The sequence below is a fragment of the Sabethes cyaneus genome, chromosome 1, assembly GCF_943734655.1.
Source record: "Sabethes cyaneus chromosome 1, idSabCyanKW18_F2, whole genome shotgun sequence".
Classification (NCBI taxonomy): domain Eukaryota; kingdom Metazoa; phylum Arthropoda; class Insecta; order Diptera; family Culicidae; genus Sabethes; species Sabethes cyaneus.
The window spans coordinates 34,617,440-34,761,618 of NC_071353.1; the positions used below are offsets into that span (position 1 = coordinate 34,617,440).

Below are 144,179 nucleotides of genomic sequence, written 5' to 3' on the forward strand. Positions count from 1 at the left end.
TTTTACCCACAGTTCCCCTACTCACTCATATATTTGGTAACTATTTTTTGCTACTGTTACCACTACATAAATATTAAGTCTGTTATCATACCTGTCCTTTTCAACATACTTTAGTCTTGTAGTGAGATATTGTATCGTTCGGCAGCTGAATATTATTTGTACGATATTATATTATTATCACTGGCGTGGCAAGGCTGGGGCACGTGCTCCGCCATTTTTTTTTAATTTAATATAAAAAATATAATTTCTGTAATCCAGGAGTCCGCAGTTTTTAATTTAATCTCCTCTAATTTTGCCATGAAATTTTTGTAAAAATGTCTACAATTACGTAAAAATAGTTCCGGTTTCAGTACAGTTATAAATTAAATTTCAAGTTTAGGTTCTGGCCTCATTTAGGCTAAATTTCAAATCCATATTCTAATTTCATGCCCAATCTGCACTGCATTACACTGTGCACTAATATCAAGTCCAATTTTAAGTCTAGTTTCAATTCCAATTCCAACGACAATTTCAAATGCAAGTTGAATCCAAGCTAGAACCAGTACCGAAAAATACACTAGAAACTGGAGAAACTGGACAAACGGAATAGTAAAAGAGGAAAAACGCGTGAGAGTAAAGTAAGAAAAATTGATATGAAAAGAAAAATTGTAACAGAATAGGAGGGAAAACGCGGGACGTAAACAGTGAAGAAAAAGTTGAAAAGAAGAAAACGGAGAAAAAAGAAATGAGGTAAAAAAGAGGAGACTAGACAGAAAATGGAAAACGGAAGAGAAAAGAAGAAAAAAGAAAATAAGGGAAAACAATAGAGAAAACGATGAACATGAAAAGAAAATAAGCGCATACTGGACGGAAAAGGAGAAAAAACGGAACAAATAAAAAAGAAGAAAATTAGAGGGACAGAAAAGAAGGAAATTCGCGAGCAGGACATTTGAGCAACAAGAACAGTAAACGAGAAAAATGGAGAAAAAAGAATACGGAAAACAAATGAAATAGAACAAAAAACAGAACGGGACAGAAAAGGAGCATACCCAAGCAACAATGTGAGTTTTATTGTACTCTTCTGGCGGTCTTCATGACCAATGGTCTTAATTTCCATCATAAGAGTGTAATAAAACCCAAATTGTTACTTGGGTATGATAAGAGGAAGAAAAGAACCGATGAAAACAATAAATTATTAACGGGACAGAAAACAAAAGCTGATACTAAACGAGAAAAGAAAAAAAAACGAGAAAAGAGGAAAAACGGACCTGAAAATAAGAAAGAAACGAAGGAAAAAGACGAAAAACAGAAAAGAAGTAAACAAGAAGAGCAGAAAAAAGGGAAATAGCGAAAAGCAATGAAAATAACACAAGGAAAGCATAACCGAAAATAAAAGATCGTGCCAGAAAGGGTGGGAAAATGGGAAACGAAGAAAATGGCATATAGAAAGACTTGTTTTATAAGGCACAAAGTAAAAAGGCGAAAAAAGGGAAAAATAGTAGATAAAAATCGAAAACCGGAGAGCAAAGCGAGAAACGAGAAACAAAATATCGAGAGAGAGAGAGAGAGAGAGAGAGAGAGAGAGAGAGAGAGAGAGAGAGAGAGAGAGAGAGAGAGAGAGAGAGAGAGCAAAAATGAGGAGGCGGACAGAAAAAGATGGAGAACGGAAGAGACAAGAAGAAAAACGAGAGAAAAGCAAGAAAAACCATAAAGATAACGAAGAAAAGTAGGACAAACAGAATATAAAAGGAGAAAAACGGGATGACAAAGGAAAAATACGGCAGTAGGAAAATGGAGAAATGAGAAAACAGAAAGAATTTGTCATATACTGAAAGCAATTGTTAATAAAAATCTTGGTAGGTAAGTATTTAATGAGCCGTGTGCACAAGCTATCCAACTTCTAAGAAAAATGTAAATAGTGTAAAGCACACTTCAAAACTGCAAGTAATGAAGGGGCCATTCAGATACCACGTGGACACAAAAATGCCAATTTTCAACACCCCCCTCCCCCTCCGTGGACAAGCGTGGACATTGACTCAACCCCCATCAAACGACCTAAACGATAAATGGGAGACGTGAATAGTGAATGTTTCTTGGTTTGATTTTCCGTGAAAATATTCATACTGTACGACACCTCTTAGAGTGAGGTTAAATGTTACGGTATACTTTCGTTAGCTTTGTCATTTACAAAAGGATGCAAAGAGTTGTAATATAGTAATAAATTGCATTACTACAACATTTAGGCTGGACAATCAACATCTTTGATTACTAACGAAGGCTTAGTCCTTAGTACTAACGAAGGCTTAGGAATATGCAAAATTTGCGTTCGTTCTCGGTGCATATGTCTTTGTCTAAACGCTGAACAATGGTTTATACTGACATGTTTAATTAAATCTACAGCAACAAATGAAAGTTCTATTTATTTCAAAAAATCAGAGGGGTTGTGTACAAGACGCGACCGCATATATAGGTGACGCAGGACTACGTAAGTCTCTTTGTATAGTGATAGTAGCATGTATTCATGCTTGTAATCATTCGATTCTTCATGTATACATGCTATATGTAACATATATACATGCTACATGCGTTGTATGTAACATTTATCAAAGTAGTAACATTGCATACGTTCAATTCTCAAAAGATTGTGCATTTGAAAACAATTTAACAAAATCAAGAACACAAACTATTGCTTTCCTGCTACCTTACTGAAATTAAAGATTGTTTTTATTATCCATGGTTTCCCACGTTGAAGGGATTTTACAAATTCAATCCTATTTTATCAACAGCACATCTTTTCACTACACTTCTAATGAAACGGTAAGCATGCGTATTCATACAGAGTCATATTGTAACAAAATACTACAGCTGCAGCACATTTTTCCAACACAGATTTCAAAATCGCCTAGGTTTAATCGTCTCGCAGTTAAGAATTTGCGATCTATTGCGACAACGAACTTGTGTCATTTTTTCTGGCACACTTCCCTAACACAGACATCAAATTGGACTAGGTTCAATCGCGTTTGTAAGAAATCTGTTGGCACGAGGGGGCTTTGTCGCTCTCTCTGGCGTACTTCCCAAGCAAGGACATCAAAATGGTCTAGGCTGAACCGCGGTGTTAAGAAATCTTGTTGAAATAAGGAAGCTTTGTCACTTGTTTTGGCTTACTTCCCAAGCACAGATATCAAATTGGTATAGGTTTAGATCATCGTATAGAATCTTCCAACCAATCACGAAGCGAGAATTCTGGTAAAACATAGGTTCATTATTTTCAATTTTTCAATAGTTCAACATCAAGAATCCATACTTTTCTTAATTTGAGTCTTTTCTTAGAAGATTTTCCGATCGATTGGAGTAAGAATATTGAAAATCGATCGGAAAACCGCTGAGCTATTAGCGCTCAAAACCTTTCATTTTTCGTGACGCTCGCATTTTTCGATTTTTTGGAATGACACCCTATCTCAAAACTTGCCGTAAGACGTAGTCCTACGTCAAAAATGTTGCTTGTCCACGTGGACATTTCATATACCCCCTCCCCCTTCCGTGGACAAGCGTGGACATTCACGTGTCCCCCATCCCCCTCTAAGCTGTCCACGTGGTATATGGATGGCCCCACACAAAAATAACACAATCGTAGTCAAAATTACTAGACATGATCATGAAAGGTGGTAAAATTATCTGAGAACATATTACTTATACAAGAATCATGGTAAATTTGAATAGCTTTTTCATGGTACTTACAAAAAGCATGCTTTTTCTGCAAAATTGTGCGAGATACCATGGTTTTTGTTACAGAATAGTGATCTGCAGATTCTTTTCGTCATATGCAAAAGAGGTGTGAATATCAAGACGATTTTGTTTCTTATTGGTAGATAAGAATTAGTGAAACTTTATGCTTTTTTTGTTGTGAAAAGACCGAAATATCGAAATAAGTAATGGTTTCATCTAATTTTTTGTTGTAATTTACTGTCACGTTTTACGCGACCACTTTCCTCTTCTTCTATTGTAAATTGCATTATTTATTAAAATGCTCAATAAAATCTCAAAGCTCAATAAACAGGACAATAAGATAGACTCCTCTTCAAATTACCAGTTCGAAGCCCCAGGGTGTCGATTTCCTGGAAAAACCTGGAAAATCAGGGAATATCAGGGAATTCATTTTTGGATCAGGGAAATCAGGGAATATCAGGGAATTTCGAAATTCAATCAGGGAAATTTTGTTTACCCGGTAATGTTGTTGATCAACTTTGGAATCAAATCAATTTTCGTGTAAAATATACGCAGATTGATCGGTTGAATTAAAACTTGTTACATGTCTACTGGCGATACGATTATCTTTCAGTTTGCCGTAAATTTTTTATTTGTTTTGCGCCGTACAATTGTCAGACTTCACTCGCTGTAGTGCTCGAAATCGGCAATGGCAGGCCTCACGCACTTCACGGTGCAGACAACAAGAGCACAAAGCGGGATACATACTGTTATTTACACGCGATCTACAGCGTTTTCACCAATTGCAGAATTTTACACTCAGAAGCCCCAAGCATTGATCATCTTCCTTCAGTGTCCATGATTCAGGTCCGTTAAGGGTTACCGGGAGCCTTAACGTTCTGTAGAATTTGCGTTTATGCGAGTTGGCAACCTTCGGGACTGGTTCAGCTGGTTACGTAATACGCAGAAAGCTTACATGTTTCTCTGTTCTGACGTGATCCGCAGTGAGCATGCGACTCTTGGCCTGGTTCTTCTCATCTGTCATTTTCTGGTATTCGACATCAAACAAGCTGTTACACTCACCTTTATTCTGCGAGGCGCGTGACGTAACTAATTTGGAGTCATCGCGAATGAGGTGACAATTGTCGCCTAGGTGACACGGTTTGTCACTTAGGTGACACGGGGTTGTTACCTAGGTGACAGCACTCAATTCGCCATGGCGAGTAACGGCGAGTGACAATTGTCGTATTGAGTCACGTGACTCGCAGAATAAGGGTGATTGTCTTCCCCACGTCGTGCCTATCACTTCCCTCGTAGTTGTTGGCGCCATGGCGGATCCTCCATAGCCTACTTACGTTTTATTCCCTTTCGTCCTGCTGTTCTGCGATTCGTTGATCAAGCTTTCTGGTATACTCCACTGCAACGTCATATGCCGTAAACCGCTAGATGTTGAAATGCAACATCCTCTCAGTGCGAGCCTTCGCCGATTTCGATAACCTTGCGTGGATCTTACGACGAGATTGCGGTCAAAGCCGCTAAGAAAAGACTGTATATTGTGACTTCCAAAAAGTATTGACCGTTAAACACGATCGATCTGGGAGCTAGAGTCTTGAATTTTCAAGTCGTGCGCACCCCATAAATCCTTTCGAACCTGTCATAGAATTCGTCCCTAGCAAAGCAAAGCAAAGTCTTGAGCATTAACCGTCACTAGACATTATCCTTCTTTATCGACAGACTTCGCAGCCGGCTGTTAGAGTACAGGAAAATTACGGGGTCAGTGCAACGATCCTACTGATTCTGTCTAACAAAAACCGGCTAGCCGAGATTCGAACACAACTGGCTTGTTAGATCAGCATCGTACCTCGAAGCTAACTGGGCGGTTCAATTCGTCCCTAGTACCATCGAATTTGTGATTTGTTGGTGACTATACGTTGATTAAGCTGTAGTTGAAGAATTTGCCTTAGTTCTCAACACCCATATACGGTCATCGGACGGCCGGCCACCGGACTACCTTCGAGTCAATGTTGCTCTCAAGCCTCGATAGTTGCAATCCGAAATCATGACACACAGCTTTAGTCTTAACTTCGCATACTGTCCACCATTGAGGTTTGAAATATTTGCCATTTGGACATTTTCTAACAATACATCTAGCTAAAGTTTTGCCGTACCTTGAAGCCAGTAAAACGCACATTTTTGTACCAAAAATCTTTGGGGAATCATCTCCTTAACCCCATACTTTTTGCAGCAAAGATAACAAGCTGAAACTTCCAGGAAAGTTTTGTTTTAGTTTAACTGAAAACCCGCAGACATGTATCCACCTTCCAGCGGCAAAGTTACTAGTTTGAGCTGACTGAAAATGAGCAAGATTTGTTATGTTTACACGGCTGTAATTTTGTTGTATGTAACATCTAAGCTTTGTGCAAAAACAGGTCGATTAGATTATTTCTCAATCTTTGTTTCTTTGGATTCAAGTTGATACCTCAAACATAACTGTCCCTAGACTCGATAGAAGAGGGCGTTTTCGAAACGCTGGTAATGAATATGTTAAGACTCTTTGATATGTGTTCTTAAAACATGAAGAAATCTAGCTTTAGTTTTCAGCAGCTCGCATAAGCCATGCTAAAGCGTTAAAAACACCCAAATAAGCTTGATATTCGAGTTTTGAGGGTCAGGGAAAAATATTTGAAGCATCAGGGAAAATCAGGGAAAGTCAGGGAATTTTATTTTTGGATTTGAGTCGACACCCAGCCCACATATTTTGTAAAACTGTTCCAAATACCTTTGGCTCATTGGAAAACCTTCTCAAATGCAATTCCAAAGTACCATTGCTTTTATAAATTAATCCGGATAGCTTCCACCTGCTGTTATGTATTTTTGATTAGCTGAGTCATCAATCGCAAATTACGTAATACATACAAAGGTTAATTGGAATAAGGTACCGCCTCTAAACCAACAATCGTTCACACTACTAGTACTAGTCATGCTTCCTTATTGTTAATAAATCATTATTTCCAAATGATCCACACTGCACCGAAAAAATGCTTGTTGGACTCACGTAGTCAATCAGCCAAACTGAGGACACGCGTGACCAACGCGTGGCAAAAAAGGTCATTAACATCGACTACAAATTGCCAACGCAAGACGCAGAACAGATAGATAGATGCACGATGGCTTGCGTTATATGGAGATCACATAAAAATTGCTCTAATATGATTTTAAATTCAATTTCGTTTTTATTTAATAATTCTGATAGGTAAGTAATCAGTAATTCTGATTTTTGAATTTGGTGGTTGGTCTGCAGATGTACACAAACTACGTAAGGAATATTCTCTGCCAGAGTGACATAGGTAAATAAACCCTCACTCGCTTTGTTTACGTTCGCAGATAGACCTATTCTAAAATCTGCCTAGAATTCTGTAGGCATGTTAGTTACATCACTTAGCTGGATAAAATTTTTCTCGACAACTTTCAACCGGGAAAACCTTTACCTATCATCTACAATTCCGAAATGGCAAATTCAAGGCCACACACATATCTTAAAGCTAATTGTCAGTCCATGTGCTACAACTATGACGACTGAAAAAAAATAGCAATTCGGAACGAATCAGAATTTAATTTAGAATCAAAACAAAAACAAAACCCAACAAGCCATACGAATCAATCAAGTGGAGTTCTGGAGCAAAAAAAAAGACGGTTATCGAAATTAAAGTGTTCGCCGGCTTAGGATTTAATGAATCTCATCAGTTACAGTCCATCTCAATTCAGGCACAATCGCTAGCAGATTGCACCTGAATATGTTTCTACCCGTTTTTGTGCTCGTCATGGTCTGAGAACTACTTGGTATGTTCAGTCGTGTGCTTTGGTTCTACACATGTAGTCCAAGAACATTTTAGAGTGAATCCTCAAGTAGCCCGCCTCAGCACAGAAGTGTCACGCTCCACGGTAAGCTTCCGACTGTTACGCCACTGTCAGCAATGCATATATTTTTGCTTAATTTCAGAGAATGACTCAAGCAAAATCTTTCCTGCAAACAACATATGCAGCAGTAGTTTGATTTACGTTAATTTTGAAACCATATTGTCGGTCTTATCGCAAAAAGTCTTTATTGGATTTAAACTCCTATCTATCAGAAAAACTTCAACATCTGCACTTGAAATCGAAATGTAAGGCCCTACTTGCGTGGTCCTGTGGCCGGTCCAATGGCGGCATTTATTTAAATAAATTCATTTTCATTGTATTTGTCAGTGAGATATTGAATCTTAAATTTTACTAGTGCACTGATGCCTTCGGTGGAACTTCCTGTGTGCACCCATTCTCTAGATTTCGTTCTGTATTGCCAATCGAATTAAGGCTTATACAAATTTGGAAAAAAGTTTATGTCCTGGTCTTAAAATATTGCTCAAGGGGGGGGGCAAGAAAAAAATAATAACATCAAACCTTCAATAACTAAACAAAGGAGAAGAAACCAGTGTATATTTTTCCAGATTAATAAAAGTTCAATACAAAAAAGTTGTACAGTATTTAAATTTTAGTTCAAACCGAAACAACTTTCAAAATTTTTTGATCCAAGCACATAAAATAAGTATTCTGGCAGAGATGAATCAACTTGAAAATAGTGGAGTGCTACAGGATCACCTTAGAGAGCCAAAACGTATAACTTGACCTTCATTCGAATTTTGTTTTTTACTTGCATGTCACTCGGTTAGTTACCTTGTATTTTAGAATAATTCAAATCTCTGTCACTTATTAGTTCAGAACTCGATAACCACAAAATAGTATCGGAATCTAATCTTCTCGTCAAAATGGTAATTTGGGTCCCTAAAACCTGTTTTACTTGGAACGCATGTGCAATGCTACTAACATTTTTTAAGAAAAAAATTTCTGACACCATTCACGTGTGAAACCGCTTGTTTTTGGTCAACCTTTCAGTCATATGAATATCAGCCCATTTCTCAGGATCTCAACAATAACGTGTTTATCTTTGATATATTAAGGATGCAAACGGAACTATCAGAAGCGATTGTCATTGTTTGATTAGTAGCATTTGTCCAGTGCGGTGCTGCACTTCGGATGAAGTGCTGTTTTCCAAATATCAGGGCTTCTAACAGCCCTCTGTCGAAGAACCTTGATCTTTAATTGAAAAATGCCGGACATCGGCATAACAGGTGTTCCGAGTCTTTTTTTCTTTGCCACAGAATCGACATATATCACCTGGCATAAGCTACAGATGATAGCGGTTTGGACAATGTCCTGTTATAAGATCAGTATAAATGTTTAGATCTTTCTTCGAAAGCTCTAGGATTTTGCGAACTATTGAAATGTTTGGAGAGATAAACTGTTTCGACTGCCTAGCAATGAAAGTGTTATTCCAATTTAATTCCACCTTCGTAATTTCCATACTAAAGCTCAATAAAAAAGCAATATAACTTAACATGACTTGATTTGATGTAATGGTCGGGGCCACCGTTGATCCCAATGATAATCACAACATGACAATATCCAGAAAAGTTTCGAACAGTTCAGTGACATCCTTTCTGCATGCGTCCAATGCATGGAAAAAAATTTATCTTTAAGTTTTTCGTCCCATACATTAAAAATTAGGGTAGGTACATGGACACTACGGAATAAAACGATCAATTTGGAGCCCCGAAAGCACCGAAAGCTGATGTTCCGAAGTGTGTAATATGTTGTATTTCTATTTTAATCTTATCTACTACCTATGACAGTAAAATATAATCCCACAGCAATTCGGAATATCTTCGTCAAAAGTGGTGGCAAATTTCACTAATACATTGTTTAGTTGATTGATGCCTCAATCTAATTCGGTTCTTTTGAAGCAATTTGAATTAAAATGGAACAAAATTTAAAGTAAATGGGCCAAAAGTCTAATTCCAAGCACCCCAATTTTTGGCGTCGGAACTTAAAGGTTAAGCACAATAGTTGCCTGTGACCTGTAGCAGGAATCAGAAAGCACAGATGGTGTAGGATAGTTGATCGAGACTAACGGGTAAATTACTTCAACTTTGCACGAATTGTGTAATTTAGAGATGTAAACTTGTTGAATTGTAAAAATCTGCTCACCATTAAAGAATGTAACATTATTGCACTTTATTTTTTTGCCCCTTCAAATTTCGAAAATTTTTGAAGGGGGGGGGTGACATAAACTTTTTTTCAAATTTGTATAAGCCTAATTTAACAGCAATAAATTCCGGCATGCTGTTTAATCATGCATAAGTTTCCAGCGTACGCAATTGGTCGTAAAGACAACATATGCAGTAGTCATTTGGTGAGTTTCGACGGAAAAAAGCATTCCTACTGGTTCTGATGAATAAAAACATATTCTCAGGTTCCACTCTTCTTGTACTTTTTTTGGTGATACGGCGACGGTACAATGGGTAGTGGGTAAAAAACCATTTTCTGACGTAATATCCATTGATCGTGACGTAAGAAAATCCGTGAAGCTTTCATGTTTATTCTTTATCTGCAGACTAAATCGCTTACTACCGATAAGTGGTGATGGTGAAACAGAAAACTTCACAGTAAAAGTTTTACTACTTTAAATAAATCAAATCAGGTCATGGCCTTTGTTTCGGAGAAACATGTTGATCATATTTCTAAATCAATTTAATTTAAGCATGCAACTAGCATTTAGCATTTTTCACTTCAACAGTAGATGGAACCATCACCCATTTCATGCGTTGATAGCATGATTTTCCTCACTTTCAGGCTTTCCCTCTCTAACTGTAGTATATGTAGGTAGTATACTTATATTTTCCGTGTTGGGGACGAATGAGAAATGCGAAATGCGAAATATTTTTATTTCAATTTTTTCGTATGTTTTGATAGTTTCCAAAATGTTTTTTGCAGTTGCGATCGAACTTTAAAATCTTTTACTACTGTCAAACGAACATAGTTGTTCGCAGTTATAAAAAAAAAACGACTACAAAAGATGGAAGTTACAAAAAACCGAAGAAAAGGTCCCAAAACAGTCGCAAAAAAGTCGACAAAAACGGTATAAAACAAGAACAAAATACGACAGAGAGTTGACAAAAAGACGACGAATACGAAAAAGAGACAACAAAAAGATGGATATCGCTGTTGAAAATGTGATCCGTCGAGCGGGCAACGAGACGAGAAGAACGATCTTGAGCAAGAATAGCCAACTCCTAGCCTTCGCAGACGACCTCGACATCATTACTATTACCAAAGGTAATTTATGCCAGACTAAAAACGGAGGCTAGCAGAGGCTCCAGAGAAAACAATGTTTGCCTCCCCCGGACAGTGACTATTGACGGCGATGAACTGGAAGTGGTTGATGAGTTCGTATATTTGGGATCTCTGGTCACCGCCGAGCATACGCCGCCGCACAAAGCTGACGTAGGAATCACGAGCTACAGGCACTGCTTGTAGAGATTCAATCGTATACTTGGCGAAAGTTGGACCGGCCACGTCGCCAAGTTGCCGGACGACTGTGTGGTAAAATCCGTTCTCTTCAAGAACCCCTACCGGCACCAGGAATAGAGTGGCCCAACGTACCAGATGCCTTGAACAGGTTAAAGCCGACTTGCGTGTGTCGAGACGCGCAACGAATTGGGGACGAGTAGCCCAGAACCGATTACAAGTAATTACAAGGAGAGTAATTCTTGATACCCCCGATTATATCTACACCTGATTATAACTACTCCCGATTATTTCAGGTTTTTCCCGATTACGTTTGTTTTTTAAGTTAGGATTTATTTCTAACTAGCTGACCCGGCAAACTTCGTATTGCCACAAATTAAACTGTGTTGTAAATAAATCGTGAATGTCGGATGACCTTTCTCACAATCTTGAGTTTTGCAAGTTTCTGGGGAGTTCATGGGTGTTTTAATATACAAATTTTCCGCACAGTAAAGTAGAAAACAACTCCTCCCATTGCTTAGCCTGATAAAATAAAGCGGATAGCATTTAAATATTTGCCATCATTACAAACCATTTCGCCGAATAGCATTTTGCGGAACACCAATTCTCGGTTGACCATAACGCGGAATATAGAATTTCGCGAAAAACTTTTCGCGGGATGTACCATTTCACGGAAAATCTTTTTGTAGAAAGTACTATTTCGCAGAGGTGACCCAACTGAAGGAAAGTAATAGAGGTCAGTAGATCCAGGAAAATACATAAACCTAGATAGAGGTGATCTCTACGGGGGCTGTCTCCCCGCAGTGGCCGGCGAATCCGACGGCAAGTCGCCGGCAACACGCGTGACCTGTGGCCGTCTCGCGCTGAATTAACTAATATTACTATTGATAGTTATTGGTGGTCTTGTTATTGATAAATGCTTTATAAAAAAGTCTAAAATTTCTCGAGTTCGATTAGTTTTTGAGTTACGCAAAAATTTCTGTTTTATTTGTATGACAGTTCACAGGAGTGAGGAGTCTCAAACCATCATTAAAAAAATCCTGCCTCCAAAACCCCCCACATGCCAAATTTGGTTCCATTTGCTTGATTACTTTTCGAGTTAAGAGGAAATTTGTATTTCACTTGTATGGGAGCCCCCCCTCCTAAAAAAGGAGAGAGAACCGATGACAAAAGACCCCTCCCCCCACTAAGAGGGGGGGCTCCTATACAAATGAAACACGAATTTCTGCATAACTCGAGAATTAATCAAGCAAATGGAACAAAATTTTACATGTGGGTGTTTTATCAGGCAATTTTTTTTTCTATGGTGAATTGAAACCCCTCCCCTCTTTAGGAGGGGAATAATGACCTCTCCCTTTTAAGAGGGGGGGGGGGCTTCCATACACATGAAATACAAATTTCCTCATAACTCGAGAACTAATCAAGCAAATGGAACAAAATTTGACAAGTGGGTGTTTTTGAAGACAAGAATTTTTTCTATGGTGAATTGAAACCTCTCCCCACTTTAGGAGGGGGGGGGCTCCTATAGAAATGAAATACAAATTTCCTCATAACTCGAGAACTAATTAATCAAATGGAACCATATTTGGCATGTGGGTATTTTTGGAGGCATGAATTTTTTCTATGATGAACTAAGACCCCTCACCTTTTTAGGAGGGGGGGGGGCTCCCATACAAATGAAATACAAATTTCTTCATAACTCGAGAACTAATCAAGCAAATGCAACCAAATATGACATGTGGGTGTTTTTGGAGACAAGAATGTTTTCTATGGTGAATTGAAACCTCTACCCGCTTCAGGAGGGGGGGCTCCTATACAAATGAAATTGTATTGTATCGCGTTATAATTGTATCGCGTTATGGTCAACCGAGAATTGGTGTTCCGCAAAATGGTATTCGGCGAAATGGTTTGTAATGATGGCGAATAATTACATCCTATCCGCTTTATTTTATCAGGCTAAGCAGTGGGCGGAGTTGTTTTCTACTTTACTGTGAGGAAAATTTGTATATTAAAACATCCATCAACTTCCCAGACACTTGCAAAACTCAAGATTGTGACAAAGGTCATCCAAGATTCACGATTTATGCACAACACAGTTTAATTTGTGGCAATACGAAGTTTGTCGGGTCAGCTAGTTAGCTATAAAGCGTTATTTATGGAAAACAGTTTTTTGTCTCTAAATTATGCTGGTCAATTTTTACGTGTTCACAGTGTTTCAGAAAGTTATTTATCTAACTAAAATTCACTTTTTAATGGAACAACGCGCGATTTTCTAATTTTTCCGAGATATTGTGCTTTTTCGGTGAAAAATAGTACTTCTTTGAGCTCAAATAAGTTTCAAGGTGGCAAATAATGGTAGAACAACTCACACATAAAAGTACAACAAAAAACCTGTAAAAGCAAGTATCAGTTGTCTGTATCTGACTGTATCCTTCAAAGTTATTGATTATTGATATTGACAAAAATAGATTTTTAAGTATTTAAGTATATTTCGACAACCATTAGAGATAGATAGTTACTATATTCGACAAAGTTACTTATTTTAGTATGTTCTACAACTTTTATAAAGACATCGTATTGTTGGTACGCATATTAAACTTTTTTTAATCACAGTAATTGTTTATTTGAGCATCTTTTTAAAAGTTGAAAGACGAAAACACATGGATGAAAACCGACAAATTGGAGTCAATACAATTCTAGCCCTTCCCGATCAGGAGGAGCTAACAAAATTATAACAATTTATGTTAGCACTGGACTAGTTTGTTACCAACTTTTCTAACAACGGTTGTTATAAATTAGATAACTGTTAACATCCGCTGTTATAAATGAGCGACGTTTAGTGGTTAGAAAACAAAAATTCTAACTAAATTTATTCTAGTCAATATCTGTTTCTGAACAGGCCTTGATATAGTTTTATTTAAATTGTAACACATTTTGTTAAGAATTATTTTCCAAAATTTCCTGATATTTCAGAAATATGACAGCAAATAAAACTGTTTTAACAAATACAATAAATGTTATGCGATTTACGAGATGAACCAGCCCACGGCTGAAAATCTCGATAATAAAGAGAAAAAAAAAATATGCGACGAAATTCATTCACTATGGAATCATATTAATTAGACTATTTTTTTGTAAATAACGTATTTTTGTAAATAACGTATTTTGTTATAAGGGTGATATTTAGCATGTTTAGTGGCGAAACGGCGATGCTCTTACAATCAAGCACAACAAATGTGATAAAGAGTGATCACAGATTTAGGCGAAAAGAAGCTGAGTTCATCCGCATTAAAAGAAACTCTACTCAACGGAACTTATTAGATGAATTTTCCAGAAGTGGTGCGAAAACAAGCACAGGGTCGAAAATCTAGATCTTTTACCCTAGTATATTAGAAAACAGGTAGTACACATCAAAAATTTATTACATTATTTTTCCGCCAAATGAACAAACATACTAGCAAACCGGCAAATGAAACACACATGTCGGTTATATTTTTATTTAAACTAAAATTTGATTCAAAATTTAATTAAATTTCGCTTGTTTCTTGATTTTGAAACGAAAGTGTAACCCTGATAAAATCACGGATTTTTCCGGGACAGAGCCTGTCAACGCTGCCCCCCACGGACGGTAACCGTTGACGGCGACGAACTAGAAGTGTTCGTGAAGAAGATTGTTAGTTCATGTATTTCGAATCGCTGGTGATTGCGGTACATTCAAGCAGAAAATCGCATTTTCAACCATATCCCAAGTTATCAGAACATTCAAGAAGCCTCAAACTAGGAAGCGAAAGAATGGTAGAGGAAACGCGGTGGCGGTACCACAGACCCGAACAAAGCCACGATGGTATGCAACAAATTCAAGTGTCAACCCAACAATACGATTCAGAATTAGGTTGCAACAAAAAATTGTAGGAGAACTGGGGGTAAAATGAACACCCTTAGCAATTTCACCATTTGCTCCCAAATGCTGAACGTACTACATGAATTGAAAGTTGGATTCATATTCCACGTAGCAAAATATAAAAATGTTTGAAAAAGGACGATTTGTCATGAAAAATTGCTTATTTTCGAAAGCGTCACATTCGAGCCTGATTTTTTTCGTGTGGGTAAAATGAACATGTCATGGAAAACTAAAGTTAACATGCAGTTTGGATAAATTAAACATTATTTTACCTTATCAATGTTCTACATAAGCTGTAGATATTCAACAAGGCTGTTCGCATCTTCGCCACGTTCATACAATGCTTGACTTTCAACTCCCTGCATCGGTCATTTTCTGTCATTTTTCGAGCGACTCGATCATTTTTACTGATTGAATTGTAATTAGATCGTGGCTGCTGATAAAGGGAAAATAAAACATCTTTATACACACTGTTCATTTTGCCCCCATAGTGAAGTGTTCATTTTGCCTCCAAAACACCAATTGTTTTCAAGTGTTTATTATAAACAAACAGTTGATAAAAATATTTGGAATTTTCGACAGATCCGCAGGACAGTGATAAGCAAACAACACTAAATGATATCAATTTTAACTGCTGGTTGCGAAGTCTCGTATGAAAACAGAAGGTCAAATTTCGATAACGGAATTAGTACCCAGGCTTTGCTTTTTGCAGCAAAAAAGGCGAAAGCTTTCGTGCGTTTTATGTAAAAAAACAAAAATAATTAAGTTTGGAGTACACCGAACCAGAATAGCAATCGGAATATGATGGCCAGCACTCGCGCATTGAAGCTGTACAGGAAGTGGCTCCCAAACCTACATCAAGTCCGACACCAAACAAGTGTCGCTGACATGCCGGCAATCGCTGGTTCGTCAGACATTAGTGGCTGGTCTGCAACGTTTATGTGAGGATCTGCAAACAGTTGGCACAGCAACGTTCGCTTATCAGACGTAATGGAAATCATTTTCGGCATGCAGCATTTTGTTATCGAGGAGAGAAGTTGACACATCCATTTTTATTGCTTTCGTTTCGTTGAGCATGAAAATCTGCGAAAATTACTTTCGGCATTTGAAAATTTTAAACTGAAAACTGATTCAATTAAACCCTTTAAGTGCACAATACGGTAAGGACTCCAAGGATGGAAAAAGAATGATTTGATTATATACATATCTCTAGACCCACTAGCTCTGCCAATATTATTAAACCATGTTTCATTTTGCGTTTTATATCGTATGTTTAAGTGACGGTACTTAACCTTTTTGTCTCCGTTTCAGAGCGACCCTGGCCGCAGAGAGCACTAAAAAATTAATCAATCTGAAACACGATCACCATATCCGACACAAACATGCAAAGGAGGGCAAATAGCAAAGCCCAAATAGTTCGCAGCTGCATGCGACAATCAAAACAAGTCATCAAACCAAATCGCAACACAATGCATTTCCAAGTTTATTCGCTATGATGAATCCGTACTTCTGAGCCTGAGGTTGGTTCAACCAGTTCCGCAAGAATCGCTTATCTGCTGCCATGATTGAGTACGACATTTTTTATGACAAACCTGATAGAGCTGCAAGTTCTACATACAATCACCGAGCCGCCGCCGCCGCCGCCTCCGTTGGACAAGTGAACCAGAATAGTTGCTTCATCCGTTGCGGTAGATAGTCGCATATGGAGTTACTAGACTATATATAATAATAGCTATATGTGAGCTAAAGTATCTGCAACAAGACAGCTTTTACGAAAGATTATACGAACGGATGCATGGGGTGAGTGATTGGTTTTTTTTACGGCGCAAACTTAAACTCAAGCCTTTTTTTTCTTGAATTACCTAACCATTTTTTATGAGGCTTGATTTTCGTTATTTTTATTTCATTATTCTTAGGTACGAAATTAGTTCTAATATTATGATATAGGTACATAAATAGATATTATTGGAAGCGACAATAACAAGAATCAACGATATGTTGAACCTTGAAATATATTCTAAAACTATAGTAACTAATCATCGTAATGATGAAGAAAGTTAAAAAAATATTGACATTTCGTGGGCCATTTTAGGAGCAAGAACCTTATAAGAATGACATTATCCAAACAAACAAAAAATAGAGACTCTGCTGTGAGCTGCTAAGCCTGCACTGCGTCGACCTCCGGAAAATTAGCTCCTGTTGTGCCAGTCATCGCTCACCGGTAGCACCATATGAATAGCACGCGACTCTGGACAGGATAATAACCGCCCATTCCGGTATCTAGCCGATCACATTTCAATCGCAGTGGCTATCGTTTCGTCAGTGTAAATGTGTTGGTGGTTTCGAAACTATAACGCCCGTCACTCTCTTCGAACGGACAGCCGAGGGCGCGCAGCTCTCTCTCTCTCGTCCGGTTCGCGCGGTCGCATAAAAGCTCACCCGTTCTGCCAAAGTGGGGTACGGAACGGAACATGCTCTCTTGGGGGTGGTTGTGACCCGAGTTCTGGAATGCGATGTAAACAAATAATGTACACAAAATTACTGTCGTACGTTGGCCGAAGGAAAAGCTTGTTTGCCTATTCACGGTTCGATCGTTTTTTGTCCTATCGAGTCGGCAAAAAAAACAAGCTAGCGACCGATCGCAGTCGCCATCAAACATCATGAACAGGCCATTCTGTGCATTGTTCTTGACTTTGTGTGCGCGTTGGTTACTCACCGAAGTTCGCTCGCTCTCCTCAGTGCTGCTGCTACCATCCGATCTCTGCAGTGTCCGCACAGACATACCTATAGCCAAAGGAAAAACACAGCTCCTCGTACGCCACAGACCGCACGCCCCATCATGGAACCGCGATCACCACCCCAGTAATTGGTCAGCTAGAGAGGGTCTCATATAAAAGCAATGTAACGTCGTTCCAGCTCAATTAGTTTGTTTTTCAAATTCCGTTCAGAAGCACGCGTTTCTCGACATCTTCCTCCTCCACCGTTTTATCATCAGCATCCAATAGACGACGACGTCAACGATTGCTAGCGGGACGTTCAACGTGATTGGAGTGTTGTTGTGTATCCTGGCCATCACCTCGCTGTCGATTGTGTACTTCTAAAGTGTCGCTGCAAGTGTGCCAGTCGAAGAGCTACAGTGTGTAGTGTTGAAAAGTGTCGCAATATCCATACTTCTCTTTGTAACTGATCGAGAAAGGACGCGTTTTGTGAATAGAGTGGAAAATCATTAACTAAAGTGTTGACTGCACAAAGTCCAGTAGAACACGAGAAAAATTCTGTGGAAGAATCATACAATTGACTGGTGTACAGTGATCTGAACAGTAAAGGATTAACGCTAGCAACTTCCAAAGAAGTGAAGAAAAGTAAGTTAATTTGGTAAACTATACATGTGGCATGTGGGTAACAATACAAGCGGCGTGTTGAAAATCAATAGCTTTTATTGTGGCTTCCACTCCGTCGGCAGCAGTTGGCTAGCGGTTTTCATTGGTACCTCTTCAAGAAGACCTTGGAAACGAGAAGTGGTATCGAAGAGGGGCCTGTTGAAAATAAAAAAAATACGAATGAAACGACAGTCAAACAGAAACTTGACCGATTCTGTTCAGTATGGTTTCATAACTGAAATGCACGTTTATCTTGAAGAAAAAAATTAACAAAAATCAAGTTTAAACATTTAGCATAACCTGATATGTGATTCCTTCTAGCAAAATTTACCAGTGAAAAATTACACAACAGAAAAACTGTCACGTTCTTTTCAAGTAGCGGGTGCATCACGTACTTTTCGTGTCTATTCAATCATTAAGTACCAGTGCGGTACCCTTTCAGCATCAATAATTACCACACAATAAACCGTCAACTTAGAAGGGGCTTTCGCAGCGAGATCACGAATCGAGAACCTTCAGCGTGCAACTACCGTTCCTATACCCTATGCCCATCCAGTGTAGCAAAGGAACACAATCAGTGATCAATCAAAGATTAATTGCCATATTCACATCGTGATGAATTCGATCGCTTGCCGATGATCGGCAACTGCTGAAAGGGTGCCGTAATTATTGCACTTATATATTTGTCGTCGCTTCCGAAGCCTGGATGCAAATTGAATCGTTTTTTTTTATGAAGGCAATTTCCGGATTTGGTAAAACAATCACTATTACGGCACAGCTTTTACTCACGCCGAATGGGACAAACGACAGATCGACAGGAAGCTGCATTTACAGTCTCTGAAAGTACAACTTTTGGGATCCAAATTGAGGGAGAGAATTGAAAACCCTAAAAAATGGATGGTTCTGAATTTAGAAGAGATTAGATTGAAGAGACTAGATGATTTCTAGATAAATGTGAAAGAAATTAGAAAACTAAGAGCTTTTTTGCATAAGGGATCATTCAATAATGACGTCCATTGCTTATGGGGGGAGAGGGGGGTGTCAATTTTGTGACAGGTTGTGACAAAGCGGGGGAGGAGGGGGTCTAGGCAAATGTGGCATCCGTCGAAAAAAATTGCATTTTCAACAAAAGGCAGTAAAAATATTTTTTTTTGAAACGATAATTCTAAAATTAATGAAGGGACGGTAAGGGAAAGTAATGAAGAAGTATTTTTTGGGAATGGAGGGGAAAGAGTGGAAAGGAACGGGGGTGGGTAATAGGTAGCTACGCTTAACAAGTTGTCTTTGTGACTCCTACCTTTTGTCCAATGCTGGAAGGTGCATGGGTCGTACCAAACTATAATCTGAGATTATAACCGGATTTGAACCCACAACCAGGGTTGCCACATGCACAGATTATTCTGTGTTTAACAGATATTTGAAAGAAATCGCCTGTACAGAATCTGTATGCATAGAATACAGATTTTCGCCAAATTACACAGATTAAACAGATTTTTGAGCTTTTACATGAGAGTAAAAGAGACGGAAATAGTCAGCAAAATGACTCTCTATCTCTTTCACTCTCATTGTTTTGCATTGGACAGATTTTTGCACAGATATTTTTCCTCGCCGTACAGATTGTCAGATTTTTCCAACAAAAAATACAGAATTATATGTGACATCCCTGCCCACAACACCCGCCAGGGCATGTGGCTCGTTGATACCCGTGTACCTATGAACCACAGAGGCGTTGGACAAAAGGAGTCTGCACAAACCCCCTTATTAACCGTAGCGACATGGGTTGGGCTATTTTTAGACACAAATTGTGCCTCTTCCTCCACCTACTGTAGAGACCACCGATCGATAAGTTTTTATCTAACTCGTTTTTACTTTCAGGACGACGACACTATGCAGGTCCTTACGACTTGCAAGGTACTGCGTGTGACGTTATTCGTCCGTAAGCGTGTTAGTCCGCGTTTCTCAGCGCGGGTCTTCGGAAAAACTAAAAACACGAGTTTGGTCAATTTCATAGGAACGGAGCCTTTCTCCGAAGACCCGCGCTGAGAAACGCGGACTAACACGCTTACGGACGAACAACGTCACACGCAGTACCTTGCAAGTCGTAGTCACAGCCGTAGTTGACAGTCGTAGTCCACAGCCTCTTATCCAGCAACTCCTATACCTACCTTCTCGTGGTACCAGTAGGGCTAGGGATACGAGTAACCTTTGTGGGGATCGAGTAACCAACTCCGGTGGAAACTAAGGTTGTAAACCGCCACTTGTGCGAATGCTGATTGTAGCAACGAGAAATAGCCTTGTAAATCTTAAGCGGTACAAATTCCCATATTAGAGGCGGCTCTCGGTGGCTTGACGATCCCTCAACCATTCTACTACAGATTAGGAGCGGCTCTCGACAGCGTTTGATCCGGAGCAGGCGACTGAATTAAGAAACGTGTTGTCTCAGCACTACTTATTAGATGGCATCCCCATCATGAGACTCGGTAGCTTGGCCCTAGTAAAGCAACCTATCTGACTACGTAAAATCTAGAAAATTCGACTAGGAACATTCGGCATGGATAAATGAAATAAGAACAAGGAATGCATGCTTATTACTTGCAACTGCAGATCGCTGAATTTCGTGAAAGGCTGCTGAACAGGAATGAAAAATCAGTGATTTTGATCAAATCTGTGAGCTATCGCCACATGCACAGATACCTGTACAGTTCATGACAAACAGTGAATCTTTAGCTTTAATCACAAGATTTTGTTCTTTTACCAATGCTCAGTCCGTCACAGTGTTTGATTTTACCATGCTACTAGAAAACAGGTTACGCATGTTGTTTATATTGAGATTGACGCACTGCACACAACCGATCATCTGATTCAGTAAAAGTTTTTATCATAATCATGCAATGAACATGATCTGATATAAGATTCGTCATCTGTACAGATCGCGACAAAGTATTTGTCGCCTACAAGAAATAATGTCAACGAATCTGGATTTTACGGTGTACTGAGACCTCTTCCCCTTCCAAGAGGGGGTTCCCATACAAATGAAATACAAATCGCCTCAAAACTCTAGTACTAATTAAGCAAATGGAACCAAATTTAAAATGTAGGGGTTTCAGAAGGCGAGGCGAATTTTTTCTGTGGTAAATTGAGACCCTTCCCCTCATTAGGAGGGGGGCTCCCATACAAATAATACACAAATTTCTTCATAACTCTAGAACAAATCAAGCAAAAGGAACCAAATTCGGCATGTAAGGGTTTTAGTAGGCAGGAATTTTTTCTATGCTATATTGAGACCCATCCGTCTTTTAACAGGGGGAGGGAAATTTTTTCTATGGATAACCTTTGCTTTCTTTAAGAAAGGGAGATCCCATACAAATGAAATACGAATTTCTTCATAACTCGAGAACTAATCAAGCAAATGGAACCAAGTTTGGCATGTAGGGGTTTTTGGAGGCATGAATTTATTTTATGATGGTTTGAGACCCCCCACCCCTATGGTAGGAGAACAAGGACAGTCATACAAATATAACAGAAATTGGTCATTCATTACCATGTCAACCTTTATGATGCACATAAGTGATTTTTAAAAGAAATCTCTATGTCTCAAAGGTTGCAGGCATTGTACTTATGAACCCCCGTCCACGTATTTTCAAAGCCACCATTGCATTAAACGAAGAATTGAATCTGAATATTTCGCTGTTCTCTTTTAAACATTCACTTAAACAATGGCACTCACAGATTTTTATAAACATGCATATGCCAGAAATGCGGTTTACATTAGTTTTTGATCTGATGATCCGATATAGTCCTACGTCACCTTTTCGTGCAATCTTTAGGGCTGTATACCTTGTAGTTTTTAGTCTTGACCATGAAATGTGGTCAACCATATATTAATATTATTTGAAACGGTGGTTCTACAATTGATGAAGGGACTTACTTTTCTCTACCGTCCTTTCATCAATTGTAGAACCACCGTTTCAAAAACCTAAAATCCCGAAAGTTCGGCATCGTGGCACTGCAGAAGATGTGGCGAAAAGGCGAGAAGGAATAAATGATCTGGTACCCTACTAGCACGGTTGTTACAAAGTAGTTGTGGTAACCGAATTATGACTAATTTCAGTCGTAATCCGGTTGCTTCCACTAAACGGATCTAAAGTGTGCTACTTGGGTATGAGCGGCTATAAACGTGCACTGTCTACGCGAAGATAGACCCGATGGCCAGCGATGCATCAACTTCGGAGCTTCTGGTGACTTGGTGATCCGAAGTGCTTTCTTTTACCATAAAGATATCCGCAGAGCTACCTGGAGATCAACTGATCAACCAACATTGAGCCAAATTGACCGTATTCTCATCGATGGCGATTTTTCTCGAAAATCACCAGCATACGCTCCCTACAGGATGCGAATATTGTTTCGGTTCATTACCTAGTACGCAACCTAGAACATGTACGCAAAAACTATCGAGGATGTAAACCTCGTGACAAAGCCGCCCCTTTGTTAAATACTCAAGCAGCTATGTTAGTTTTATTGTACTCTTATGGTGGTCTTCAAGACCAATTTTGGTCTTAAATGCCATCATAAGAGTGTAATAAAACCCAAATTGTTACTTGGGTATCCAGCAATTAGAGAACCCACGGGTGCCGAGAACCGCATGCACCTACTAGATGAAGCTTTACGTAGAAATTCGGCGAGAAATCGGTCAGCTGAAGAATCATAGAGCCACTGGAAAGCACCAACTCCCGGTAGAACTCTATAAAAATGGCAAAGAACCACTAGCAAGGGAACTTCGATGGATTATTTTAAGTATTTGGGAGGGGAGAAACTGCCGGAGAAGTGGAAGGAAGATATGGTTTATTCGATCTATAATAAGGGCCTTTTGGTCGATTGCTGTAATTATCGCAACATTAAGCTGCTCAACACGCCCTACAAAGTGCTTTCCCAGGCTTTGTTACGTCGTCTATCTCCAATAGCAAAAGGTTTCGTAGGGTAGGGGTAGCATCAGGTATTCTCCGACAAACCCTCCAGAAATGTCTGGATTACATCGTGCCCACGCATATTTTTTTTGTGGATATCAGGGCAAGATACGATACAGTCGAGCGGGAACAGCTGTGGCAGATAATGCACGATGACGGTTTTCCGGAGAAACTGACGCGGCTGATCCAAACTAGCCTGGAGCGAATAACGTGCAATGTGAGCGTTCCAGGTGCTCTTTTGAGCCCTAGGGAATCGCGCAGAGGGTTGCGGCAAGGGGATGGACTGTTGTTGTTGTTGTCCTGTGGTATGTTATTTAACATCGCTATTGAAGGTGCGATCTGGCAAGCGGACATCGAAACGAGAGTAACGATCTTCGACAAAACTAGCCAAATCCTAGCCTTCGAACACGACCTCGACATCGCTGCTAGAAACCTTGGAACGGAGGAGGCAATCTACGCCAGACCACAAAAGGAGGTAAGGAGATCCCAAATTCGAATTTGGGTTAAAAAACGATGCGTCTAAAATCAAATATATGGCGGGAAGAGGCTCCAGAGAAGACAACGTCCACCTCTAATGGACAGTGACTATTGACGGCGATGAACTGGAAGTGATTGATGAGTTCATATATTTGGAATCTCTGGTCACCACCGCCCAGAATAACACAAGTAAGGAGATTCGACGATGCACTCAATCTGGAATTCGAGCCTACTTTTCCCTCCGCAAGAAGCTTCAATCAAGGAGTATACGCCGCCACATAAAGCTGATGATGTGCAAAACGCAAAACAGGGCGGTAGCTCTCCACGTACCTAATACTGTAACATTGCTTACGGAAGACATACGAAAGTTGCAGGCAGAGAATTTCCTATCGTGCATCTGGTGAAAGTTGGGATACTACAATAGACTGGCACGTCGCTAGAATGCCGGACGACTGTGCAGTGAAATCCGTTCTATTCAAGAACCCCACCGACACCAGGAATAGAGGGGCCTAATGTGCTAGATGGCTCGACCAGGTTAGAGCCGACTTACGTGTGTCGAGACGCACAAGGAATTGGGGACGAGTAGCCCAGAACCGAGAAATTCTTAATACGGCAAAAGCCGGCCTGGATCTCGGCTAGTAAAGTAAGTAAGTTTACGACATGAGCGCGCCTGTATTTGTGTGAGACGGCAGGACAAATGTCAAAAAATTTTACTTGTCATGCAAGGTTCTCACCTGCAGAATTACGGTAATGTGTTGCGTGAGTTACCTTTATTTTATGAATGACAAGGATTGTCGACATTTTTCCTTCGTCGCTCAAAAAAAAGTAGGAAAATTGGCTGCTAGGAATTCTTTAATGAGAAATTAGCATTTAAATAGGTATCATCTCAGTTTTATTGGCCGCGCATGGTAGCCAACGAACTAAAATATTAGAGAATAACTAATTTTACGTTGTGTGTCATAAAAAGCGTGGATATATGTAATAATTTGTATTAGATAGAACGGGTAGAGGCATTTACGACAAAGCAGCACCAGATCCTATGTTTTTTTGTTTTTTAAGCAAAAGCGAAACTACGATTTAAGGATCAGTTTGTAAACTAAAAGTTAGTAGTTTGTAAAGTTTGTAAAATCTTTCCAATTTCCGTCATGTGCTCAAAGCCATTACAAATTGAACGAACGCTAAAATGTTGTTCTTAGGTTACATGGAAAATTTCATTCTATAGAGGGCAATTAATTGCTCACTTGCTTAGTTACTTAGTTGCAGCAAGCACAGAGCCGACGATCGTTTCAACTTTCAAGTGACCGCAATTTGCAATTAGATACGATTTGTCGATGATGATTCGATTAATCAGAACAAGCGTTAGCTCTTATTTAGGTGCTATTATCCAATTTTAGTTTCGTTCCCACACAAGGTTGTGGAGTTCTGATATCCATCCAATATTTGAACAAGAGATTTGAAAAACAGATTCAAAGATAAAAGTAACCGTTATGATGAACGGAAACCTGCATCACTAGTGCTGATGGGAACTTGTTCCGAGGTGAATCGATGCACGTCAGCTGATTTTCGTTCGACGTTTCGTACATGGCCGGCGACATGCTACGTTCGAACGCTATGTCTTGCTCCGTTGAATATTCTTACTTGTGTGTGTGTGTTGTTGTTAGTGGTCAGGCGTAACTGAGTTTCTATCTTATTTTGTGAATGACATAATAGTAGAATTTAAAGCAAAAATTTCTCGTCTACTCATACTTGAGATTGGCCTAAGGCACCTAAAGATAACTTTTCTAATTATATGGAGAGTTGACAAAAAATACATTTGACTTACACCGGATCACCGAATCGAATGACTACAGCATGTTCTACTGTAAGAAAATAATAAGAAAATCGACATAATTTGTCACACCATGTCTTTTCTACAACGAAGATAGCATCTCTTCTCATTTTATGCTGTTTATCCATCATGCCTCTCAAAAGCAACAAAGTGAGCCAATATTTTTCAATGTACAAAAACAAATTTTCTAATTTGTTTTTGTACCATCCAAACATAACAACATTCTACGTAAAATGGGATTCACCGTGCATTTCCTTTTTGTAATTGTTATTGAACCGCATCGCTGACGTATAATCCGCGTCGTTACCTTCTTTTATATGGTGTCACATCGCGAGCGTGGTTTTCCGCTAAGACTCGAAAGCTCAATGAATCACAATCCCATGCAAAAAAAAATCCCCGTGCCTGCCGGCGACATTCTCTCGGAGACAGTCAGGCAGGAAATATTTATCAATGCGAATACACCACCCGTGGCCCCCGCACAGAACTGGTCGGAACGGCCCAACAACTAAATAGCAGGCAGGCATCAGATTATATCGTTAATTTAGGGGCCAGCATACTGATGCAAACGTAAATATTCGAATTAACCAATTACAGCCATTGCGCTATACAATATAATCAATTGACATTGTGCAATGAGCGTGGCAGTGAACAGATCACCGACCGGGTATTGGACTTTCCTCACATAGGAGTTAATTTCACATTCTCTAGCCTCAGTGTTTTAACGTAGATTCAAACGAAGGTTGAAATGCAATTGAATCAGAATGCCACAATCAAGTTAGTCTTCAATTCAACCAAACCAAACTAGCCTCTCGATTAACCGTAAGGAGAAATGCTGATCCGGCAAACCAGTTCTTGTAGCTTCGAATCTTGGTTGTTGGAAACTTGCCTGGGAAGTACTGCTTAAGTCAACAGTATCATTGCACTAGCCCGGCGTTGTCCTGTATCACTAACTGCCCGCTACAATGTACGCTAATAAAGAAGGGTCAAGTGGGTGAATTCTGTTTCGCTCAACCTGGTCCGCATGATCGTCTGCGTGTGAATGACACGAAACAAGCTGTCAGTGGAACATAGCAAATGGTAAGTGCACTTTCGTGTGTCTGGTACAGTATTGCTATTATTCTAGTTAGTAATATCATTTTAAAGGCGGTTGAATCGTTACTGTGAGTAAAGTACTAGTAAAGTTTTTGCTTGCTATCGAATTTTTTGCACTAATCATTTTTTCAATTTTGTTCACTTTTTTCTTAGAAAGTAATGATTAAGCTCTTACGTACTTCTTCTAATTATAAGAAACAGCAGAACACTTAATTGATCGATTACGCATCCGATCGGTTTTCGCCGAGATCAAAACTTTTTGCTTTGCAGTAAACGACGGAATAATTACGGTTCGGCTAGCATGATAAATTTTTTGTTCGGTGATACATACTTAGCACCAGTGAGACATTGTAACATTGTAACGATGCACCTCTGTGATGCACAATAGCATAAAAATTGCACCATCCAATTTCCGCACTCAACGCGATACGATCACACACCTTCGGCGTTCTCGACGTTTTGCCCGAACGAAACGGGGGCCGCCTGGCCTGGCCTGGAATGAAGTCATTCAAAAACGTTTCAGCACTCAACTTTCGCACTATCACACCGATCGAGTGATCATCTTTGTAAATCATTGCCTGTCTGCCTGCCTGTGCGCTTGGGGAAATTCTACGCTCCAGCGCCTAACTGCGGGGTTCATTGAAGTGACGGCCGCGAATGTACACAGACGTGATAGTTCTCCGTCCTCGCGAGGAGGCAGTTCGGCAAAAATCGAATTAGTTACCGAGTTTCCGACAAAACAAACAAGTTTGCGACGATTGTGTCAAGTGTGGAGTGTTTAGTGCTTGTGAAATCTCGTTGTCCGTGGTAGTGCTTGGGCTTCTATTTGTTTGTTTTGTGTGTTTTTTATTTATTGAAGTCCTCATAGCAAGGAAAATAACGACCTGTTCGAGAGCGTGCCGTGGGTTATTAAATCAAGCAACCATCGTTGCCCAATCTGATCAATTGGTAAGAATTGAAATTGTTTTCAAAGCCCCTATTAGCTACTAAAAAACCGCGGAATTGGTCAAAAGGCAATCAAAATTCACTAAAAATGACAAAATACTCCGAAAAAAGAGTGTTTCCCATTGGGGGCACTGTAAGTGTCCTGAGTTCAAACAAATCGTACTGCACAATTGCGCAACACGCTGATTATTCTAAACTGGATAATAATTCTACACGCATAATGGATATATTCAGCATAGCGTGAACTGTTCATCAATAATTCATTGGTTCGTATCACAGACTAACAGACCAACCAATCATTGTCGGCTTTACCGTCCCGCATAACAAAGTTCATAATCCTTAAACAAGAGGTGGTGATGGTGTGGCATTGTATTCAAGGTGAAAAGATACTGCGCAACTAGATGCGAATTTGCAATTATTCTACTTTAATATCAATGCAACTATCATGCTGATCATCATCTAGTGCTGCTACTCCAAGAAGCAATTCTAGAACCGCTTGGTTCTATTTAAATTTTATAAAGGTTTTATTGCGGTAGGAATCACTATCTCTGGTTTTATCATACTGTTTCGTAATATCAAGACGATGCAAGACAAAAACTACTTATAGTTAGCCAAATTTCCATAATAAAACTGTTAATAAAGCAAATGTATTATGGTTGCTTATAACGGGTGACAACTAAAATTATGGAATTTTCTCGAGGCCCGTATACTCAACAACGAAACAAGCTCAGGGAGAAATGAGAGTGTGTATGTGTTAGCTCTTTCTATCCTCGTTCTGTCAGTATTTTTTATTTTGTTTATACTTGCCAAGTTTTGCTTAAAACGGTGTCAAAACAAGAAACATTCCGCGAGCGCGTTGCACACTTCTGCGAATTTCCACAGAAATCTCGGGAAAAAGTTTACGGTACAACATTTAAAATGCGAATATGTAGCGGCTTCGGCTGTTTACCATATCCTAAGATGCCCAACAACTATTCGCAAACAATGTAGTGGAAGACCAGCCAAAATTATGGACGTAGAAAGACATCGTTCTCTTTCTCGTTTCTTCAACAACAAGCCTTCTGGTTTGGCTATCAACGCACCAGACGAATGTTTGAAGAAAATTTTGATCCCGTTTGTACGAAAACATCATGCAGATGCACAATACGTGTTTTGGCCGGCTAGAGCATCATCGCATTACGCCCAAAAAACACAATCGTTCCTGGATACTCATTCGATCCCATTTTTACCCAAAAACCACGACCCGTAAAATCTGTCTCAGTGCGCCCATTCGAAGATTTCTTCGGGATTTTGAGTTCCTTGGTGTACAAAATTAACTGGAAAGCCACGAATTGCAAACAGTTGATTGGTAAAATCAAGAGATGCATTCGCAAAGTTGACATGACGGCCGTACAACGCTCCTGTTTCGACGTCAAACGAAAGCTTCGCCGAACAGCCGATTACGGACCGTTTTCAAATGTGCACTAATTTTTTTTCAACAATGGATAATATATCTTTAATTTCGGTAAATCAGATCTTCCTCGTGTATCTTTGTCTTTTATTGACAGCTTGAGAAAAAAAATTCCAAAATTTTAGTTGTCACCCGTTATTACCACGATGAAACTAGTTGGTTGTCGCAGCCCAGGGTCTCCTATAACTTTTTATAAGTGGGGTGCAAGTGAAACCGCAATAGAACTGTTAGTTTAATAGTGCTATTAACCCATTATGACCCGGGAATACCTAAATTTGGACCAAATGAAGTGAAACTGTGTAATCCATTATATTATGGCTCGAATGTGTCGGGAAACTCAAAATCGTCATTTGGAATGGTTTCAAGGCCAAAATATCGCAGGTTTTATATTTCATAGGCTCAGTTTCAAACAAACAAATTACAAAGTTGTTTACATATTTCTTATCGAATTTTGTGATACACTTTATAAATAAATACCATTTTACATTTCTGGTACTGTTTGGTCACAAAATGTAGACTTTTTCATGTGTTTTGGAGACAAAGTTTTTTTCGCCATTTTTCCAACTTTTTTTCCGCAATTTATCACAACTTTGCACTGTTGAAAATACAGATGCAATGACAAAAACTGACAGGTCATCTCACACACACATCAGATTAATGTCTTATCTCTGTTGTAGTGATATATTAACTATGCTAACTATTGAAATTCAGCAGTAAACAGGTCTCGAAGATGGGGTATGATATATCATACGCTAGGACATAATGGGTTAATATGGCAACACCCTGACCAATCAGATTTATTGCTGCTATCAGGGATGGAAAATCAGTGATTTAGATCAAATCTGTGAGCTATTGCCACACGCATAAATCACGATCCGTACAAATCATAACAAATAGTGAATTTTTGAACATTGAACAGAAACATTTTTGTTCTACAGCAGCTTATCAAGCGTTTGTTCCATTGGTTTTAGTTATACAATAGTTGAACAAGCTACTCTTAAACAAAAGCGTTTGTTGGGTTTAGCTTTAATCACAAAATTATGTTCTCATAACAGCTCGTAGCAGTCGACCGCAGTGTTAAATATAAATTTCACCTAGCCGCAAAAAAAGGTTACTTATGTTGTTTGTATTGAGATTCACGCACTGCACACAACCGATCGTCTGTATCTGTATATTGTAAGCATCGGTAGGCTCCGCTCTGAAGGTTTTATGGATTTGTTAGTGTATTTTTTCGTTTGCTTGTTTGTTGTTTTTTTAACATTTGTTAGTCATTTTGCGTTATTTTTAATATCTGGCTTTTTGGCATCTTTAAATACATCCTTCTTTGTTTCTTTTAAGCGATTTGTTGGCATTCGTCGTTTGTGGCGTTCTTAGTTTTATCGTCGTTTGTGGTCTTTTTTGGCATTTCTTATCACTGTTTTGTCGACTTTTTTGTCCTTTTACTGCCTTCTCTGCATCTTTGAAATGTTTTTGTCGTTTTGTATTGATTTTTGGGAATTTTAGTCGCTTTTTTTGGTTTTTTTTTTCGACTACTTTTCACCATATGTATTTTAGTCGTACTTCATCTTTTCCTCGTCGTCTTTTTGCCTACTTGTCTTCACTTGTTCGTCACATTTTCGTAATCGTTACGTTGGCTTTTCATTGCCTTTTTGTTGTTTATTTGCTGTCTCTTCGCCATTCTTCCATCGATTTTTCGCCGTCTTATCGTTGTCTATCCATCATATTATCCTTTTTTTGTCAACTCTTCGTTGCCATTTCTCCGTATTCGTCACCTCTTTATTATCTCTGTGTCGTATTTTTGTTGTCTTTTCATGGCTTTTTCGCCTTCTTTCCATCGTATTTTCGTCGTTTTGGTAATTTTTGTTGCTTGTTTTCGGGGGCTTCTTACCGTTTTTGTTGCTTTTTCGCGTCTTTTCGTCATCATTTTGCTGACCATTTCTTTGTTTTTTTGTCATTTTTTAGTCATATTTCGTCCGATTTGTTGTCAAGACAATACAAATGTTGTCTTTTTCTTGTATTATCATCGTCCTTTCGTTATCTTTCTGACGTATATTCGGCATCTTTACATCTACATCTTTTACATCGGCATCTTGTGTGTTTTACCGTCTGTTTGGCGCTTTTTAAATGTCTCTTTACCGTTTTTTTTTTGTTAGAGTTTTGGCGTCTTTTCGTCATCTTTGCATAGTATTTTCACGTTATTTCCAACGTATTTTTGTCGCCTTCTGATCAACTTTTCATGGGATTTTCGCAAAAGTGTTTATAGAACGTTAATACATATAGAACAAGATCCACCTGGTTGATTACAATGTACAACCTTTTTCGTTTGATTTTAAAGTTTTATTGCGGTACAGAAATTATATTAGGAACTGTCAAAATGTGGGAAGAAATAGAAACGAAAATATTTCACCTTTTACAGTGATGCCAGATTTACGGATTTACGAGTTTTCCGCGGTCCTACGGATCAAATGCTCATATCTACGGATTTTCATAAACTCTATGGAGGGGTCAATCTCGACGTAGTGCTTAGCATTCACGCCTCTCACGCCGAGGACCCAGGTTCAATTCCCAACCCCGCAGAAGTCACGAAGGGCCTAAGCTGTTTAAGTGACTATAATCAAACAAACAACAGCAACAACAAACTCTACGGAAAATGTTGAAAGTTTAGTTTAGTTACAAAAGAATGGAGGACGGTTAAAAGGCAGTTATGCCAGGTTTTGCTGAAGAGAAATCCGTAGCTTTATCATCTGACTTTTTACCACAGAGGAAAAGATTATAAACTATAAAACTTAATCAAATTTTAAATCAAACTTTTGATTTAAATGGAAGTTTGACCAACATTTGTTCTTCATTCAAAGGTTTGTTCGTATAAAGTGTTTGTTAGTTTTGCTAAAAAGGGAAAAAAGTTAAATTTTTATCGTATAGGTATTGTTCTTGATTGTATTTGAAGGAAATTAATACTTTTTTGAATCAAACCAGTTCATGATACATTTCAATTTTTTTCTATAGTATTGAAGACCGCATACTGTTGACTTTCATCATTCGTTTTCTGTCTATGTTTTTCCGTATTTCATCGTTAGGTTATTTCAAATTTTGTCTTGAATTTTTCGTTTTTTTTGTTTTGCTAAGTGTTGTCTTTTACTATCATCTTCTTGCCGTTTTTTTTTTGTTTTAATTTGATTATGGTCACATTAACAGCTTGGATCATTCTTGATTTCTGCGGAACTAGAGCTTGAACCCGAGTCTTCGGCGTGAGAGGCTCAAATACTAACCACTATACCATGTAAACCCCTTGTTTTGTTGTTCTCTTTTTAACGTTTTTTGGTCGTTTTTCGTTATGTTTAGCATCTAGTACTCAGTCATCGTTTTTTGTCTCTTTTCAGCGATTTTTTGTCACTTTTGATTGCTTTTTGTGGTGTCATTAGTGTTTTTTTCGGCATAGCTTGTCACTGTTTTGTTGACTTTTAATTGTCATTCCAAAACCTTCAGCCAAAGGCTACATCTACTTATAGCCTTTTTGTCGTTTGTATTGCTGTTTTTAGGCATTTTTGTCGCTGTTTTTAACGTTTTTTGGCGTCTTTCAACCGTATTTTTGTCGTCTCTTCACCTACTTGTCTTCACTTCTACGTCATATCTTTTCGCTGGCATTTCACTGCCTATTTGTCGTTTATTTGCTATCGTTTTATCTTTCTTCAATCGTCTTTTTGTTACGTTATCGTTGTCTGTTCGTCATATTATCGTTGCTTTTTCGGAATCGTCTTTTTGTCATCTCTTTGCTGCCTTTTCTACATATCCGTCACCTCATTGTCATTTCTCTGTTGTATATTTATTGTGTTTTGATGATCATTTTGCCATCTTTCCATCGTATTTTTGCTTTTTTTTTCATTTTGCTACCTTTTCTTCATTTTTTATTGTCCTCTTTTCATCATCTTTCGTCATGTTTGTTGCCAAGACAACAAAAAATGTTATCTTTTTCTTGTCTTTTCGTTGTTCTTTCGTCGTATTTTTGACAACGTTTATTCGCCATCTTTTCGTAGTCTTTTTTGCATGATTTATCGCCTGATTGACACTTTTTAATTTTCTCTTTCTTCTTTTTTTGTCCTGTTTTTATCGCAGTTTTGGTAGTCTTTTCGTCGTCTTTTTATCGTATTTTTGTTATCCTTTTATCACTGTTCATTGACTTTGAATCACATTTTCGTCAACATTCCGATGTCTTTCGCCTTCTCTTTGTTGTCTTTTCATCTTTTCATCGCTTTCTGAAGGTTTAAATGTCCAAGAGTTTTCATTTATAGCGTAAAAATGTCCAAGAGTTTTCATTTATAGCGTATATTGAACATTAATACATATAGAACATGGATTTCTTCTACCTGCTTGTTTATAACCAAGTACCTTATTCGCTTGATTTTGATGTTCTGTCGCAGTACAGAAATCATACTAAGGAATTCCCAAAGAGTGGAAAACAATAGAAATGAAAATATTTTTCTATTTTGCTCCAACCACGAAAATATTAATATTACTATAAATGCAAATATCACTACGATCAGAAAGCGAAACCAGAGAAGTGAACACTGACCGTTGACCTACACACTTAAAAAGCTCGGCAAAATTTGTTAAGATTTGGACAGCAGAGCGTTCGGTGAAAATTTCGAACTAACTAACTTTTGGCATCATAAAAAAATTTTACCAGACGCTCAGCTATCCAAATCTCGGCAAAATTTTGCCGACTTCGGTACTTTATTTTAAGTGTGTGTATATAATGATGAAAATTTCTATCTGCCGTCAAAGTGAAAACGCTAGTTCTTATTGACAGCATGACAGCATTAAAGCAAATCTTCCATGTTTAATTCATTAAAGAAAATTATTCTGTTCGCTTCTTTCTCTCAGAAAGAATAAAGTTACGCATTTCACTGCATGTAACGCACTCGTGCTTTGTGTCACTAAATGAAAATTTCAATCTTTTCCGCGAAATTTATGAAAATCCGTAGTTTTGAGCAGTTGATCCGTAGATTCCACCTCCACGACATCGCTATCTTGGTCTACATAGTTTGACAGTACCCCCATTAAGTTGGACCCCTCAGTATTGTACCCCAAACAACAATGGCCGTCGCATTGATTTTCTATGAAGTGATTTCCCGCCCAGTATTTTTGACGTTTCAGATTCAGTCACAGAAAAATGGCGACGTGCCGGGGGGTCGGTAGATTCGTAGAAAATTCTTAAATCCGTAGAACTACAGATAAACCTGTAGTTCTGGCATCACTGGTCGCAAACTGAACAATTTGTTTTACAGTACCACGGTTAATCTAGACTAATTTAATGTCCGTGTTAGGGAAGTGCCCCAGAAAAAGTGATAAGATCATCTCGACCCTACAAGTTTTCTCAGGACCGCGATAAATAAAAGGTGAATTTGATGTTTGTGGTAGGGAAACGCGCCAGAAAAAGTTATAAAATCTTCTCGTACCAATAAGATTTCTTACGACCGCGATATCGATTTGATATCTGTGTTAGGGAACCGAATCAATTCGTTCTGCGTGTTATCAAGAAAAAAAATATCGGTAAAAATATAGTATCGTAAGTCTCCTTAATAGAAAGTGGTAAAAGATAAAACTCAAACCAAGCAATTCACGGTGGACGTGAAATCATGCATTGATCCCGAACAGTTTTTTCAGAATGTTTAAAATAGACAGATGGACAGACAGTTTTTAACAGAAAATGTACAATATTACATTACAATACAGACTTAGGATACAAGGATCATTCAATAGCCTGTTTCTGACAAATTTCTGAAATCGAAGCAATGATTTCGGGGGACTTCCCTCGCACCCGTATCACCGTCTGTTAGTCTGTGGTTCATACGTATGAGTGGGCAATAAGTGGTAATTGTTTGACTGTGCAATGGCATCTGACCTGCGTAGATTCGCTGATTCCATCTGTCAGAATGATGCTCTGGCTTGTTGCGGTGTGAGATGCGATGAATACTTACTACACAGACAGCACGCGGGAGACGGCATCTCGTACGTACATATGATAGACTGCATTGATCTGGAATGATAGCGTTTATTCACAGACCCGTGAGTAACGGGTGTGAAGTGAACTGCTCTACAACCTTTTAAAGCTTATCCCCCGCGAAACGTGTTGTGTTGTGATTCGTTTTTTTTTTGCGTTCGTTACGTTGAACGTCGCGGCGGCATTCCTTCCGTCTTTGACGTCTTATGTAAATTGACGTATAGCTCAATCAGCGATAGTTTACATGCAAAAATGGAAATCAAGGATAGTTCAAAACAAAAACTACAAGCTATACGGCCTTCAATTATTATTAATTTTGGTTTCAGTTTCTTCTCCATTACACCGTCTTCTTGGGGTCTCCATATAAAGCTTCATTCCATCATGATTGGCTCGGAATGAATGTGCAATGTTTGCCAGCAATGCTGTGCCGTGCCGGTGATATTGTTTAAACATAGTTCTAAAACCTAACAACAAACAGTGCTCATGTATGTAGTAGATAAATAGCATATTGTAGTGTTTGATTTCAATGCCAAAACATCTGCAGCTATAATTGATGAGTTTGGTGTGCTGAAGAATTCTTTGTCAGAACGATTTATTTATTACCATGATCCTTGAAAACAACAACAGCATACAGCAATAGCAAAACCGTTTTTTTTTTCTTTTTGATATTTTGGTCGACTATCGCCCTTTTATTTCCACTCGGCTGACGCCAACTACCGTGCTCCCGACCTAATAAAACAACACAGCTTCGTTTCGTACTTATTTAATTAGTGGAGCTGGTAAATATACATAACAGGAAAGAAGAGTACACCATTTTTGATTGGACTCGCCCTAACGAGAGGTCCATCAGTATGGAACGTGGTACCTCCAGGGCTCATTGAAGACAATACTTTCAAAAACATAGTCAGACATATGTTGCTTGCACACCAATACCCTCTGTTATGCATGTTACGAAGGTGCTCAAAGCGGCAATGCACCTAAATTTACAAACAATTCCGGTGTACCGCAGAGTAGCACGCTAGGCCCTCTCCTTTTCATCATTGACGCAGCAAATAACATAGTAAATAGCTACCGACTAGTTTACGCCGATGACATGAAGATTTTTCAGATGATTCATTGCATCGAGGATTGTTATTGTCTCCAGATTTTACCAGATAAATTCGTGACGTGTTGTAAACTAATCTCATATTCATTCTATGCAGTACTCCTGAATTGATGTAATATACTGCTCGTTCTTTACTGTCTCTAGTACAGATTAAATGAACTTCGTGTTGTTCTCTACTTTCATTCATTCTCGACAATAGTGAATAAAACCAAACGTGAATCATTCATTTATTTTTAACTCCCAACAACGGGAAACTAAACTACAATAATCGTAAACATTGCTCCGAAGCTCTAATTAATTTCCTTCAGTCTGGTTCTGGTTGATGGTCAAAAAGAGGGCAGTTAAAAAAATTAAATTTTGAGATATAAAATATCAGTCAAGAGCAAGAAATTTGACTGACAAGTTAGTCGAGCAATCATTCAGCCCTGCAATTCATGAATGAATTGTTTTGAAAGGTAGAACACTGAAAAAAACAAAAACTGTCAGCAGTTCAGTTGTCATGTCCATGGGCTGACTGATAAAAGCATACTACCAGGGGTAAAACTGTATGCGCTGAATACCTTCATGCAGGGCAGTCAATTTTTGCGAGCACTGCTGCCAAGTGCCAAGTGTAATCATTGCACCGCATTCAACCTCCGATTATTTTTGAGTATAGTATTGATGGACAAGCGCTAAACAGGGTCGACTATGTTAACGACCTTGGCGTTAGTTTGGAGCGTAGGCTGACTTCAAGGACGGGACGGACGGGACTTCAAGGATCCTCATTGTTTGAAAACGTTGTAATGCTCCCTTGTACGTCCCCTATAAGAAAATAATTGCATGGTTTGGAGTTCACATCAGCTCACATGGAATTTGCGAGTTGAGTATGTGCAAAGAAGGTTTCTACGTTTGGCATTACGGGTCTTGCAAGATCCTAACAATCTTCTTTCCTATCCAGAGTGCTGTCATTTGCATGGATTGGACACGCTTAAACGGCGCACTATGGGGCAGAACCCGAAAAAGCTCGGACAAAACCTCAAAATTTTTATTTGAGATATTCTATCAAACTTAATATTCTACGTATAGTAGACACATAATCTATGAGAAATATACATAAATTGTTTTAATAAGTAGTTTTTCAATAGGCATTAAAGAAGGTGAAACACAGTGCAAAAAAATTTTGGAAAATGAAAAAATAAATATCATTTAATCTTTTAGCATCTGGCTACTATGCTGCTTGAAATTCTATACTTTTAAAGGACAATTCACATTAATGGGATTATAAACTAATAGTTTAGGTGATATTAAGACAGATTTTTTACTGGTAGGCTTTGTTCTGACGAAGTGTTTTAAAACAAAAAAATTGTTATTTTTGTCAATTTTCAATAGTGTGTAGAAAAAGATTTCCACAGGTTTCCGTTCTGACACTACCATAAAATCAACATTCAGGGTGTTAACTAGTAATAAGCCAAAAATTAGCTGCTACTAGTTGCGATGTTCGGAGATATTCAAGTTTTCCGAATGCATGTTTTCCGGCATTTTAGGCTACAAATTAGTAAATGCGCGCGCCAGTGCGAAGTTCATTCCTGCTATACGTTAAATAGTCATGCTTGTGTATGTAAGACACAGCATTATTATCGTTATGAGATACATTGGAGTCAATAAGGGGAATTCAGGACATTGTAAAGGCGACCACTTAACAGCTTTTTTCCCAATTAGGTCTGTTTCAAGTCAAAATATGTTCGGTTGGACTTTCAGCTCGATTGAACTAGCCTCCATTTTGTTTATTTAGAGTCGAACATGTTGATACATATTTGCAGGATAAACAGATTGCTATACTCTGTCAGTTACTCGTTATTTTTTGTGCCTTCTGCCAGGATTTGGCTGAGGCCGATGACGGCCTATCTCGCCACTCGTATGCTTTTGCTGCGTATGGCCAAACTAATAAATTAAAAAATTTGCATGAATGCACTAAAGCAGATAGTAGGGTAAGTTAACCTATATAGTAAACCCTCGACCTGTAATGAACCCTCGGATAAAATTTCGGTATTTATTAGCTTATACTTCTTATTTCTGAGGATATATGACATGAAACAGAACGTACTAAACATAACACACATTTGGGTTAATAAAATTTTAGCTGCATTTCATTATTAATGCTTTAAAATTGACGTTTTCAACAAGTGAGGGTCCATTACATACAATGCAAAAAATGTCGTCATTACCGGACTCTCTCCATGCAAAATACACTAAAATTCCTTTAATGGACCCGGTCGTTATTCTATTGTAAACCACAAGGGTCCATAAAAGGAAAATGGAGATTCCAATCTGTTTTAAAAAATATGTAAAATATAGAGATTTGAAGCAGAAATTGATATATTTAGGTTTATTCGAAAGTTACTAATATTGTAAGTGTTGGTTGGGTGTTTAGCGTTACGAGTTCAAAATAATTCACAGAAAGGTCCACAAATGGTTGATTTACCCTATACCAGAATAATAATACTAAGTTACTCTTGATATATAGATTGTGATAATTTGTATAGGAGGTCGTCAGACTATCAATTTCGACTACATACTTAAAAAAATGTGTTTGAGTATTTAAAATATTTATAACTTGATTCCCGTAAGTCCTACAATTTTGGTATGTTCAGTAACTTTACGTAACTTTACAGAACAAACAACTTTTCTGACGACACAACATTTCTAATGTCATTATTTAAAAAGTTAGATCTCAACGCCATCTATAGGAATAAAAATACAACTACTTAAAATTTACGAAAAGATGCGAAATTTTATAACAAACAATGTTGCTGAAGACAATAAAGCTCTACGAAGCTTATGAAAGAAGTTATGAGGTTTTGTCCGAGCGCCGGGTTAATCTGCCCCACTGTGCGGCGTCGCAAGCGACAATAGGTATACCTCGTGGTCAAATGCGGAATAGCGAAATTGATTCGGCGAAGCTCCTAGTCATGACGAAATTCCGGGGTTCGCAACGCGTACTGAAATCGTCATCCTTGCTAGTAAATGAATTTCACCATACCAACTTTGGTTATTTCGAACACGTGGCTGTCAACATAAGGTTAATCCTAAAACATTCCATCAAGAAGACTGACATCTCTTCCTCGCGCCCATATAAATGACAAGTAACACAAGCAACAGCGCACCGCTCTCGACCAAAGTTGAAGCTGTGTGTACATGGATTGGTGGGAAACGATGTGTCCGAGTGTGTCAATAGTCCTGCAGTCCTCGTGGTAAACATCACACATTTGAAAATTATGTATTTACATTGTATGTGCATATGTGTGAGTGCTCGATTCGAAACGGGAATCTAATTGTCAAACTGAAAAGGCAACCCAATAACAAATCCTTCTTGCTTTTCCGTAAATCACGTAAGATAAATCACCCGATTTGGTCGTTTCGGGGTATTTCGCCGGTAAGAAAAATTTTCTATTGGGCAATTTGACAATGTTGTTCCCATATCCAAGACACGAACCAGCAACATGTTTGCCACCAAAATATCCATGAAACACCAGGCAATGCATTGCATACGTGTTTGTGTACATCCATATTCTAATCTACACACACTAGTATGTGGTAGTTCAACTTTAACTCGGCAGAGAGCATTGCTGTTACTTTTTTGAAACGATGGTTCTACAATTGATGAAGGGACGGTAGGGGAAAGAAATGAAAATTTTTTTGGTGAAGGAGGGGAAGAGCGGAAAGGAAGGGAGGGGGGTTTGGTAGCTATGCTTGACAAGTAGTCATTTTGACTCCTACCTTTTGTCCAATGCTGGAAGGTGCCCCCCCCCCCCTTCCTTTCCGCTCTTCCCCTCCTTCTCCAAAAAAAATTTCATTTCTTTCCCTTACCGTCCCTTCATCAATTATAGAACCATCGTTTCAAAAAATATTAATATATATGTATAACCGCATTTCAAGGTCAAGACTAAAAACTTGAGATTAGTCTATTGCTGTTACTGTTGCTCAACTTTTGGCAGAGTTGCCAGTCTTCTTGATAAAATGTTTTTGGTTAATTACTACTATTGGATATCTGATTGAATATAGCGAACTTTCTCACATGTTTGAGCGTATAATTACGATATGTAGTTGACATTGGTGCTTATGTCGATTCATAAAAACAAATTTATTAGATAAGAAATAATTCCATACTATTCATTATAATTATCACTTTTTTTCATGCGTGGACTCAGCACTGCGACCAATATAGTTGATGTATTGTGATATCGCCCGGGTGTTTGCTGTATTACTTGCCCTGCATTTCTTTTTGCTAAATTCGCTATTGAATGAGCGATATGCTCATTAAATTTTATGCGTGCTAGTGTGTATTGGGGCTTACCCTTCCTTCAAATCTTGATCTGCTTTATCCGCTTATTCCTCGCTGCCAGTACTATCCCGTATTATAGCCGTCCCTGGCGAGGACACATTCGTACCTCTGACCAGTACACTTAGCTATAGGTGGGACATTAGCACTGTCAAGAGCCTTCAGAGGGTATATATAGAATTCAGCATGAAGGAAGGATAAATAAGGGGCCTGAGAATAAACCCATGATAAAGTCATTTGACATCAAATGGCTTGATTCTACTAAGATTCGAACCCACGACCACTCGCTTATCAAAGCAGACTCGGTAACCTTGCGGCTACGGAGCCCCCTAATGGGCACTTAAATACATTGCAGTTTTTCAGAACGCACTGCAGCTTTAAAAATCTGTTTAACCGTTGTGTTCGACAAAAAAAACACCTTTAAGTGCTCGACAAGGGTACCCGGGTACCCACAAATTGAAATGCTTGTAACTTTGGCAATATTTGACCGATTCGGACCATCTTACCACCTAAAGATTTAGGAACTTATCCACTTTCAGTGGGGTTGCAACAGAACCGGAAGTGGTTCATCTGGTTCCCGGAAAACCGGTATTCCGAGAGTGTGTTCCGGAATTAAGGCACTTTTTAAGATTTTTGATGTAATCATAGTAATATGGGTATCCAAAATTCCTCAAATGACTCCGAAAGGTCATTTTTCATAGTTTTAAAACCGTATAATGATTTATCCTCGGAATTCTAGAACAAGTTCCCGTGGGACCTCCTGTGGCCACAGAACTGTTTGGCTTGCAACACTGGCAATTTGGGTATCCATATCCATGAAATTACTCCGGAAGGTCGTTTCTCATTGTTTTGACTCTATCTGATGATTTTGCCCCGGCATGGCCATTCCGGAACATATTCCAGTGGGGCTTCACAGTGGTCCAAAACCACATAAACGTGCGCATTACAGTTTTGAGTGGGAAAACTTGATTTTAGGTTTATGAAGGCTTTGGAAGAGTTTCTTGAAATTAAAAGTACTATCGTTTGGTGGAATTCAAATTTTGATTAATCCGCCTAAAAGTGAAATAAAAATTTTATTTCCTTCAGTTTCAATATAACACATTTATGGGTTCTGCAAGGTTTTAGAGCATATTATTACAAGAATTTTTCCAGAAGACAGTAACCTTCTATCTCTTTAGCGAAGATAGAAAAATCCTTTTCAGCACTTTTTAGCTTTAATTCCGGAACACATCCTCGGAATACCGGATTTCCGGAAACCAGATGAACCACTTCCGGTTCTGTTGTAACCCTACTGGAAGTGGATAAGTTTCTGAATCTTTAGGTGGTAAGTTGGTCCAAATCGGTCAAATATTGCCAAAGTTACAAGCATTTCAATTTGTGGGTACCCGGGTACCCTTGTCGAGCACTTAAGGGGTAAAAAATTTCGAAGCTCCCCCTTTCCTCCCCCTTAAGTGCTACATGAAAACTTATTTTATAAAAAGTTGTAATTTAGCGAGTTCTGAGATGTCACGGAGTTTCAGTATCCTGGGTCGAAGAAAACTTTAAAATTTCTTACTTTGAAATCTGAAAAGGTACCCGGGTACCCTGTCGAACACATAACGGTTAAAATGAATCTACCATTTTATCTACCAAAAATCCAAATAAATCAATAGCTCAAACCTATAACACTAGTTATGGTACTTAATTCACACTGAATAAAGCTATATTTTCGACCATGATCCAATGATCCGATGTCAATGAAATAAAACCATTTTATTTATCAATAGAAGTATCAAGCAATTTTTGTTCGTCTATGGTTTTACCGATCGATATCTTATCATTCAACTATGGTCGTACCGAACCATATACTTCAGTCAACAATGATCGTACCGAATCATTTAATTCATCTATGGTCGTACCGAACCATATTCATAATTCAACAAGGATCATACCGAATCACTTAATGCTAGCAATATGCGCCATTTTGTAGTTGATTCTCATTGTAGCTTTAGAGTGAATATCCTTACAGAGTTTTGTTTGTCGGCTTTGCCGTCAAATTGCTAATAAAAACGAACGTTTTTCTGATTTTATCTTACAATCTTAACTCCTAATATATTAAATTTGTATATCTAGCATCTGTACTCTGTATGGCATGCTATTTTAAGTTTTAATTCGCTGTTACCAGCTCGGCTATTTACGCTTAATCTACCAGTGGATAATGCAATGAAATCTTATTTCTACGGTAATACCAATCTCGATAAACTTTAATTCCAGTAGAGACACTTCAATATGCTTCAAGGATCTTTAGTTGATTTAGTTGACGTTATAGAGCACACGGCTCTTTTATTTATTTTTAATTTAATTTAATGTAATTACATGTTCGCTAATTTGGATAAAAAACCCTAGAAGCTTATGTTACGAAACAACTTGATCTACAGTATCTGGCAAATTACTCTGTTCGAGATAGTAAAGGTGTCAGAGCACAATTTGTTAATTAAAAGTTTCTTAACAATTCATAAATAAATACATTCGCGGTTTTAGCAATCTTATGCACGTTCAATAATATATACTTAAAACCAATGTATTTCACTAATTTTTTTTATAACAACCTATCTCTGCTCGTTTTTTGCAGAACAAATCAACGCAGCTAATAGTTAATTGATTGAGAAATCAATAAAATTTCGGTGAGTACCTAACATTTACAGTGCAAATTTTAATACCAACCGACGCGACAGAGACAGGTCAACCTTCAGTAATTTGTACAAAACAAAAACAAAATACATGAGCAAAGAAGTTCAATACATTCGCCTACAGAGAGAGCAAAAAAAACAGAACCTCTCCAAGCCTAAGACGAATGTATCACTTCATTCGCTGCTGAAGGTTTATGTGGGAAACTGGTTATTGCAGTACCTTCCGAAATTTCGAACGGTCGCCCCGCGCGCGCTGTCATCTTGATTTAGCTCTAGTCTGGCCTACTAGCTGCGCAAGGTAATCACACACATGCTCTGTTCTCGATTTATAACGAACATTCACCGGACCAAGCCAAGTGTTCCTGCTTCAAGCGACGAGGCCGGACGTCATTCTCCAATCTCTGCTAAGGCATGCGGCACATGTGAACTTTTTTTTGTGTGTAAGCGCTGCCTGAAACTAGCAACAAGACAACTTCATTCACTTGATCGGCATTAATTAAACTTGATTTAATAACAGCCAATGTCGGATACTGGAGAACAAACAAAAAAAAAAACAATCGAACAATCAGGATTCACACGCATCATATTCTTGCAAAACAGTGTGATTGATAGGGTGACGGACCCCCTTCGTCATACTTAAACATAATCCTTACTTTATTTCGAATTTCGAAAAAAAAACATTTGCTGTTCAATTTTTGGCACGAAATGAATCTGACACATCTCGCCTGTACATGTACTGTACTTTGTCATATGCAAGATTTCTTTCGTCTATGATAGACAAACACAAATCGTTTACCAAAATCTATTCATGTATTCTTTTAGCCGTACGCACGACCTATCCAACTTCGACAAAAAAATAGTAGGAAACAGTTTGAAACTCCATCCAAAACTTCCTTCCGTATTTCCTTCGAACGATAGGCAGATTCTCTTCGTCATATTCGAAACGGGTAGGAATATCAAAAGGAATTTAATTTTTTGAAAAAGTCGTGAAACCAAGAGATAATCCATAAATATTAATGCCAACTAATAGTTTGATTGAAACTCGCATCAATGTTGGTTCGAAGTTCGAAAATCCGCCATAGACGAACCCATCCAGCACCCTAATCTCGGTTGAGCTTTTACGATTTTTCTGTGTGTTTTACACCCATTTCGTAGGTTGTTCTCACTCCAGGAACGCTCGTTAAATCAAGAGTCACTTATCATTTCGCACACGTTCGTTGATCAACTTCCTGTTCTTGAGAGCACAACAGCAGGGCAGGGTCAAAACAAATGAGCCACGGGATTTGCACCAGACAATCAGACAGGTCACCACCGACCGTAATCCATCATGACCGGTTGCAAATTATCGAAAGTTTCTAGTGAGACCACCGATCGTATGGAAGGGATTTTTAGTTAGCTTTGTATGTCTTGTTTTTTTTTTGTTACCTTAGATGGAACCTGTTCGTAATAGGAAGTTCATACTTAGGAGTTCACGCGAGTTGGTTTCGTTTTTTTCGCGATGTCAGTTTTTTTCCTATTCTGTCTATGTGATTCTTCATAGGTGCTGTACTTGATGTTTGACATAAGGTTACATTTTTTTATTCGTTTATTTTCCACGGTCTAAATATGTTTGTCCAATAAACCAACAATTGCTTTCAAAAGCTTAAAAGTCGCTACTTACTTTACTTTATTGGCGGTCACGATTGGCGGCGGTTCGTTATCGATCCTGCGCCGAACGAATCATGGTCCACCAGGACCGACAGTCCTGGGCTGCCGTTTTCCAATACCCTCAAACACCGTCTTTCTCGAGAGCGTACATCATTCGAGTGCGGAGTTCATCCGGAAGTCTACGTCCTGGTTCTGTGCTGAACATAGTTTTGGCTATTCTTTCGTTGGGCATTCTAGTCACGTGTCCAGCCCATCACATTTTATTAACTTCACTATATCCACATATTTGTATACTTGATACAGCTCGTCGTTCTTTCGCTACTCCATTTTTCATTTTACATCCAAGTATTGATCGCAGAATTTTACGCTCAAAACCCACAAGCACTCGTTGATCAGCTTCCTTTAGCATCCATGATTCATATCCATACAGGGCCACCGGGAGGATTTGTGTTCTGTAGTGCACCAGTTTTGTGCGAATTTGCAAACTACGGGACTTCAGTTGACTATGTAATAGTCAGTTGCATTCCTTTCTACGTTTACTCTTCGTATTGCACCTTCCAAGACAATGTCGAATACCCTTAGAGGTATAGCCTTAGGTTAGAGAGTGCATCCCCTTGCATCGGTCCATTCAACATCACGAAAGCGCCTGAGGTTTCATGCGCTAAGCTTACGCACAATTTTAACCCATACAGCGTCACTCGAAACAGCGTAATTAGTTTCGTCGGAAAACCATGTTCTGGCATTATCTGTCGCAGCTCATTTCGTTTGACTGAATCGTACGCCACCTTAAAGTCCACAAACAGATGATTAGTCTGCAAGTTGTACTCCTGGAATTTGTCTAGTAACTGACGCAGGGTTAACACCTGATTCGTCGTGGAGCCTTCATTACGAAAACCAGCCTGGTACTTGCCGACGAAGTCTACAGAATAGGATATGGGAGAACACCTTATATGGCTCTACCTCGATAGTCTTTGTGACTCGAGCCGATGTCTCTTTTTGGAAATAGGGCAAATGAGGCCATCCAACCACTCATCTGGGATTTGTTCTTCCTCCCAGACCCTGACAATGATCTGGGGGATTGTTTCGCACAGCCGCTCACTCCCCGCGTTTAGAAGTTCAGCCGAGATACTGTCCTTCCCAGCCTCTCCATTCTACAGCAACTGGAAGTGCTCCTTCCACCCGGTTGCAACAGCCTTTGCGTCAATAACCGGGTGCACGATAATTGCACATCACAGGCATAGCCAAATTCCTGCTCCCCACCGTTTTATAGAAACTTCGTGTGTCGTTGCTAGCGAATTTCTTCTCGACGCCGGCGAGCACGTGCTCATCCTACTCGTGTTTTATAGACGTTGAGTTCTTTTTGCGTAGCTCTAGGCCATCTATACCTTTCTATGCCCTGACGTGTTGCCGCAGTAAACCGCACGAGTCGCTCCTGGCCTGAATCTTTTCATCTGTCATTCTGAGGATTTCGGCTGTCTTCCACGGGACGTACCTAACACCTGTCTCACAATTGTTGCAATAGCACCATAGAGGTTCCTCCACAGCCCAATTATATCTTCCGTTTCTTCCTGCTGTTCTGCGATTCGGTGGTTAAGAATTCTGACGTATTCCGCTGCCACGCCATCTACCATCAATAGTCCTCGCCGTTAATAGTCACTGTCCACAGGAGGTGACCGTACTTATGCTTGGAGCCGTCAAAGTCATCCGCGAAGGCTAGGAACTGGCTACTTATGTCAAAGAACGTTCCTTGCGTTGCAATGCCTGCTTGACGGATCACACCGTCAATAACGATGTTAAACACCATACAGCACACTTGGGGGGCTCTGTAGCCGTAAGGTTACCGAGTCTGCTTTGACAAGCGAATGGTCATGGGTACGAATCTTAGTAGAATCAGGTGATTCAATGTTAAAGTGACTTTAGCATGGGTTTATTCTCAGGCCCCTCATCACCCTTCCTTCATTCTGAGTTTTATATGATCCCGATATGGCCTATTGACAGTGCAAAAATGAGACCCTTATAGTAAAATTGCACTGGTTTGCCACGCCAGGGATGACTATAATTAGTGACTGCGCGCTGTCATGTGGAACGAGGTGGGTAAAGTAGTGTAAAGAATTGAAGGAAGGGTACTCAATTACACACAAGCACGCATAAAAAATTCAATAAGCATATCTCTCAATCAATAGCGATTATAGCAAAAATAAATGCAGTGCGGGTTATACAGCAAACACCCTGGCGACATCACAATAGATCAAACGTTACTGGTCGCAGTGATGAGTCCATACAGGAAAAAAATACAGGACACTTCATCACCTTGTCGAACCCCTCTGTGCGATCCGGAGTACCTCGTTAATGCTCTGAAAACACGCACGCAGCACATCAGTCTGTCCGAAACAGGGCTATCTTTTTTTTCTATCGCAGCCACACCACTGCATATTCAGATTCACACCGTCCGTTCAGTGATGGAATACAAACGCTATGCTCAGTCATACCTCCGATTGTATAGCAGAATGCGTTCTGATCTTTTTTTAAATTTTTTTTTCGATCCAATTTCCTTAACCGTTTGAAGCAGCGAATGACTGCAAAACTTTCAGTTGACTGGCAGTCACCACAGTAACGAAAAGCAACCGCACTATTGCATGATTCAATACTTCAAAATAAAAGCAATCACTATGGACCATATGAATAAAACAATTTGCTTTGCTTTTATCGTGTAAATCTTATTCATTTATTCATTTATTCAACATCAACAGACTACAATTGTCCTAATGATGGTTTCTTATACTATTACTAATCACACAGTCAAACAATTACAAATATAAACAGATTTTCTTAAACGTCATTGGTAGAGAAAAATACAGAAAAGTTTCGGCGGATAGTTTTACGTGACAGATTAAAATCAAAGTCAGCGGCAACTCTATTAAAGACTCGCTGTACTCCGGTCATAGCACTGTTTTGTCCATAGTTGGTGCGTTGAAATGGTAGTCGCAGCACTGCGTCATTCCGCAGTGCCCTGGAACGTACATTCAGATTAATCGTACCTAAAATGGCAGGACAATCGATTCTTCCCTGCAACATATCAGCAGCAAACAAAGCTCTCGCGACGTTCCTTCGTGCCTGAAGTGTCTCCAAATGGATCAACCGGCATCGTCTCTCGTAACTCGGCAATCGGAACAGATCTCGCCAAGGTAGATGACGGAGCGCAAAACGTAAGAAGCGGCGTTGAATCGACTCAATCCTAGCAACTCCGTTTTGGTAATACGGATGCCAGACGATGGAACCGTATTCGAGAGTCGAACGGATGAGTGAGCAGTATAATACCTTAAGACAATACACGTTGGTGAAGCCTTTAGCGATGCGGAAGACGAGTCCTAGAGTTCTGGATACTTTGTCCACAATGTAGGAAATGTGTCGTCTAAACGATAACTGACTGTCCAAGGTAATGCCGAGATCTTTCACTTGGTCGACACGTTGGATTTCAGTACCAATGAGCTTGTAGTTGAAAATCACTGGTTGACGGATTCGGGCGAAAGAAATAATGGAGCATTTTTCAGGATTCACGTGCATGCAGTTCAAGTTACACCAATCCATAAAGGTGTCAAGCTCTCGTTCAAGACGGATTGCTTCGACATTGGAGCGAATCCTCAAATAAATCTACAGATCATCGGAGTAGGATAAACGAGGGCCTTCAAGAACGTGGTTGACATCATTATAGTATAGCAGGAAGATTAACGGTCCCAAATGACTGCCTTGTGGGATTCCAGACGAAGCCGAAAATGCATTAGATTGAAAACCTTCAACCGTCACAATCAGTTTACAACCTACGAGATAGGAATTAAACCAACGCAGCACACTTCCGCTGATACCGAGTCTTTCCAATTTGGCAATTGCAATAGCATGATTGATTTTGTCGAACGCCGCAGATAAATCAGTATAGATTACGTCCGTTTGAACACGGTCCGCTCAGCTTTCCGCAATATATGATGTGAGACACATGTGATTTGTAGTGGTTGATCTGCCGGCGATGAATCCATGTTGATCATCACTTAGGTATTGTTTGCAGTGTGACAGCAGCGGAGTCATGATTACAAGCTCGAATAACTTCGAAATGGCACATAATGATGAGATTCCTCGGTAGTTATTGATGTCTTTCCGATCTCCTTTCTTATGAACAGGAAACATATGGGCAGTTTTCCATACGGACGGAAATACCCCGCTTGAGACGGACAGGCTAAACACCAGCTGAGGGAGAAGAATTATGGGAGAAGTAAAGCAAACTCTTTTATTCATACAGACTTATATGTGCATAGAAGAAGTCGGTCGGACGCCGTCCAACACATACGAACATTTTGCTTGCGTCGGACCGACGACGGGCGACAAATTATTACTGTGGGTAGCCAATTTGTAAACAAAAAGAGAAACATAAAATACGTTACCTTATGCTGCCAGTCGGTTTACAGTTTCCACTTTTCAATTTGAAAGCAAAGCGGGACTGGAGCGGGACTGAACGGCTGCTGGCTTTTATTAAGAGACCACACTGACTGACTGGATTAAAAAAGCAATCATGATCGTCTTCGAAGCGCAAGTTGATTGCAGAAAGCGTATGCATTCACGTAGTCACAGTCAACTTGTGACCCCTTTTCAAGCCTTGGTCCGGAAGACCGTTCTCGTGAATTATCTGATATAGTTGTTCGCGCTCGACTGTATCATATGCTGCCCTAAAATCCACGAAAATATAACACTTTAAATGACTGACACGAAATGGGACACAATGTAAATGAAATTGAATGTCAAACTAAGCTTCCATTAACACGCTACTGAAGCAAACCTGATCCAAAATTAAATAAAATATGAAAAACCAGAAACCATTTTGAGGATAACCAAAAATGGCAATATTCAGGCCTGTACGCCTGTTTGATTTTAAAGCAATGTGATCTGAATGGTCACTTCCACCTGTTGTACTTTGTGGCACAATGTTTGTTGTTGCTGTTTTGATTTAAAATTTCACTTCTGTTCTGTGACCCCGGGTACCACGTTTATAAGTACAGAAACAAAACATGTAACGAAAATTTGCTACGTTTTGAGCACTTGTAACAACTTGGCGATAAGGTTCGGATTCGACAATGCGAAAATATTCGTTTCATGGAGGTAAATACAAAATACCATGCGTCTACTAAAATATTTGCGATTCTACTAGCTACGATGCTCAGAAATAATTCTTTTGATTAAGAACTGTTTTGTTTATGTTTGAAATCATTTCATAATAATCATTACTTTACTAAATTGATGTATTACCATTCAATGTCAAGTTCCTTTCAATTTAATTTTTTAAATTCAATTTCAATTTTACGTGCTCTAAAACGGGATGCAGGATTAAATCGAAACTTTGTTGAATCGAAATTTATGTTTCTTAATGAACTTATTGTGCATTTAATTGCCCCTAGATCATCAAATATGCATAATCCATGCTTCCTCGAAAGTCTAATCATACAGATGAAAAATATGATGCAATCTTTAATTAGTTGAGCTTTCCTGAAGTCACGAACAAAGATAAATTTGGCACAACGATGCATATAACAGAATTTAAAAACTACCTACAAATTTAGATAAATAGAAATACCAAGTAACAAGTCGTCTTTGTGATAAATACTGAGATAGTAGATCCAAGTATATTTTATAAATTCGCATTAGTACCTACTATAATTTTGAACATTACAGTTTCACACACCGACAATGCATGTAGTGTCTCTTCGAAGGAAGTAGGTATTATATTATATCCGAAGGTCGAAGCCCCGGGGGCGATTAACTTGTCGCAGTGCGCTCGAAGGAAAGTGGGTTAGGCTACATATGCCAACTCCCCAACTGTGTCAAATATCATTGGGAGCAAGCCCACATTCTAAATGTGGCAATGAAACAATAACATGAATGTCTTATAGGAAACATGCTGAGCCTAACCAGTTTTAGCCCAACTGAAATTTAAGAAGCGATTCGACGATTCGACGGCTCAAGGATTATTAATTTCTAGCTTGCAATTTTGTGCAGAATCTATAAAACAGAATCTTTCCGTCTAACATGCAAATTGTTGTAATTAAGTGTCATGTTAATCGTTAACAAAGAAGACTCATCAATCATTCTCGGTTATGTCAGTCCGTTCATTACACTAAATCGTTTAATCAGTTGGTTTGGTTGGTGCTTGATGCTAACATTGTTTTAATAATTTCCTCTAATTCAACGTTAGACCGTACAGTACCCTCACTGGCAGTCGCAGTACATTATGTTTACGTTATCAAATACCTAGGTTTGTTTTCTGTCTGAGTTATGTTAACTATTAATTGAAAAATGTAGTGTTCTACGAGATTTGCATTGATTGAAATCCATGCCAATTAATCAATTAAGAGCACAACATTACAAGCATTATTGGAGATCATCACTTTTATGCTGTTGTTCGTTTGTAGCCAGCTTGTATCACCGTACCGGCGGCGGTATGTAAAACTTCTCTTCTTCACTAATGCGCTACGTCCGCTATTGATCATGAGGCAATCTATTTTAACTTGCTAATTTATGCAGCTTCCTCATTAAATTTCTAACTGCGCGGTATAGCAAATGATAAATTTAATTAGATACAAAATTTGTCGGTCAATTATTTATTGGCGTGTCAAACCTCGGACGTACCTACAGGGCAAGACAGGAACAAGCAGCATCCAGAGCATCAGAAACGTGCTGATCGAGCCACATAGCAGATATTTGCATTGAACCTAGCTTCTGATCTAGATATTAAAACTTTAAAATAATAAATCAAACGACCTACTCAGCTAGCCAGCTTGCACGCACCATTCGGGAGAAGGTATTGTCTTACGTAATAACCCTGCGATCCCTGTCAATCATACAAACATCTCACAAGTAATCAAACAGAAACGCGATGGCTTATCGTACGTGCGACGGACGCGGCGGTACAGGCGGCGGCAGGTTCGGTATGTTAAACCTCCGCCTATTGCTTGGTGCGATTTTTTGAGTCAGGTCGCGATTTCGTTTTCATTGAAGCCGGCTTCGCCCCAGTGGTGCCGGCGACGGCGGTTTCCTCTGTCAGGGAGCGAGCGAATTAATCATGATGAACTGGTACCATGCTTCGGTGCATTTCAATGCTGCCGAGGGGCCGGGCAACGGCGAACCAAGACCAGCCCCTGCCGTGTTGGCCTGATTTTACTTGCTGTCTGCGAGTGAAGAGGGTTTTTGGTTTCGGTTCAGAAATTTATCGCGTCCAATTGTTTATGGAATGAACATTGCTATGAATTTGTGCACAAGTTCTAATTAGAAACTTGTCAGCAGACTGAGCGTTTATAGTTTTAATGATTGACTGACATCTAAATTAAAAATAGAAACGTCTGGACTAAAGGAAAGCTGAAGCTTTTTGTCTACGAAAAAAGTTTACAAAAATCTATGCATCTATTATTTCAGCCGTGCGCAAGAACTATCCAACTTCCACAAAAAAGTAGAAATAGTTTGAATCACAACTTAACATTTTAAGTGTTTACTCCGAGTGATTAGCAGATTCTCTTCGTAATATTCAAAACAGGTAGGAAACCAGAACGACATTTATTTTTTGAACAGTAGTGCAAAATAGTAGCATTCTTGCACAATCTTTTCGTAGATAACGAAGAGGCATTCCATAAATTTTAACGCCAAATAATAATATGAATTGTGATTCAATAATAAAATGAATGTGAAGCCATGGACAAGTCCAACCAGCACCCTATGATGTTAGTATTTGCTTGCAAATAGATTTACCAGGGACTGCGTGCCAAGAAACATAAAAATATAGAGTGGACTTTAAAAATTGTTATTGCATTTGGCTGATGAAATCAGTTTCTAACACGAGTCCCGCTTCTAAACAAATGCTTTTAGAGGTTAGCCATTTTTAGGAACGTTCGATGAAAAGTGTGTTCATCTAGAATTCAGAAATATCTAACTTCATCCTTACATTTCGTTCCTAGCTATAGCCCTATAGATATAAAATAGTGTTCCAACAACTGCCAGAAAAACCCTCACTCTTCTGTAGTATTGAAAACAGTTTTTACCAGAAGGCTGGCAAAACAACGTTAAGAACAACTGAAAACATCTTCAAACTGCTATTCCGATGAAGGGAAGTAAGATTTCACACAAAACAAAAGTAATACAGTATTACTTTTGAACACGTTTTGCACCAAAATAAACTCATGTTATAACTCCATTGCCACAACACTTGAAGGTTGAAGCTTTCCGAATATGCATATGTATAACGCTTCGTTCTGCTTCGAACTACTGCAAAACGAAACGATTATTTTCACTATTGAAACGATAAGCGAACGATTTCGATTCGATACGACAACCTATTTTGACGCACATTAAGTAATCTCGAATGCAATTGAACATAAACAGGTTAGAATTAGCACTACTACGGACTAAAACGACCAAATTGAACTCTTGATATTCCAATACCTACCCCTTTTGAGTCATTAGAAAAAATTTCGTCATTTAATGACGAAATTTCCAAATTTTCTTTTATTTTTGATTCAATTTGAATTGATAACCCAAAACAGCTCTTTAACGTTTGGCTTTAAATAAACATCAAAATAAAATGCGTTCTTGACCGTTTAGCTGGATGGAATAAATTATTATTTTGACACAACTTAAGTCGATTCCATTTAAAATTTGGCCTCATTAAACTTCTAATTTCTCCATGGGACCTTCCTACGACATCCCGGCCGTAATGGCAGCTGGCTAAATCGGCTCAGAACTTCACGGGACCTTAGTTTGGCAAAATATATAGCAAAATTATCTTCTGAGGGGCCTTCTCCTCGTAAAGTTGACAATTCATAATTGCTCCATTGATGAAAGCCTTTGCAGTTTTTACACAACTACAGATGCCAAACCATCAAGTTGTGCGCACCAATTCATCTTCAAAGAGAAATTTGTACTTACCCGAAGAATCCTTCTTACATTTAGCAAGGTAATAGTTTTGACCCCCGATTTGCCCAGAGTCGTTCATTGTCACCTAGCTAGCATTTTTATATGTATACTAGCTGACCCAACATTGCCACAAAATAAAATGTGTTGTGCATAAATCTGGAATCTCGGATGACCTTAGTCATAATCTCAAGTTTCTGAGGAGCTCAACCTTAGATGATTCATTTTGGCATTTACGTAACTATGAAAGCAAGGGTAGTTTAATATATCAATTTGGAATTTTTCCTCACAGTACAGTAGCACACAAACACCTCCCCCCTCCCCCCAAGTTGCTTAGTAAGGTAAATTAAGGTAAGAGAGGTCATAATTCACCATAGAAAAAAATCTTGCCTCCAAAAACACCCACATGCCAAATTTGGTTCATTTGGTTGATTAGTTCTCGAGATAAGAGGAAATTTTTATTTCATTTGTAGGGGAACGCCCCCTCCTAAACAGGGGAGGGGTCCTAATTCATCAAAAAAAAAAATCTTGCCTCCAAAAACCCCCACATGCCAAATTTGGTTTTATTTGCTTGATTAGTTCCCGAGATAAGAGGAAATTTGTATTTCATTTGTATGGAAGCCCCCCCCTCTTAAACGGGGGAGAGGTCATAATTCCCCTCCCAAAGAGGGGACAGGTCTCAATTCACCATTGAAAAAATTCTTGCCTCCAAAAATACCCACATGCCAAATTTGGTTCCATTTGCTTGATTAATTCTCTAGTTATGCAGAGATTTGTGTTTCATTTGTATGGGAGCCCTCCCTCTTAGGGGGTGGGAGGACCTCTAACTATCATAAGAACCTTCCCTGACCCCAAAAACCCTTGCATGCAATTTTTGCACCAATCGGTTCAGTAGTTTTCGAGTCTACAAGGAACATACCGACAGACAGACAGACAGAGATCCATTTTTATAGGTATAGATAAAAGTAAAAAATCAGCATTACGTACAGAATCGTAATAAATCGTATTTGATGCGCAAAACTGGCATATCAGTATTATTTTGGAGGCGATATACGTGATGAGGAATAAATATACGCGGTTCATCTATATATGTAATTATATATGACAGCATCCGATTAAGCCTGACTCGTTCTGTACTGCTATATAATTCTATGCTGAATATCGTATGTGAATCAGTTATTATCCAGGAACAATTTGGTTTGTATATCTCGATTGCAACTGATAAATACGAAATCATGTATGAACGAAAAAGTTATATTTCACACCATATAAGAACATATAAATACCAAGGGGGCAATATACGTGAGAAAAATTTGACAACCATTTGTAGTTCTATCTTGCGTGCTTTTACAACACGCAACTTAATACTCCCGAGTACCTATATGATTAAGATATAACTTAATATTGCAATCATCTCTACTGCTTTATAATTCACAGTCATGAGTTATACCTTATATATGAGGACACGCACGACTGCAAAACAACTTATTGTTCACTTTGTTTTGACATCCTCTAATCATTATACAGTTCCAACCTAAAATTGACATACGATTTACTGTGAACTTTCTATTACGATCTTGTGTTATCTGGGTATCATTATATACGATTGAAAATCAACTTGGGCGCACTTTTCTAAGAAGAAGTAAGTACGATTCTGCATTTGTTAAGAACTATTTACGATAATTTTCATACACTGATGTACGATTTGGTACTAGCTGGGCATCGTTCATCAAACCGTTCCGTTGCACATGATCAGAACTTAGCCGTAGAGGTTTTTCTAAAGAGTTTTTAGCTACCTGGTTCTATTTCAACGCCCTGTTGAGATGTTTGCTGGCATGGTACGACCGAAATCCTTCTTGTATACAGATAAGAACTGTGCGCCGTGGTTTTCGCTAAATCACGTTCGGAGATCCCAGATTATTTCGGACTACCCTAATGATCTTCGTTGGCAGTTTCCACCCAAGCAACAATGAAAGTTTTATTGTACTCTTATGGTGATCTTCAAGACCAATTTTGGTCTTAAATGCCATCATAAGAGTGTAATAAAACCAAAATTGTTACTTGGGCAGTCATATGTTCCACGTCTACGTTTGCTTTGTGCGATACAAGGTCAATGTTTCCCGGTAATTACTGCCGGTTTTGGAAATTTGAGAGCATTGGCGATCTTTCCTTCTGACCATGCTGGGTTTTCAATGATTTTTTTCACATCTCGTGCGTTCCATCTTCGATAACTTTTCAACGCGTTTTCTGGATTGAAATTTTTACTACCAAGTAAACAATCCTTCCAGATCAAAACGCTGTCAATTGTAATTTCTTGGCACAACATGTCACGACAGTTAGAAGCACTACAATAACTAGGAAAGCATGGCCAAAGACTAACTGGAACAAACTTTAACTATTCTATTCTGGTGCAGGATCAAAGTCGTTGTTCTTGTTGATGAAATTGCTCATTACTATTCTTATAACAAACTCACGCTTCGACTGAACTTACCTCACCTACTGAGTCTTTGTTAAGGGAGGGACTTTTCGAAAGGAATTTAAAAAATCCAGCTGCATGGCTCTAATGGTTTTTAACTGATTACAAAAAGAGAAGGTACAATAAATTGCTACTCAAGGCGGTTAGCTATTATATCAAAGTCATCTACAAGAACGCGATTACTAGACACAACACTTATGGTTCTTACAAAAAAACATAAATACCTTATCCGCTAACCGGTTTCGGGTATGATGCTACCCATCATCAGAGCGGTGGTCGACTGGATACAAAGTAGTAATCTGCTGTTTACTACAGTTTCAACTTCGTCAGTTGAAAGAGCGGTGAGGTGATGAGAGCGTCATCCTCATTCATCAGGGGACGGTCCTCCGTACAGATGTACATCGACTCCCACGCAGTCAAATGAGAAGACTTTCTCACGTTTTTGAGCAGCTTTGCGTTTCCCCAATTGATATTGTGTTTGGAGCAGATTGAGTGCATGGCTACACTGGAGTCGTTGGGCCGTTCAACTCTACATCTACAAGGCCTAGGAGTTTGCTACCCTTGGTGAGAATCGTGGCTCTTGTTTCGATGTTCACTCAAGAGCACTCTTCAGCAACTCAATTTCTCGTTTGACTTCTTAGAGATCAGATGCTGGGACATTACTATCGTCCGTGGGCACTCCCAGGTGAACTTCCGTTCCGCCTTCTTCTTCAACCTCGCCATTGAGGAGTTCATCGAAGAACTGCTTACACACCTCGCACTCGTTTGTGAATAGATTCCACCCCTTATCCTTATCTCCTTTGCGACAGATTTTTTGCAGAGCTACGATGCCGAGTTTACGGGTTTCAAGCTGTTCGTGCAGCACCTGCAAAATTTGACGATTTACAATTCCAAGTACCGATAATCCATTCGTCGTTCTTGTTTCGTCCCCTATGTCGATTCCGCATATTCCGATCCGTATTTGCTTGATTGTTTGTAGTAAGATGGATTTAGGTAGGTCGCCTCGCTACCGTGTCTCGTGATGGGACTACCAGCTTATAGTACCGAAACAGCACAACCTCCTCCCCTGGTGGTATACGACCCTGGTTTCCACCGGGGTTAGTTACCCGATCTCCGCTAAGGTGCTCGTATTCCGCCCGGTACCCCGGGTAGGGATAGGAGTTGCTGGATAAGAGGCTAAGGGCCATTATGGGTCTGTATTGCGCGTTATCCAGCCTTTCACCAACTACTCCCCAAGCAACAATGTGAGTTTTATTGTACTCTTATGGCGGTCTTCATGACCAATTTTGGTTTTAAATTCCATCATAAGAGTGTAATAAAACCCAAATTGTTACTTGGGTCGTTCCTTGTTGGTGTCTATTTGAGTACGTTGGACAGCCGGGTGCGTATTTTATTTGTTGCGAGACTGGAGTCGACGCTCGGCCCCCGAAACGACCGCACAACTGCGGAACGGAAAAGTGCCGACAAGGGTTTGCAAACCACGCACAGTTTGATTCGAATCTGCTCTTTTGTCTGTAGGCCGCCTCAGAGCCAATCATAAAACTTAGATCATTTAGGAATGGGGTACTTTGTTTTGGCGATGGCAGCGCACTTAACCTTTCGTTACTCGCGCCAACTTCGATTTATAGGCGTGCTAAAACCTAGCAGAATTCACTCGAATACTAATGCCACTTGGTGAAAAACTTATGAAACTTTTTCCACCGTTGGAAAGATCTTGGTCTGCGGATCAACTTTGCTGAAAACAGTAATTTTCTTTATTGCTGCAATCCCGACATATACCAAGATGAAGTTAACGGTTCACAGGCGTTGTACAAAATACAACAACGCGAGTAACGAAGGGTTAACGGTCGTAGGTATATGCAATTTTTTGACAGTGTTTTGATGTTTGTAAACAGTTCTACTCGGTACATTTATTCGCAGTTTAAAACTAACGTGGTTCAGCCACCCATAAGAAAAAAAGAAAAATAGTTGCGCACAGTGACCAAAAATGCATTAATGTCAGTGACCAAAAATGCATTAATATCAACTCGGGAGTTTGCAAAACTGCTGGATTATCATAAAAGTACTGTAGCGCGAGTGTTTAAAAAGTACATGGAAACTATTCGGAACTACGAATTTGCTGATATTTGTTTGGTTCTTGTGTGCGAAAAAAGAGAAGGAAGTATTTTTGTTTTTGTTTTTACGCAAGTTCTGACAGTTCATCATCATCTTTGGTTTTCGCGTAAGAGCGAACAGGTTTAAAAATCTCTTTTACTTTCGTAGTCGCGAATCGAAACTGTCCGCAAAGTGCGACCCAAGCGTTGAAGTTAAGCCCTTTTTGAGCCGTCAATTGCGGTTGAAGTTCATTCGGGAAGCCAAGGCTGAACCCAAAATTATAGATTATGCTTTGGGGAAAAGCTGTATGACCAGATGTTGACGAAATATGATGGGTGAATCTTATGAGAACGGCGATTTCAACCAAATCCTGGGATCGAACTCTACACGCTCCTACTCGCTGCAAGTTTTGTAGCGAATTGAAGCTTGCTTTCGTGGATAAATCCGCGAAAAAAAAGTCATGCTTTGGTATGGGATTTGTTCCGGTAGCCAGAGACCAGTAAAATTTGTGATGAAGTACCAGATTATGAGTTCGCAATTATATAATAATTGAGTGCCACAGTAAACGGATTTTACCTTTCATTAGGTCCCATAACGGGCCAGTTATGTTTTGGGCAGATGTAGCCAGCAAGGATGTGCTTCATTGGTACAACAACAATAAAATTCAGTAGCTGAGCAGTTCAGAGCTGAGTCCATCAAGTTATTCCCAGGTCCGTTCGAAAAAGAAGTATTGGACGATTATGATACAGAAGCTAAATATGAAGAGAGCAGTCACCAGTTACATTGGTTATGTCCAGATTGAGAAAACAATTTTGAACGTGCATCTTGTTTTCTTTGCAGTTTCAGTCATCTTCAGCAAATTTATGCTACGATCGAACCTGCCGGATTGCAGGAAATTTTCACAGAGTTATTTGTGTAACAACTGCATGCAACCCATGTAATAACGAATTCGCTGCCAACCAAATGACCCGAAAGACCGAAACATTCAGGAGCAATGTAGTAGAATTGGATGGCATAACCTGTGCGGTTCATTAGACAATTTGGTCATGCGACAATTTGGTCATGTTTTATTTTTGTAGCCTTGATTGCCACCCGACCAAGTTGATCCGAAATGAATGTTTTGATATTTGGGAAAACTACAGTATAGCTTCACCATCAAATAACTCAATTGTTTCAATAGATTAACACAAGAAAACCAAATCGAATCTTCCAGCGGCGCAACCGGAACCAAAATCCGTTCGCCCCCCGCAGCAAAACGCATGTGACCGACTTCCATACAAACCACTGCGGGTGCGAAAATTTGCGGTGATCTTGATCGTGAAATGCATATCGCCTCGGTTGTGATCTTATGCACCTGAATCCGTTACCGGTGCGGTGCCGCGGCAGTGGTGGCTTTGTTTTGTTCCTCTTGTCCGACTCGGTCTCGGAAAGGTTTCCAATTTGAAGGTTATGAGATTGCTTGACGACGACACGCTTTCGATCATCAAACTGCCTGCGGAAGTGAACTAAGTGGTCGGTAAACGATTCACATTTAAGGGTAAAACGGGTAAGTGGAAAACCTGAGCGATTGTTTACTGAAGCAAAGCTGTTTAAATATGTATAACGAGATTCGCGTGTGAGCAGTGGGGTTAGCTAATATTTATAATTGCAGAATATACATACACGACGATTTCATGTGCCATTTAAACAACGAATGGCATCAATTATCTTCTCCGTAAAGTATGATCCATTGTATGTTGATGCTCCACCAGCAGTTTGACAAACTTGTCCATACAAAGTGTGTTGACGGATCGGAAATTCCATTGGGAAATTGAATCGCTGTAAAACACGATTTCTAAGTTCCAAGATAGTAGGAATTCAGTCAATAAACTGGGATCTCCTCAATAACACACGATTCCGGCTGTATGATATAGATACACATACTGTAGTTGCATCTCAGAACAGTAAAACTAGCAAATGGTCGAATTACCACCGTTCGGCAAAGCTAGAAGAATCAGTCTGACGTCCAAAGTGACAGCAGAATCATGGCAGTTATTTTCAATTGAAATCACTTTGAAACTGCTCATGAAATGCACTTCTAATTGATGTAAAAGTACAAGTGTGTCGTGTTTCGTCTTACAAGGAATTGTGACGTGATAAACCGGTGTTATTTTTATAGGAAAATCTGTGGACCAGAGGGACCATCGAAAGGATTGCACATGCACTAGGATCAATTAGTGTCACAACCATCATTTGTTCTGACAAGTTGTTTGACAGTTTCCTAGCACAAAGCAGTAAATTCAATCATTACCAAATGTCAGCATTTGACCTTGCTTCTCTTGATGCGCAGCACTATAGAAATCGTAAGAAATCTCCATTTCAATTCTAATGATTTTATCGAAAATATACAGTACTTTTATAGCTATTATGCATAATTTATTTTCGTATTTGAAATACATCTTATGGTAATGCAGGAATAGAAATAGTTATCGAATTACTGAACATTGCTCACAATCATCGCAAAGCTGTATTTATACCCTCAACTAATTATGTCCAATTTACGCCAAACCTAATTAATGAATATTTTATTCCTATGAACGCTCAAAACGATCGGGCTAATTACGATTAGAACCAACACCTCGCACGATCGAGAGTACTCACGGTAGTAAATTACTTCACAGGCAGGGTAATTAGATTATGGAAGTAACAGTGCGCGTTATCCAGCCAGTTAACGCTTGCAGTTAATTTGTAGAATCGAAAACATGCACTATTTCGCAGTCGCATACGGTAAGGTCATCCATTTTGATTTGGAATGTTGTTGAATGAACCACGACAGAAAAGGCGGCCTCAAGTCATGACTAATGTATTTTTTATTGGCTAGCACTGCCGGCTGGTGCAGTGCAAGTGCCGGCCTTAGAGAGCGTTTGATGGCGTTAACATTCGGCACGCGACCAAACTGAACTCAGGTTGCGCAAAGCGTGCAAAGCTTAATTAGCGCGGTGTCGAGAAGAGAGTGACAGGAACTGAAGTGTTTCGGACTCGGACAGGTTGGCTTATATTTCGTAAGCGAATTTCCTGCATAATTTAATTTGCTTTGGGTATAATTAATTTCCGATTATAAACTTGTTATGGGAATTTTTAACACATTGCGGGTAACCAAGGATATAACAACTAATGTGACAGATCTGTGGACACGTCAAACCAAATTCTAACCGTACTGTTCAATTTGTCCAGCCTTTTGTATAGTTGCTCATTACTTCGGATCGGACCAGATTCTCTGACGGAACCAGGTGTGATGGGTAAGATATAACAAAAACGGGTATGCTAATCACTGTCAGCGACTGGAAGTACCCATTATTGATTACATTTTTCATCCATCTGTTTTAATTTATTCTTCTCATCAGCCTGCGCGGGTAAATGCTAATTCAGACGTCACAAAATATAATTAAATTGATCATTTACGACAGTTGGTTGAATAAAATCGCAATGTACGCCAGTTCAATTGCGAAAACCAGTTACACTAGATTCTTTGTATTGCTTTTAGTTGGGTCTTTTAATATTACAAAGCTTTATTATAAGTCTCGTGACAGTTGTAGCTATTGAAGTAAATAATCTTTAAACAAGTGGATTCTAACCCCCAAAATCAATCTTTAAATCCTCCTAAAACTGTAAGGTTACTCTTGAGACGCAACCGCATTTCCCAATTATCGAACTGAGCTCACTGGTCTATAGGGAAACAGGCGGCATGCTTACCCATTAGTGGTGATTGCTGCCCACTATTCTACTCTACCTTACTTTTATTTATGGTGCAAGTTTCAAGTAGGAATGCTAAACAACTTTCAAACAGAACTAGAAAGTTCGCAAAAAGCTTGCTTAGGTCGCTGTATAGAACGCTGTTCAGCTCAAAAAAAACTTCGATAATCTCAAAATTAAAAAGTAATTTTCCACTTTTCCCTGTTTTTTCCTTAACTAAACCATTTGTTTTGGTTATTAATAATAAGCTTAGATCGAAAACCTAGATCAGAAGAATAATGATTGTTTATTAATATTAATTTATTTTCATAACTTGCCTCGAGTTTCGAACTCGAGTACTCCTCTTGGTAACCTAGACACATACCACTGCTCCATTGCTGAAATATGAGATCTGCATAAATTTCACTCGATGTACTGATTTCTCATTTACTGTAACATTAAGGACAGCCCCTGGTTCCTTTTTGAACTTGAAAGTCATGATCTGAACTTGAAGTTCAGAAACAGTACGCGCAAAACTTCATCCGAAAGTGAAAGTTTTGAAATAGTACGCGCGAAACTTCATCCGAACGTGACAGTTCAGAAAAAGTACGCGCGAAGCATTTTTCGAACTGTATGGTTCGAAAAAAATACGCGCGAAGCATTATGTGAACTTCCCAAGCAACCAAAAGTTCGAATTTCACTTAAGGAACAAACTTGAAAGTTCATATTTGGTTCAAATTTAGTTCCGCAGAACTTTCTTGCTGAACAACCAGACACAACATTTGTAAACCGAGCTTCATTCTCATTAAAGTACCGTTAATATCTGTAGCAACTTGAAAGTCCAGCATGCAGCTTGAAAGTTCAACACGCAACTTGAAAGTAACTTAGAGTTCGGATAATGGTGTCTAAGGAAGGTTAACAAGCTTTATGTCTATAAAGCTTTAGCTTGCTAAGCAGCTTCACTAGTAATTAACCGAACTTCAAAGTTGCCCTGAGTTCGCTGCATAGAGCGTTGAGCAGCTTCTGAAGAAACTTTGGCAAAAGTTTATAAAACAGCACTTGTAATTCTATTGTTATACTTTTCCATTTTCTACCTCCGCCTCCTCCTAACTTTTGTAAAGTCGGTTCATGCGATTAAGATAGACCATTTAAAAAAAGCCTAACTAACACCGACCGCTACTGGATTTGAACCCGAGCGTTCCTCGTTGCAAGCCTATCCTGATGAATTGCGCCATCTCTGACGCCGCTAGTGACATGAATTTTGCCAATGAGTTGTTCTTAAGTGTAAGTTCGTTTCGGGGCTGTGATAAATGAGAAATTAGCACATCGAATAAAAACGATGCAAATCGCATATTCCAGCAACGGAGCAGTGGTATGCGTCAAAGTCACCGAAAAGAAGTACTCGAGTTCAAATCCCCGAGGTTTATGTTGGAGGTGTGTGGTAAGTTACAATAAATTAATATTTATAAAAAAAAAACAGTCGATAATTAACTGAAATTATAAATACCTTAGTGAATGAGAAATGTCATGAATCTGCAAAACAGGAAGAAGTGGAAAAATATTCCCCCAATCTTTTTTATTTTGAAAATTATTTAAGTTTCTTTTAGGGCTGAACAGTGTTCTATATAGCGACTTTTTGCGAACTTTCTAGTTCTGTTAGAAGTTACTTTGTATTCCCTTCGAGGTATAAACATCAAATACGAACTTGAAAGTACGGTTAATTACTTAAAAATGAAGTTGAATAGAGTTCTATTCATGATCGTTTCGTTGGCTGATTAAGCCAAAAAATCCCCTTTTATCGGAACTTTTGGTTACTTGGGTTGCGTTTGACAGTTCACCAGTTTGTTTTGAATGTTTCAGCAGCAGCAAGCGGTAATTTTTCTGCAGAAACAAGTTAAGAAAAAAGAAGGTAAGAAAAAAGTTAACCAGAATCCTGTGAGCTTTCAAAACATGTTGGTTCTGGATAGTGCAAGTCTGCCTCTACCTCCAGTAATTGCAAAGCTGGAACCACCAGTCGCTCCACTACGACCAACCGCCGCACCGTTGCAGCCGCAACCCATACCAATGCAACCGCCACTCGCCATAGAACAAACCATTTCTTTTTATTGTTTTAGAAAATTTATTGTTTCAGTGTCTGCGTCGAAGTTTCGCTTCAATTTCAAACTTTCAAATCGCATGTTAAACTTTCAAGTTAACTTTTAATAAGTAACTTTCAAGCTATTTAGGTTGAAATTAAGTGTTTTTCATTTGACAAAAAAAAAATCGAATTGAAATAAAATCAGACAAATGTTAAAATTCTGCCTCTCAGTTGGCATCGAGGTATGTGGTGTGTTCGAAACTCAGCTGGGAGAGGCTGTAAAAGCCCATGAGATCGAGCCTCTTCGACTAGGGTCGAAACAAGCCAACAATTTATCCTGCATGCTTTTCAAGATCGCTCTTGACGGGCTAATTCGACAAGCGGGTATCGAAAAAAGAAGTTTGATTTTCAATAAATGTAGCAAACTACGCAGGCTACGCGTTTTGATATTAAAGCCAGAAACTTTGTCACGACGGAGGCCATTTGCACTAGACTGAGAGCGGAGGCTAGGAGGATTGGGTTGAAAATAAATGCGTCGAAGACCAAATACATGTATGGTAGAGGCTCAAACGAGAGCAACGTGCGCTTTTCGCGGACGGCAATTGTTGGCAGCAACGAACCAGAAGTGGTAGATGAGCTCGTGTATGTGGGATCGCTGGTGGTCATGGACAGCAACACAAATGAGGAGATCCAGCAACGTATTCAAGCAGGACATCAAGCCTACGTCGTAAAACGACACGATCAAGAGGCATAAGCCGCCGTACGAAGCTGACAATGTATAAACCCCCTTCTGGACCGATAGTTTTCAGGGATTTGACAATGCGCATCATCCTTCGCATCATACATGAAGAGACTGGTCTCATTTGTTGAACAGAATATTTCAAGCAAGCGCCATCTGAAGTTGGTGACTGTTTCAAGTGACGACAACTGAAAGTCAGGCACGAACACGATTTAACGATTTTGACTAAGTAGGTTAAATATTACATGCGTTATATTGTAGGAAATGTTACTCAAATTTAATTCATTTGCGTTAAAAGTTACTGACCTTCTACTGAATGTTTGATAGGAAAGTGAAAATGAAACTTCAAAACTGATCGTCATGCTGATGTGAAACCTGTTTTATTGACGCAGATTGAAACCAGATTTGAAGCGAAGCGATGTTGCTTCAGTTGAAACCGAAGCTTCATTGCTTCATTGTCGACTGACAATGACAATGACAATGACAATGTTGTCGGGCCCTGCTCTAAGCTGATAGCTGTGAAATTTGAAGCTTGAAAGTGAAGAACAATTTTTCTTCTGTGGGACCCCATCCACCCTCTCCCCGTCGCTGCGCCCATGTACCGTATACTTTTTGTTGAGATTTCTGTAGCAGTTCGTAAAAGTGTACAACACGCTCCCGAAATGCTTCTTGTTTCGACGTCATTTTAAGCAAAACAAGGCAAGCATAAACAAAACAAAAAATAGTGACAAAAAGAGAGAGAGAGAGCTAACACGTACACACTCTCATTTCTCTCTGAGCTCGTTTATTGTTGAGCATCCAGCTTTTTACGCGCTATAATGGCGGACGCTATAAATTGTATTCGTAATATGCGAACAATCTTTTTGACAACTCTGCGTCCATCAAAACTGGGCACTCTTCTCCTGTACGGCAGGGTTGCTCTTTCTTTCGTTTACGCAAAAGAAGGAGAGCAATAGTTTTGTTTACATTTCGCACATTTTTGCTTTCCTCTTTGGCGTTAACAAAAGAAAGAGCACGGTACTGTTGCAAGCGAAGAGTGCCAGATTTGATGTATGCAGAGTTGTCAAAAAGATTATTCGCATATTACGAACACAATTTATAGCGTCCACCATTATAGCGCGTAAAAAGCTGGATAGAGGCCTCAAAAAAATTCGAAAATTTTAGTTGTCACCCGTTATCAAATTGATCTTATTGTGGTTACTTGTCATACCGCCATAAATCTGTTAGTTTTATAGTGCTATTAATATGGTAAAACACCTTGACCAAACAGATTAATTGTTGCTATTTGGAAGAAAATTGGTTTTCGAAGCCAAAAACATTTTCTTATGTGAGGCCATCTATCCATAATCTAGTATTTTTTTAATCTACAAACAAAAAATCATCAAAGCAAAGTATCAGTTGAAGAAACAATGTTATTATCAATTGATTGTCATGTCAAAGAAAGCACCTAGAATGATCTTATTAGCAATTGCGGTTGACTAATTGAATATTTTTTTGTTAAAACAACTAGTTTTTAAAAATTGCAAAATTTCGAGGGCGTGTTGATTTTATCCACCTATCATACCAATATGCACGATAAAATTCAATGCGCATCTGCTGCACAATTACGGAAACTAAGCAAAGCCATGGGTATAAACGTCCTTCAGAACTTGACCCTTCTTTATCGACTGACTTCGCGGCCGGTTATTAGAGTACAGTAAAATTACGGGGCTAGTGCAAAGGCTCTATTAACTCCGTAGCGGCACATTCCAGTCGAGATTCGAACATACAACGACTGGCTTGTAAGGCCAGCATCGTACCCCGGAGCTAACTGGGCGGGCTAATTGCGGAAACTGCTGAAAATTTATTATTTATTTATTTATTCTGTGGTCGCTATAAACCAAATCGATCAGGGTGATCTGACACTAAAACTTCTTTGCCAAACAACAAGCTGTATGCTTTATAGCATTGACGAACAAAGCGAGAAGTTTCATTAAATTATGCCGGTGACTGTCGAGCAGCGAAAATCATAATAGGTTTTATTGCTGCTTTTAGCAGATTATGTTAAGACTACTTGTGTAAGCTCAACCTGATTCTTAAAAAGGCTATAAAACCTTCTGAAGAGTGGGTCACTTGGTTGAAAGGCAGTTTTAGAGCGGTCATCAGAAAGTGCTGGTAGAGCTCATAGTTTTACTAGCGCTTTTATGATATTGGTCATAAAAACCACTAGAGGAACGTAATAAAACTAAACTTGCAGCTTGGGATTTCAAAATAGTACCAAGAAAACAAATTCGTCAATCACTTCAAAAGCACCAGCGTGGCACCAACAGTTGAGGGACTACCATGCAATTGTTCGCAAGCCTAGGGGCATGGGAGACCTCGTAATGATGATACCACCTCTTTGCATGCTTGCTCTGCAAATGGCATCTTACCTCAAACCATCTATCGTCACAAACGTATTTGGTATCTCACCCGTTATTCTGATGCATGACGTGAACCCATCATGTATGGCACTCATTAGCCTAAACAATTTCGTCTGAATACCGTGTTCAATCATAATCCTTGATAGCTCATTTCGCTTTATTGAATCATACGCTGATTTGAAGTCTTTAAACAAATGATAGCAAAGTACAAGAAGTTCGAATCTATGGGCTAACAGAACGCGTAGGGGAGATGTGCGTAAAACATGTCATCGTATATTGATGCAATGATCATCCGGGAAATAAAGAAAAATCCATCGGTGACCGTTCGACCTACCAAGGAAAACCTTCCGTTTCCGGTATCCGACCATACAATTAGCCGCTCAATCAAGTAACATGAATTGCATAACAAGTTCGCTCGCAAACAAACACCCAGCTAGCATTTTCATGCGTATACAAAAGATCACCATTACGTACAGATATGTATGCTAACCGTAAATCGTATTTGATGCGCAAAACTGGCATATCCGTGCTGTTTTGGAGGCGATATGCATGATTATAAATAATTATAAGCGTTCCGATTGTATAAGCATTTATATACGATAATATCCGATTAAACGCGATGTGATGCTATACAATTCTGTACTGAAAATCATATGTATGTCAGTTATTATCATCATATACGATTGAAAATCAACTTGGGCCCACTTTATCAAGCTTTAGTTCCGATTTCGAACTTGTTAGGAGATATTTACGATAATTTTCGTGCATTGATATACGAGTTGGTGCTAGCTAGGCATTCTTCGGTGTAAAGTGAAGAAGCATTTGGTGAGAGGAATGGTAAACTAGTTGAAACTGGGAAATTTTGATATGAGTCCAAAAATATATTGAATTGTTCAATGGCAAGTGGAACTCTCTCTCTCTCTTTCCGTTGGTACCCGAGTGTTTTAGGCAATTAAACTATGGCGGCATCCTTCTATTAGATAGTCTCATTACCTAATGTTGTACCTCCCGTCTTAATCAGTCCATACACGTACACATATGCTCCCCCGCCGACGGTAATTCAGTCCAAAAAATGAAAAAGAAGTATGGCTTGAACTCGTGGAAAAATATCTCAAAAAGTCGGCATTTTCTGGAAACATGTTTTGTGTACTTGCCTGGGTCAGAGTAAGAAACATGATTCCAATCAACAGTATAATAATAGTTGATGTCTACATGAAAGCTAATGGTTTTCCTTGATAGATCGAATGGCCTCCGATGGATTTTCCTTGATTACCCCTTGATCATTATATCAGTACGAATGTACGATGGACAGATTTACGTACACATCCTCCACGCGCTGTGTCAGCTACAGATTAGAGCTTGTACGTTACCCATAATTCCTGTACATGACACGCGCAAATTTTACGAGGTGAACCAAAATCTGACACATGTAGGGACGAGAGAGGGAATCTAATCACAAACGCTCACACCTAACATTTTTATTGATTTCAAAGTAGCATACGATACAGTCGTTCGAGACCAGCTATGGCAGACAATGCATGAACACGGTTTTCCCGATAAGCTGACGCGCCTAATCAGAGCTGCATTGGATCGAGTGATGTGTTTCATGTGCATTACTAGGGCACTCCCGGTTCCCTTCGATACGCGGCGACGGGTCGAGACAAGCTGACAGCTCATACCAATATTGCAAAGTGATCGAGAAGTCAACGATGTCTACTCTCAGAGTCTCTCTCGCAAGAGAGAATGAGAAGCATAGTATGGAACGCTTACGACACTCACGCAAGCGTAAAATAAACAGCCGCCGTTCCTGTATGCGGACATTCTGCTATCTACACACTCGCGAAAGCGCAGCATCATATCGTCTCAAGTAAGCTATGTATTATTCGTGAGAAATCAGCTGCCCGTGAAGGCTAATGGCGCACTGGGATACAGATTTTGCATTATTTTTTCTTCACCTTCGGGAGTGCTAGCCCTCGCGAGTAATCGGTATCAGCAGCTCGGGCTGCGAAGACGAAAAAGAACGACCGTAGCTGTTAGCCAAATACACACTCGCAAAACCTCGTGGCAGTGCATGAATAAATAAGAGCTACAGTCCGTAAAGGATGCTTATGCTGGTGTGTTGTTAGAATGAGTACGCGTGTGTGAGAAAACTTGACCACACGACACTGGCTTATACCGCATGCTTTTCAACATCTCTCTCGAATGGATGATCCGGTAAGCAGGCATCGAAGCGAGTGGCACGATTTTCACCAAGGATACTCCTAAACTTAGCAGATGACCCTGATATCATAGGCGGCGGCAATCTGCGCCAAACTGAAAGCGGAGTCTAGCAGGATTAGGCTAAAAATAAATGCCTCGAAGACCAAGTACTTGAAAGGAAGAGGCACAAAGGAAACCAATGTGTATGTCTCACGGACGGAAACCGTTGACGGCGATGAACTAGAAGTGAGAGATGAGTTCATGTATTTGGGATAGCTGGTGACCGCAGACAACAACACTGCTAAGGAGTTCCAGCGGGGTGCATTCAAGCGAGAAAGTGAACTTACTTTGTTCTTCGCAAAACACTACGATCAAAAAGCATACGCCGCCGTACCAAGCTGACAATCTACAAAGTGCTTATTAGACTGCTATTTCTTTATGGGCTAGGCATCAACGCTGCTCACGGAGGACATACGCGCCCTTGTCGTGTTCTGCAGCCGATATGTGGCGTAGCACAAACTGAAAGCGGAGTGTGATGGAGACGTTTGAATCACGAGCTACATGATCTGCTTGGCGAGGTTCCCATCGTACACATGGCGAAAGTCAGTAGGTTACGGTGGATCGGAGACGTCATAACGATGCCGGACGACAGTGCGACGAAAACGGTTCTCTTCAACAACCCCACCGGCATCAGGAACATGGGGGCTCAACGTTCAAGATGACTCGACCAGGTCGAAAGTAGTTGGCGACTTCCGAGACGACTGGGAAATTGGCGAGGAATGGCCCAAGATCGAGTTGAATGGAGACGACTGCTTGAAACAGTACTAACCTACCCGGCTCTAGGCTGCTGACGACGATGATCTAATTTATCGTTTTCCAAGAAGCATGGCCGTACTGATTACCTAAAGACAGCTAGAATATTTCTCTTAAGTAGATGATTGTAAAACGAGTGAGTTGGTTTAAGTTATAAGAAAAATGAGCTGATTCTATGAACTATAACAGCAACGACGCGCCAGGGAAAATATGTCTATACACTTTAGACGCGGATTTTATGGGAAATTACATATCATTAGCAATTGGAAAATTACCCACTCGGACAATTATTCTGTTAACTAGATAAACGAACAAATGCGCAACAACTTCTGAGTTAGACCGTTCCAATTTGGTTGGGGGCACGCAAATGAAAATAGAAAACATCCCTAGATGACGCGACGTTGCGAATTCAGCCGTTGTTGTTTTGTTTATTTGATCGTTGCAAAATAAGCAGTGCGATAATGCAAAATTATCATTTTTCTTCGAGACATTCCATCTTTGGCACCACTAAACCAATTTTGATGAACCAACGCGATCGTTTAGAGAAAATTCCATTTAATTCTATAATAAAGTTATAATAAACATTCCTCTTATTTTAATCATTTAAATTGAAAGCAAATTGAAAGGTATGTGGGAACCATAGATCCTACTTTTTTCATATCATCTATACATTTAAAAGCCTAGTCTGTAAGCAAAACCAGGCCCCTGATAGAGCGCCATATTTTCGTGGTAAGAATCGCTAACATCAAGCTAAGACTCAAATCAATTATACCAGATTGCATTCAAGACGAGCTAAGGTAACATAACTCCGATTTTCCGTGTCTCCGATTCGCTCTAAATTAGACGCGAGGCGACGCACGCGGGTTGCAGCTAGTAATATATATTCAGAAAGGTACACTCAAAATATATTTCACGTCGAAGTTACCTGAAAAGTTATGTGAATATTTTCCATCCAGCTTTTCCTGTACTTTCAGGTAGTTCGCACGCATACTAATGCGTTAACGTGAAAATCGGATTGATGTTATTATTTTTTCCAATAACAATCAGCTGAAAGTCACGTAAATCCCTGTAGAGAAATTTACGTGATTTTTTACGTAGAAAGGACGTGTGGATTATTTTGAGTGTATAATTTTACGTTTTTGAGACGGCACCAACAATGCTGTCTACCCGCTTAGAAGGATAAAACTGAACTCGTAATTTAACTTCCAATTTTCTTGATAGGATGTTTTTACTATAACACAGCAATTTTTGCATATCAATCCTTACGGATGCACAACTCTCGAACTTTCCTCCGGAAATCATCAATATCTTTTTCAACAGTTGGCGCTGCATTCGAAAAAAAAACCGCAGCTCAAAGTTTGTGTCCGAAATTTAACGTACACAGGCTTAAGAATGATTGTAATACCACTAGGTTTCTAATACGCTTATCTGTAAATGGTGCATGTAGGTTTAATGCTTTGCTTTGAAAGGGTAGGAAAGCCATGCCGGATCGAATTAATTCCAGTGCGCAAAACAGCCTTTCTAGTTTCATTCAAGTTTAGACATCTGTCTCGCATATGTAATCACGTAATCACTAATTGTTCGTTCTGTCACTTGACGAGCGAATGAAAACGGGCCGTTAAATTCCAGCGTATCTGCTTTAATCTGGAAATCGGGGAGACCTGATTATTTTGATTTTTATATTTTAAAAAGTTTGTTCGTTGATCCAAACAGCCCCAATCACTCACTAGAATTAATTCCGAGTTACAATCCGAGATGACATTTAAATGTCACTGCTAATCGTGTTACAGAGCCATTATCGCATTAAGTGAATGTGTTGAATTCCTCAATTACGCGAGAAAAATTCCATTCACCGTAGGTTGATTATTAGCCGTAAAGGCTTAAAACTATTACTGCAAGTTCAATTAGAATTTTATTACTAATTTACATATCTCATTTCATTCCATTTGAATTTTATTACTAATATCCATATCTCATTTTAATTTTCCTTTCAGGTGACTTCGTACTGCAAATAGGCGAATAAATCAAACAGCTATCTAGCATTCGTTCTGTGGCTTACGGAGAAGCACCGAATCATATAATTTAAACTGACGACCACTCCAGCATGGGTACCCTACCGCAGCTAGCCATTATCAAGGGACAACAGCGCAGTTTGACCCCGGCACTGCTTCATAGAACGATCGAAGCCAATGTGGATCAGTTTTGCGGAACCAACACAGCACTCATATATAACGGTTTGTACGACATTATTAATTATTATTGTTGGTATTTCGTTCTAAGACCTAATGAACAAAATTTTTCAAATTCACTCGGCTGTGTGTTACCGCTTTCCCATTCCTTGGACACCGTGTACTTGCTGCCAGTTTTCGCTCCACCTAGTCCATCTTACTCGCTGCGCCACTGTTCGTCTTCTTCCTGCACCGAGAACATAATTCCGTATTTTTTTAGAAAAATCCGTACGGAAATATATATACATATATACAAACAAGCTAAACTTCGATTTCCGATTATGTCAGCTTTTTTCGGAAAAAAATAGATTTCGCTATTTTCCGATAGGTGTCGATATTATACTTTTTTATCGTGACCTTTGTATAATGCACGAGAATTATTTTTAAATACAATAATTCGTACGAATACAGCTCCGTTTATATGTACGAAACTTTATGGTAGAAAACAATGAAAGAATTCGTAAAACAATCGTTCGTTTTCACACTATAAATACTTACATTATTATTAGTTTTGATACAAGTACCAGTTTCACAGAGTAATTGTCTGGCATTCTTGCAAAATACCCTGCCCATCCTATCTATGCAGCTTTCGCCACAATTTAAATATTTACTAGATTCGCAACAGACTCGCGCGAGTTCATCCATGATTTATATTGTTTTCAACGTATTTATCTTTAGCCCAATAAGAAATAAGAAATAAGCAGGCAAAGCCCAATGTGAGATTCGAATGACCTCGACAATCCACACGAAATCCGAACATAGCAAGACATATTGTAGAATAAATTAACATGATCAGCTGCACGGGAAAACCATGCTCGTCCATGATTTTCCATACCATTTTTCGGTCGATAGTATCTTATGCAGCTTTGATGTCAGCGAACAACTGTTGCGTGGGAGCTTCTTATTCACGGTCTTTTCAAAGGATTTGCCGCAGTATAAATATTTGAACCGTCGTTGACCATCATTCAATGAAGCCGGTTTGATAAATTCTCACAAATCTATTCGCAATTGGTGGTAGTCGGCAGAAAATGATTTGGGACAATACTCAGCAAGCATTTTTGTATGTATAAAAGAAAAAAAATCAGCCTTACGTACAGATATGCATGCTAATAAGTCGTATTTGATGCGCAAAATTGGTATATCCGTGCTATTTGGGGGGGGGGAGATATACGTGATGAGAAATGATTATACGCATTTCGTCTATATAAGTATGTATATACGATAAAATCCGATAAAGCGCGTCTCGCACCACACTGTTATACAATTCTGTGCTGAAATCATATGTGTGTCAGTTACTATCATTATATTCGACTGAAAAACAACTTAGACAGACTTTATTAAGCATTACTTACGCTTCCGAATTTGTTAAGAGATATTTACGATAGTTTTCATACATTGATGTACGATTTGGTGCTAGCTGAGTACATCGTGGGCAAGATTGAGAATGGTCATTGCACAGTGCAACTGGAAGATCTGCGGATTGAACCAAGCTATAATGGGAGCCCATTAGCTTGGTTCAATCCACACTCTTAAATGGGTTTACCCGTAAATTGGTTGAATTTAGCTAAAGCTTGGTTAAAACTACTCAAAATGCCCTTAAAGTGTAGAAACTCAGATTTTGAATAGTTTTTCGACCAAAAAAGTGCTAGTAGTAACTTGAGAGGGCGTTATTTGTCACAGAGAATAATTCAATTATCGGTAGCTTACTTCCTTACTTATGTGTACATGTCCGCCGGTCCGGCAGAGCAAAGGGTTGATATCAGAGATCTCCACTGCTGACGGTTACCCGCGATGGCTTTTACCTGTCGCCAGGACAGGTTCTTGTCTACAGCCCGGATGTCGTTGGCTAAGCTCCGTCGCCATGAGCCTCTGGGTCTGCCTTTTCTGCGCTGTCCTTGTGGATTCCAGTCGAGTGCTTCTCTGCAAACCTCGTTCGCTCCTTTCCGCATGGCGTGTCCGATTCACTTCCCCTTACGATCACGAATTTCTGTGGCTATCGGCCGTTGATGACACCAACGATGGAGTTCCTCATTGGATATCCAGTTATCAGACCACCAGGCACGAATGATGTATCGCAGGCACCGGTTAACGAATACCTGCAGTTTTTGCGTTGTCTCCGCTGAGACGCACCACGTTTCGCAGGCATACAGCAGTAAGGATTTAACGATTGCAAGATTCGGGTTTTCGTACGTAGAGTGATCTGGTTTGAGCGCCAAATGTTTCGCAGACCTGCAAAGGCACCCCTGGCCTCCCTGATCCGTGTCGCTATATCAGTCTTGGTACCACCATCGGGCGTTGTCTGGCTACCAAGATATTGAAAGGCGTCCACCTGCTCAACTTGTTTTCCCGCTACTGTGAAATTGGTAGAATGGTCAGTGTTCACTACCATAGACTTAGTTTCGTTTTGACTGTGAGTCCTGTTGCCTGGGAGCTCTCGAAGAGGTCATCTAACTTGCTCTGCAAATCGTTTCGGCGTTGTGCGAGCAAGACAACGTCGTCGGCTAGGTCGAGATCATTTAGCTGCTCCATCGTTAGAGGATTCCGAGGCAATCCTCGATTTGGTCTACTGTCAATTGTTCCAACTAATATCTCATCCATAACGATGAGAAACAGAACCGGTGATAAAATGCAGCCCTGCCCCACGCCAGCAGTAACCCTTATGGGGTCGGACAAGACGCCGTCGTGCAAAACCTTGCACGATAACGCCTCGTACTGAGCCTCGATGAGATGGATTAGCTTATCTGGAACTCCTCTACGCCTAAGTGCGCCCCAGATGATTTCGTGGTTGAGTCGGTCGAACGCCTTTTCGAAGTCAACGAACACCAGCAGAAGAGAGTCCTGGAATTCGTTGATCTGCTTCCATATAATGCGGAGCGTTGTGATATGGTCTACACATGATTGGCCAGTACGGAATCCAGCTTGCTGCCGCCGGAGTGTAGCGTCGATTTTCTCCTGGATCCGGTTGAGGATTACCTTACAGAGTACTTTGAGAGTAATACAGAGCAACGTGATGCCACGCCAATTACCGCATTCAATTAGGTCTCCTTTCTTAGGGACTTTTACCAATATTCCCTGCATCCAGTCCACCGGAAAAGTTGCGGTTTTCCATATATTGCTGAAAAGCTGATGCATCATCTGGGCTGACAAAGATGGGTCAGCTTTGAGCATTTCGGCTGAAATACAGTCTATCCCTGGCGCACTATTGGATTTCATACTCTTGATGGCTGCTACAATTTCATCCAGCGATGGCGCCTCCGAGTTGACGCGATTAATTCGACGAACTGTAGGCGTCATACGCTGCTGGTTTTGTTGGTTATCGGTAGCAAGTAGCCAAAATTGGTTGAATTTTTTACCCAAAATTTGAGTTTGTACACTTTAAGGGCATTTTGAGTAGTTTCAACCTAGCTTTAGCTAAATCCGACCTATTCACGGGTCTTGTCTCGCTCTGAAGATAGTATCAACCAGCTTTGTTTCATTACTTCTACAATTTCATTCGTCTCTTGGAAAGACTAAGAAAGACTTTTTTCAACAATAACTGTAATAGTAGGGGTACAGCTACAGTGCTGTATAGAAATTCAAATACGAATTTACTATAAATTCAAGTTCTAGAAAATTCTGCCCAATTTGTGAACTACTCATTGAAATACAGCAAAATTTTTCGATATTATATCAAAAATTCATGTACATTTGTATAACCATTCACATCAAAAGTAATACTAAAAATTGTGTCAGCAGCTGTCCCCTATACAGACGCGTATAGACGCTAGAACAGAAAGCCAGACAATTTATTGCAAAGGTTGCTGTATAAAGTTGTACTTCTTATTGGGCAGTATCTCCACTTAGCGGTTGGATTGTAAACTATTCAACTAATCGCAACAATGTATCAAACCGGTTAAACTACCTAGTTTAAGCTAATTCGTTTCTAAATAGATATGGCGCTACTAATTCGTTTCTATGATCGTATGTGACCTTAGGTTAAGTTAAAGTGACCAGATTATTTCAAGATAAATGCGGGATATATTGAATTGTTTATTTGCTTCACTGGTTCTACAGAACCTAGCAAATTTATTCAAAGGTACGTTAATACAAAACTTTCAAAATTTGTCAGCTGAATGTACTTATTTCTACAATTCTTTGTAATAATAAATACAGAAATTCTTGAAAAACTTTTCGAAATTTCCAGAAAAAACTACAAGGTATACAGCCCTAAAAGTTGTACGAAAGGGTGACGTAGGACTATATCAGATCATTAGATCAAAGACTAATGTAAACTTCATTTCTGGCATATGTTTTAAAAAATTCCTGCCTTCTACAACCCCTACATGGCAAATTTGGTTCCATTTGCATGATTAGTTCTCGAGTTTTGAGGAAATTTGTGTTTCATTTATATAGGAGCCCCCCTTTACGACCTTCTTAATATTGGTCTCCTACTCCTGCATTTGCTCCAATTGCTGGTCATTTTATCTATCCAACGACATATAAATTGTTCAGTTGCGTTCAGTAGTTTAGTAGTTATTAGCATTTGAAATCTTTCATTCAAACGTTACACTTCTATTTTCGTTTTCACAAAGTGCTACCCAGTCCCAGTATAGTAAACAAAGACGTAGTCCTACGTCAAAAAATCTGTCTCGCCTATAATGTATTTTTCTATGAGCTTCAATATTCAATGGTCACGACAAAAAATTTAATCAATACGGGACACTTTCGGAATGCTTGGTCTTTCAAGACAACTTTTCCAAATCCAGTAATGACACAGTAGAATCGGCGATATTTGGTCAATTTAAGCTAGGCTTACAGACATCCCGGAATATGCGGAACTGTCCCGGATTTGGATGGCTTGTCCAGGATCACTAAGCGCCGTAGAAAGTGTACCATAGTGATTAATTTTTTAATCGAAACACTGTTTAACAAAGGAGCGTAATTATGTTACATTTCATGAAACACTAAAAAAATTTCTCATTGATGTTTCGAACGAATTTTTTAACTTTACTGTTGATACCGCTCATCAGCCGGCGCACACCTTTTTTAATCACGGTTTTAACCAGTCGGCACCTCAAATTCTTCATCTGACTAATGTCGCTGGTTACGCGAAAAAAAATAACCACAACACAAAGATAAAAATTATGGTAACAGTACACTCAAAATAATCCACACGTCCTTTTCCCGTGGAAAATCACGTAAATTTCTCTACAGGGATTTACGTGACTTTCAGGTGATTGTTATTGGAAAAAATAATAACATCTATCTGATTTTCACGTTAACTACCTACCTGAACTACCCGAAAATCACGTAAATAGTACAGGAAAAGCTGGATGGAAAATATTTACATAACTTTTCAGGTAACTTCGACGTGAAATATATTTTGAGTGTAGGATACAACATACAGTAAAAACAATAAAAGTTATCGTCCGAAAAGATAACCAAACTATCAAACTTATTGTTGTCCACCATAACTTTCATGGTTCTCAAAGATTCTATCATAAAAATGACGGGTTGTTAAGTATCTTAACAATAAAAAAATCTAGTTTTCCGCGAACAAAAATCTTCATTTACAGTAAAAGCACAGACAAACAGACATAACACTCGTTTTTCATTCTTCGTACCGATAAAACCGTCATTTCAAATTTGGGGTTAGTTGGGAATGTCTCCGTTTTGGTCAAAGTGGCGCTTTTTGACGAAAGAAGGAGAATTCCCCATAAAAAATACTTGCTTCTTCGAGGGACACCCATATTGCTATTTGATATATGGGAATGTCGATCATAGATGGTGCTAGTGTTCAGGCTAAATGTGAGGTACGATAATTTTTGTTGATTTTTCTTCCAAGAGTTATGTCTGTTTGTCTGTGGTAAAAGTTATCGTCCTTTTATGGTAATTTTTTAGGCGAAAAAACAAAATATATTTAAAAGAGGCAGTAAATTTATGATGAAATATGGCCAATTTTATAGCGTAAAATAAGAAACAAAAATATTAATAAAATTTGGATTTGAGGCACTTTTACACTAAATTTACCATAAGTTTCAATGTTCACAATAAAAACTATTGTAGATGCATTGTTTCTACTACAAAATTTAATGTAAATTTTTTTTCGGGTACTGCTTCGCTGCATTATCCCTCATTATTTCAATATTGGACGGACCTGGAGACAATTGTCTCCACTTGTCTCTTCTTCGACAAGCGTAGAGTTTTTTTGCTTCCTCAGTGCTTTGCTGCTTTGCTCTGCCGCCGAGTGAGCGTAAATTTTGTTTCATCTTTCTTTTTCTGCCGGAGCACTACCGAATGCATGCTCTCAAGGTCACGGAGCAAAACATTTCAGTCCCATATTCTCTTTGGGATACGGATAATAGTCTATTGTCTCCGGTGTGTGAAGAGAAAATTAGCTCTGCTTGTAGTTGTGCTCCTCTTGCGCAAGATGGAGTGGTTGTCAGAGAAAACAGGATGCATGCATCATTCGGAGGCAAACACTTGGAAAGAAAATAAAAGCTCTTGGTCGTCGTGAGAAGTTGATTGCGCTGTCTCTGTATGCTAAAAATGAGCAAAAGCAAGCTTGCTCAGCTCTGAACTGAAGTCCATTGTAATGTAGTCCCTTGTGTCATTGTACCATTGTAACATGCCCTTGCTATATTGGAACAGGTCAATGGAGGGTAAAATCCGTTTGACGAGGCACTTATTTTTGTATATTTTTGAATTCATTATCTTGTCCGTCACAAAACATTCATTTTCACACTGGTTCCAAAAGGATAGATCTCTCGCTAAACTCGACTAGTCCACTTTCGGTATTATGTAAGTCACATGCGACACGATTTGGTCGAGTAACTGTGACTGAGTCAACCGCTAAAAAGCTACCCAGGTAACCAATAAGCATTTTCAATGCAATTTAAATGCAAGCCAATAAGCATTTAAGTTGCTTTAAATGCTACTTAAATGCTATTTTGGCAAAATATGCGGCTACTTTACTGCTAGCTCTCTTATAATGCTGACAATGCTTATTGGTTGCTATTTGCAGCTAGTTACCAACAAGAAGAATTTAAATAGAACTGTGGATGCCAATTTACAACAGTTATGCAATCAAAAGGCTGATAAACAGCAACCTGTAGTATAAAACGCCAGGGATGCTAATAAATGATTGATTTACTGCTTATACTTATGCTTATTGGTAGGGACTCAACTGTCAGCAAATAACGCCTGAACTTGCTTAGTTTTGGTTATTTATCTAGCCACTATGCGGCCCATTCTTCCCGCACATTCGACATTCGACATTGATTGAGTCGAGTCGAGTTGCTCGACGTGACTTACAGAATAGGGCCCTTATTAATCGTCGAGTCAGTGATGTGTCACATCTATCGTGTTTCGTTAGCACCAGGTCGTGCAGTTTTCGAGACCGGATTCTAGTCATTCTTTTTTTGACGTAGGACTACGTCTTTGTTTACTATACTGGGACTGGGTAGCACTTTGTAAAAACGAAAAATAGAAGTGTAACGTTTGAATGAAATATTTCAAACGCTAATAGCTACTATACTACTGAACGAAACATAACAGTTAATATGTCGTTGGATAGATAAAATGTCCAGCAATTTTATAGTAACATATTAATAATAATTTTTTATACGCTAAATAGTGAAAATGTGTGTAAAGTTTTAAGGTCGAATTTTCCCATACATTTCCCTTGTGATCGCCTAGCTTCACAGGCACGGACGACAATTAGATACACCAAAGGATTTGGATCCAAATGATAACCTTTGAGACCACTTTGTAAGCCACACCCCTTTTCCAATCCAATTGGCTATTGACGGCAACACCGACCCCGAAGACAAGCGGAATCAGCGGGCAATGGCCAACGTGAATCCCACACGATGCACTTTACGTTACATTTTGCATTATCCCCATCGCAGACATGCGAAATTGTTCGATAGCTTGCTCAATCAGTGTCGGACAATCATTTAAGCAGCAGCAGCCGATATGGTTTCCTCCACCACCTACACTAGCTTACAAGTAGCAGCGGCAGTGCCAGTGACTATAAAATGGTACACTTGGTTCGCCGCCTGCTCATTTATCGCACGAACGCACTGACGGACGGTCAGTATTTTATTTATCATCGACGGCTATCGGACACTGAAGGCAAATGGAAACGGATCGACTGACGGGCAGCAAATTCAGCAGCAGGCCGTTGTGGTCTTGAACAGTTCTTATAAGAACTATAGTAATTGAAGAATGGAAAGATTTTTCTACACTTTCTAAAATGGTTAACGTTTCATTTTGCGTTATACCATGATAACATGGGAAATGCTTGCTCAATCAGCGTCGGATAATCATTTGAGCAGCAGCAGCAGCAGTCGATCTGGTTTCTCCCACCACCTACACTAGCTTATAAAGTAGCAGCGGCAGTGCCAGTGACCATAAAATAGCACACTAGGTTCGCCGCCTGCTCATTCATCGCACGATCGCACTGACGGACGGTCAGTATTTACCATCGACGGCTATTGGTGGCGAATCCAACGGCATTTATAATGAGTATTATATGACACAGTCCTACGTCACCATTTCGTACAACCCTTAGGGCTGTATACCTTGTAGTTTTTCTTTGAGGCTTCGGTTGGGCTCTCTGCTTGCTGAGTTATACTTGTACAATGTGATATATACAGGTATGGTAATGGTGGTAAAGTGATGTGTTGCAATGAAGAAATTTCATCATGGGGAGGGTGGAATCGTAAATCAATGAACCATGATCAAGCGTGACGTCAAACTCCAAAAACAAACCGAATTGTCCGACGCGGTTTGATTTTGTTGTTTGACGACCATTACTGTTTTTTCGCTACTTTCACACCTCTTTAAATCTCATTGTTCCTTGTAGCCTTTCCGAGATGGATTTACCGTATAGTACAGCGGTTAGTAATCAGTTTTTTCCGAACCCCCCCGGCACATAGCCAAAATCTACCCAAGCAACCAAAAGTTCGAATTTCACTTAAGAAACAAACTTGAAAGTTCATATTTGGTTCAAATTTAGTTCCGCAGAACTTTCTTGCTGAACAACCAGACACTACATTTGTAAACCGAACTTCATTCTCATTAAAGTACCGTTAATATCTATAGCAACTTGAAAGTCCAACACGCAGCTTGAAAGTTCAACATACAACTTGAAAGTAACTTAGAGTTCGGATAATGGTGTCTAAGGAAGGTTAACAAGCTTTATGTCTATGGATCTATAGCTTGCTAATCAGCTTTACTTGTAATTAACCAAACTCAAAGTAGCCTTAAGTTCGCTGCATAGAGCGCTAAGCAGCTTCTAAAGAAACTTTGGTAAAAGTTTATAAAACAGCACTTTTAGTTCTATTGTTATACTTTTCTATTTTCTTCCTCCGCCTCCTCCTAACTTTTGTAAAGTCGGTTGCCGCGGTCAAGCGATTAAGATTGACCATATTAAAAAAAGCCTAACTAACCGACCGCTGCTGGATTTGAACCCGAGCGTTCCGCATTGCAAGCCTATACTAATGCATTGCACCAACTCTGACGCCGCTAGTGACATGAATTTTGCCGATGAGTTGTTATCAAAGTACGGTTAATTATAATTTACGACCGACTTTTTATAACAGCCGCAAAAATAACAACAAATCGACGGTCGATTGGCGTCAACTGCCAACTATCGGAAAACTAAGAAAATTTACGCATTGGAACTAAGTGTATTGCTGTCAAGCATGCAACAGAATGTTGCTACTGTCTGTTGAATTCATACACGATGGTTAAATATTAGTTTGCTACTTATAAAACTAAGGTAAAGTAAAAACTGGCCCATAATACTGGGTGGCCCATAATACTGGGGTGACTGTACCGCAGTTGACGATCAAAAATTCCATTCCAACGCTTAGTTTGAGCTTTGCGGGCAGCTTTGAGTGTTTACTTGTACTTTTTATTCACTCACACCACAGTTCCTTTAGGATTTGTCAGTTTTGCCACCTGCTGAGTTGACGCTGATGGATTCAACAAAACATTGCCAAAAGTTTGCATTTACTGCCGCTGGGAGCACCAATTTAGCAAATAAGTCATTTATAATATGTCCCGCAATCATTCAAAAAAAAAACTCTGATCATTGTAGGTTAAAGTGACATCCCACAATTCCAATCAGCCGGCCAAAAAAGTTCACAACTTAATTGTTCTCAATTAAATATTTCTTATTCCAACCTCCAAGTTGATAAATGTGCGTAATAAGAGGCATAACTTTCCACACAAAACAACCTTTCCAATAAATTTTCCGGTTTTCCGTTCTAGCGCCTATATGGCAGAATATTTGCTACCGGTACGCGGCTCGTCGGAGCCGGTCGCGTGTCTCTCGGCTATTTTATCACAAACAGCTGACGGATTTGGCTTGTAGGTGTGCTTATTAGCTATTGCGAAAATGCGATTGAACTTTGCGCAACGCCAGTCTAGCGCTTTGATTTATCCGTCGTACTGGTTGTCCGTCGTCTATGCGAAGTGCCTCCGCTCTAGTGGATACTAATCTACAGCTGCTGTGGTGGGCTGTACCACCGCAGCTTCCAGCCGTTTGCGGAAATGACCTTACGTGGAAACTTGATAAGTCCATCACACAAATCAAGAAGCCATTTCAAAAGCAGCTGAGGTTAGCTAATCAGTCTGGAAATTTATTGAAATTGTAATCTATTCGGTTAACCTGCACGTAGTATGCAAGTTGAAACAATCGAACTTAGTTGAAATATTTTAAATAAAGTTGTAATAGGCATCAACTTTCAAATTGCATAAACGTTTTGTATGAATTGTTACTGACAGCAACGTACCCAAGCGTGCCAACCATGAACATATCTGGATCAAAGGCCATACTGCTGCAACCAGGATAAATCATTACGGAAGAGTTGTAGATACTTGCAGAATGACTGAGAAGTTTTAACCCGCCCACCATACTCATCAGACTTAACACCCATCAACTACAATTCATAAAGTGGGAAGAAGTCGGCACTCTGACACCAGGGAAAACAGTTTGACGCTGGAGAATTGCATCGCAGCCAGGGATTCCTTAGCATGGCTAAACACTCAGTGTTATCCTAACGAATGAGCCTGCTGTCAGTTGGAACCTATATATTTAACCTCGATCTAACTGCAGCTGCAAGATATTATTTGATAATAGCTACTATAAATCAGTGCTGCTATATATGGTTTTCGAGAATAACGATGCCGACAGTTTTTTTCCAATCTGCGCTTACACATTAACGGTGGCGGCAAAAAGAACGTTATTAACCTGCTAACGAGTTAATTCGTATATCCGTCCAGATGCCCAGCGAGGTACAACTAGCAACAAAGTATGTAATTGCTTTATAAAATTCTACAGCTGAATCTAGTATGATCATATTACACAAGTTTAGAACATGATTAAAAAAATCTCACTCAAGAGTTGACCGAATAAAATGCCATTCCAAGTGCGATATTTGTACGAGCAATGCATACAACGTCGTCTATGTGGTAGCAAATGTATGTTAGGATGACAATACACAAGAAATGTTGATTTTGAGACTAACCATCATTTTGAATTGTGTTTCTTTCCTTTAAACAACATAAGCTGGGGAACTGGTGAAACGGTCGACCTGTTTTTTTAAATGCAAAACTTTTATATGAAATTTTTTTCCGTCATAAGTTTTGATTTTTCTACGTTTGATAATATTATTATTGTTGCCATCAAAAGTCGAAATTCATTTTTTTATAGAAGAGACCAACACATAATCTCTAAGTGTATTTAAAATAACAAGCATCCCAATAAACATGTTATTTTAGCAGTTTTTTAGCAGCTTATTCAGCCATTAAATAGCCAATGTCCAAAAAACAAGCACTTAATAAGTTATTATTCAATAAAAAATGTTTGTTGGGATATTCAATAAAATTTTTTTATTAATTGTGGTAACAGTTCTTGTTGTCACCCTACTGTGATGCAAACTCCACAACCAAACCAGTCTATGGGCAAGCTTATGGCACGTATGTTAGGTTAGGTACTTAAGCTTAAGGTGTTCCTAATTGAAACGGAGATTGCATACTGCTATCGTACATCTACCTACGTTACCGTTTTACTTTCGCTGTCCTTGAACTGGCCGGTATATGCGCTGGTTAGCGGCGGCAGCGGTTATTGACTTTACGGTTGACTTGTTCTAAGCGCGTAGCACACGCGCATTGTTCTGCTATGAATAGATGAGGTTCGTCGCTTGATATTTACGATAAGCGTTGATGTTACTGCTGTGTAGAAATGTTCGATTTTATCTTTCAATTGTGTCGATTTTAGAGCTGTCATTAATTTGCATTAAAATGCGAATCATGCCGTCAGCTCACACCTCCCAATTTTATTTATGTAGCTTTCTGTGTAAGATCATCATCTTCACATTTTCCACCAAATGAACATCAGACATGAACGAGGACGATGTTTCATCGTACAAATTTCTAGAACTTTGTCGAACAAAGTTCAGCTAATTCAACAAAGCCGTTCATCGTGAAGTCGAAAAAATGGTAGCCTTTGTTCTGATACCTTTCAAATGGATTGAAGAGTTCCTTGGTGGCTACCATCAACAGAAAAACCACCATAGTAATGGTGGTCTGGTAGGTTTTTGTTTTATATTCTTCATATAGCACCAAGCAAATATGAAAGGGGCTATCCAAATACCTCATGGACAGTTTACAGGTGGTGGGGGGTATGAAAAAAAAATATATTTTCTGTCCATGTGGTGTAACTCGTGTAGGCAAGTGGGTGAGATAAACCCTAGCCCGCCAGAAGCAAACTGATGTGACAAAGGAGAATATCCCTGCCGATTTTTTAGCGTCTGATGATGGTCGAAGTATAGTAGACTGAAACGTCACGTTTTAAAAAAGGAATGCAAAGTTGTCGTCATTTCACCGAAAACAATCAACAAATTTGATAAATAATTAACTTACGGTGACATAACCTGCCAAAAAATTCTTGTAGAAGGGCTTATTTCTAATTTCCGTCGTAGTAAGTAAAGCCATTCTAATTTTCATCATTTGTTGAATGGATTTAATGAATACTCCAAAAGTTCTTGTGCTGATTTGACTGAAACACACTTACCTTCCGATCCGTAAACTTTGAAATCACTGAAAAGCGATTATTAAAGCATAATATTGAAATCACGAAACTGACTTTATTTCTTGAATTCGTCGTACCATTTTAAAATCCGTCCATCAAAATTTTTCATCGTTTGAACTAAAAATCACAACAATGTTTATGAGCTTTCGCGCATGTATTTGTGTAGGACGGCATGACAAATGTTATTCTACAAAATTTCTGCAGGTCAGGCAAGTTTTCCTGGCTGTAGAATAACGACAATGCCTTGCGTGGGATATGTTCATTTATGAATGACGGAAATTAAAACGATTAGTCGACATTTTCGTCTTCGTCGCACGAAAAAACGTAGGAAATTTGGCTGGTAGGACTTCTTGAATGATAAAAAGGATTTAAACAGATCTCAGCTAACTTTGATGCTGGAGGTATGCTGGAAAGGAACGATGGTACGTACGTATAGAGATGGTCATACCATCTACCAGAGCTGCGGCAATACACACGAGCTGGGCACAGCTTTTATAGTGATGGGCGAGATGCAGAAGCGGGTGATCGGGTGGTGGCCGATCAACCCCCGAATGTGCAGAATGGTGGCCGATTCTTCAATATAAGCAGAATTAACGTGCACAGCCCTCACCTCGAAAGTACCGATGATGACAAAGACGAATTCTACGCGCAGCTGGAGCGTGAATACGACCGCTGCCCAAGACATGATGTCAAAATTATCATCGGGGACTGTAATGCTCAGGTTGGTCAGGAGGAGGAATTCAAACCGGTGATTGGACGGTTCAGCGCCCACCCGCAAACGAACGAAAATGGCCTAAGACTTGTCGACTTCGCCGCCTCCAAGAACATGGCCATACGTAGTACCTTCTTCCAGCATAACCTCTACCATCGGTACACCTGGAGATCACCCAGCCAGACAGAATCACAAATCGACCACGTTCTGATAGATGGTTGGCACTTTTCAGACATTATCGACGTCAGAACCTATCCGGGTGCTCACATTGACTCGGATCACTACCTAGTGATGGTAAGGATACGTCAAAAACTATCTGTTGTGAACAACATACGATACCGCCGCCCGCCACGGTATAATCTAGCGCGACTGAAGCAACCGGAGGTCGCCGAAAACTACGCGTTATCTCTCGAAACCGCGCTGCCGGAAGAGGGTGAGCTGGATGAAGCCCCTCTTGAGGACTGTTGGAATGCCGTGAAAACAGCAATTAACAGCGTAGCGTAAAACGTTCTAGGTAGTGTGGCACCGAATCGACGTAACGAATGGTTTGACGAAGAATGCCGGCAGATATTGGCTGAGAAGAACGCAGCACGGGTACAAATGCTGCGTAGAGCCACCCGTCAGAATGTGGAGCGATACAAACAGAAGTGGTGGCAGCAAACCCGACTCTTCAAGGAAAAGAAGCGCCACCAAGAGGAGGAGTGCGAAGAACTCGAACAGCTGTACCGCTTTCACGACACACGGAAGTTCTATCAGAGACTCAACGGATCTCGCAAAGGCTTCGTGCCGCGGGCCGAAATGTGCAAAGATAAAGATGGAGGTATCTTGACGGACGACCGTGCGGTGATCGAAAGGTGGAAGCAGCACTACGATTAACACCTGAATGGCGTGCAGGCGGAAGACCATGATAGCGGAGGAAGTGACCACATTGGTGCAGCAAGCGACGAAGATGTGCCACCCCCATCGATAAGGGAAGTTAAAGAAGCCATCCAGCGGCTGAAGAACAACAAAGCAGCGGGAAAGGATGGCATTGGAGCGGAACTTATTAAAATGGGCCCGGACAAGTTGGCCGGCTGTCTGCATCAACTGATTGTCCAGATTTGGGATACGGAACGACTACCGGAGGAGTGGAAAGACGGGGTTATCTGCCCTATCTACAAGAAAGGTGATAAGCTGGATTGTGAGAACTACCGAGCCATCACTATCCTGAATGCCGCCTACAAAGTGCTGTCCCAAGTCCTCTTTCATCGACTATCGCCAATAGCCAATAGATTTGTGGGAAGTTACCAGGCCGGCTTCATGGAGGGTCGGTCTACAACAGACCAAATCTTCACCCTGCGGCAGATCCTCCAGAAGTGCCGCGAATTCCGAGTCCCCACGCACCACCTGTTCATCGATTTCAAAGCCGCATATGATAGCGTAAACCGACAAGAGCTATGGAAAATTTTGGACGAAAACGGCTTTCCGGGTAAGCTTACTAGACTTATCATGGCTACGATGGATGGGATCCAGTGCTGTGTGAGAATCTCGGGTGGATTGTCGGACCCATTCGAATCTCGCAGGGGACTTCGACAAGGAGATGGTCTTTCCTGCCTGCTATTCAACATTGCGCTTGAAGGTGTTATAAGGCGAGCGGCGATCGAAATACGGGGCACGATTTTCAATAGATCCAGTCAATTTATCTGCTTTGCTGATGACGTGGATGCAGTCGGCAGAACATTTGAGGCGGTGGAAGATCAGTACACCAGACTGAAACGCGAAGCAGAGAAGATTGGATTGAAGATAAATACGTCTAAAACGAAGTATATGCTGGCGGGCGGGACCGAGCGCGACAGGGCTCGCTTGGGCAGTACCGTGGTAATCGACGGGGGTTGAGTTCGAGGTAGTCGACGAGTTCGTATACCTTGGCTCACTGGCAACTGAGGACAACAATACCAGCCGTGAGATTAAAAGACGTATTATCAGCGGAAGTCGGGCCTACTACGGACTCCACAAACACTTGCGGTCGAACGATTTGAGCCCCCGTACAAAGTGCACACTGTACAAAATGCTAATTAGACCGGTTGTCCTCTACGGGCACGAAACGTGGACACTGCTAGAAGAGGACCTACGAGCACTCGGAGTTTTCGAACGGCGGGTGCTAAGGCGAAGAATGAACCACGAGCTCGCGCGTCTCTACGGCGAACCAAGTATTCGGAAAGTGGTTAAAGCTGGACGGATACGTTGGGCAGGACATGTTGCAAGAATGCCGGACAACTATCCTGCAACAATGGTTTTCGCATCAAATCCGGTAGGAACAAGACGAAGAGGGGCACAGCGAACGAGGTGGCAAGACCAGGTGGAGCGAGATCTGGCGAGCACTGGGTGCCCACGGAACTGGAGATCAGTTGCCATGGACCGAAACAGATGGAGAAATTATACTGCGCAGGCCTTGTCATAAGACGTTAGGCCAATTAAGTAAGTAAGCTCACTTTGATTGTTCGCGTATGATAGACAACAAACTAAAATATTAGGGAATAACTAGTTTTGAATTGTGTGTCATAAAAATGCTGATATTTTTAATGTTGGATAGGACGGGAATAGGCAACTACGACGAAGCAGCAACATACCCTATATGGATGCAATCTGGCAAAAGGAAAGGATGACCGTTCACTTTTTTATGAAGTTTCACTTTCAGAACATCAATTTGGACTAGATTCAATGTTTAAAGGTGGCATCGGTTAAAAAAAGGGGTGGTTTTACACTTCAATAAAATTGTTTACGTTCAGGACATCAAATTGGACTAGGCTTAAGGGGAAACCGAAAGTGGCTCAAAGATGGCTGGATAAATGGCTACCGTTCGAAGCATGTATTGTTTTGCACCTTAAAAATGCATCTGTATTGGCAGAGCACGCTTTCGCCACGGAATCAGTGCTTCCAGTGCTGTTATATTTTCCTAAAACTTGTCATTCCATTCATCGATCTGCTATATATCAACAAACGCTCAGCAAAACATAGTTGCTAATGGAAAATAAATTTAACTGATCATATCGATCATTACGTGTTCATAAAAGCGACCAATGTATAATTTGGAATTAGTTAATAGATATTTCGTTGCGCACATATTTCATTGTACTAGCGGTTTCCGAAAAAGCAGCAACACAGTATCAAACTTTCATCACATCAATGAGCTTTTAAAGAGCTTTCAACTCTCGCCGCATCGATAAGCTGTAAACAAACAAAACGCAAGCGCAGAAATCAAAAACTGGCCTCCGATGCAAACGGATTAATTAAACATCCTAGTGATCCTAGGCATTATTCAGTTGCTGCTGTTAATCTTGATTGAATCGGAATGCCTTGATAAAGAAAACAAACCATATTTCGGGATGTTTGTAGTCGGTGCGGTTGGCTGCTGATCAGGTGTGTTTATGTTTGCAAGCTCCGCTATTTGACATATGTTACCAATACTAATGCAATATTCAAATCAACGTTTAGGTTTTTAACGAACACATGAGATGTACAGTACAATGTTTGTCGCACTAACACAATAACGTGAGCCACTTTCGGTATCGCCTTAATGTTCAAACGATAACTTCAGTTGAAGAAGAGGGGTGGTTTGGCACTCTGGCGTACTTCCCAAGCACAGATATCAAATTGGACTAAGTTTAATCGCGTTTGTAAGGAATCTTGTTGGGACGAGGAGACTTTGTCACTCTTTCTGGCGTACTTTCCAAGCACAGATATCAAATCGGACTAGGTTCAACCGCGGCAAAGAATATTTGACTTGTTGGGACGGGTTGATTTTGTCACTTTTTTTCTAAAAAAAAGGTTAAAACAATAATGGCGTTTTTTGCAACCAATTACGAAGCGATGACTTCCAGTTGGACAATGCTTCATTATTTTCAATTCTTCAACAGTACGTACTTTGAAATCAATAGGTTTCTTTATTGAAGTTGATACGTAGAAATTTTTTCGATCGATTGGAACAAAAATATTTGAAATCGATCTGGAAACCGCTAAGCTATTAGCTCTCAAAATCTTTCATTTTTTCGTGACGCTCGCATTTGTTAATTTTTTGGAATGACACCCTATCCCAAACCTTGCCGTAAGACGTAATCCTACGTCAAAATATTTACAACACCGCCAGTTAAACCTCATATTCGATATGTACACTTTGATGTACACCCAATTCTTTTTTTTTTTCACGGATTGTTTTTACACGAATTTTTTTTGCACGGTTTCTTGAAATAACACGATTTTTTTACACGGTTTCTCGAAATAACACGGTTTATTTTTGCACGGTTTTGGTGTACTGTCAGAAAAGAAAGGGTGTCATTGCAACATTTTATCGGATCCCTATTAGCTTTAATGTAGTTACTACCGCTAGTTAGGTAAAAGTTTCATGCTAAAATAAATGTGATTTCTTGCTTTTTCTCACTCACACAGAAGGGCACAGACAAACAGACGAGACCCTTGCGTTAATTCCATCATCGACGCAAAAACCTACAGGGTCAAACAGAATGCTGCGTTAACGCGTCCGTCAGCGTTATTCTGACAGTTTTCCCATGGGATTACTGTCAAATTGACGCTGACGGATACGTTGACGCAGCATTCTGTTTGGGCCTTAAGACAGGACGAGAAGTATCAAAGAGGAACCGAAATTCTGCCAAAAAAAATTCGGCTTCCTGATTGGCTGAATTCAAGCGTGCAGCTGTAGAAACAAAAATTCGTCAGGGAGCACAATGGTATTGCTGAAAGTCACAGTAAACCACGAAACTATTAAGTTTTGACGTAGAACTACGCCTTACCGCAGGGTGTCAATCCAAAATTTGGATTCAAGCCAGCCTCACGAAAGAATGAAAGATTATGAACGCTTATAGCTCTTTCAATTTTGAATGGATTTTGTTGGTTCGCGTACCATTCGCCTCATAAAAGATGCAGCAATTGTATGGCTTTTTTAAAAAGATTGTTCTATAATCGCTACATAATAAAAATCAACGGAAGCTTTGACGTTACATTTTTTCCATATATTTTCCATGTGATAGCCTTGCTTCCCAGGCACGGGTGAAGATTATATTCACCATATTCATTGTAGTTGTGGCTGCTTTGATACAGGAATTGTAGGCACTAATTGGAGAAATTCCCTTCAAACATTTGGCAAAAATTATGAGACTATGGGAGCCGGCCACGTCGCAAGAATTCCGAGCGACAGTGCAGTGAAATCAAGGGTACGTCGCTGAGAACAATCCATTCACTTTACTCTTGGCGATTTTGTTCAGTCTGTGCTTTACTGTGCCATCGAGGAGGTGATCGTGTGTTTGCTTGTGTTTGTCAAACTTGCCTTTCAATTGTTTTGACAGTTGAAAATTTCTTGTTACTAGCAACTCTGGTTTTGAAATATTTACGCGCTGATTTATTTGATGGAAGCCGAACTGAATATAAAAACTGTTCTTGACAAAGTTTCTAACAGAATATTGGTTTAAAAAATTTACTGATCGGAAAGATTTGTTTTCTGATCTGCTAAAACTGTTCCGTAAGCAAGCGGCCAAGTGCCATAGGGTTTTATATTGTTTGTTTACATTCGTCGGAAAACGGTGCTGCTGACTCATTAACAGTAAAAATTCATAATCGAACATTTAGTTTCTGTTAATCGGTTTATTAGTGCTGTCTGAAAGTAAATTCTCGTAGGCTGGATTTGTAGTTGACTATAGTCAACTATAGTTTTTCATAAATTCTAACGAGCCTTCCTGGCTATAAATCTCACGAGGTGGAGCTACCCCAGCGGCAGCTTCATTACGCAAACTCTCGGCCTTGATCCGCATTCCTTCTATGCGTTGAATTTCCTCAACGATTAGATGGGTTAACGATTGGCTGCAGTGTTTTTGTTTTCTTAAATTTATTTATTTCCACCTCCACCTCCACCTCCACCTTGTCCGAAAAGGAAACCTTTAATTTAAAAAAAATACTGTTTTATCCGGCTTTAGTTTATTAAATAAATTACTAACCTCGTGAATTATAGTTCATTTAAAATTATTTATTATAAATCTTCCAAGCCGTGTGTGACAAAACAAAGAAAATCGAATTTCAACAATAACAAACAAACGCAGGGCTGCAAGTTTCTAACATTTTAAAATTGAATTGTCAAAAAAGGTGCCACAGTGTGTAACAAACTGTAAAATAAATTGCAATCAATGAGATGAGCTGTTCCCAAAATAGAGCCTGCAACAATGTTCTCAGCGACTTATCCGTTCTCTTCAAGAACCCCACCGGCATCAGGAATAGAGGGGTTCAACGTGCTAGATGGCTCGACCAGGTTGAAGCCGACTTGCGTGTGTCGAGACGTTCAACGGATTGGCGCCGAGTAGCCTTCGATCGAGTACAGTGGAGATGAATTCTTGATACGGCAAGTGCCATCCCGACTGTTGGCTGGTAGAAGAAGAATTTTATACTGAATACTCGAAGCAACCTACTTAGGGGCTGGTGTGACTATCAAACTCCATACATTGCCTATGTTCCACTGATTGGTTTTGGTAGCTTTGGTTCTATTGTCTACTTACTAGGGTAATTTGCCAATTGTTGCACACCTAACGCAGGAACTTTCAGTTTTTCTTATCCCTCGGGTGAACTATTATGTTCATTAAAAACGAAATTTGTCTTGTAAACAAAATGACCTTTCAGTAAAACATTTGGTATGTTTTCATAGCCTGAATTATTGCATATATTATGCAATTTGAGTTTTTATCCAACAGCATACAGACCCAATTGTTGCCCACTTGCTCAACGTCCTTTGCCTAATATTGCACACGTTCAATCCAATTGTTGCACAGCAAAAAAAACGAAATTAGGAGGAATACCAAGCACAGAAAATTGACATATAAGTAATAACTCTTTAAAACAGATTTACCAATTATAAGTACCGTACCGTTACCATTTTGTCACCTTTTTGATTTTAATTATCACCGAACAACGATTTACTAGATGTTTACTAGTAGGTGCAAATTATTGCATTGAATATTATTGAATAATTAAAATTAATTAATATAATTTTGTTTCCCAGTATCTTTCCTTTTTCAAATTTAAACGTAGTTTTAGGTTTTTGGTTGAGATTTTTTTTTTCAAAAGCAAAGTTTTTCTATTTTTTACATTCGTACATTCGTATAAGGGAATCCTCGACTTTTAAGTTCTTTTAGCAACAAGATAACTTTCTCCTCTTCCTTTAATAGAGCCAGAACCATTTATTGTTTTGCGTAATAATTTTCGTTTCTTAAGAATTTCTCATTACAAACTTCCGCACACATTGTTCCGCTAATCGACTGTAGATTAGGGATACGGATATTATTTCCTATTCACGAAAATTGTAACACGCCGGTAATATCATTAGGCTTTCGCGGATTTAGTCTCCAGAGAAATAGACAATTATTGGTATTGTTTTAATCAGACATCCAAAAAGTGGAAAAATTTGAATAAAAGCTGAATCAAGTACAAATGGTAAAGTAGGACCTAGCTTAGGGGCATTTGCGGATAATGTGCAAGAAATGGACAAAATCTTAATTTTTTTCCAATTATTAACCACTATAGATTAGAACACAAAAATAGGAACATATGGTTATTTATTTAATCAAATATTATGAATGCGGATATTTTGGAAAGTATAGAAAGTAATACGGGGAAAATTTGCTTTTTGTTCAGATCTAAAAGCTTAAATTCGATGAGTGATGTATTTTGTATGTATGTATGATGTATGTCTGGTATGTATGATGAGTATTTTGGCTTTACTTAGAGTTGGATTTTAAGAGGTAATTTTTCTATTCCAAATATTTGTTTCCTAACAATCATGTTTACACATATTTGAAGGTAATGACATATATTTGTGTTTTGATTGTTTGGAGTGCTGCGATAATAAAGATATTGTTAGATATTATTCAAAAACCGAGAAGTGGGCAACAATTGGGTGGTGAGCAACAATTGGCAAACTACCCTAGTTGGTTCATCTCAAAATAACTTGAACTAAGCAGAAAGTAGGGTAACCAACGCATTTTGGACCCCATCAGCTGCTGTACATAATTTGGACACTTACGACAAAATCAAATGGAAGTGTCCAAACTATGTACAGCTGCTGATGGGGTCCAAAATAGGTTGGTGACCCTAGTTGAACACAGCTTTTTGGCTATAATGTAATAACTATTAGATTGCTGTTATTTTCGAAGTGTAGTCGAATTGATTGCTCCACAGTTGTCGTCAACTAGTGTTTATATTTAGTTCGCAAAATTTCGGCATTTTCACCCCTCCTGGAAACAATACTCGAGTGCTGTTGTTGCCATCTTGCGAAACATGAATTTTTGCCAAGGACAGGAAGTGACACGTGGCTTCTTAATCTTCTTTATTTTGTTTTGGCGCTTCCCTTTCAAAACTTGCTACGGCAACAAAAAAAGATTTCAAGAATGTTTGAAATATCAACTTCTGTTTACAAAAAGAACCATTTATCCTTGATGATCACCAATTACACAAAGATATGTCTAATCTGGGTAAATTAAGTTTCAGTCTCGATTAAAAAAGTACAAAACTTTTTCTAAAACCTGTATTATTCTATTTCGAAATTTTTAATAAATAATATTTAGCGCCCTCCCCTCTTCTTCTTCTTCTTAGCGGTACCTACTAAATTTAAATTAACATCCCCAGTGATATATGGTAGCAAATTACACACTATGAACATGGAAAGATCACAAATTTGAATAGAAACGGCCTAAAACTACTTAAGTGCACTGTAAATTTCTTGTTTGTTTGAGAAACCCCTAATATCCATCAACTTTAAAGCCTTGCAATTTTAGCTAGAATCATTATTTTGATCAAAAGATAAATCTACATAATGAGCTACATTACAGCTTCAAAGCAGCTATTAGCAAGCCCGAAGCTTGAATTAGATGTTTAAGAGCTGAAAAAACGTTTTTATTTCTAGAACTAAACCATAGTTCAGCCACGGGTTGAATAAGGTTGAATAGAGGCTTTTGCGTATTTTTAAATAACCAATTTGCGCAATGCAAATAGTTTTGCAATGCTTTTTCAGTCGCTTAATCAACGTCTCATCTAAAGGATGCTTAAGGGTGTGGCTTTACAAACTAATATCAAGCTTTCATTCGGTTCACAGCACACATACTGTCAGATCATAGAATTTAGCAATTCGACTGGCAGCAAAAATATATATCAGATATCGACATTATCGACTGCTTCAAGTGTAAAGATATTTTCACTGTCTGTTCTGTAGATAAAGATGGGGCGGATCATAGCGATGTTAAATAATAGCCATAGCCAAATAGTGTACCGATTCAGCCAGGGTGTATGTTAAAACGATCCGCAAGAATTTCGTTCGAATACACTCGGTTAATGCTAGTATTACGTATCAATGTGACTAGTTCAAACCTTCTACAGAAGCCACCAGACAAAATACGATACGTGGTTCTAACTCCTTGAGAAAGATGTTAAATACATCGAAACGTCGGGCATAGAATAAATAAGTGTCGTTTTGCTTTGCCGTATGACTGTTCTGCCGAAAACATAAAGTTTGGAATCATAAACAGTCGATAGCTCCACTTCGATGATGTTAAATAACATACAGGATAGTCCATCCCCTTGCCGCAACCCTGTGCACGATTCGAAAGGACTGGAGAGTGCCCTGGAAACAGGCAAGCAACACGTCATTCACTCCAGGTTAGATTTGAACAGCCACGTCAGTTTGTCCGGAAAACGGTAGTCGTGCATTATTTACCATAGCTGTTTGCGCTCGACTGTATCGTATGCTGCCCTCAAATCCACGAAAATATGATGCGTGGGCACGTTGTACTCCCGAAATTTCTGGAGGATTTCTCGGAGAGTGCAAATTTGATCCGTAGTAGCACGGGCCTCATTAAGCCTACGAATTCTCTTGCTATTGGAGATAGACGACGTAACAAAATCTGCGAGATCACTTTGTAGGCGGGGTTGATTGGGGTAATACCGCGGTAAGCACAGCATTTTAGTCGATCACCATTTTTGTAGATGGGAGAAACCATACCTTCCATCCACTCCTCCGGTAGTTTCTCCTCCACCCAAATCCTTGAAAATGTCCTTTGAGGTACCGTTACTAGTGGTTCTTGGTCATTTTTGTAGAGTTCTGCCGGCAGGCGGTCCTTTCCGGTGTCTCTATTATGTTTCATCTAACCAATTGCTTACCAGATCTTTTCAAGATCGGAACGGATCGGAAGATATCGACGTTGAGATGCCCATCGAAGAACGGTTTCCACCTGTCGACTACCTCGCACTTGTTTGTGACCATGAAAACCTGACCTGTAGTTTGGCTTTCAGACTATTTCATCAGTTTATTAGAATATTTTCAATGTATTGTCAACTAACAGTTAAATCACCCAGTTAACACCCCCTTTGCGTTTGAGACATTGAAAAATCGTGGAAAAATAGCTCCAAAGAAAATGCCAGCTAAGTTTTTTTGAAAACTAAGCACGAAATGACAAAAAGAATACTAGATTTGGTAATTTTAATCCATTAGGAATCGATGCTTAAATAATTCCGACTTATGTTGGTGATAAGAATATTGAAATCCGCTTATTAGTGCTCTCACTCGAATTACTTTTCTTGACGCTCGCCTTTTTGCTATATTTGGAATGACACTCTACGTTCCCGTAAGACGTAGCCCTATATTAATACTGATACCTCGTATTTGGAGATTTGTTAATTTGTGGATCTGACATCATCATATTCGAAAAATACTAAAATTTACACGAGTTCAATTCCTTTATCCACCCTATTTCTCAAACTGCAGACGATACGCACGGTCGGATCAAAACAAACTACAATGTGCTCAACTCAACGGCAAACCGATTGGCAGCGGCCGCCCTCGAGGAGATCCTGCAGCGACACAAGTCCAAACCGAATCGCGACGGTGATTTCATCGTGGCAGTTTGCATGCATCCCACTGATCGGCTGGTGAGCACGTTGCTAGCTATTTGGAAAGCCGGAGCCGCATACCTGCCGCTCGATCCGACATTTCCTGCGAACCGAATCGAACATATCCTGAAGGAGGCTCAACCGGTGCTGGTGATACACGAAGACTACAGCAACGTGACCGTGTTTGGCAAAACTCCTGCAGTAGCGTATACGGAGCTGCGTAGAAATGCTAGCGATCTCAGCAATGCGAACATTCTACCGGAGCAAATGCTAGGATCTGGAAAGAACGAACTGGCGTTGGTGCTGTACACCTCTGGAAGCACAGGTGTTCCGAAAGGTAATTATCGTACGGTATAAAGCAATGATTAATAGATATTGGATTATCTTTCAATTTTTACATCACAATGCATTCCGACCGGCGACCGTGAATGAGTTAATTTACATACACTGATACAGCTTCAAACCAATCAACTTGATAATTTATTATCCAGTTTAATTATTTTATATTATTTTTTCTATTCTCAACGAATTTTAGGTGTACGATTGAACCACACAACCATTCTCAACCGGCTGCAGTGGCAGTGGAATCAGTTCCCCTATTCGGAAACGGAGAAAATTGGTGTCTTCAAAACTGCCCTAACCTTTGTCGACTCCGTGACAGAAATTTGGGGTCCATTGCTCAAAGGAATGTCAATCGTGGTAGTACCGAAGAAAATCACAAACAATCCGGAACAACTGGTTGATCTGCTGGAAGAGTATAAAATCGAACGCTTAGTTCTGGTTCCGACTTTACTTCGATCATTGCTCCTGTACCTGCCGATGCAGAAGAAAAAACTGCTGTACAACCTACGAATTTGGGTTTGCTCCGGAGAGCCGCTGCAGATATCACTGGCGAAGGAGTTTTTCGATTACTTTGAAGAAGGTGTCCATCAGCTTTGCAACTTTTACGGTTCAACCGAGGTCATGGGTGATGTGACTTACTTTGTGTGCGAATCGAAAAAGCAACTCAGCAACTTTGAGAAAGTTCCTATAGGCTATCCACTGGATAACACTGTGATATATATTGTTGATGGCAAGCTGGCCCCCGTCAAACCAGGTGAGGTCGGGGAGTTGTTCGTTTCCGGTTCGAACCTGGCCCAAGGCTACGTAAACGGACGCGATCCGGAACGATTCATCGAAAATGCTTTTGCCGTTGATCCCGTTTACTCGCGGCTTTATCGCACCGGAGATTACGCATCGGTAAGCAAGGGTTGTATTTTCTACGAAGGTCGAACCGACTCGCAAATCAAGATCCGCGGACACCGTGTTGATCTGTCTGAGGTGGAGAAAAATCTCCTAGCACTTCCAGGGGTCGACAAAGGTATAGTGCTGTGCTATCATGCGGGTGAGCTCGATCAGGCTCTGCTGGGATTCATCACCGTCCAAAAGGATTGCATGCTCCAAACCGGGCTACAGGTTGAAAGTGTCCTCGAGAGCAAACTGGCACACTACATGATTCCACAAGTCATCATTTTGGATAGCATTCCGCTCCTGGTTAATGGAAAAATTGATAGACAAAGCTTGCTGAAAATGTACGAAACAACCAACAATAATGGTAAGTTATAAATTCAACTAAAGGTTCTGTTTTTGTCTAACACTACGTTTTCCTTCAGACGACACCAACATCGAGATCGAGTACGACTACACGGGTGTTCCGGAGCATAAAATGTCCCTGGCGAAAGATCTGTTCACTACTGTCGGTGACGTTATTGGCCGTGCCATACGAGCCAAAATTTCATTGCAGAGCAATTTTTACGAATTAGGAGGTAACTCGTTGAACTCGGTCATCACCGTGACACAGCTCTGCCAAAAAGGGCACATAATCAGTATAACCAGTTTTATCGGAGCGGAAAATCTGGAGGAGATCCTGAATAAAATGTACGACAATCAACAGCACCTTGCAGAAAACGAACGGAACGGCAACCTGTCGCCAAGCATTGGTCTGGAGTTCGAATACAAAACTCTGTTTACTTCACATCAACTCGCCGACGAGCATAAAGAAGATGCGATCAAGTAAGTTTGCTATAAGCAATAACCGCTATGATTTGTAAAAATTTTCACTAAAACCTGTGTAATTTGTTTTACAGCATACTGACGTATAGTTTCTACGAGAAAGCCGAATTGGAACGATGGATCAAACCCTTGATCAGAGAACAGGATTACCGGGATATTCTGGAAAAAATATGGGATGTATTGATCGAAAAACAGCTCAGCTTCATTATTAAGGAACCCAACGGCAAGTCGGTAGGCGTATCTCTAAACTTCGATGCATATGATGAACCAGAACCGGAAATAGACAACAATCTGTGCATAATATTCGAATTCTTAGATTACGTTGAACGACCAATCAAGTTAGTAAATAAGTTTATGCTGGAAATTAGGCAACTAAAAAAATTAAACTTACTTCCGTTGCAGAGAGGAAAAACTTCCGAAGGGAACGAAAGAAATTCTACACTCATTCATGATGGGAACGTGCGCTGATCTAAGCGCACAGGGGAACATTGAGGCTATGCACTTTATGGAGAGTGAAGTACTGAAAATGGCAGTGAAACGGAACTTCGGCGGAATCCTAACCACCAACACCAGTCCACTAACGCAGCAGCTTGGCTCCAATGTTTACAAATATGAAACCATGCTGGACTACAAGATCAATCAATGGGTGCACTCGGACGGATCGCAACCCTTCGGAAAGGCACCGGACGACGAGCGGGTCATTGTTCACTGGAAAGACGTTCGAAACATGCAAACGAACGCTAACTAGTGCTTCAATCGATGCGATTAGTCCAATTTGCATTATTATTATTATTATTTAACTTTAGGGCACGCCACAGTTTGTCGAACTTCTCGAAAATTCCAAAAAAAACATGTAAGCTGCTTCGAATTTTTCACAAGAATCATGCCTAAGAATTAGTTGTAGGAAAATTCATCTGACCAAGTGATATATTTATTGTAAAACAAAATCGTACAAAGTATGAACGACACATTCGAACGATAGTAGTAGAAACATTATTAATAAATGTTTATTTCTCAATTAGGACTATATATTTATGAAAATGAATAAAATTGATTCTTTTAAACTAATTTGAACTCAAAACCATTCTCAACTAACGCCATCTGAACAAAGGGATGAGCCAGGTTTTCCACTGCCAACGGTCTTCATTGGCCAGGCTACGCCGCGATGAACCTCTGGGTCAATCTCTTCTGCGCTGTCTTTTCGGCTTCCGATCGAGTGGCTTTCTGCAGATTTCGTTCGCTCCTCAACTCAAAGTGTGTGGAGTTTCGAATCGGAGACCTGAGCGTGAGACCACCAAGCTCGAACAATGTATCGCAAGCAACGGCTAACGACGACCTACAAAGTTTACCCATTCTTACCGCAATTTCATGTCCTCCGGCCTTTGCGCACTTTGCTGAAGGTTTCTTAATTTGTGGTGACGAAGGCGTTCTTGATGTCAGACTATTGAGCTTCAAGAGTTCCGCGAAGCGGTAGCTGTGAGGCTCGAGATGCTAGTTGCTCTGCCCCAAGGCCCTTATCATCTCAGGATTTCACTTTCTGTTGCTGGACGCGAACAACGCGTCGGTGTAGCTTATCGCTGATAAGATGGTGGTCAGATGTGATGTCGCCTCTGCGTTTGTTGTGTGCATCCAGTAGGATCGTTCTCCAGTTTCTGTTGACGTAGTTTCCTATTTGGTTTTCTGTTTTACCATCGTGGGAAACCCGCGCAACTATTTTTGCTGGTCAATGGGGGGAGAACGGACCCCCTTTCACCATATTGTTCATGCCACAGAACGCTGTAAATAATTCCATTCTTGGTTATTTTCTCCTAGACTATAGCGTCGCGTGACGCGCGTTATTCGAGCCAATCTTCTTGTTGAAGCTGCCTAAATGGATTTGGATGTCACCGTTTAGGATTTTTTCGACCACAGTTCAGGTAGCTGTAAGCACTTTTTTCTCCTGCAAGTCGGCAGAAGCTGTTGGGGTGAAACTGTCATTTTGTTGTTAGTTGACTTTACATCTTATGACAAGGCCCACGTTATTTCTCCATCTAATTCGGTCCATGGTAGCCAATCTCCAGTTTTGGGGGACCCCAGTGCTCGTCGGAGCACGCTCCACCCGGTGTTGCCACTTCACTCGCTGTGCCCCTCAGCGTCATGTTCCTTCTGGATTCGATGCGAAAACCATTTTGCAGGACAGTTGTCCGGCATTCTAGTAACACGTCCTACCCAACGTATCCGTCTAGCTTTAGCCACTTTCTAAATACAGGGTGCGCCGTAAAGACACGCGAGTTCATGGTTCATTATTCACCTCCATACATCGTTCTCTTGCACGCCCCAAAGATGGTTCCTAGCATCCTCAAAAATTCTGAGTGCTCGCAGGTCCTTTTCTAGTAATGTCCAAATTTCATACCCGTAGAGGACAACCGGTCTAATAAGCGTTTTGTGCAATGTGCACTTTGTACAGATGCTCAGATTGTTCGACCGAGTGAAGTTTGTAGTCGGCACGACTTCCGCTGATAATACGCCTTTTAATCTCACGGCCTGTATTGTTGTCCTCTTTTGCCAGTGAGCCAAGGTATACGAATACGAACTCGTCGACTACCTCAAACTCATCCCCGTCGATTACCACGGTATTGCCTAAGCAGGCCCTGTCGCGCTCGGTTCCGCCAGCCAACATATTTGCTTTAGACGTATTTATTTTCAACCGAATCTTCTCTGCTTCACGTTTTAGTCTGGTGTACTGATCTTCCCCCGCCTCAAATGTTCTGCCGACAGCATCCACGTCGTCGGCAAAGCAGATAAATTGACTGGATTTATTGAAAATCGTGTCCCTCATTTCGATCGCCGCTCGTCTTATAACACCTTCAAGCGCAATGATGAATAATGCGAATAAACGAGATTCGAATGGGCCCGACAATCTACCCGAGATTCTCACCCAGCACTGGATCCCATCCTTCGTAGCCATGAGAAGTCTAGTAAGCTTATCCGGAAAGCCGTTTTCGTTAAGAATTTTCCATAGCTCTTTCGATTTACATTATCGTATGCGGCTTTGAAATCACTGAACAGGTCATGCGTCGAGACTTGGAACTCACTTCTGGAGGATTTGTCGCAGGGTGAAAATTTGATCCGTTATAGACTGACCCTCCGTGAAACCGGCTTGATAACTTCCTACGAATCTATTAGCTATAGGCGACAATCGATGGAAATTAGCACATTGTAAGCACCATTCAGGATAGTGATCGCTCGGTAGTTCTCTCAATTCAGTATATGGTCTTTCTTCAAGATAGGGCAAATAACCCCATCTTTCCACAACTTCAACAAGCGTTCAGTATCTCCAATCTTAACAATCAATTGATGCAAACAGCTGGTCAGCTCGTCTGGGCGTCATTTTAATAAGTTCCACTCCAATGCCATCATTTCCTGCTGCTCCAGTCGCTGGGTAACCTCTTTAACTTAGCTTCTCGGTATGGGTGCCACATATCCGTTGCTTGCCGTACCAATGAAGTACTTCCTCCAACAATCGATCGTTCGATCACCGCTCAAAATACGTCTACCTCTGACCAAAATCGTCAGTCAAAATACCACTATCTTTAACACTGACAGTTCGGCCAGCGGCACAAAGCCTTTGCGAGATTCGTTGAGTCTTTGATAGAACTTCCGTGTGTCGTGAAAACGGTACACCTGCTCGAGTGCTTTGCACTCCTTCTCCTCCTGGTGGCGCTTCTTCTCCTGGAAGAGTCTCCGCTTCTGTTTGCATCGCTCCACATTCTGATCGGTGGCTCTAAGCAGCATTTGCACCCGTGTTGCTTTCTCCTCAGCCAATATCTGCTAACACTCCTCGTCAAACCATTCGTTACGTTGATTCGGTGTCACACGGCCTAAGACGTTCCTCGCTACTTTGTTAATGGCTGTTTTCGCGGTACTCCAACAGTCCTTAAGATAGGCTACATCCAGCTCACCCTCTACCGGCGCGACGCGGTTTCGAGAAATAACGCGTAGCTTTCGGCGTTAGATTATACCGTGGCATGCACCGGAATCGTATACTATTCACAATAAATAGTTTTTGACGTATTTTAACCATCACTAGGTAGAGGTCCGAATCAATGCTAGCGCCCCGATAAATTTTGACGTCGATAATCGCCTCGAATCTACATTCCGATCGGGTTCGTTCCGATCAGAAACGTCCCGATCGACGTGTGTTATAGCATACGATGTATTCCGATCGAAGCGCTATTTCTGATCAGACCCGGCTCCGATCGGTATGTAGAATAGAGGCGATTAATTGGTCTGTATGCTTGTGTGAATGAATTCTCGCAATTTCTTAGGAACTTATTTACTTTATTTGTCTGATAAATAAATAATTTGACTGATAAATAAATAACGGGCAGGAATATACTGCCGCTACTCGCATTACAGTCCCATTTATATAGGAAACTCCATAGAAAATGGGTCTGTTATGTGGGTAGCGGCATTTTCAAACTGGACCTAAATGTCTTTGTCAGAAAAGGAACAGTGATATTCTTGCACACTATTCTCAAAATCATCTCACTCACCTTGCTTCATTCACGGAGTCACCTAGGAGACTTATAATCGCAAATTGAGCTCTCACCAAAAAAATTTGGAACTGTGACAGTGAGATTAGGGCCTCCACAGACTAACAGACGTAACACTTCGAACAAATTTTCTAGCAAAACGTCATTCAAATTCTAAATCTCGCTAAAAACACTAGCAGCACTTGCTGCAGTCTTGGCGCTACGCTAAGCGTCTTCACTCTTGTCCAGCAGAGAGAGTTGGCTCATTTGGCTAGAGAAGCTGGCCGCTTGAAGCGCGAGACTGAGCAAGTTCCATTGTTCAAGTACTGAAGATTGGTTCAAGAATTAGTTCAAGATGGAATTTATCCGATGCTATTATGAAAAAACAAAAAGGCCCAGAGACTAACAGACGTGACACTGAAGCATAGTTCCATCGCCAACAAAAACGATCATTTCAATTTTCCATTCTAGCCTAAACTCAAACAACAGTCGCTGTGCGAGAACATCGTTCGCCTACGCTGGCGCTGCTATCTGATAAAATACGAGTAAGTTTATAGCGTTGCTAAATTTATAGCAATCCACTTTGAGCGTTTTTGCGAGATTTGGAATTACACATTATTGAAATGATGTTTCAAGACGTAGTTCTTCGTCAACCGCAGGGTTGCAATCCAAAATTTGAATTCAAGGCAGCGTCACGCAAGAATGAAAGATTTTGAATGCTAATAGTTCTTCCAATTTAGGATGGATTTTGATAATGCGTTTACCATTCGATTCATAAAAGATGCAGCAATTGTATGGCTTTCTTCAAAAGAAACGAAAACTTTCCAGTTAAAATTTTCCCATAAATTTTCTGTGTGACAGCCCAGGCGCGGACAACGATTATATTCACTAGTCTTGTGGTTGTGGCTTTTGCTACTGCTTCAAGACAGAAGCAGAATCAACTGGTGGCGGTTGCGTAGTCCTGCCTTTTTGACATGTAAAGACTATTGAAATTACATTAAATGAAAAGCAGAACCATTATCTGTAATCTGTAATCTGTGGGGGGGTTGACTAGCTGGACGTTGATGATCTTATATCGGGGCCTTTAAGAGTCATTTCTGCCTGCCGAGACAGCTTATGACAACCAATAAAACGCAGTAGCGAATTGACTCTAGAGGTTCCAAGATCAGACGTCTAGTTTTGGTCATATAATCATGTATCAGTCTAGTGAACAATGTTATATAAAATGGTAGACGTTTGAAGCTAAGCGATAAAGATACGGGATACACATACCTGTTGTTCGGGTGCTCGGTTTCTCTTACCCTTTTATGATGAATTTTACCTCAATTCAACAGGAGTTCCCATTCCCATTAGAGCCGTCATTGCCTTATCTCCATCAAGTGTACCCATCTTTGCCTTGCTTTAGTAGTAGTTTCCCAAGCGAAATCAGATCCTCTTGTAACACCTTGACCCAGTGTAGATAGTGTTCTGAGCCAATCTGCTGCAACTATCCTAGTTTGGGTGGTGGTCCTAATTTATTTCCCTGGTGTGCAAGGTATTGGACGGCTTGTGTGTTCCGTGTAATTCTCTTCGTTATTTCTATTTTCGGGAGTCCATCTTCATTCAAAATTCTATCCTCTGTAATGACCTGTAATACCATCGTTGCCTTTCACACACATCAATGCATTGTGGAGGACGACGTTGAGAAGAGAAAATAAGAAATGGGATTTTTAGTCAGTGGTAAGAAAAAGGTGGTCTGGTTGGCATGTGAGACAGAGTTCTCCAAAGCTAGAACCCAAGATTCACTAAAGTCATCTTGAGTGGATCAAAAAAACTCCGCCCACATAAGAGACTAAATAAGAGGCAGGGTGACTCTGACTCTTTTTAGCTCCCACTCCCATCCGCGAACCGGGAGTACGCCCCCAAAGGCTGACCACCAAGCCCAGGATATTCCATCACTTCCATTTTAGATTTTAATGGTATTTTTAAGTCGCTCACTGACTCCGCTTGACCTTAAGCTTAACTAAGGACAGAAAAAAAGGAGGTGGGTAGGGTTTTATTTCAGTTCTCTGGGAGAGACCTTACTTGGCCCTCCCGGTGCCTTCAACCCCTGAACAGATCTGATTTTAAATCGAATTCGTTCAGTTCCGCGACACATATTACACTTACTTACTTTACTTTTTCGTCGACAATTCGCTTATCTAATCCATCCTCACAGCTTCCTCCTTAAGATGTGTGTACGCTTCTTCCACAGCTCTACGGTTAACACCGATGATATCGATGTCGTCCGCGAACCCTAGGAGCATATGAGATTTCGTGATGATGGTACCGCTTCTCTGCACGTCGGCCCTTCGAATAGTACCTTCCAACGCAATGTTGAACAGCAAGTTCGATAGTCCGTCACCTTGCTTCAAACCATCTAACATCACGAAACGAGTCCGATGTCTCACCCGCTATCCTGACACTTGATTTAGAACCATTAACAACACGTATCAGCCTAATCAGTTTTGTTGGAAAACCATGTTCAAGCATAATCAGCCACAGCTCGTTTCGTTTAACTGAATCGTACACCGCCTTGAAGTCTATAAACAAATGATGAGTCTTCAAGTTGAATTCCCGAAATTTATCGAGGATCTGTCGCAAGGTGAACATTCCGTCCGTCGTGGAGCGTCCCTCTCGAAAACCGCACTGGTATTCGCCAACAAAGGCTTCCTGCAACGGCCTCAGTCTGAGAAACAGGATGCCGGAGTCGATGGCCCTTTTTGTAAATTGGGCATATGAGAGCTTCCAACCAGTCCGTAGGTAGTTCCTCCTCAGTTCATTCCATACCTTTAGTATAACCTGATGGATTGCACAATGCATCCGTTCGCTCCCGACTTTCAAAAGTTCGGCGGGTATGCCGTCCTTTCCAGCTGCTTTGCCGTTTTTCAGCTCTCACACTGCTTTCCTAACCTCGTCCAAAGTTGGTGGATCCACAGCTTGTCCATCATCCTCAATCGTTATCCTGTTTCTGTAGACCGTTCCATCTTGTTCACCATTCAACAATGCATCGAAATATTGTTTCCGACACCTAGCCGCCTCCGATCTTTCGGTAATCAGGTTCCCCTCCTTGTCGTTGCACATAACAGGAGTTGGCACGGTCCGGTTCCTGATTCCGTTGATCGTATTAAAGAAGCTTCTCGTATCGTGCCTCTCGAAGTAATTCTCCGCCTCCGCAAGACCGCGATCCCAGTGCTGACGTTTCTTACGACGGTGAAGTCTCTTTTCGGCAGCTCTAGCATCTCGGTATCTCTCTCTGCTCTGGCGTGTCACAGTTGCAGCCAAAATGTGACTTCTGGCTCGATTCTTCTCATCATACTACACATAGAGCTAAATTATGCAATACTACATACTACACAGGAACTAAATTAAATTAAGCTAGATGACATTCTACACACGGACTAAGAACTAAGCGGCTGCTGAAGACTCGACGAACCACCTACCCTTACTTATTGCGATTATTATCTAAAATTTTTCTTTCGTAGGTTTATTGCAGATTGCAAGAAAAATCCTCACATTGCGGTTATCTTGACTGTTGAGCCAAACCATCAAAAGATCACCGCAGAGCAGATTTCTTTAATTTAATACATGAAAATTTACTAAATCAATTGTTTTTCATCAAAACTATGCTGCAAAACTGTCATTTTGTAGAACTGCAAACCATAAAACCTAAATTTTAATATTGCGTTTATCTCGCGATTATCTCCTGAGCGCGTTATCACCGCCGCTGCAGGCGGATTTTTCATAACCGCCGCAATAGTTGTGCGCCTAGCAGTTGCGCGCAGCTCTGTTCTGGTTGCTCGCAGTCAAAGTATCTCTTTTACACTCACACGAAATCTCGTAAGAAACTGTCAACGCAAGAGTGATGAGAAAAGCAACAATATTTCTCTCTCGCTCATCAGCTGAATGCTAGGGTAGCTTGCTTCGTGTTTGTCCGTTCAAACATGGACAATTTTTTTACAAACGCAATCAGCATTTAAATTTTATCATTTTCGGTTAACGTAAGACTTGTAACTGTGTTGTTTGTAAGTCTGTACGTAATAGAACAAAACAAATGTTATCTAAGCAAAGAATAAGAGCATAAACTTAGAAAACTTACACGTGCTTACACTGTCAATAATACAGGATTTACCTTTGCGCATAACTATATGAAGCTGAAAACGAAATATTTTCTCGGGAAGCACAATACTTACTTAATTGGCCTAACGTCTTATGACAAGGCCTGCGCAGTATAATTTCTCCATCTGTTTCGGTCCATGGCAACTGATCTCCAGTTCCGCGGGCACCCAGTGCCCGCCAGATCTCGCTCCACCTGGTCTTGCCACCTCGCTCGCTGTGCCCCTCTTCGTCTTGTTCCTACCGGATTTGAGGCGAAAACCATTTTTGCAGGATAGTTGTCCGGCATTCTAGCAACATGTCCTGCCCAACGTATCCGTCCAGCTTTAACCACTTTCTAAATACTTGGTTCGCCGTAGAGACGCGCGAGCTCGTGGTTCATTCTTCGCCTCCATACACCGTTCTCTTGCACTCCGCCAAAGATGGTCCTCTTCTAGCAGTTTCCACGTTTCGTGCCCATAGAGGACAACCGGTCTAATTAGCGTTTTGTACAGTGTGCACTTTGTACGGGGGCTCAAATTGTTCGACCGCAAGTGTTTGTGGAGTCTTAGTAGGGCCGACTTCCGCTGATAATACGTCTTTTAATCTCACGGCTGGTATTGTTGTCATCTGTTGCCAGTGAGCCAAGGTATACGAACTCGTCGACTACTCGAACTCATCCCAGTCGATTACCACGGTACTGCCCAAGCGAGCCCTGTCGCGCTCGGTCCCGCCCGCCAGCATATACTTCGTTTTAGACGTATTTATCTTCAATCCAATCTTCTCTGCTTCGCGTTTCAGTCTGGTCTTCCACCGCCTCAAATGTTCTGCCGACAGCATCCACGTCATCAGCAAAGCAGATAAATTGACTGGATTTATTGAAAATCGTGCCCCGCATTTCGATCGCCGCTCGCCTTATAACACCTTCAAGCGCAATGTTGAATAGCAGGCAGGAAAGACCATCTCCTTGTCGAAGTCCCCTGCGAGATTCGAATGGGTCCGACAATCCACCCGAGATTCTCACACAGCACTGGATCCCATCCATCGTAGCCATGATAAGTCTAGTAAGCTTACCCGGAAAGCCGTTTTCGTCCAAAATTTTCCATAGCTCTTGTCGGCTTACGCTATCATATGCGGCTTTGAAATCGATGAACAGGTGGTGCGTGGGGACTCGGAATTCGCGGCACTTCTGGAGGATCTGCCACAGGGTGAAGATTTGGTCTGTTGTAGACCGACCCTCCATGAAGCCGGCCTGGTAACTTCCCACAAATCTATTGGCTATTGGCGATAGTCGATGAAAGAGGACTTGGGACAGCACTTTGTAGGCGGCATTCAGGATAGTGATGGCTCGGTAGTTCTCACAATCCAGCTTATCACCTTTCTTGTAGATGGGGCAGATAACCCCGTCTTTCCACTCCTCCGGTAGTCGTTCCGTATTCCAAATCTTGACAATCAGTTGATGCAGACAGCCGGCCAACTTGTCCGGGCCCATTTTAATAGGTTCCACTCCAATGCCATCCTTTCCCGCTGCTTTGTTGTTCTTCAGCCGCTGGATGGCTTCTTTGACTTCCCTTATCGATGGGGGTGGCACATCTTCGTCGCTTGCTGCACCAATGTGGTCACTTCCTCCGCTATCATGGTCTTCCGCCTGCATGCCATTCAGGTGTTAATCGTAGTGCTGCTTCCACCTTTCGATCACCGCACGGTCGTCCGTCAAGATACCTCCATCTTTATCTCTGCACATTTCGGCCCGCGGCACGAAGCCTTTGCGAGATCCGTTGAGTCTCTGGTAGAACTTCCGTGTCGTGAAAGCGGTACAGCTGTTCGAGTTCTTCGCACTCCTTCTCCTCTTGGTGGCGCTTCTTTTCCTTAAAGAGTCGGGTTTGCTGCCTCCGCTTCTGTTTGTATCGCTCCATATTCTGACGGGTGGCTCTACGCAGCATTTGTACCCGCGCTGCGTTCTTCTCAGACAATATCTGCCGGCATTCCTCGTCAAACCATTCGTTACGCCGATTCGGTGCCACACTGCCTAGGACGTTCTCCGCTACGCTGTTAATGGCTGTTTTCACGGCATTCCAACAGTCCTCAAGAGGGGCTTCATCCAGCTCACCCTCTTCCGGCAGCGCGGTTTCGAGAGATAACGCGTAGTTTTCGGCGACCTCCGGTTGCTTCAGTCGCGCTAGATTATACCGTGGCGGGCGCCGGTATCGTATGTTGTTCACAACAGATAGTTTTTGACGTATCCTTACCATCACTAGGTAGCGATCCGAATCAATGTTAGCGCCCGGATAGGTTCTGACGTCGATAATGTCTGAAAAGTGCCGACCATCTATCAGAACGTGGTCGATTTGTGATTCTGTCTGGTTGGGTGATCTCCAGGTGTACCGATGGTAGAGGTTATGCTGGAAGAAGGTACTACGTATGGCCATGTTCTTGGAGGCGGCGAAGTCGACAAGTCTTAGGCCCTTTTCGTTCGTTTGCGGGTGGGCGCTGAACCGTCCAATCACCGGTTTGAATTCCTCCTCCTGACCAACCTGAGCATTACAGTCCCCGATGATAATTTTGACATCATGTCTTGGGCAGCGGTCGTATTCACGCTCCAGCTGCGCGTAGAATTCGTCTTTGTCATCATCGATACTTCCGAGGTGAGGGCTGTTCACGTTAATTATGCTTATATTGAAGAATCGACCCTTGATTCTTAATCTGCACATTCGGGGGTTGATCGGCCACCACCCGATCACCCGCTTCTGCATCTCGCCCATCACTATAAAAGCTGTGCCCAGCTCGTGTGTATTGCCGCAGCTCTGGTAGATGGTATGACCATCTCTATACGTACGTACCATCGTTCCTTTCCAGCATACCTCCTGCAGCGTTACGATGTCGAACTTGCGGCTCTTCACTTCTTTAGAAAGCACGTGAGTACTTCCGAGGAAATTTAGAGACCGACAGTTCCATGTTCCTAATTTCCAATCGTTAGTCCGTTTTCGTCGCCTGGGTCTTTGCCGATTGTTCCGATTAGTTATTATTATTACTTACGGAGTCCATTGCTTTGGTTTTTTAGTGGTTCAGGCTTGCAAAGCCCGCAACCAACCCCACAGTATCGCCGGAGGGCCAACGTAGCTCGAAGGAGCCCTCCTCCCCTGTCAGCATACGACCTTGGTTTCCACCGGGGTTGGTTACCCGATCTCCACCGAGGTTGCTCGTATCCCGGCTGGTACCACGAGGAGGTAGGGGTAGGAGTTGCTAGGTAAGAGGCTGTGAACCACTGTGGGGTCTATTTTATGCCCAGTGCACAAGGCACCGATGGTACGCATTACCAAGCCGTTTACCAGCCAACCGCCTACCCATGGGAGGGGAAAAGCAGAACCATTATCGTCATTTATTCGCTGTTCGACTTTCGAGCTGATTACTGTAGTTTTCTATTTGGATCTAACCCACCAGTGTCTAACCCACCAGTGTCACACCCGTATTCTGTATTTCGAACGAAAGTGGATGGTATTCTTCATTCCGCTAACAAAAGCAAAACAACTCGTTCGAAGCAAGTCGAACGAAATAAAGACTTAGAGGCGAACCAGCCGCGGCTGAAAACCTCTCTAATATAGAATAAAAAAATAAAGACTCGTTCGAAATACAGAATAAGGGTGTCAATCTGACTTGGATATCGTTAGACCAGTGTCGCAACTCAAGGTCAAACAAGAAGCTCAGGTTTTTTGCTTCCTACGCAACAAACAGGTAGATCTGCAGTCATGGACTGGCTAATGTCTATCAATTTTCATGCCTTAACAAGGTTTTTGCGTAACGTTGTTCTACATTAGCTACGCGGTTGTGTCTGGATCACAACCTTTCTATTTTTTTTAGATTTGTTCGAGGTATTACGTCTACTATTTGATATTGATGTGCCTTATTTAAAATTCGTCGTTTCGATAGTTTTCTGTAGTGGTATTCAACATTTCGCAAGCAGTTATAATTTCAGTATGCTAAGATTTGATTGTAAGAAATGGTTTTCTCAACGAAAAGAGCCGTTCGGAATGTTCTCAAACCCATCGAAAAGACATCTGATACGTTTTCTAGCTCTGTATATGCTGCTACATATTGGAATATACACAATAATTACGGTATTTCAGCCTATGTGTGATAAAATAATATTTCAATAGTTAATATTACTTTCTCCGAATATTTGTTTAGAATAATAGTAATTACACAATTACGCAATATTTCACTACCGTAAAAACTATTGTGTCGCCACTGTTCTATATCTATACGTGTACGCGCATGTTGCCATTCTGCTGTCTCTAGATTCTTAGAAGCTTTGTTTCGAGGCTTGCGGACAATATCCTAGCATGCCCAGCAGCTGCAGTTCGGAAAACGAAACGTAACATTTTCAACACGATGATCCACTGCCGGAAGTCTGTTCCGAATATGTACTAGGTACTACAAAAAGCATCTCACTTTTTAGAGACTGTCTGATTATTGTTTGCATTTCCAGTGCTTAATACATTTTTGCACTGCTTGTTGCTGCGATTCGTTTACTCTATAAGCATAGTACTAGATGTCCTTGACAGGATAGGTTTTATTTCATGAGATGAATGTTTTTTTTTGCACATAATTCGTCTATATGCCATCGATATATCTATATAGCAAGAAAACAACAGAGGATTATTCTTAATAGAAAATCGTGAAAACTATATACGCATTTTCAATACTCAAGAAATCACTCTCGTCCATTTTCTCCATTCATCATAAGCGCTCGTACTCGTCGCCACGTCGTCGCTCCACTTAGCCATCTAACTGCTTACTGTCACGCTTTTTACGCTATGCTAAATATTAAATAACCACTGAATTCTGCTGCTGCCCGCTTGCTGGTCCACCGGGGGCCTGCGTCCCGCCGGTCGTTCCCGGACCCATATCATGCTGCTGCGAGGGATCAAGCTCGCGGTATTTCCGGAACGTTTTCCATTCGCCCGTATTGTAATCGAGCGTGATGAGCGATTCGACCAGCATTAGCGCCTGTGTATCATCCGCCTGGAGGACCTTTTCCTGCAGGATAGTGAGTGCAACGAGAAATAGTCGAACATCGGGTTAGTAAGCTAGAGATTAGCAAAGATTTGTACAATAATAAATGTACAATATGCACCGTGACTTGGACTTACAACTTCTCAAGAAAAATAGAATCAAAATCTTGATTAAACTTGAAGGTTAAACAACTAATAAGCAATTTTTTTTACTGCAGAATGCAAGTAAAAAGTTTGCCATCATATGGCTGGAAGTTTTTCCGAATTACCTTGCTCTCGTTCAACTTGATGGTTACGACATTCTCCGGATTCGGGCGCGGATTGTCCCGGTAGCCTGCCATAAAACCGAGAATCAATGCCTTCTCCAGCCGGGTCACTCGGTTGGCTCGTTTGAACATATCGTGCGCTTCCATAACATGCTTGTTCTGCAGAAACAAATAACAAAAGGGGAAAATTATGAGCTCGCGTTGACGGAGGACACGAATTGCCGGTTTCTTACCGATAACGAAAGTCCTTTCCGGGCACCCTGCTGCGCCGTCTGTTGCTGACCGACGGCCACGGTGTTCTGCTGTTGAATCGTAACCGTACCGCCTTGTTGCGGTTGTTGACCAATTTGTGTCCGCTGGATTTGGATTTGCTGCGGTTGCTGTTGTTGGTTGATAGTGCGATCTTGGATGAAATGAGAGGTTTTATTGTGTGGCCATTTATAGTTTTACAAGAATACTTACCATGCTGCGGCTGTTGCACCAACTGTATGGTGGTACCACCTGCCCGAGGCGCTCCCGCGGCTTGAAACTGTATCGTATGCTGCGGTTGTTGTTGAATTTGTTGCTGTTGCTGCTGCTGCTGTTGTTGTTGCTGTTGTTGTGGAATTTGGGTAATGATGGTCCTTGTTTGCGGTTGCTGTTGCTGTGATTGGCCTTGTATCGTTTGCACTAGCTGCGGCTGCTGCCCGGGTCGCTGGATTAGCGTTAGACCCTGCGGGAGAACCGTAGTCTGAAGGTTGTTGTTGGTTGCACCACCGACGGGTCGTATGATTGTCATTGTCTGAGGGGATGATTTTATTTGTTGCTGCTGGTGCTGGATAAGATGCTGCTGCTGTTGCTGTTGCGCTTGTTGCTGACCGATGTTGGTTATCAATGCCGGGATTGTGGTCGTTTGTTGGGGTTGTTGTTGTTGGGACTGCTGTATCACGACCGGTGTTAGGGCTGGGATATTCTGATGCAGTGAACTTGTCGGGACGAGAGCGGGGATCTGGCTGAGCTGTGTTTTTGTGTCTGGTTCGGCCTTAACTAACCCAGGTGGGCCTCCGCTGGTGAGGATCGTTGCCCCTCCAAGACCGGACACGTTCTGAAGCGGAATTTGCTGGTAAACAGTGTTGCCGGATGGGTCCACGGTCCGGAGCAGCACTCCCTTCTGGTTTAACACGTTCGGGATGTTGGCAGAGTTCGTAAGGAAGATGGTTTTACCTTTCACATTTGGAGACATCACAACTTGGGCGTATTTCGGCTGCTGAGTGCTTCCAGTTATTATAGAAGTAGTTTGTATCGCTTGCTGCTGCTGCTGTTGTTGTTGTTGTTGGAATTGCTGTTGTTGCAAAATTTGCGCGACCGAAGTAGTGATCATGTTGTTGTTGTTGGTTTGCGGATTTTGCGCAGTAATAGTAATGGTACGCTTCTGCGGCGTCGTAGGTTGCTGTTGGATTTGAACTTGCTGTTGGTGTTGTTGCTGCTGTTGTTGTTGTTGCTGCTGAATAGTTTGTATATTGAGGATGGTAGGCTGTGCACCCGATCCTGGATGCTGGGTCGAGATGAGTGGGGGAATGTTTTGTAACAGCTGATTGTTGTTTAAGGAGACTGTTGGGGCTGTTTTGATTTGAACAATTCGAGTGGGTGTGCTGGGTTGCTGCATTTGTTGTTGCAGCTGCTGCTGTTGTTGATGCTGCTGAGTTTGAAGCTGTTTCTGAGCTTGCAGCAATTGCTGCTGATGCTGAGCACGTGAGATAGTGGTCGTAAGCGTAGGATTGACAGTTGCATTAGCGTTTGTTACTATTCTTTGGATGTTGATTTGCTTGCCTGGCGGAGAAGTGTTCAGAACATACGACTGAAGAGCCGGCTTCTGTTGGACGATGGTCGCTCCGGCAGTTGCTGCCGTCGTGTTAGGCTGAACCTGCTTGGTAGTAAATAGAATATTTCCACCTTGATTGATAATAGTAGTTGACTTTGGGATTGACGCCTGAATCGTAGCAGGTTGTATGGTCTTGGAGGAAATTATCTCGATTTTGGGGGACTTTGTTCCTAACGAATTACCGGTCATGTTCTGTTGTTGAATCATTTGTACTGTGCTTGAAACAGTTGGAAGTTGCAGCTGCTGTTGCTGTGACTGCGTTTTGATATGCGTTGTCGCAGGCAAAGTCACCGTCCGAACCAAGGATGGAGGATTGGAGATAGAAATCGGGGCAGGAGGCATACTTGTTTCTGTTTTGATGGTAATCTTTTGCACTTGGGGAGTCGTGTACGCTAACGGTGGTACCGGAGGCACTATTGTTTGCAGCATTGGAGTAGATGATACAATAGGAATGGACTGAACAGAACTGCTTATAATTTGCTCTTGTTTGATTTCCTGCTTTATCTCCTGCTTCATGTCAATCTGCTGAGGTGGTTGTTGCTGAGGCTGAAGAGATTGTTGTGGAACCGCACTACTCACTGCACTGTCTTTAACTGTAGCAGTCGGCATCGGTGTTGCAGGTTGACTGTAAACTGTACTAGCTGTAAGTCCTGCTGCATAATCTGGAGTTGTGGTCGTAGCAGTAGGCGTTGTAGGAGTTGTGATAACTGGTTTGATATCCTGGACAGCTTGCGCGCTCGCTTGTTCGGCAGCCTTTTTCTGCTGTTCCTCACGTTCTTGTTCTCTTTTCCGCTTTTTAGCCGCAGCATAACCAAGAGGTTGTTCACCAATTTCAAGTAGCTTGACACCCCCTTCTTTCCGACCAGCTGGAGTTCGACTAAGACTTGGTCTGTTTTGTCCTTGAGACGAGGGAGGCGAACGAAAACCACCAGTTGGAACTCGCGAAGGAATTCCCTTCAACGGCGTTGTGTCAGTCATTTTACGCGGAATTCCTCGCGATCTCAAAGGCACTGTCGGTGCGGAAATCTTTTTCAGACAGCTTTGTGCATCGGATGACTTTTGAAGCAACTCTGCACGCAAATTCGCACTTTTCGGTTTCCGCTTCAGTGTGAAATGCTTAACCGGGGTCGACTGCTGACCTACAACTGAGACAAGCGCTGATTTGTTGAGATATTGGCATTCGAGGGGCAACAATCCTAGGTCGGCATTTTTGACCACTAATCGACGCAGTTCGTTCACCATATCGGTAAAGATTGGTCGCGTCTCTTCGTAATCGGAGATTTCTGTATTTAACGATCCGGTAGTCGGAAGAGTTTTGATGGTTTCTGCCACCATGGAGACCCATAGTTCTGAATCAAGGCCCGCAACCTCAATCACTTCTTCGAGCTCTGTTTTCCACTACAATAGAATACAATAAAACATTCAATAAACGATTGTGCTTTTGTAATGATTACAATTAAACTTAAATCGAAGCTAACATTCCGTTCGGAACGCATAGTTCATTGGGCAATAAGTGTTTAAATATTGCTTAAAATATTCAACTCTACAACTAGAAGACATTAAATACATAAATCATAATGCAAAATCAAATTTTGTAGATGTCCGTAGGAAGCAAACTTGCGCAAAAACAATCGGCAAAATGCCACAACAAAACATTCGGTGCTTTGGCCACTCGCCCCGTCCCATTCTGTGCCGTACATCTGAGCTTCGGTTGGCTTTCATCCGTCCAGCATCATCTGTCACAGTCGCGCACACTACACAAGCACCGCTTACCACTACATCGACCGAGCGGACAAAATCCCTCTGCACACCAGTGCGGTTTTCTGGTCAGAGTAGCCCTACTTTTTGCTTACCTCGTCGACTATCCTCCGCGGAATATGAAAGAAACTTAGCAGCAGCTTCAGCTTCACCTGCGTCTGCAGGTCCGGAAAACACTCCTTGATGTTCCGCAGGACTTCCTTATTCAATTGTGATATGATAGATCCGCTAATCCACGAGTCGTTCGACGTTCCAAGCTTATTGTGTAGCCACAGAGAAATGTCGCTATCACGCACGTTCGCCATCTTGAATAAAAACTGTGACGACGACGGGCAACGGAGAAAAGAATACTGCGTACGAATGTATTGTAGCTCCGAGCACCAGAGATGCCAGAAATTGTGCAATATTTTTATGCAACTATTCGGATGCCGATATGCTGCGATTAACAAAATTTTCGTTCAAGCAAAAATCTGCACAGCACAAAGCAAATTTTAGAACTTTTGCTCAAATATAAGAATATGTAAATTAAAATGTACAGCAAATTTAAGAAAATCTGCAAAATATTTGCATACTGTCACATACTGTTGTTGCATGTAGACCAATTAAAATAGTCTGACATTTTAGCAACATCCAACCGATCTGGCGTGCCTGGCCAAAACAAACCGTCTGCTTTCCAGAGGCGCCGTGATGCAGGAAAGTGGGAGCTAAACGCAAATTGAATGACATTTTACCGGAACGCAAATTGCGTGACAGCCTTACAGCAATCAGGGTTGTGCTTGAAATTGCGTAAGCTGGAACACATAGACCGTCAGCATCCGTCAATTCGCTATGTGCGCGAAGCGGTGCTGCCACCTTCCCAAGTTTGTTCTATTTGTGAAGTCTGTGCACAGGTTTGCTAAAGAGTGAAAAGGATAAACAAAACTTTGCACCAAATCTTCACAAACTTTCCTTATGGCAGTTCCATGAGAGTACAAGAGATCGATTTGTGCTTACATAGCGAATGACAACGTAACGAAACGGAATTGAGATTGAGATTTCTATGACGTTTTTCAAACTGGGGGAAAACAAACCACCAACACAACCGCAAATTAGCAAGCTCTATATCAATGATGGTCGTAGTCGCATGCCAGGTCGTATATTCAATGTGCACATTTCGCTATGACAGCACCGCACGGTCTCTTTTACACACACAGGATGCCTCGCATGAGATGATAGTGTGGAAGAAAATTTGTTCAACATATTTTTGTGTTTTGGCAGGCTTCATTTACACACCAACTTTTCAAAAAGGTCAATCTGTAAAATGTAAACAAACCGAGTAAGAGTTTCTTTCCCTATGCTAGTGCAGTTGAAAATAACCCTCACTCGGTTAGTTTTCATTTTGCAGATTAGCCCTTTTAAAAATTTGGTGTTGGATTTGCTATTTTTGCCCACCCAAGTATTCGCTAAGCACTGAATTAAGCTTAAAAGTTGCTTTTTTATTGCATTCTCAATGCTGAATTAAAATTTACTTGAAACACTATGAAAAGCTCATTAGGTGCTCTAAAGGTCCAGACACAATGCATACGAATTTTACTATTGTGCTTCCCGAGAAAATATTTCGTTTTTCAACTTTATATAGTTGTGCGCAGAGGTAAATCATGTATTATTGACAGTGTAAGCATGTGTAAGTTTTCTATGTTTATGCTCTTATTCTTTGCTTAGATAACATTTGTTTTGTTCTATTACGTACAGACTTACAAACAACACAGTTACAATGTCTTACGTTAACCGACAATGATAAAATTTAAATGCTGATTGCGTTTGTAAAAAACTGGTCTATGTTTGAACGGACAAACACGAAGCAAGCTACCCTAGCATTCAGCTGATGAGCGAGAGAGAAATATTGTTGCTTTTCTCATCACCCTTGCGTTGACAGTTTCTTACGAGATTTCGTGTGAGTGTAAATGAGATACTTTGACTGCGAGCAACCAGAACAGAGCTGCGCGCAACTGTTAGGCGCACAACTTAACCTACGAAAGAAAAATTTTAGATAATAATCGCAATACGTTGCGGCAATTTGACAGAAAACCCATGGAAAAACTGTCAACTTACCGCAACATAGTAAAATCCGTATGCATTGTGACTGGGCCTTAAGCGAGGCTTTCACTTGCAAAACCGGTGACCGGTCAATCCGGCAAAAAGGCCGGTTTTCCGACATGTGAAGCCTAATTTGTACTTTTTACCTGATTTGTTAAATTTTCTGATAAATTTATTAGCAATTCTGAGCAGTGGATCATTGAAGATAGTCAGTTTAGCAGTGACAGTACCCAAGCAGCACCATTTGTTGCATGAAGGGTTACGCAACTATAATTGAAACATTCAAATATGGTAAAAGTTCGCATCAGTTACCTTTATCGAACTGTTATGCGATTGAAAAAGCGCAAGAGGTGGAGCCTATATGCAACCAATTGTTACACAGATGTTTTATGGAACATCAATGCGCGTTATCTATCCATTCGCGACTACAATACTAAAAGAGATTTTAAGCCTGTTCGCACTCCCACGAAATCCTATGCCGCGTTGTCAAAACTTGCGTGAAAACAAAAACAAAAATACTTTCTTCTCTTTTTTCCTCGCACAAAAACCAAACAATTATGAGCAACTTCATCACGAATTATGTTTAGCGGGAACCGGGATTTCCTCTCTGGGCTCCAAGACGAAAATTATTTACATTAATATTCTTAATGCGACTTTAGTTTTTTGGGCCTATTATGAGCTAATCTCCATGCCATTCAAAATTTATCGTGCAAAATATAATTTTGCGTTGTATTATTTGATGCGCCTCGTGAAAGTTATTAATTTATTTATTTTCAAGTTTAAAGAATTAACCCAGCCAGATTAAGAATTCGTTTACGATGGAAAAATGCGGTGTAAAATCGAACTAGATACTGTAATCAAATAATATTTTAGTAAATGCCATGGATTCCTGATGAATGTTCGTGTAATTATTGTTAAAATAAAAACATTCCTTCGTTGAAAAATATTTTCTCATAAAAATATGGCGGAATATGATGTTACATTGGTTGTATTTGTTTGGTTACATTTTATTTAACAATATGCCGTAATCAACATGATGCAACATCATGTGACATTATTGTTTAGCAATGGCATTATAACAACACGATGTTGCGATGAAGTTTCATGTTACTAGATATAGACTAATATATTTGTGACAGCCAGTATAAGTATTGGATAACCTGAATCCAACATATTAATAACATGAAGTTGCTTATTTGTTGCGTGTTTCAATACTGTAACCGGTGAAGTTTTTTGCAATTTAAACAAGACTTAATAGCCACATGGAAGATGTTGCAAGTGCTGCTTGGGTACCTTGCTTCTGGCTGTAATATACATTAAATTGTCCACTAGCGTCAGAAGCAAGTAGTTGTCACTCTAAAATTAGCTATCTTCAATAATCCATTCATTGTTCGTTGTGGATGCGACTGTGATGTCCTGCCGTTCGCTATCTCCACAACTGACTGCTCATCCCATTTACAACTTTCAATCGACTTCCACTTTCTCTCTGTACTGGTTACTCCAGGCAAATCCTCTAATATGCTGCCCCAACCCCCCTCCCCCCCCCTTTTTTTTTAAGGCAGGACCGACCGGCCGGTTTTTCTAATTTTCAGACTTGGCAACCCTATAAACCGGCATCAAAAGAGACTTTGAACACTGCTCACACGTGTAGGAAATCTTCTTGCGAACTTACGTGTGATAAAAGAAAAAATGCTTCCCTCTCTTTTTATCTTACGCAAAATCCTGCATCGCTGATAGAATAAACATCAACACATATCTACAAGGCATATGCATATGGATAATATGCAAGAAAATATATCTATAATTCGCTATGTAAGCACAAATCGATCTCTTGTACTCTCATGGAACTGCCATATGGAAAGTTTGTGAAGATTTGGTGCAAAGTTTTGTCTATCCTTTTCACTCTTTAACAAACCTGTGCACCGACTTCACAAATAGAACAGACTTGGGAAGGTGGCAGCACCGTTTCGCGCACATAGCGAATAGTTGTTCAATACATGTATGCCATCACATAAAAACAAAATAAAAAGTATTGCACCTGGCAGCATTTTTACGAGTCGTACGCAAATTGGTTTTTGAAAAATAATTATCCTGTACTTACATAATACATTGAAGATAAGCTTGTCAGCAAGGAGGGGTGCAGTGGGGAGGCAATGACGAAAAACTGATGGTTCAAATTGCTAAATTGCAAACATGTGTGGTAAACGCAGGAAATAACCACGCTAATAATTTTCGCGTGGGACTCTAAATAGATGGAAACTCCGCAATCCAGCTTTCCACGAGCGATAATGGCGGATATTGAGCATAAGTGGGCACAATCTTTTGACATTCATTGGAGGAGCGTCGAGTTCGCCCTGACGGAGTTACTATGGAAACATCCATGATTGTTTGTTGTTCGAGTGTAACAATGTAAACATTGTTTAATTTTGCAGATCAGCTGAAGTGGAACATAACTGAACAGATTCAAACTTTAATAGTGGTTTGCGGCCGTAATTTGCTGAAGGCACTGGCTCAGAATATTTTTTTCATAATCGTGGGAATCAAACATTCGAAACATTACACATTAAGTACATGACCGATTGAATTCTACTGCGGGAAATGTTGGCCGATCCGTTGCTCACGCAGTACAGCGTCATTATCGTGGACGAAGCACACGAGAGAAGTGTTCTCACCGATACTGTGGTAGGGTTGCTGAAGAAAATCATTCGTAGAAGGAGTGCCCTGAAGGTCATCATTTCATCCGCTACGGTTGATGCGGAACTCTTCCAGGAATTTTTCAACTTGAAGAAAAAGAAAGACGAGAAGGACACCTCGGTCATACTTTCCGTGGAAGGTCGCATGTATCCCTACCTACCTACCTACCCGTTTTGTTTACAGTTGCGACATTCACCCTTTTATAAAAGCACAATATATCCGGAGCGATTCGCGATAAGGGCGCAACTAGTAAAGTGTAAACAATGAGGAATATCGCTGTGATAATTTGCTGGTACATGTTCAAGTCATAATTTAAATAAAAGTTACAAAAATAAAGTTTGAAGACATAAATTGTTGTAGAATAAATCAATCTTATAATTTTACAACAATACTGCATAAAATTTGTACATTCAAGCTCAAAATCTAAGTTTTATAGTTGAACCCCTTGGAATGAGCCCCAAAGCATTCTGACAATGAGATTCGCCCAGCCCTGTTTCGCCTTGTTTCGATTTTGACGTAGAACTACGTCTTTGTTTAATATCTGGGACTGGGTAGCACTTTGTGAAAACGAAAATAGAAGTGTAACGTTTGAATGAAAAATTTCAAATGCTAATTGTACAATTTATATATCGTTGGATAGATAAAAAGATCAGCAATTTTATGGAGGGGGTTAGTAAGTGGGGGTGCTCCTATACAAATGAAACACAAATTTCCTCAAAACTCGAAAACTAATCAAGCAACATTGGGAGTTTTTTGAAGGTAGGATTTTTTTCTATGGTGTACTGAGACCCCTTCCATTTCTAAGAGGGGGCTCCCATACAAATAAAAAACAAATTTCCTCATAAATCTCGAACTAATCAAGCGAGTGGAACCAAATTTGGTATATGGGGGTTTCAGAAGGCAAAATTTTTTTCTATGGTGAATTGAGACCCCTCTCCTCTTTAGCAAGAGGGGCTCCCATACAAATAATATTCAAATTTCCTCCTAACTCGAAAACTAATCAAGCAAATGGAACCAAATTTGGCATGTGGGGTTTTTTGGAGGCATGAATTTATTTTATGATGGTTTGAGACTCCTCACTGCTGTAGTAGGAGGATAAGGACGCTCATATAAATAAAACAGAAATTTTTGCGTAGGTGCCATATTTTCTGCTATGTAACAAGCGGTAAGCTGTGAAAGTAAACTAGTAAAACCTTCTCGTAGCAAAAGACAGTGAAACGACGCCGCTAACTTACGTGCCTGTTGCCATTCATGTCAAAAGAGAAGCACATTCGAATGGCACGTCATATTTGCGATGAACGTGCTATGGTTTTAATGTTCTTTGTAACCAATGGCCCTTTTAAAGGCCACAAACGCGTTAAGGGGAAACCGAAAGTGGCTCAAAGATGGCTGGATAAATGGCTACCATTCGAAGCATGTATTGTTTTGCGCCTTAAAAATGCATCTGTATTGGCAAAGCACGCTTTCGCCACGCAATCAGTGCTTCCAGCGCTGTTATAATTTCCTAAAACTTGTAATTCAATTTATCGATCTGATATGTATCAATAAATGCTCAGCAAAACATAATTACTAATGGAAAATAAATTTAACTGAACATATCGATCATTACGTGTTCATAAAAGCGACCAATGTATAATTTGGAATTAGTTAATAGATATTTGGTTACGCACATATTTCGTTGAACTAGCGATTTCCGAAAAAGCAACAACACAGTATCAAACTTTCGTCACATCAATGAGCTTTTAAAGAGCTTTCAACTTTCGCTGCATCGATGAGCTTAGAGTGAAATAAACAAACAAAACGCAAACGCAGGAATCAAAAACGCAATCCGATGCAAGCGGATTAATTAAACATCCTAGTGATCCTTCGCATTATTCAGTTGCTGCTGTTAATTTTGATTGAATCGGAACGTAATTTCAAAGCCACCATTGCATTCAGTAAAGAATTGAATCTAAATATTTCGCTCTTCTCTTTTAAACATTCACTTAAACAATGGCACTCACAGATTCTTATAAACATACATATGCCAGAAATGCAGTTAACATTAGTCTTTGATCTAAAGATCTGAAATAGTCCTACGTCACCCTTTCTTATAACCCTTAGGGCTGTAAACTTTGTAGTTTTTTTTATTTAGTTTCGCCTGTTTACAATGCGCCTGTGTTTTGAAAACAACGCAGTTTCGCTCTTTACTATCGCCTGTTTACAAAACAATTTACAAATAAGCCTGTTACTTCATAACAATGAAAGGAGCTAAACTGCAAATTTGATTAAACACTTCTATCGCCCATTACTAAAAACTTGTTTTAAATAATTGTAACGAAAAACAGGAGAAAGGATTCTCGCCAAGGATATTATCAGTCTTTTTAAGGCTGATGGTGTAATAAAACGGTTTGTTTACAATTTGTAAGTTGAGCCCCAATCGCGAATCACTCCGGTTATATAAATTCGACTAAAATTCGTACTTCGAACGTTTGCCCTATAACACTTTTCAATTACATGGTGTGTTTCTCGGCTAAACATAAACATTTACACGTTTCTAAGCAATGTTGTATGCAAGAAAATTTGCTTAAAAGGTTTGACCAAATCAAAGCTTTGATGCACTCACTTTTATTTGCTCTGCCTAGTACAAACAAATTTTGTCTGGTAAAATAAATGATTAATAAAATAAAGTACAAAATATTGCCTTATGGAAAAAGAGATATTTACTTGGCTAAATTGTAAAAACTATGACTAAATAAAATTGACTATCTTTACAAACTATTATATCCGATCAGTAACCTATGAACACTGTTAGCGTTACTCTAACTTGCGAATTTCTTCGTAGCTTGAAATAACTTGAAATTTTAAATAACAAACATAACAAATTATCTTTCGGATATGTGCCGAAGGATTCCAAAATTCCATAAAATTTTGTACTAACACGTGCATATAGTTTGAATGATTTTTGGATGAAAATGCAATCCTGTTTTCTCTGCAATTCAGGAAATATACCGTGGGTCCCCGTTCGTTTGACCGTTTTTAATCTGAACACTTTTTAATTTAAACCAAGCTGGTTTGCATGTTGCACCTCATTAAAAATGGTTTAAATCTAAATGTCACTATCAACATGACGTTATTTGCTTATGCAGACAATGCATATAAACACGACTCGTTTGTCCTGATCTAGTGTGTTTAATGTTTCACATTCCGTTTTCCAAAATCCAAACGATTATGATAGAAATGCGATCGGAGAATGAAATATTAGATGCTTGCAACTGCCAACTGAATCAAACCGCCAAAACAATAACAAAGAGCAGGGCGGCCAATTCACACAAGCTTCAGCATTCGCTATGTGCGCGAAACGGTGCTGCCACCTTCCCAAGTTTGTTCTATTTGTGAAGTCTGTGCACAGGTTTGTAAAAGAGTGAAAAGGATAGACAAAACTTTGCACCAAATCTTCACAAACTTTCCATATGGTAGTTCCATGAGAGTACAAGAGATCGATTTGTGCTTACATAGCGAATAGAGTGACTATATACAGAGTGGCGACAAGTCATCCCAAATGTATGCAATGCGGTTTTTCCAAGGTTTTTCTTTCTCTTTCCTGCATACGTTGGATAGGTCGTCTGCTCGATTGGAATGACACTGACAGATAATTATCATTCCAATTTTGACATTGTCGCCACTCTGTATATAGTCACTCTAATAGCGAATACTTATTTAGGGTTTCCTCCAGGGGGCTGATATGACGTCATATTTTCGTTGCTCACATGAAAAAGGCGGCAAACGTAAAACGATTTCACAAAACGAATTTAACTAACCATTTTCACAGTTTCACATATTTCGAATCAATTGCCTACCTGGCATTGACTATGTGATGTTAAAACCTTGGCTAAAATCAAACTAAAACTAACAAAATTCAACTATTCACACATCCGACCCAGTTATTAGCTTGAGCCCATCTATGAAGCTGTCAGCTTGGGCCCGCTCTATGTTGGCTACGTTTTTTTTGTACAGGTTGGTATAGCAAGTGTCATTCCCGTGGTTTCCATTTGTTCAAATTAAAAACTAAATCCGCTAGTTTGCTTGAGGAATCCGCGGTCGGTGGTGGATCATTCCCAAGAAAAATCAGTCAAACTATATTGTAGAGGGTAGACATTCCACAATGTATGTAAATTCCTTTTAGCTTGCTCACTGTGATATAGGCTACAACTGGTCGGTGATAAATCAAACCAGACCAAGTCGCAAAATTAAAAAAAAAATAGTTATTGACAGCCAACGATCAAGAGTTTTTTGAGCTACATTTTACTCTAATCAGATTAGATAAATGTTGCAAACAGCCAGAGTTATGAGATGATTTCGAACGATTGTTAGCTATAAACCATACAGAGCAGCAAACTTTGATCGCATTGTTCTCGAAATCAGAATTTTGTCACTTGGTTCGGCCTGATTTAACACCGAGTATTGATCCGGGGTGGTTTGAACTGTTTCAAGCATTGTCTCTATTCAACTCGAACTTGGGTCACTCGTCGCCAATTTCCAAGGCATCTCAGAAGGCGAAGGTCACTTTCGACCTGGTCGAGCAGTCTTGCACATTAGGTCCCTCTGTTCTTGGTGCCGGCGAAGTCGTTGAAAAGAACCGTTTACGTTGTACTGTTGACCGGCATACTTACGACGTGTCCGGTCGACCGTAGCCTACCGAGTTTTGCCAGATGTACGATGGTAATCTCCCTAAGCAGCGTCTGTTGCTCGTGAGTCTTATGCCTCCGGCACTCTCCGCTTTCAGTTTCAACTCCACCAAATATCTTCCGCATAACTATATTGTTTATTGTTGTTTATTAATTAAAAGTCAACACTGACTACTTAAAAACTAATAGCAAGAGCTCTAAATCGGGTTTTCAGCACGTTGCGGCTGACGTCAAAGTCGAAGTAGGACACAAAACGGTTGAAGTTCCGTTGTAAGCCGGTTATAGTACCGAAAGTACTGTAGTTAGTTCTCCGATGTGGTATATGCAAGAAGGAATTGTTCCGCGTTAAGTGAGACCGAGTTAAGATGTCTAGTCTTTTTTTTGTTTATAGGAGACTAGACCACTGCGACCAGCATTTAGATCTATTGTGGTATGCTCCATCCTTAATCTATGTGCACTGCCTGACATACCACCGGTAATCCAAGCAGTTGTCAGTACTCAGTATGCACAGTTGTCCCAATTAGGCACAGCACTTCTTATGAAGTTGATTACCTTGTTGGGACTTTCAGTCCAAATATTCAGAGGCTCCAATGTTCCTTTACCGAGGACTCTTAATCTGCGTTGTATTAACGCACCACACTCGCACAGTAGATGTGCTGATGTTTCAGTGTCTAACAGTATGTTTAGTCTTCCTAGAATCCAAGGACAGTCAATCCGGGATGTCAGAACATCTGAGACGAGGACGGCTCTAGTTACGTCCCGACGTGTTTGCAGGGTGTCCAAGTTGATTAACCTGCAGCGCTGTTCGTAGCTTGTTAGCCGGAACGGATCATTCCATGGTAACCTACGGAGGGCAAAGCGGATGAACCTCCGTTGTACCGACTCTATTCGAATGACGCCGTTTTGGTAATACGGACTCCATACGGGTGCGTAATACTCGAGGTTGGAGCGAACCAACGCACAGAAGAGTGATTTCTAACAATAAATATCGTTGAAGTTTTTGGCGATGCGCATGATGAATCCCAGGTTTCTGCAGGCCTTGTCGACAACGAATGAAACATGCTGTTTGAAAGTCAATTTAGAGTCCAGCAGTACCCCAAGATCATTGACGCAATCTACACGGCGTAAGGGTACGCTTGATAATCGGTAATCGAATATTATAGGGTTCAGCTTTCTCGAGAACGTTATCACTTCACATTTGTCGGGGTTTAGTACCAAGCGATTGTGTTTGCACCATCCAGCGAATATCAACAGTTGCTCCTGGACTGCGAGAGTGTCCGTTGAATCGTTAACTTTCGAAAACAGTTTCAGGTCGTCGGCGAACACAAGCCGAGGACCTTTGAGCATTAAGTTGACGTCGTTGAAATAAATAAGAAAGACCAACAGTCCGAGATGGCTACTTTGTGGGACTCCAGAAAAAGCGGGGAAAGCCGGTGAGATGAAGCCATTGATAGACACGTTGATAGGACGGTTCGTCAGATACGATTTAAACCACTGAAGCAGCGGCCCTCCAATACCCAGTTTGTCCAGTTTTGCAACGGCGATTTGATGATTTAGCTTGTCGAAGGCGGCGGAGAGGTCAGTGTAGATAACGTCCGTCTGGGATCGGTCGTCAAAGCAGTCCGTTACGTACGTAGTGAGCGTTAGTAGATTGGTAGACGTTGAGCGCTTCGGCATGAATCCGTGTTGCTCATCAGCGATTTATTGCTGGACGAACGAGGAAATTGGCACGATCACAACGAGCTCGAAGAGTTTCGATAATGCACATAAGGCAGAGATACCTCTGTAGTTGTCTATGTTCCTTTTGTTCCCCTTCTTATGAACTGGAAACATGTAAGCGGATTTCCAAGCAGAAAGAAATATGCCTGAGCTAATCGAGAAGTTAAATAGACGTCGGATTGGAGCAGCCAAGGCATCAATGCAGTTCTTTAAAAATATTGAAGGTACGCCATCCGGTCCACTGGAAGTTGAGCTTTTCAACTTCAAAGCGGCCTGCTTGATCATAGAATCATCAATAGACAGGTTAGTGAGAGAGTCGCTGAGATTTGGAACGCTGTCTAGAGCAGTCGATACTTTCGGACAGCCTTTCATCGACAAAGACGCTGGAGAATTTCCGCGAGAACAGTTGACAAACTATATCCAATTTGGTCGTAGTGTCGCTTCCAAGGAACATGGCTGATGGAAGACCGTCGTCTTTTCGTTGTGCACTAACATATTTCCAGAACGACTGGGGGTTACGCTTCAGTCTTCGCTCAACGTTGTTTAAGTATTTGCGGAAGCAGTGTCGGCTTAACTTTTTGTAGCGCTTGTTGAGAGCCTGATAGTGGTTTCGCAGATATTGGGTTTTATACCTTGAAAACCTCCTCAAGGCAGCCTTTCTTTCAGATTTAAGGCGACGTAGCGTGGCGTTTATCCAAGGCAGGTGCAGAATAGAAACTATAGAAACAAGGAGTGCTCTAAGGTTTCGAAAAACGAGTGCAGAGAACGACCTTCGGCGGAATACAGGAGAACGGGGTATGGGGGCGGATGATGAATCATCAACTCGCACAGCTTTATTCCTGTATCCAAAAGGTGACTAAGGCTGGACGGATATAATGGGCAGGACATGTAACAAGAATGCCGCATAGTGCAAAGATGGTGTTTATCTCAAATTCAGTAGGAATAAGCCAACCAGGGGCGCAGTGAGCAACATGGTTAGACCAGGTGGGAGTCCAGGAGATCTGGCGGAGAGTACACGGTGTCCGAGGAATTGGACAGCGGCAGCTCACAACCGAGTAAATTGGAGAAACTTTGTTCAACATGCTTTGTCTTAGGATGGCAGGCCAATAACGGAAATTGTTTTGCGGTATTTGTTTTACCATTGAAAATAATATTATTTCGATAACATTACGCACGACAAGTTTCTTGGGAAGTGTTGATATTTCTATCATTAACATTGACCAAATTGTTGTTCACAAGTTATTCATCCCATGAGTCAGTATTATTACAATTTTGCCCATGATAACAATTCACGACTGCTGCTTGCTCGATAATTTGTGTTCCTTCCATTCAACGCGCTATCAATTTGTATATCGTTCACCCCACAAGGCACAACCCAGCCGCCGCGCCGGTGCAGCCTAACAAGATTCTCTCAACGGATCATGCTGGCTAATTGAATGGCACCAAACAATGGGCGAAACAATGCAATGTTACACCTCGATGCGGCTGATGATGATGCGGTGTAAGTAGGTTTGCTTTTATGCTTGCTGTGCTGTGCCAGTCAGTAACAGCCGATGATACTGGTGATGAAAAGAGCTAGTAATAACCAGCAAACGCGAGATAAATCATGAAATCACCATTCCGCCCACCCTTGACAGGGCAAGCTGCCGAGCTTCGTGAGGAAACTGTCCATTTGGGCGCCAGTAAATCTCTTACAGTTTAATTATGCTCTTCCGTTTGCATTGTACCTCTGCATTCGATGCTGATACTGGGAGTGATGATGGTTATTCACAAATTTACCATTATTTTATAGACCACGACCGACGGCTGGGTGTGAGTCGGAGCCACCGTCCGTTGCATTGTTACAAATAGATTTGCAGTGGTTCATAAAATTTGAATGAAGAGATGAAGATAGTCGGACGATGATGCTGAAGATGATACTGGTGCTCGGCATTCCCTGTGCTACTATGCCAAGAGAGGCAAACGATGCAGCACTCAGTGGCCACCGGCAACCGATAGAAACCTCAATGCATGCTATAATTCGGAAAAGCAAGAGCTGACTGTATTTGCTCGGCATGATTGTGGTGCCATAATAGCATCTTATGCATTGCTCATGCCTACGAGTCGAATGCTACGTCAATATCTCTATTAGGATATTCAATTATAAATGTTCACTAGAATGGTCAATTGTTCTGTAGTTATATTCTACAAACGATAACTGCAAAGCCCATTCAAATCCATAGGATTTGATACGCCATCATCGTTGCAGTAGGATGCTTTGTCATAGCAGTAGGGCAAGTTGCAATGGTTGGTATTTGTTGTGTTAGCCACCTGTGTGCTTTATTATAAGCGTTTGATGAAAGCCAAATCTTTTGCTAGTGAAGTGTTGTACTATTCGATTATGTATGCGAAAGCATCCGATAGAAATTGACATATTAACCTGCCCACTGCACTGGAGTAAAACTACACGGGAGAATTTCGACATTTGCAGTAGGAAAAATATCAAAAATATCAAATTCCAAACACCCGCATGCAGGACTGACTTGCACTCAGTGCACCGATTTTGCTAATGCCGTTTTCGTTTTTGTGGTGCAGCTACACCGTTTGGTGTTACACTTTTCGCTGGATAAACGAACGCTTGCAGTTCAGCTGCAGTGATGTGGTATGAGTGTGCTTGTGTTTTCCTATCTGCACCAGCTACACTCTTTTTTTTTCTGGTGTAGCTGGTGCAGAAAAAGTGTAGCAATGGTGTAGCACCAAAATCGAAAACGAACAGTTTTGGTGCAAAAAAGCTACACCGGTGTAGCCTCGGTGTAGCTACACCGCAAAAACGAAAACGACATTAATTAACTGTAACACCTCAAAGAAGCGAAATTCGAAAATGGTATTACTCTATCTTAAGTATTTACGATGCACTCCCAGTTCACACTGGGTGGTGCTTGGTGCACCAAGAGCGTTCTCTGATAGATCGAAATATTTGGCATCAACCCACGCGACGAAACAAGGACGACGAATGGAAACATGGTATTTGGAACTGCGGATTGCTAAATGTCGCAGGGGGGACCGGGTGCTGCTCGAACAGCTTGAACCCCGTAAACTAGGCATCGTAGCTCTGGAGGAAATCTGTCGCAAAGAAGAAAAGTTTTGGAAGATCTGCGGAGGAAAGGCCCAGTATTAACAGATCGGTGGCACTACCAACGAACCGAGAACGTGCTTTGTAGTGTTGGGCAGAATGCCGGGTCGCGTGTTAAAAGGAAGGAAGGCGATTAACGAGAAAATGTGTCTTTCTTCAACTACAGCATCATCTACGTACACTGCACGCACGAAGGTAGACCCTACGATGAGAAGCAAGAGCTTCGAACGACAGCTCCTCGCCCCGGAACATCAACATCGTCATCGGGAATAAGAACGCCCTGGTCGGTAGGGAAGAAATGTATAGCCGCTACTGTGGCACTAGGTGTTAGGCCTTAGAATATACAAAATGATTTAATTTTTAATGGAAAGGTTTAATGGAAAATGCAAACAAGCGGGAGAAAGCAAAAAATTGTTTGGAAAAATTATTTGATCATTGCCACTAGGGAGAACTTGGTCAAATACCGGCGAGCAAGGAAACAGTTGACCAGGATCCTGAGAAGTGAAAAGCGCTAAACGAGTTAAAACAGCTATTCTAAGCTAATGACACGCGCAAGTTTTACGAGAAAGTGAAGCAAACTCGTCAAAGCTACACACAGAAACCTGGCGTGTGTAGGGAGTAGGGACGAATGAGGGAATCTAATCACCAACGAACGCGAGGTGGTCGACAGGTGGAAGCAGTTCTTCGCCGAGTACCTCAATGGCGAAGTTACAGAAGGAGACGGAACGGAAGTCAACCTAGGATTGCCCATGAAAGATAGTAATGTCCCAGCACCTGATGTAGGGTAAAGAACCAGTTTTAAGCAGTCTAAGCGGGTCACTGATTGTTTTACCTTATTACAAGCGATGGGTTGACTAAGTCGGGGATATCAGCATACCAATCTTCTTGCTATCTTCAGTTCTTCAAGCTGTTACTATTGGAAGACACTATTGTTGAACTAAACTTTTGATTTTTCGCTTTAAAAGTTGGAGCGGTGGAACTAATTTTGATCAGACCGAACATATTTTCACCCGCAAGGTGCTTTTTTATGCAATCCTGAAATCTGAATTTTTTTACGTCCCCATAAAAAATCCCTCGAACTTTTCCCCCTATTCAGTAAGTTCGCGTTCCTATCCGCGACCTACTAATCGGCATCTGATGCGTAATCGGCATAGCGTATCGGCATAGATATGTAAAATGCCATCTGTCTGAATTGTTTATCGGGGCACACACTCACCGCACTGTTCGGCAAACGGTATTCGTCGTCTCTTTTATTCTCTAGTGTTCTTATGGGAAACTGCGAGTTTGACGTCTCACTCGCTGTTCATGAGAATGGTGGGAGAACAAAAGAAGTAAACATAGCAGTACACACGGTCCGACTCAGAACAGTGTTGTCAAAGCAAATAACATTGAAACACATCGTTGCTTCATTAAATCACTGAGAAAATCTTCGAAAATTATTGAAAAAGCTGTCTTTTGAGAAAAATTAATTATGAACATAGATTTCTCTTGAAAGTATTGAACCACGTTTTCACCATTGGAGGTTTCAATTAATTTCAAACCTATAAATCTTATTTCCAGAACCGAAACAGTGTCTTGGCAACACGATAGGTCATCAGTTATGCTGCAGCTGCTGCTACTGGTGAACAGGTTCCGTCAGTTTAATTTAATTCAGATTTTAATTTAATTCGGTTTAATTCAGAATTTGTTTTCAGTTTTGTTAGAAAATAATAAAACTTTCGGCTAGTGACAAAGCCTAAGATAATAGAAAAAAAGATAGTGAATAATATGGTATGTGACAATTGAGTGCTTGACTTTTAGAGTGGTTGTAATCAGTGCTGAAAAATGTGATGGATTCGTTAGTAGCGAGGTGGCAATTGCCTTCAGCAGCTGAAAAATGTACGTTTTTGGACAACAATTTTTAATTCATCATATTTCTTGTCGGAAACCCAGTAAATTGTGTTTGTGTGAATCAAATGTATGGTTAAGTGATTCGTGAAGATGATCCTATCAAAAGATTTTGAAAATATGAATAAAAAATTGCATTTTCGGCTCATTTATGTTCAACTGATTAAAATAGGTGACAATGCTTAACTCGTTCCTTACCCTACAAGAAGTCAAACGCGAAATTGGGTTACTGAAGACCGACGAAGACCGCGGATCGTAGGAATAGTCGGAACGGGGACCGTATGTTGATGAACGGTCAGAACTTTCGCAACACGTGACACTAGATTTTGTCTATCTTCACTGTGCACTATCGTTTCTTTAGAGTGGGTTTCTTCTACCTTGCCTTACCTGAGCCAGACCGCTTTTAACTTAATCGGGCTTTCGCCAGGGCAGTTGATCTCTAACGTACGGTGATCCGATCTTCTGCCGGCGATCTTCGGAGCTAAGTCCACCACTCTGCGATGTTAAACTCCACCACTAAACTTTTGCCCGATTGTAACTGTTGACGATACTGTGATCGACCGCGTCGCGTTACCACGTTCCGACTCACACTAGTGTCTAATATTAATCAATCCTCCCATTTGGCTGCTACTCCCTTTTATAGCTCCGCTCATCACTCTCTCCAGATTGATCCGGAAACTTTACATCGCAATTGGAGTAGCGATAGCACCGCTACTGTTATCGTTGTGCGTTTAGGCCCTTGTGGCAATTTTCAGGAACGGTGTGTAGTTAGTAAAACCTTACGCTAAAAATGTTAATGTTTTTGGGAGTGACTGGGCGCGTCTTAATATTTTTTTATTCTTAAATATATTTTTTTATTTTTATTAATTCTAAGTTTATACAATTCAATATTTGTCTTTTTCTCATCAGTTGCCCTTTTTAATTATTTATACATAATATTTGTTTGTTTTTATGCAAGTCGCTCCCACTACTATGTTTGCTGACCCAATCCCCTCCCGCTACCCAGACTCGTTCATTCGTAGTCAATCCCATTGTCGGATTGGAAACGAGCCTGGATAGTGGCGGCGACATCTCACGCGGCTTATTGGGTTAACACTCATAGGGTATCGAATATTTGAAAGAACATCTTTTAATAACATTTATTTAGGTAATTCATGGCTTTTGAGAACACGGTTGTAACCGTTGGTTACAGTTTATAAAGCTCTGCCGGTAGGCGGTCCTTCCCAGCGGCTTTATTGGTCTTCAGCAGCCCGATTTCTCGTTTGACTTCTTGGAGATCAGGTGTTAGGACATTACTATCTTCCATGGGCGCTCCTAGGTTAATTTCCGTTCCGCCTCCTTCTGCGACTTCGCCATTGAGGTGTTTATCGAAGTACTGCTTCCACCTGTCGACCACCTCGCGGTCGTTTGTAATTAGATTCCGTCCCTCGTCCCTACACATGTCAGGTTTCGGAGTGTAGTCCTTCCGAGTTTGGTTCACCTTCTCATAAAACTTGCGCGTGTCATTAGCTCGGAATAGTTGTTCTAATTCTTCACGATCTCGGTCCTCCTTTTGGCGCTTTTTTCTCCTCAGGATCGTGGTCAACTGGTTCCTAGCTCGTCGGTATTTGGCCAGGTTCTCTCAAATCATGGATCTTCATATCAAATTATCATATTTAAAAAGAAGACCTTTGAACAAATTCCAGTTTGCCTACCAAGCAGGAAAATCAACTGAAACTGCACTTCATACGTTGATTTCAAAAATAGAAAAGTCTTTTGACAATAAAGAAATCTCACTTGCAGTTTTTCTTGATATTGAGGGAGCATTTGATAATGCCTGCCACAATTCAATAAATAGAGCCATGGAGAAACGGGGTTTTGACAGGTGCATTTCCAGTTGGATACATGCTATGCTAACCAACCGCACAATAAATACAAAACTGGGAGGATCTACTTTAACGACAAAACCAACTAGAGGTTGCCCTCAAGGGGGAGTCCTATCTCCTATGCTGTGGGCCCTAGTAGTCGATGATCTTCTAAATAAATTGGCTGAAAAAGGCTATGAAGTCATAGGATTCGCTGACGATATAACAATTTTAGTAAGGGGAAAGTATGAACATACTATTTCCAATAGAATGCAATCTGCCCTGAACTACACACTTAAATGGTGTGACTTGGAAGGACTAAGTATTAACCCTTCTAAAACAGTCATAATACCATTTACAAGAAGAAGGAAATACAGTATTGCAGTTCTACGTACAAAATGCTTGGGTGTTATACTTGACCATAAGCTAAATTGGAACGATCATCTAGAGTATGCAATCTCAAAAGCAAACAATGCTCTTTGGGCTTACAGCAATACATTTGGTAAAAAGTGGGGACTCGAACCGAGGATGATTCACTAGATCTATTCGGCAATTGTGAGACCCAGACTAACATATGCTTCGCTATTGTGGTGGCCTAAAACTACACAAATAACAGCTCAAAAAATGCTTGGAAAGCTACAACGTATGGCGTGCTCTTCAATAACTGGAGCAATGATTAGCACACCTTCCAAAGCTCTAGATGCTCTTTTATATCTTCTATCGTTGCACCAATTCGTACAACTTGAAGCAGAAAAAGGTGCTCTTAGGCTTAGGCGTGTTAAACATTTTCAAGATGGGGATCTCAATGGACACCTACGAATCCTCCGAGATTTTCAACTGAACACCCTGGTAATCATGAACGAAGACTGGATGGAAACTAGGACAAACTTCGATATACCCTTCAAAGTAATCGAAACCGATCGCAGATTATGGGAAGAATGTGGTCCTAAGACTCGTCCGGGATCACTCCTGTTTTACACCGATGGTTCTAAAATTGGCAAATCTACAGGAGCTGGGGTTACTGGACCAGGAATCGACATATCAATTCCAATGGGACAGTGGCCCACAGTCTTCCAAGCAGAAATACATGCCATATCAACTTGTACAAACATTTGCTTGACTAGGAAATACAGACATGCCAATATCTGTATTTTCTCCGATAGTCAAGCAGCTCTAAATGCCTTAAAAGTATACACATGCCAGTCAAAACTGGTTTGGGAGTGCATCCTCTCCCTAAGACAATTGGCTTTAACTAACAATGTTAATTTATACTGGGTACCCGGTCATGCCGGTATAGAAAAAAATGAAAAGGCGTCTTAGCGAGAATTGGTTCCTCAACTGAATTCGTTGGGCCTGAGCCATTCTGCGGGGTGTCCACAGCCTGCGTAAAAGCTGAGCTCAAAGTCTGGGAATCATCAACGATTGATTCTAACTGGAGAGATGTTCCAACATTACGACAATCAAAGCGTTTCATTACGCCATGCAAAAGCATCACACGCAGCTTAATCAGTTTGAATAAAGTGGATCTGAGTACGCTGACCGGTCTTTTAACCGGACACTGTCCGAGCAGATATCACCTAAAAAATATAGGTAAGCTGACAGATGACATATGTCGATTCTGTAATTTTGAGATCGAGACCTCAGAACATATACTGTGTCAATGCAGCGCTCTAATTCAACGACGACTGCGTATTCTTGGAGAGGGCGTTCTAACGCCTAGCGAGATATGGTCTGCTGAAACAAAAAAGGTACTGAAATTCATTAAGGAAGTCCCACCTTCTTGGGGGGAAATGCAAATTCATAGGGCGACCAACACTCTGACTCATAGTGATGGAATGAACTGATTATGCAAACAGTAACTCGGAGTATACCACAATAGATCTAGTAGTTCTCGGCAGCTTGTGGGTTATCTAGCTGCCTGATGTTCAGCCGAGGGGGGTGGCTTTGACGTGTCCGGTATACGGTGAACAGCTTTGAGCGCACATGTACTGCTACTAAGTAATGGTCAGAATGAATATCCGCACCCCGACGGGAGCGTACGTTCGTGATGTTAGAGAAAAACCGGCCCTCTATGAGAACGTGGTCAATTTGGTTCATTGTACGTTGGTCAGGTGATCTCCAGGTGGCTTTGTGGAAATCCTTGCGCGGGAAACAGGTGCTTCGGATCACCAGGCCTCGGGAAGCTGCGAAGTTTATCCATCGTTGGCCGTTATCGTTTGTGTCGGTGTGCAGGCTATGGGGTCCTACCACCGGTCTACCTCTTCCTTACCGACCTGGGCGTTCATATCCCCGATGACGATGTTGATGTCCCGTGACGAGCAGCTGTCGTACGTTGCCTCCAGCCTCGCGTAGAACGCTTCTTTCTCATCGTCGGGTCTACCTTCGTGCGGGCAGTGCACGTTAATGATGCTATAATTGAAGAAACGACCCTTTATCCTCAATACACACATTCTCTTGTTGATCGCCTTCCAATCTACCACGCGATCCTGTATTCTGCCCAGCACTACAAAGCCCGTTCCCAGTTCGTTGGTAGCGCCACCGCTCTGGTAAAACTGGGCCTTTCCGCCACGGATCTTCCATATCTTCTCTCCTTTGCGACAGTTTTCCTGCAGAGCTACGATGCCGAGTTTGCGGGGTTCCAGCTGTTCAATCAGCACCCGCTCGCAACCTGCGAAATTTAGCGATCTGCAGTTCCAAGTCCCGAGTCTCCATTCGTCGTCCTTGTTTCGTCGCCTAGGTTGATGCCGAATATTCCGCTCCAAATATGCTTGAATGTTGTTAGTTTTTGAATTTAGGTGTGTAGCCGTACTGGGGCAACACCACCGAGTCTCGCGATGGGGCTGCCATCTTATAATACCGAGACTCCTTCCCGGTTAGTATACGACCTTAGTTTCCACCGGGGTTGGTTACCCGATCTCCGCTAAGGTTGCTCGTATTCCGGCTGGCAGGGATGGTTCAATCACTTTGACTCAATTTTGATTCATTTGATACTACCGTCTCAGCCGAGCAAAATTTGACAAAGTTATGTATGAGACATTTGTAGAACTCGTAATAATTTACAATTTTGCAGAATAAAGTGTTGCTGTAACTTTTGTAGTTACGGCGCTACAATGCTAGTACCTCTTTAGTAACTAAATGAACGTTCATTTAGATTCTAATGAGATACTAGCATTGTAGCACCGTAACTACAAAAGATACAGCAACACTTTATTCAGCAAAATTGTAGATTTAGTTATTATCTACAAATTTCCCGTACATCAACTTGCCAAATTTTGCTCGGTTAGGACGCTACTGTTAAATGAATCAAAATTGAGACAAAGTGATCGAACCATCCCTGCCGGCTGGTATCACGAGGAGGTCGGGATCGGAGTTGCTGGATAAGAGGCTAACGACCACTATGGAGTCTATATTCCGCATTATCCAGCCGTTTACCAACCAGCTACAGGCACTGCTTGGAAAAATTCCCATCATACACTTGGCGAAGCTTGGGAGACTACTGAGGGCCGGCCACGTCGCAAGGATACCGAATGACTGTGCTGTGAAATCCGTTCTCTTCAAGAACCCCACCGGAACCAGGAATAGAGGGGGTCAACGTGCTAGATGGCTCGACCAGGTTGAAGCCGACATGCGTGTGTCGAGACGCGCAACGAATTGGCGACGAGTAGCCCAAGACCGAGTGCAATGGAGAGCAATTTTTGACACTGCAAGAGCCACCCCGGCTCTCAGCTGCTAAAGTCCGTAAGTAGCGTGTTATCCAGGCAAAATGTGATTCAATAGAGTAATGGATGTTTGTTGCGTACTGTATCTATGAGTAAACAACTTCTAAAACTAAAATTCGAAATAAAGCCTTTATTTACAAAAATATATGACTTTGTTTTTGTTCGAATGCATATGTGTCACACTGTACCATTTGTATATCTTTTATGAATCGCTTGGTATATAAACCACTGAATACCGTTCAGTACTGGCAAAGTTTATTGGCGTTCAAAACGGGGTAGGTACCTATTATAGTGTGCCTTACTCTGGGTACATCAATGTCCACGAGTCGTAATTGAGTTGTAAACAGCATGTGACTCCAGTATATTTTTCGATATCAATTAAAATGATATCAGAAATGAGTGACAGACTGACAGAGGCAATCGGCACACAGAGGCACAAAGTGGACATCTGCGGATGCTCTTCCATAGAAAACTGAACCCATAAACAAACAGAAACCAAACAGAGTGAAAAATGCGGATCGTAAAACATCAAACAAACCACTTATGTTGCACTCCAAAGTGCGGGATTGCGCTCAATGTACTCTTCTGTCGGCGTGAAGTGAAGACTAATTTGCCTCTATCTAATGGTAAGTACCATGTGCCTGCATAAAAAAAGAAGAAAAACTGTCCTGCACATTATGTAGGTAGCAGCAGAGCTGAAGATGGATTTGAATAAATTGAATTGCATTCGCATCTTGGTAGATGTTTAGAGCATGTTCAAGTATCAGACCATCTCCTGTTCCTGGGAAAAAATAAATAAACGAGTGGGTCGCCTTAATGGCGGCAGGCCGATGAGCAAATCATTTGGCGACATGCTTAAGTGATTCGAACCGACAACATAGAGGACGGAAGGGAAGGAGCACTTGACGTTTACGCTTCAGTATGAAAAACCCTTCATTGAGTAAAAGACCACAAAAAGTACTTTATTACAATTTGTTATTTAAAGTCTTTTTTTTTGTTGGTTGGTAATATAATTCACTACTTATCCACTGCCGGTAAAGCAAGGGCAAAGAAAGTGAGTTGATTGTGAAGCGCAAAAGCCGCTTCACCAGGCAACGTACGGACGGAAGTTGCCAAGGCTCACGGAAGTGCAAGAGGAAAAGCCAACCATGTAGATACGAAGCGGTGCGCTACACATCACTGCTAGAACAAGTGCGCAAGCATGTCTGGGATTGAATACTTGCTCTTTTACGATTCAATTAAGATAAAGAAATGTTGTGTTAATGGACGAGTTGAAAAGAAAATTAAGTTATGAATACGAGATACTTTCCCGGTTTCAATGACTGTTGCTGTGTTATATGGTTGGAAAGCGGGAGCCTGTAAAGAATTCTATTTGCCTTTCGTATATCTGGGAAGTTTAACGATAACTCTTAAAATCTCTCTTCTGGAGCAAACTTTGCAAAACCGGAATGCAATACATCATTTGCCTTTTACACTTTGCTGTTTCCAGTAGAGCGAATGCCAAGGAAATTCAAAGTTAGTGTGTATATGAAGCAAGAAAAATTAGCTATTTGATTCGAGTACCAATGAACAAATTTGCTGGTCTGTACAGGCTGCCGTATTAGGTACTAGTTGAGTATCTGCTATCATTTTTAGCGGTCTCAATAAAGTTCAACAATAACACCTCTTCCTTTGAAGTATTGTGTTAAATATCAGATCAGATATTTCTAGCGTGACTCCAGTAATCGATAGTCCTTACCGATGACAGTAAACCATAGGTTTTGCAGATTATTTCCATTATTTCATTATTGTTCCTTTTCAAATGGAACAGTGTCATGGTAGATCGAGATCGACCAGCTACTGTTTCTGATTAATTAGTCTATGTTGTTTTGCTGATGCCAAGTTTTTGATACGCAACTAGCTGTCAACCATATCGATGGGTTCAACAAAGACTGGACGATCCGAGTGGCATTCCTAAGCGTACCACTAACTTGAATAAATCCCCCTGAATCACAACGTCGAATTAATCATGTCCAACGGATTAAATCTGAAACAATGCAATGTTCGACTCAATTATATACCCACAATGCATTAGTTTAATAACATTGTCATGCCGTACGCAGAGCTTCTTCGGCAGTTTATATTGTTTTCACATTCAATTCAATCAAACAGCTTTCTGAAGTAAGAAAGCTTCGTGATCAGAATTATCCCCTCAATTAAAATTTCCATGTTCGGCTCATCACACGGCCATTTCGAACGTCTTTATTGAAAAACTACGCCAGCAATGTACAATGAAAATCGGAGGACTCCTCTATCAGATTGGAAAATGAAATTTCATGCTGAAGCCACTCATTTACCATTCAACAGTGCTTCTTCGTTGGGCCGGAAACGAGTCAATAGCAGCCATCAATTCATCGTAAGCACCGTAGCAGCTATAGACTGTGAGTTGTACTGTGAAAGTTAGAAGGCTGGAAGCCGATGGGAGGCAGAAGGGAGCTATCATCAGCAAGTCCTCCTACAAAACTGTCGTCGGTTTGCTAGTCCGATTTCGTTTGTTAAGGATTTTACAATTGGACGTTTGCCGCCGCCTCATCTTCTCCATCATCGGTACAAATCGAAACCAAGTGCGGAGTGGAAACGTGAATTACCATCACACATTGTCATCGCTATTTCAAACTAATCAATATTCAAGCTCCGAATTCTTGAGGTTTACCCGCTCGGCTGACAAAAAAGAAAAGAAATAATGCACCGTATGAGAAGCAAAAGAAAGTCAGACCGTATCGTCGTTTGTCACCAATCCGCGTGTCCTCGATACGTTGACGGGCGAAGTTTTGCCTCGTTCGTGGCTGAAGTCATACGCGAGCGGATTCCGAACCGACGACGTACGGCGCTACCTACATCAGTTTGCTCATATCGTATTCAAGAGACAAAGTTAGCTCTGAAATTCGATCATAGAGTAAACCCGATAACATTGCCCCGTTGAAAAGTTCTTTTCAGTTGATGTGCAAGTTTTTCCATATTCCTATGTATTTAAACCGATGAAGATTGGTGTGCCACAGGTATGCTTCGTTTTCCTCGGTTGAGAAAATGCTGCACGTCACATAAACCAATCTACTCCGTTTCATAATTTTGACACATTTCTGTGTGTTACTCTGCATATGTGTTTTCATTACATTGAAATTTTTAAGATTTAATTTATATAGGAATATTCGCCAATCACTAGACAACAATGATTTGTCGCTCCACGCAATTTCTCAAAATGACGCCCCCAGAATAAACAAAAAACAGCCGGCGTTGCTGTGTGCAGACATTTTGCTACCTACACACTTAAAAACTCACAGTCTCGTAGCGTCTTTCTGCATAACCACTCACGAGGCAAACAACTCGTGAGCAGTCAGCTGCCCGTCAGGGCTAGCGGCACACTGGGATACAGATTTTGCATTACTTTTTGTTTCCTTCTTTATCTTACGCACTCGATTCTACACACGGGTGGGAGTGCGAGTCCTCGCGAATTATCGGTATCGGTTGCTCTGGCTGCAATGACGTGCGAGAGCATCGACCGTGGCTGTTAGCTAAATACACACTCGCAAAAGTCGTGGCAGTGCATAAATAAACAAGAGCTGGAGTCCGAAAGGAATGCTTATGCCAGCGTGTCCATTAGAACGAGCAGCGTGTGTGAGTAAATTAGCCCACACAAGTGCGGGCTTCGCACATTGGTCACAGTCGATCGCCATTTCTGTTGAATATTTGTCGGTTTCTTGAAAACCATTATTAGAATGATAAACCTTCAAAAATGAAAAAGTTCGGTTCATATTTCCTGTTACTTCAGAAACTTCTTCCTCATACCTTGCTACCTCATCGAAGATAAATCTGCTGATTGCGGATTCTGAAGAGATTCGAAAATCTCTCCCGAAAAATTTCTAAATAATTTAATATCATCAATGCCACTTTCCCACCACGTTTATCTGAGTGTTTTGGTTGTTGTGTTTTGTTGCGAATAGATTTTCGTCAGGAGGAGGTGGAGCGAAAACAGAAAGCGAAGAATAGCGTAGGCGTATGAACCATACACTGCAAGCACTACGTGGAATGATTCCCTAAGTACACTTGTCGAAAGTTGGGAGAGTACGATGGGTCGTACTCTCGATCATGTCGCAAGAATACCGGATGACCGTGTAGTGAATCTGTTTTCTTCTAGACCTCCATCGGCCTTAAGGGCCCCATACACGTACGCATATGTTGGGTTGGAAACGAATAAAATATGGGTGGGTCATTCAGATCGAGCGACAACCCCAACATCTTCTTTTGCTAGCTTGGTTCGTGGCGCTCATACACAGGCGAGAGTATTGACCGACCATGAATTCACCAACATTTTCGGCAAACATGTTCGTACTTGTATGAGGGCCTTTAGGAATAGAGAGACCCAACTTACTAGATGGCTCAACCAGGCTGAAGCCGATTTGCTTGTGTCGAGATGCTCAACGAATTGCCGGCGAATAACCCAGGACCCAGGAGAATTGGCGAAAAAATGCTAATTTGAAATGATGAACATCCCTCTTGAACGTACACTATTCACCTGCCTCGCCGAAACTGCATCCTTCGGCTTTGAATCTCATCACGAACATAACCTCATCGTGAACATCGGAATTCGTTCAAAAATTGAATATTGAAAATTTAGTGTGATAGATTTAGCGGGTTTAGTCCCGAGGACCCGGAAAGTATTCAAAGTACCAGAGGACACCGGAAAGTATTCAAAATAGTATCACCATGAAAAGAGATTAGTTTAAAGTAGTGTTAGTAACTTTAGAAGCAGCAGAAGGTTTTATTTCGCATTTTTGCGTTGCACACGATATTCGTATATTCAGCGATACTATGAAGCGTGAATGTATGCGGCTCATTCGATATGGCGAATTGAAACATTCTTTTTGGTTAATACTCGTGATAAAATGGCTTGCCGATGCTTGGTGTATATATTCAATTTGCGAATTCTCCAACCTCTGCCCAGGACCCAATACAGCGGAGAGTAACACTAGATACACCACTTGCCATTCCGGCTGTATACTGCTAAAGGAGAAGGAAAAAAGTTTTATGTTACCCATATATGTATTTAATGCTACAGTTTGTTTAATGTAGGCGAAACGGCGCCCCCTCGAAGTGGCGCTCCAAGCAACTGCTTGTTTTGCTTAACCTTTTGTCTGTACACTGGGGTCAATTTGACCCCAGGCCACTTTAAAAAGCTATGACTTTTTTATTTTTCAATGAATTAATCTACTTTTTTCGCGACTAGATGTGTCTACCGAAGATCTTTTATAATAGAAGTTATTTGATCAAAAAATTTCGAAAACTTACGTTTTGCGACAATTTTATTGAAAAACTTACGTTGTCTGTACATTGGGGTCAATTTGACCCCAAAATTCAAATTGGTATATCTCAGCGAAAACTTGACGGATTTCCGAATTTTTAGATGTTTTAGAAAGGTAATTTAATGGACTTAACAGTAAAATTATGAATGGTGACGTGGCGAAGGGGACCTTTTACAAGGAGGGGTTTTAGTAAAGAAAAGTCGGAAAAATCGATTTTTTTCAGATTTGTGACGTTCATATTACGAAATCCTTACCACCTAGAGTGATGCTTCCTTCTACAAAAATGTACGCGTAC

The 144,179-nt window shown here is 40.6% G+C and overlaps 2 protein-coding genes across 3 annotated transcripts; one reads left to right on the plus strand and one right to left on the minus strand.

The window, feature by feature from the left end:
* Positions 1 to 18,299: 18,299 nt before the first annotated feature.
* Positions 18,300 to 100,051, plus strand: LOC128745549 (linear gramicidin synthase subunit C). Its single transcript, XM_053842624.1, has 8 exons — positions 18,300 to 18,348; positions 43,158 to 43,209; positions 72,308 to 72,547; positions 97,127 to 97,588; positions 97,787 to 98,845; positions 98,904 to 99,303; positions 99,378 to 99,641; positions 99,706 to 100,051. The coding sequence occupies exons 3-8, from the start codon at positions 72,418 to 72,420 to the stop codon at positions 100,049 to 100,051; spliced, it is 2,661 nt and encodes an 886-aa protein (XP_053698599.1). The 5' UTR covers positions 18,300 to 18,348; positions 43,158 to 43,209; positions 72,308 to 72,417.
* Positions 100,052 to 111,998: 11,947 nt separating this feature from the next.
* Positions 111,999 to 117,132, minus strand: LOC128735770 (negative elongation factor A). 2 transcript variants are annotated; one of them, XR_008412012.1, is made up of 6 exons: positions 116,923 to 117,132; positions 113,671 to 116,467; positions 113,442 to 113,611; positions 113,212 to 113,367; positions 112,634 to 112,967; positions 111,999 to 112,560 (listed from the first exon to the last, which is right to left on the minus strand). XR_008412012.1 is itself a non-coding variant. In XM_053830289.1 (5 exons), exons 1-5 carry the CDS (start codon positions 117,130 to 117,132, stop codon positions 112,755 to 112,757), a joined length of 3,546 nt encoding a protein of 1,181 aa, XP_053686264.1. In that variant the 3' UTR covers positions 111,999 to 112,754. The 2 variants fall into 2 exon arrangements, 1 of the variants encoding a protein (XP_053686264.1); XM_053830289.1 differs by having other exon boundaries at positions 111,999 to 112,967.
* Between the last annotated feature and the right edge of the window lie 27,047 nt (positions 117,133 to 144,179).

What these genes read in the sequence shown, in the direction of transcription:
- LOC128745549 (XM_053842624.1), top strand. Translation starts at nt 72,418, where the DNA reads ATGGGTACCCTACCGCAGCTAGCCATTATCAAGGGACAACAGCGCAGT. An exon ending in CACAGCACTCATATATAACG is followed by an intron (nt 72,548 to 97,126) that starts GTTTGTACGACA and finishes CTCAAACTGCAG; the next exon opens with ACGATACGCACGGTCGGATC. An exon ending in TACGTTGAACGACCAATCAA is followed by an intron (nt 99,642 to 99,705) that starts GTTAGTAAATAA and finishes CTTCCGTTGCAG; the next exon opens with AGAGGAAAAACTTCCGAAGG.
- LOC128735770 (XM_053830289.1), bottom strand. Translation starts at nt 117,132, where the DNA reads ATGGCGAACGTGCGTGATAGCGACATTTCTCTGTGGCTACACAATAAG. An exon ending in CGCGGAGGATAGTCGACGAG is followed by an intron (nt 116,468 to 116,922) that starts GTAAGCAAAAAG and finishes ATTCTATTGTAG; the next exon opens with TGGAAAACAGAGCTCGAAGA. An exon ending in TCAAGTTGAACGAGAGCAAG is followed by an intron (nt 112,968 to 113,211) that starts GTAATTCGGAAA and finishes ACTATCCTGCAG; the next exon opens with GAAAAGGTCCTCCAGGCGGA.